At 52.0% G+C, this 142,194-nt stretch overlaps 3 protein-coding genes across 5 annotated transcripts in view; 1 reads left to right on the top strand and 2 right to left on the bottom strand.

The window, feature by feature from the left end:
• LOC311511211 (neurogranin) overlaps positions 1–21,508 on the top strand; it is a 62,614-nt gene extending 41,106 nt beyond the window's left edge. For all 3 annotated transcript variants that reach the window (XM_084611618.1, XM_084611619.1, XM_084611621.1), the window contains 2 exons: positions 6,597–6,811; positions 20,159–21,508. In XM_084611618.1, the coding sequence (XP_084467744.1) occupies positions 6,597–6,803 (207 nt within the window). In that variant the 3' untranslated portion in view covers positions 6,804–6,811; positions 20,159–21,508. The remainder of the gene's footprint in view (positions 1–6,596; positions 6,812–20,158) is intronic.
• A 1,515-nt stretch (positions 21,509–23,023) lies between these two features.
• VSIG2 (V-set and immunoglobulin domain containing 2) lies at positions 23,024–50,154 on the bottom strand. Its single transcript, XM_084611663.1, has 7 exons — positions 50,082–50,154; positions 37,480–37,643; positions 34,349–34,556; positions 33,663–33,821; positions 28,912–29,031; positions 24,573–24,711; positions 23,024–23,221 (listed from the first exon to the last, which is right to left on the bottom strand). The coding sequence occupies exons 1-7, from the start codon at positions 50,146–50,148 to the stop codon at positions 23,080–23,082; spliced, it is 999 nt and encodes a 332-aa protein (XP_084467789.1). The 5' UTR covers positions 50,149–50,154; the 3' UTR covers positions 23,024–23,079.
• ESAM (endothelial cell adhesion molecule) lies at positions 48,205–140,462 on the bottom strand. The gene is made up of 7 exons (XM_084611662.1): positions 140,328–140,462; positions 71,876–72,033; positions 66,830–67,043; positions 64,564–64,719; positions 57,521–57,643; positions 56,277–56,415; positions 48,205–53,833 (listed from the first exon to the last, which is right to left on the bottom strand). The coding sequence occupies exons 1-7, from the start codon at positions 140,410–140,412 to the stop codon at positions 53,374–53,376; spliced, it is 1,335 nt and encodes a 444-aa protein (XP_084467788.1). The 5' UTR covers positions 140,413–140,462; the 3' UTR covers positions 48,205–53,373.
• Between the last annotated feature and the right edge of the window lie 1,732 nt (positions 140,463–142,194).

The raw sequence follows: 142,194 nt of genomic DNA, 5'->3' as shown, positions 1-142,194 counted from the left end.
GGAAGGTTCCATATGATTCTACAAAGGCCCAGAACATTCTAGGACGTTAGTGGAAAACGACTCCACATAAAGAATACCTGAAAGATTTTACTTCAAACCTTCTATTTTCTCGTTTGTCCCGAACAACAAAAACAGCCCCCCGAGCCAGCGCCCCCAAGCCTAGCATGCCAGGCGGTTGCCTGAGGGGCCTGCCCCTAAATCCGGCCCTGCTTGGTGTCCTAGTTCTGTGTGGGGATCCAGAGCAGTCCAGTTTGTTCTTCTGGGTGACTTGCTGAGGGGTGTCTCGGGCATTGTTTGAGTTTCACTGGAAAAAAATCCCAGCTCCAAACAAATGTCTTTTGATAAGAATATTTCTGTGTTTCAGCTGGCTCTGGTTTGGGGCGAGATCGCTCGCTTGTCCCTCTCATCAGGCTGGTACTGTTGCAGCCTGGGAGTGATGTTACCTGGGAGCAGGTGGCCCTTTCATTAGAGTGGCATCCTGGATCCTTTACTGCTGTGCAGGAGAAGGAGGGTTTGCTGTATTGGCTGATGGGGCACCAGAAGCCATATGTATCCTCTGTTCTGCTCTCCCAGCCACTGTTGCTGGAGTTCCTGTGACCACGGAATAGCTGCTGAAGGCCTGTAGATCTGGCATGTCATCCCAACTAGTGAAGATGGCTGTTAAGGTTTGCCCCCGGATTTCCTTCCCATGTGGTAGAACGGATTGATATACTGCTTTAGCAGCTGTTTTATCAGAGGCTCTCAGTCGAGTAGTTTCTTTAATGCTTAGAAAGCCTGCAGTTAAGTTCGTGCAGTTAAGTTGTAGCCCCAGTCAAGCTCCCTGAGCATTTATTATGAGAGCCTGGTATATATATAACTTAGTTCCCTTGTCCCTGTAACCAGATGCTATAGAGATGCTGGTGCTTTCAAGTTACTGATGCTTCTCTTTTCTGTTGTCTTTGCTTACATCCTCTTGATGGCGTTGGTTTCAGAGGTCACAGAGTTTAAGGCCAGAAGGGACCATCAGACCATCTAGTCTGACTTCCTGTATATAACAGGCCACCAGCATCACCCAACACCCGCACACTAACCCTAGCAACTGAAATGAGACCACCTGCCCCCGCAGGAGACTGGACTGTTCTGTGCCACAGGCAGAGAATTGGAGGGACCAAGGCACGCCAGGCCCAAGGCCCTGCCACGACAGTTAAATGGTTACATGAGAGAGACCCAGTTAATCCTGGCAGCTCTAGGCTCTTGCTAGCTCTGTTTTCACAGATTCTCAGCTTGCTGGGAAGGGGAACATCCTCCATTATGTCATGCAGATAGCCAGGATTGTACAGGTTTGGAACAAAACAACTGAATAACTCTGCTCTGCTTTTGTGAAAAGATCACTGGTATTTCCTAGCCTTGTTCCTCTAGCTTGATAACTTTAGACAGACCAAGCTGGGTGGTAGGAGGAGAGTGAATGTTATTGAAGAGGAACTGAAGGTTGCGAGAGGCTTTTCCACATGACCCTGGTCATGTTTTTTTTTTTTTTTCTTTTTCTTTTTCTGGGCATAACCTGTAGACAGGAGCAACACCTAGGAAATAAACTGGTCAGCAAGAGACTCAGGCTGAACAGAACTTGCTGCTGATATATTTGGCATGTAAACAGAACTGCACCACAGCTGACAATAAGCAGCAATCTGGCATCTCCCACTAATATTACAAGCTTAATACAGCTCACTATAAGGAAAGGGTTTTTTTTTTTGCAGATATTCAAAGGATTCCCACATTTTCTCCCTTCTTAATTTCATCCCATTAGTTATAATTGCACCCTCACTCCCCAATTCTTTCACACACACCTTTCAAATGCTCATATGTATTTATCATATATTCCCTTCTACTAGTGGCTGAGATGCATCACATTAAAATTCATGCTTAACTTGCCAAGCTCTGTCACCCTGGGTCTCTCGTAACCTCCCTACTTTCTAGGATTTCCCCTAGTATAGTATTACAACAGCTGTGCTTGTTTGCATTTGTCCAGGGTGATTCTGTTTCTTCCCATCCCATATAACTAACCACTCTAGGTCCCTTTGTGTTATTTCTGCCTTCAATGGTGTTTGCAACACCTTCTAATCTGATACAAACTGTGACTTTCATTAAGAGAATTTAGGCCCCATCCACATTCAAATGAGGTTTAAACCAAGGTAAATTGGATCAGATTCAACCACCAGACAGTTTCTCAGCTGGTGTCAAACCATTAAGCTATACCTGCCGGGATGCTGGCCCCATAAGCTCTTTGGGCAGGGACCATGTTCTTGTTCTTTGTATAAATGCATAATGGGGTGTGGTCCAGTGCTTGTGCTCCTAGGTGCTATCACAATACAAATAATAAATTAGTTAATCAATGCTGGCTTGTGCATCGGTAAGGATAGGGTCTAATTACACTTTGTTTTTAACATGAGCGGCTATAGGAATTTGTTTTGACCAGTTACTATATTAGGAATATTTGATCAATTAATTGGAGCTGGAGACTATTTGGAGCTGTAATATCATAGGAATTTCCAGACCAGATCAGATCAATGGGCCATCTGTGGAACTCATTGCCACAGGAAGTCATTCAGGCCAAGAATTTAGCAAGATTCAAAAAGAGATTGGACATTTAGGTGGGTTACCAAGAATATGTAAAGTATCATCATTAATTATGATACAGTTGTGGAAGGGCTTTTAAACCTCCTGCTTCAGGGCTTAAGCCTATTAGAGACCAGGAGAAGGTGCCACTCATGTGTTCCTGGAATACTGGACATTCCATCACATCTGGGAATGGCATGACCCCGCTGCCCTAGCTGGTGTGATGGTACAGTACGGAGGGGACACATTTTCAGGAGTGCCCCACCCTGCCCCGCCAGCTTGACCTTGCATGCACAGCATGGGCAATGTCATGCCACGTGGGGGAATGCCATTTTCAGGAGTGCCCCAGTGAGGTCACGCCAGCAGGGGCGGAGCAGCATGCTCTTCAAAATGGTGTTCCCTGTCCCATACAGGACAATGCCATGTCAGGTTTTGTCCCAGTACTGGATGGGGGACAAACCAGCCAAAAATAGGACCGCCTGGTATGAAACCAGATGGGTGGCCTCCCTAGACCAGCATGATCCCTAATGTAGGGGAAGATTGCCCTGCCTCTGGGAAAGGAGGTAAACAGTGAGGTGGCAAAATTTGCAGATGATACAAAAGTACTCAAAATAGTTAAGTACAAAGCTGACTGTGAAGAGCTACAAAAGGATCTCACAAAGCTGGGTGAATGGACAACAAATGGCAGATGAAATTCAGTGTTGATAACTGCAAAGTAACGGACACTGGAAAACAATCCCAACTATACATCCAGAGTGATGGGGTCTAAATTATCTGTTACCACTCAAGAAAGAGATCTGGGAGTCATTGTGGAGAGTTCTCTGAAAACATCCACTCAGTGTGCAGCAGCCATCAAAAAAGTGAACGGAATGCTGGGCATCATTAAGAAAGGGATCGATAATAAAACAGAAAATATCATATTGCCTCTATATAAATCCCCGGTACGCCCACATCTTGAATACTGTGTGCAGATGTGGTTGCTCCATCTCAAAAAAGATATTTTGGAATTGGAAAAGGTTCAGAGAAGGGCAACAAAAATGATTAGGGGTATGAAATGGCTGCCATATGAGGAGAGATTAATAAGACTGGGACTTTTCAGCTTGGAAAAGAGACGACTAAGGAGGGATATGAGCAAGGTCTATAAAATCATGACTGAAGTGGAGAAAGTGAATAAGGAAGTGTTTACTTCTTCTCATAACGCAAGAACTAGGGGTCACCCAATTAAATTAATAGGCAGCAGGTTTAAAACAAATAGAAGGAAGTATTTCTTCACACAATGAAAGTCAACCTGTGGAACTTTTTGTCAGAGGATGTTGTGAAGGCCAAGACTATAACAGGGTTTAAAAAAGAACTAGATAAATTCATGGAGGACAGGTCCATCAATGGCTATTAGCCAGGATGGGCAGGGATGGTGTCCCTAGCCTTTTTTTTGCCAGAAGCTGGGAATGAGCAACAGGGGATGGATCACTTGACAATTCCCTGTTCTGTTCATTCCCTCTGGGGCACCTGGCATTGGTCACTGTGGGAAGACAGGACACTGGGCTAGATGGACCTTTGATCTGACCCAGTATGGCCGTTCTTATGTCTGCTTACTGCTTCCTTTGTAGCAGCTGGTACTTAGGAGACAGAGCTAGATGGGCCATGGGTCTGATCCAGTCTGGCATTCCCTGTGTTCCTAGTCCAATATCCTGTCTCTGATGGTGGCCAGCCAAATGGTTCAGGTGAAAGTGCAAGGAACCCCCTAATGGGCACTGATAGTTTAACCTTCCCCTACAAGAAGTTCCTTCCTAACCCAGGCAGTTAGTGTTTGGCTATGCCCTGGAACATGAGGGGTTTACCCAGTACAGGTTTTGTCCCCTATCTGATGTAGCCACCTGAACACTGTTTATTGTCGCCAACAACAATAGGTACTGTAGTGAGATTTGTTTAACTCAAAGTTTATTTTTATAATGCCACTTTTTAGCACCTTTTCACTTTGTATTTATAACTTCTTTGGGGCGGGGCTGTCCGTTACTGTGTATTTGTGCAGCACCTAGCACGGTGGGGGCTGACCTGGTTTAAACCACAAGAGAAACATTAAATAATAGAAGGTGAGACGCTCAGCACAGGCATTTGGGTCCGATTCACTGTAATCGGGACAGCGGCAGCACTGCAGTGCAGTTATTTCCTCCCCTCTCCCTCGCCACCTTTTAAAATATTCCGGCAGTTCTTTCTTCCTCCCCGAAACCAAAGAATTTTTCCACACATCTCTGGCAAAACAAAACAATCAAGTGTAATGAACCTATTGCTAATTGCAGTTTGAAGAGACGGTGGGCTGACGTTAGTCAAACTGTAATTAACTTAGCACAACTCAACACCTTATGGAAGATTCAGAAAACAATTGTTCATTTCTGTTTGGTTTCCTGTTTTTCAGTTGCAATGTGGTAATCTTGGCCCCAATTCTAATCTCAGTGCCAGTGTAAAGCTGAAGTAACTCTGCCGATTTCAGTATAGTCATGCCAGGTCTCTGTTAGTATAACTGGGCTCAGAATCAGGCGAATGGCTGTCTGCTGGAGCCAGCCTGCAATGCCAGCCCGGCGATGAGAGAGTGAGCTGGGGCAGGTCTAGGACTGGGGCACTTCAGGAACATCAGCTGGTTGTCTACTCCAGCAGTTCTCAAACTTCATTGCACTGCAACCCTCTTCTGACAACAAAAATTACTACACAACCATAGGCGCTGACTTCCCCTCTTTCCCCTGGGTGCTCAACCCCCCTCTGCCCCTGGTGCCGCTCCCACTTCACCCCTTCCATGAGGCCCTGGCCCTGCCTCTTCCCCGCCTCCTCCCCTGAGCGCGCCACATTCCCACTCCTCCCCCTCCCTCCTGGAGCATGCTAATGCCGCCAAACAGCTGTTTGGCGGCAGCCGGGCAGGAAACGCTTGGGAGGTAGGCAGAGGAGCGGGGACACAGCGTGCTCAGGGGAGGTGGAGGAGGAGGAGGAGATGGGCTGGGGGGATGAGGGGAGCTTGGCTGCCAGTGGGTGCAGAGCACCCACTAATTTTTCCCTATGGGTGCTCCAGCCCCAGAGCACCCATGGAGTCAGCGCCTAAGTACACAACCGCAGGAGGGGGGACCGAAGGCTAAACCCGCACCAGTCCTGCTGCCCTGGGCTGGGCGGGGCAGGGGCGGGGGAAAGCTGAAGCCCTTGCCTGACCCTCACTGCCCCAGGTGGTGGGGCTCGGGCGTCAGCCTCAGCCCCGGGCCCCAGCAAGTCTAATGCCCGCCTGGGCAACTTCATTAAATCAGGGTCGCGACCTCACAGTTTGAGAATCACCGGTCTACTCCATTCCAGTTCATCACATGTGTGCAGGCCCGCTGAAGGCAATGGGACTGTACCGGTCCCGTGGGCCCTACAGACATAGCAAGGCAAGAGGAGTTGCACAGCTGTCTTGAAGGGAAGAGCCTCGCCTGCAAACCCTGTAGCGCTCATGATGTGCGAGGAGGAGTGAGGCTGAGATCCCAGGGGAATTTGCAGGGCAGGCACTTACAAGGTTACAAGCTGCTTTGTGTAAACTGAGAGATGATAAAGGTGGAAGCCAGTGACGCCATGCTTCCCGAGTCACTGTTCATCACAGAGCTGCCTTTCAAGGGGATGCATTGCGAACGTGTCTAGCATTGGCTGGAGCCCATGTCGCAAGCCATAGCAAGCAAGGAGCCTGTACAGAGTCCAGCCCAGGTGCTCCAGGGAGCTCCCCGGCTGGACAGAGGGAGTCCTCAGGCCTCCGTGCAGATGTGGGACTGGGTGGTATACTACAGGGCAGGGGTCTCCTGTTTTGCTCATGGGTGTGAGAACCCTCGCCCTAACCCAGGCCTCCCCACACTGTGACCCCCTCTGTCTCTTCTCTGTGATCTAGCCCCCTTCCCCCGCTATCAGGACCTTCCTATTCCCTCCCCTGTGGTAGAACAGCCTGGTGGCGTACAGCCCCTGTGTGTGTTGTGTTGACTCTGGCTCTGCCTCTGTTCCAGGAAGGGGCCTGCACCAAGCTGGACGAAGACATCTTGGATATCCCGCTAGATGATCCTGACGCCAATGCAGCAGCAGCCAAAATCCAGGCCAGTTTCCGTGGTCACATGACTAGGAAGAAGATAAAAGGGGGAGAAATAGACCGCAAAAGCAAGGACCCTGAGTGTGCGAGCAGCACCCGTGTAGGGGACCTACGCAACGGAGACTAGACAGCCAGGTGAGCTCCCAACCACGCTGGCCTGCTGTCCCAGGGGCTGGAGCGGCTTGGCCTGCCATCCTCCCCGAAATGGGTACATCAGGAACGCTGACCTACACATGTGTGCTGTGGGGCAGTGACCTTCAGGGCACAGAGCCACCTTGACTCCCAATGGGCCAAATCCTGACATCCTTGTTTGAGCTGATTCCTGGACTTAACAGCCCATTGACTTGACTGGGACTGAAGGGTGCCCAGCACCGAACCCCAGGCAAGCTGCTGTAACCCAGCGGAAAACGTATACAGCTTCCCCGCCCACCACCAGCCTGTTCTCTTTGGGAGCAGCGGCATGGGGGTGATCTCCAAGACAAAATGAAAAATGGGGGTTTCCTGAGCCCTCATACAGCACTTTCCCTCCAGGACCCCAAAGGAGAGGCAGGATCATTATCCCTGTTTCACAGAAGGGGAAACTGAGGCACACAGGGGCAGTGACTTGCCCAAGGTCACCAACCGGGGCTGTTGCAGAGATGGGAATAGGGCCTAGATGCTCTCCAGACTAGGGATGGAGAAGTCTGTTTGGGTAAGGTCAGCTGGCTGAAGCCTTCACCCCACCCTGAACGTGTATCAAACCTTCCAAAGTTTGAGAAAGTTCAGCAAACTTTCTCTGTACGAGGTTCTGGCTTTGCGCTGCTGCCAGAGCATTGACTGGTCCCGCCCTGGGCACAGAAGGGGTCAGAGAGAGACAGTTTCTATGGAATTTCTGACCTGACTGAAAACAGCAAGTACCAGAAAGTCATGGGTTCTGGGAAATTTCTAGTTCAGGCTTGTAGAGCAGAGAATCCTCTGGTTCGGGACATGTCGGGGGGCTGATCTGAACGGTACCTCCAGACCTGAGACTGTCTCATGCTGATCTCAATATAACAGACGCTAGTGTCTAGCCAATGGGGTCACTGATAGTCGGGCTTGCTGGGGATGACTGCAGCTGGGAGCCTGCCTTGCAGCCTGGGTAGACAGACGAGCGCTTGCTCGGCTTGAGCTAGTGCGCTAAAAATAGCAATGTGGACGTGGCGGCACGGGCTAGCCACCTGTGTCCATGCCTGCCCCACCTCCTGGGTCCACGTGTGGGCGGCTAGACCGTGCCGCCAAGCTGACAGTGTTATTTTTAGCACACGAGGCTGAACGGAGCTAGCTCATGTCTATCTACCCGGGCTGGGAGGGACACTTGTTGTGGCCCCCCACGGGAAGGAATAAGGGGTCTCTAGCGGAGGCTATGGAGCCTGGGTCTCTCTCTCTTGGATAGATTGGAGCCCCTCCTGCTCCAGTCAGATCAGCAGAGCGGGGGCCCTGGTTGAATCCGTGGAGCCTCTGCTGCCCCGTCCCTGGCTGCAGGTGCCCCTGCTTGGCTGGCCTGGCAGAACGTGAACATGGGACAGGAGGTGGGGAACCTGGGGTGGTAGAGGGGGGGAGGGGGAGCCTAGGCAGTATAGGGTTGAGGCTGACAATCCCCATCCCTGACCCACGCAGACAGATTGACACTCCTGGCAGGGCGGAAAAGTTTGACCCTCTCTCTTTTCTGTTGTGCTAGACATCACATCAAAAGCAAGATTTTCTATTTCCCAGGGCCCCCCACTGCTCCCCCACCCCCATTATCTCCCTTTGCCAGGGCTCCTCTTCCCCACAGCAGCTTTCCACGCGGAGGGGTTTGGGGGAGCAGCGGGGGATCGAGAGGCAGCACTGGCTGGTGAAGTGAGAACCAGCCAGGCAGCTTGAATAGAAGCATTCTCGCCTCCCCTGGTGCCCCTCTCTCCAAGCAGGATTTGCACAGGCCAGGCTCTGGCTTCCTTCCCACCAGCCGCAAAATGGACCCAGTGACTGGGTGGCTGTGGAGCAGGGAGGTGATCACAGGCCAAGGCCAATGTTCAGGCCATGTTCTCCAAGGCCTCCCGCCCACTGGGGTGTCACCTTGTCCCCCCACGCTCGCGTACCCCTCCCCTCATTGAAAGAGCGAGGGGTGTTTCCTGTGTCTCTGGGAGGGGCCCAAGGTGCTTCTCTGCAGGCTGCCAGGTATTGCTGTGGGCTCCCCAGGCTGCAGGCTGCAGTAGCCGCCTGTCTTCCCTCTGCAGGAGCGTGTGCTGTTTGCTGGCACCATTGCACGGCCAGACCCGGGCGGCACGGCCGCCTCCTCACCAACGGGAAGAAAAGAACAGTTGCTGGGAGGAGGGGTGCAGAATGAGGCAGAGCCAGAGCGACGCCACCAGGCCAAGAGGGGTCGTTAGCTCAGCCCGACCACCACGAGGGGGACACTGAGCGACATCGGGCCAGCCGTGCGCCCCGTTAACAAAATGGCCGGATGGCTGCAGCGCGTGGCCACCCAGATGCCCCCGCCCCGGGCTGTGCAGCCCAATGCCGATGGGACGGGGCTGTGTGTGCAGGGACGTGCCATGTGCAGTGTGCCAGACCAGGCTCTGGGGAGCTCGCTGTCTGCCAGAGGGGCACAGAGACAGCAGGGGGCGTGGGGAAGCCCAGCGGCTGGGGTTCACTCAGTGCTGTTTTCGCCTTTTCCCCTGGCCTGCTGCTTCCCTCTTCTCCTCTATGTTAGGTGGAGAAGGGACTTGAGTGAGGCAGGCTGGACTTTGCAGGCTCCCAGGGCCAGTAGGGTGTCAGGAGGGTTTGAATGAGGAGGGGGGTTCCCTGGCAGAGGGCAGTCATGCCCTGCATGTGGGGGCCCAGAGGAGAGAGTGGGAGATGGACATGAGTGGGGTGCTGAGGCTGCTGTCGCTGGGGCGAGAGTGGGCAGAATGAGAAATGAGATCCCAGCTATGGGCTGTGATGGAGGGGGATGCAGTGGGGGGTTTGGCGGAGGCCTTCCAAGAGGGAGGGAAGTGATGTGGTCTGATTGACTGTCACCTCCTGCGAGCTGCCTTTCATACTACCCCTCCCTTGGCACTCTCGGTGTGCATGGCCTGTGTGTGTCACACGCCTACCAACTGCCAATATAATGGAAAACAACCTACCGTGCTCCCTGTTCCCTAGGCAGTCTGTATCTTACGCCACCAATGCACTTGGCCCGAGGTGACCGTGGAGCTCGCCGAACCCAGCAGACTTACAGCAGGGATGTCTGTGGCTCACTGTATGTCTCCCGTAGGTGTGTTCCTGGCTCTGGTCCCAGACCATCCCCTTGCTGTCCCCTTCTGGCCTGGTTTGTCCTTGCCTGGGCACTTGCCCCAGTTGTGTTATGTCACTCAGACTCGCTGTGGGGACCACAGTGCTTTTGCTGTTTCTAATGTAAAACACTTGCCTGCAGTGGGTGCTGAGGGGAGGCTGCGTTTCAGAGGGGTGGAGGGATCCCTGTACTGTAGCACGTGGTTTTTAAGCATGTGGGGTCTGAAGAGCGATCTAAATGCAAGCTGGGATTGTTGTTGATTCTGCATATGGACTAGGCAAGTTATCCACTTCATGCCCGGCCCTGCAGGGAGACCATGCATCTGCCCCTGGGACCAACCTTGATGGGTATCAGAATTAGGGCAATGAGCCATCCACCTGTTTGGCAGCTGGCTCCCTCTGCCCACTTCCTTCCTCTGCAGAGCACCTGCCACCCCCTCCAGCTCCTCATATGGAGCCTTCCCGCAGCTCTGCCTGCTTGCCTCCTGCCAGTTCTACCCGCCTACACAGCACCGCAGGGGCCAGCTGCTTCTGCCTCAATTCCCAGTCTCCCCCCTGACCTGAGCACTTCTGCTCCCATAAAGACCATTCTGATTCCCTGTGTCTCCAGCAAATCAGGCTCACCAAACATCATGAAATTGGCTTTAAAATCATAAGATTATGTAAAAATAACAGATTTGGGGTTATTTTTAGTTACCTTCTGCTTTTTGAGCCTTTAGGGTGCACCGGGGTCACCTTTTGAAGCTTTCTCCACAACCATGAGGACGAGAAGCTTCATTTTTCTTTAAGAACGAAGGCTGAAATCATCACGTATCCACCTAACTCCAGGAGCTGGGGCTTTAAGGAAAACAATTATCATGAGACTCGTGACAAAATCATGAGAGTTGGCAACACTGCATTTTACTTCTGTTTAAAGGCTAGTTACTTTCCAGAAGGCTCTTAAACACAACACTCCAGTGACTGAACTGTGGTTCTCGCAGAAGAATATTTAAAACCAAACACCAAGAAAATACTATATTGTAAAGTTGAGAAAAAAACAGAGACTTCTGAGGTATATGAGGGCCACGGCAGGCAGGAAAGGAAAATAAACAGGCAGAGGTGCTCCGGACAGCTCTTCCTTTAGAAAGAAAGTTGGAGGGTCAAATCTTCTAGTCCTTAATCAACTAAAACTTTGATTGTCATCAGTGCCTCCACTCAGAGATATAAACATCACAGTGACTGTGTGATAATATGTGCGGTCAATAACGATACGTCATACTTAAATATCTGAGCCATAGACTATCAGGGTGGGAAGGGACCTCAGGAGGTCATCTAGTCCAACCCCCTGCTCAAAGCAGGACCAATCCCTCATTTTTGCCCCAGATCCCTAAGTGGCCCCCCTCAAGGATTGAGCTCACAACCCTGGGTTTAGCAGGCCAATGCTCAAACCACTGAGCTATCCCGCCCCCTGATATCTTTGAGGACCTGGGCCTTAGAATCCTATTGGGTATAGCATGGGGTAGCATAGCTTCAAAGAGTTTGTGAGCCCACTCTTGGTGCTCTCTGGGTTTGTTCAGCAGGAAGCCCGCCGGGACAGCATTGTGTGTGTAACTAGACCAGGCCAGCTGTGTGTCGTTAGGGTAGCTGGAGCCCATGGTGGCCGTATGATTCCGGCATGTTACACTCGTGTAAAGAGCGAGAAACACAAGCTGGCCTGTTGGCAATGGGATGGCTGAGCAGCTGAGGCTGGCTTGCACGAGCGGGCGTGGAAAGCAGCTTTTCAGCTGACTCACTAGTGTATTTGCACCGGCAACGGTGCAGCGTGCACGGTTACTGACGCTGCCCCCCTCCCGCCCACCGCTGCTGCAGCGAGGCCATTAGCAGAGTCCGCGGAGGCCCTGGCTGTGCCTTTGGGAGCTAGGATCCCTCCAGTGTACGAATGTGTTGAGACAAATTAACTTCACTCTGCACCTGCCAATACATTTTACAGCAGCTTCATTTTGCTGGGACTGGTGCCTTGGGCAAGGCCTGCGTACCCCACCCCCCACACACCCACACACCCACAAAGAAAGTTTCAAAATTTCTAAAACTAGCTGATTGGCTTCCCCTCCCTGAACGGCTCCTCCTGGAGGGATTCAACCCTTAGTGGCTTCCGCTGCCCCCCCAAGAGAAACAGTCTAATCAAGGGGGGAGGGATAGCTCAGTGGTTTGAGCATTGGCCTGCTAAACCCAGGGTTGTGAGCTCAATCCTTGAGGGGGCCATTTAGGGATCGGGGGCAAAAATTGGGGATTGGTCCTGTTTGAGCAGGGGGTGGGACTAGATGACCTCCTGAGGTCCCTTCCAACCCTGATATTCTATGAAGGGGTAGGAGCAGTAGCCGGTGACTGATGTGACCAGATCAGGCTACTGGTCACTTAATTCTCCCTTGGGTTTAGAAACTGGGATTATTCATCCCACACTGACTGCAGGGCACTCCGTGCCTACCCAGGCAGGGCCTGATCTTCAGGACCAGCTGCGTCTGGATCTGTTATTCTGGGAACATAACCTCTGCTTGTGCGCGTGGGAATTGGCATCTGGAATAGATGACCACACTCCTGCGAGTGTTGTACGCCGATATGGAGTCTGCAAACAAAATGACTTCTGCGCAGAGCTCTGGCTGGGGTGGTGGGGGCAGGGCTGGCTCCAGGCACCAGCTTTCCAAGCAGGTGCTTGGGGCGGCAATCAGAATGGGGCGGTTGGCCGTGTGCCGCGGCGGCCATTCGGCGGCCGCTCCGCCGCTCTTCCGGGGGTGGCGGCAATTCAGCGGCGACCGCTTGGGGCGCCAAAATTGGTAGAGCCGCCCCTAGGTGGCGGCCCCTTTTTTCTGGCTTCTGACAAATGTAAATAATATTTCCCGTAAAAGCACTTTTTTGGTCTCTGGCCCCTGGGCCAAATCTCCTTATTCTGAACTGGGAACACACTCCAGCCCTGAGAGAGAGACAATAAACTTAGTGGCTGTAGGGGGACATAAAATATGAGTCACTTACTAAAATGGCTTTGTCCCTCTTTATTACTTGTGTTACCTGGGAGCCCCAGTCATGGAGCGGGACCCGTTGTGGCAGGCGCCGTACAACCACAGAACAAAAACACAGTCCCTGCCCCAAAGAGCTCGCAGTTCACGTTACGGTGTGTGAGGCAGGAGAAGTTAAACAACGCTATTCAGACCAGCCTCCTGCCGCGTCATGGGATGTGGGACTGTTGCCTTGCAGCAGCTGGGGCTTGCAAAGCAGGGGGGTACACAGCAGGCTTCAGGACTGAGGCCTTGGCATGGACTTTAGAGATGTTAAATGCATCCCGCTTCCAACACACTTTCAGCTGGGGTTCACGCAGTCTCCCAGGGAGCAGAGCCGCGGGGTTTGTGAATTGGTTAGGTGCGCTAGACCAGCCTCCATGTGACACACAGCACAAGCAGATTTCCGTGCCCTGCTAGCAGGTTGGGCTGCAGGTTTCTCTTGGGGTGTCTCACTTTTATTCTCCCCACCTGGCTGTGTTTCTCAGCAGCACCCACGGGGGGCTGGCTGCTCAGTCACAAAGCCAAAGGTTTGCCTAGAGGGGGTTTCCTCATACACTTCCCTGTGGGGCCCTAGTGCAGCCAAGTTACCAAAGCTGTTCGCACCTTCGCAGCCGTACCCCAGGTCACAGCCGGGTTCCTGGCAGCTGGCTGTAGATTCTATCCATGGTACTTACCTGGCCTCTAGTACCCCTGCATCTGGGCACTTCACAATCTTCAGTGCACTGTGCACCAGGGCAGGGCAGTTACCCCATTGCACAGGTGGGAAACCGAGGCACTGAGTGACTGGCCCAGGCCACGCAGGGGCAGAGGGGCTCTGTAGCAGAGCAGAGAATTGATCCCAGCTCTCCCATGGCCTAGGGTAACTAGGCCCTCCTACCCTCAGTGCTGCCCTTTGCAAAGGCCACTCTCCTCTCTGGCTTGCAGGACGCTGGCTTCCTGTCTCATCCTCCCCAGTGTGTCCGATCTGTGTCCCTTGCTTGTGAGAGACAGGCTCATGGTCTGCTGGGGTCCTGCACCCGCTTCATGCTCTGATGCTGGAGGAGGTTTCCTGGCCGGATTCTCCTCTCACGCCAGTGTAAATCGGCAGTAACGTCAGTGCAGCCAGCAGCAAGCTTTGTATGCCCAGGGAGGCCCCCGTACAACCTGGTGCTTGTACACTAGGGCCTGAATCCTGTTGTCACCACTGTAACTCCTGCCGTACTCCAGTGATCAGAGCAGAATCGGGCCCAGCGGGTCTGGTCCGAATGCGAGAAAGGCCGGAGCCGCATTCCCTGCTCTTCCCGGGCTGAGTTAGCGGGGGCAGGGGGTGGAAAGGCAGCGGGTGCTAGTGGGTGTGGGAGGGTTTCTGTCCTGCAGGCTCTTGCCCGCTGCACCTGAAGTCAAACCAAGGAGGAGGCGCAGCTCTACGCCCTAGTTTTGCATTGCAGCAGAGTAGCAGTTCGCATGGAAACCAGTCGTAACTCCCGAGAGGTGGCAGAGGCCCTCGATTGGAATTTAATTTCTCCCTTAGCAACGCCGTCCTAACTGCCTCACATCAGCCCATGCTATTTTTAAAAGCCGGGTTACAGTCTCCTGGCAGGAAAGGTAAATATAATGGAGACAATTAGAGCCGGCTGCAGTGGGCTCAATCTTGCCCTGATTTCCCGGGCTGCAGCCTGCCGCCTTCAGTGAGGTCCCGTGAGGGGCGCTGACTCAGACCCGGTGCCGCCTTGGTTTCAGGGTTAGTTTTAGTTTGTAAATGGGGCGGGCCAAATTCTGAGCTGTTCACTGCTGTAACTCCCCGGCTGTCCACGGCCTTGTTGTGGATTTACACCACTGCCCCTGAGATCAGACTCTGGCCCTTGGCGGTGGAGCCGTGTGCCATGGGAGTCCACAAGTGAGCACTGACTCTGGCTACCCCTATACAGATGGGTGGGGGGTGGGAAGTGGGGAGTTCATGGCACACCTAGACAGTGGCAACCAGACTCTGGTACTGATTGTAGGGCATATCACCTTCATAGGCAGGGGTAGTCACTGACTGCCCCTGGATTGCTACACTCTGCTTCACTTCGTTATTATGCCGCTTAGGGAAGCAGGGGCTAATTTTAGGCAAGTGCACCCTGGCTGATAATGTAGAGTTTGCCTCTTCTTGGGTGTGTTTTTTTGCTTCACAACTGAATTAAGCAATGCTAGCTGGTGACTTTGCCATGGTAACGGCCGAGATGGGGAAAGAGCGCAGGGTTGCGAGAGAGAGAGAGAGAGAGAGAGTGTGTCTGTGTGTGTGTGTTTGTGTGCAGGGTGATGCGAATGCAGGGCCTTGGGTTGTGTGATAATGAATAAAAGATGAACAACGAAAGGCGAAGCTGCAGCTGGGTATCCTGCTGAACGAGGCAGGTTGTTTCGAAACTGGAGTTGAGCAGCTAAGTCAATGCCCTTCCCCTGCGGCAGGCGGGAGCGTTGTGGAGGGCCTGCCCTGGTGGGCCTGGGCTATGGGAAGTTTGTAGGGTGACAAGGAAGGGGAATTGCTATGCTCATGAGCCAGTCGGTGCGTCAGGATCATGAGTACAGTGCTGGAGTTGCATGTGTGGGGCGCTGGTAATTGCTTATTAAGAACAGTTTTGATCCCTTCACTCCCGGGGGAGCCGGGGATGGCGGCGGAGTTTCTCTTGATTTGTGCTGGTGAGAGAGCAGGCTCATGCCCAGGGCCACAGCGAAGGAGCAGAGAGTGGAGTGGGCAATGCGGAGCTGTGCGGCCCTTGACACTGGGCAGAGGAGTTGTCTGCGGCTTTGGCCAGTGGCAGGAGTAAAAGCTGGCCCCTAAAGAGCCCCCATTCTATAAGTGGGGGAGGCAGGAGCTGAAGGAGGGAACAAATCCTTACCCAGGCCAGCTGCAGCAGGGCAGAGCCAGGCTGGTAGCCCCTTTCAGACTGCACAGAGCCAGGGGACTCACCCGGGAAATCTTTGCACTGTTGTCACTCAGCCCAGCCCTGTTCGGAACGTCTGTCCCCACTAACTGCCCTGGTGGGATTTCTGCTCTGTGGGCACGCTCACACCTGCCCCGAGTGCTGCAATAGGCCCTGCATCCCTGCCAGGGGTGTGTAGTACCTGGGACACCGAGAGGATGCTCCAGTCTGAAAGGAATGTGGCAGGGTGGCTCGGCCCCAGAGCATCTCTCCAAGGGCCAGGAAACAAGCATTCCAGGTCATGCAAAGCGTCACGGTTCTGCGAGCTGTTTTTCTTTCGCTGAGGAATGAAGTAGAGAGTGAGTGCGAGCTGGTGAGGACTCCCCTGCCTCGAACATTGGCTGATTAGGGCCCTCACGTGGGCTGTGGCAGACTCGAGGTCAAGTCCCCTTCTGCCCCAATAAACAGGTTATAGACACAACCTCCCTCTCCTGTTGGAGCTGGTCCACTTTGTATAAATCATTAATAGTCATTGCACCAGAGATGGAGCCTGACCAGGCTACAGCATCTCTCTGGGATTCGATGAATAGTTAATTATTTATACAAAGTGGACCAGCTCCGACAGGAGACACTGACTGACTCAAGCGCAGGGTGGCTCACCTGGGACGTAGGAGGTTCAAGTCCTTGCACGGCCTATGCATCACCGGCTCTTAGCTATTCTGGGGTGGGCCCCTCTCATCTTGGCCAGAAATTCCATCCTTGGCTTGAGCATCCTCCCCAGGGAAAGTTCTGTCATAACCGCAGGGCCGGCTCCAGGCACCAGCGAACCCAGCAGGTGCCCGGGGCAGCAAATGTAAAAGGGCGGCAGGTCGTTGGACTCTGGGGTGGCAATCCGCCCGCGGCGGAGACGGGGACGCGACTCTTCGTCAGTCGCCAGCAGCAATTCGGTGGCCGCACCATCACTCCGCCTCCGTGTTCGGCGGGCAGGATTCTGCCTCCCCGTTCGGCGGCAAGTTAGGGGTTTTTTTTTTGCCACTTGGGGCGGCAAAAACGCTGGAGCCAGCCCTGCAAAACCACTATGTTTCTGGGAAGGTTTAGCGTTGATGAATCGGCATTTTGCAAACCCCCCCCCCCAAAAAAAAAACCAAAACACTTTGGCAATTGGGCTCCCTAACCAATCTAAGTGCCTGACAGCTTGGTGCTCGTTTCTCCAGCTCGTCACAGCAGTGAGGTGCCCGGAGCTGAATGCAGGGTAGCGATCCGGCCACTTCAGAGCACTGTAGATCAGAGGCCTGAGGCCTGAGTCCATAGGCTGGAGCTTCATTCAGCACCTCAGCTGCTGTAAATCAGCACAGCTCCACAGACATTGATGGAGCTGATTTACACCAGCTGAGGATCTGGCCCTGTTCCTGGAAAGCGTCCCATGTCCGTCCCTGCAGCACTGCCAGCAGGTGGTTGTCTGAAAGCTAACAGCACCATGCCACCGAGCAGCTGCCAGCAGCCATCTGGAGCCAGAGTCCCTCTCTGCCCACACAGCCTCAGTGGGAACGACACCCAGTCCACCCTGTGACTCCAGCTCGTGATGGAAAAACAGCGTCACTCAGCCCCTAGAGCACACCTGCTTCCGCCGGCTCAGCCCCTTGGCGCTTGCAGCCCGACCCAGTCTCTCCTCCCAGCGCTGAGGAACACAGGCCTGCCTCTCCCCAACCTCAGCCCCAAACCACAGGGCTCAGCCTGTGGCCCCAACACCTCCCTGGTGCAGCTCCAATCTCTGCTCTCCAGGGATGGTGCTCACCAGGTGCGATAGCTCCACCCAGAACCTCAAAGGGGCTGGGACCTCTTCTAAGACCCAGCGTTAACAGCCGGTCACGTTTGGGTGGCTGTCCCTGGCCACTGTCCCTGGCTGGCGAGCTGGCAGAGGCGGGCTGCCTAGCCACTGCTACTGCAGCCCCTCTGGCTGCTGCCTGCCCTGGCATATGCCCCCACTCAGGACCCGTGTCTCTCGGGCTTATGCTCATGCTGGGTCCCTTGCTGCCTGGCTGGCTGCAGGTCACACGTTGGTCCTGCATTTTCCTGGAGTGACATTCCTACAATGAAAAAAGAACAGGCGGACTTGTGGCACCTTGGAGACGAACAAATGTATTAGAGCATCAGCTTTCGTGAGCTACAGCTCACTTCATGCCTACAATGGTTGCTTCTTGGCCGCCCCATCCCGTATAACACCTGCCGGAACAGTATTGCAGGCCTTTTCCTAGGGGCAAGGAATCCAAAGCCTGGTGGGGTTTTCGTTTGGGGTTCTGTCCCTTTTAACTGCGTGTATGTGGGGGGCAAGGGGGGGTAAAGCAACGGAAGGGCAACGGAGGGGGACACCACCGCGCAACCAGCGGGAAACGCAAGGAGACGCCAGCCCACTCAGTGACTTTATGCAAAACCAAACCCGGGCCCAGCCAGTCTCTAGGGCAAACACTCCCCCCCTCCCCTCAGCGCGTGTTCAAAACCTGTTGCTAGTCTGCTGGGTCCCCGGGGACTTCATTATTCTCTGCCGAATGTCAGCTTTTTAATTTCAGAACAGCTTCGTTGGCGTCGGTGAAGAGACGGCAAACAGGCTGGATGTGCAGCGATTGCCTATAGCAACGGCTCCAGGGGCCGCTGGGTGGCGGTGCTGGGGGTGTGTGTGTGTTTGCACGCGCTTGTGTGCCTGAGTGTGCAAATGTCACCTGCACGCTGGCCTAGCAAGGTGCAGTTTCTCTCCCCCCCCCCCCCGGCCATGACTTCTTTAATAAGGGGTGATTAGCTCCAGCTGTGAGCGGTCACTTAGCAGTGCCATTAAGTAAACTCCTGTAAGGGCCCTGCTGCTGCCCCGGCTGTGGAGGATTTGGGCAGATTATGCTGTAATAGCCACCTTGGGGGCCTGGCGCTTGTTGCTAACTAATCCAGCTTTTCCTAACCCAGCGAGGAGCTGTTGCCTCACGTGCAGGGTAGAGTTGAGCAGGAGTTGAGCCAGGAGCAGGCCAGCAGTGGAACAGGGGAGCGGGGGAAGTCGCAGAGGCCTTTGGGGAAGGGAAGTGACACAGCCAGGTCCTCGAGAAGGGGGCTAGAACAGCCTCCCCTCCCCTGGTCTGGCAGGCCGGGGGGGGGGGGCGTTAGTGCTGGGAGCCGTCGGACCCATGTGGAGCCCTGGAAATCCCGTGGCTGGGGAAGCCACCTGGCGAGAGGCTGATGGGGGGTAAAGCCTTGCCCTTGAGGCTCACAGGCAGCGTTCCCGCTAATTCGTCCCACCCATGTGTGCAATGAATTTTGTTATGTGTGACACATCACCTTCATCTTGGGGCACATAAAATCCATGGGGTGGGGGTGAGGCTGAGGGGTTTGGAGTGTGGGAGGGGGCTCAGGGCTGGGGCAGAGGGTTGGGGTGTATGGGGGGGTGAGGGCTCCGGCTGGGGGTGCGGGCTCTGGGGCAGGGGCGGGGATGAGGGGTGCGGGAGGGGTTCAGGGCTGGCGCAGAAGGTTGGGGTGTATGGGGGGGGTGAGGGCTCCGGCTGGGGGTGCGGGCTCTGGGGTGGGGCTGGGGATGAGGGGTTTAGGGTGCAGGCTGCCCCAGGGCTGTGGCAGGAAGGGAGGACTCCCCCCAGCTCTCTCCCCCCGCAGCAGCACCTGGGCTGGTAGGGAGAGGTGCCTGTGCCCACTGCAGAAGCTCCGGGGCTGGGCCAGGGGAGGGCTCCTCTCCCCCGGCCGTGGCAGGTCTGGGGCCGGGGCTGGGTTGGGGCCAGGGGAGGGTGCCTCTCCCCTGGCCGTGGCAGGTCTGGGGCCGGGGCTGGGTTGGGGCCAGGGGAGGGTGCCTCTCCTTCAGCCGCGGCAGGTCCGGGGCTGGGCTGGGGCCAGCAGGGAGAGGCCCCTCTCCCCACAGTGGCAGGTCTCCCCGCCACAGCCCTGAGCGCCTGCGTGGCACTTAATAGGCTGCTGCACGGCCACGCAGCTTAGGGGGAATTTAACTCCCAGGACAGCAGCTGCTGCAGTGGAAGCTCTACCAGCCTTTGCCAGGGTACAGCCCCCATGCCAGGCCAGCTTTGCCCTCCTCTAACCCCTGGCATTCCAGCACAGCCTGGCTGGGCCTCACGGACAGATGGCTCCTTGGGCTGACTACACGCTCGCCCTAAACTCCTTTTGTTGCAAGCAACCACCTCCCTGCCTTGGCCAGGCTCTGCAGAAGGAGTGGAGGCTGGCTGGGGTTTCCTTCCCCCACGGGGGAGGCTGCAGCGCAGTGCCCAGGGCTCACAGTCTGTTTCTACTTGCAGTGGCTGAGACGGGATGGATGGAGCATCCCCTTTGCAGAGAAGACACCGCCCAGCCCCGTTCCTGATTCCCCCCGACTGACACCCATCACCATTCAGAAGAAACATTGTCCCATGGAGCCTGGGCTTGGAGACATGCAACTCTCCGTCCTCCCCAGGAAACCCCTTTGATTTCAGTGTCCCCCTTCACTTCCGCTTAGCCTGGCAATGTGACATCCTGCCTCCTCCCAGAGTATAGACCCCCGCCCCCCCTGCATCTCCCACTCCTCCTTCCCCTACAGCTCCATCACCCCCCAGAGGGTGCACATCCCCACCCTCACCCCCATTCTGCTCTGGCAGAGTCCAGGCTCTCTCAGGGTATGTCTACACAGCAAAGAAAAACCTGGGGCAGCCAACTCGGGCTCATGGGGCTCGGGCTGCGGGGCTGGTTCATTGCTGTGTGGACTTCCGGGCTCGGCCTGCAGCCCAGGCTCTAGGACCCTGTGGGGTGGGAGGGTCCCAGAGCTCGGGCTCTGGAAGTCTACACAGCAATGAAAGAGCCCTGCAGCCCCACGAGCCCGAGTCGGCTGGCCCAGGTTTGTCTTTGCCCTGTCGACATAGCCTTAGGGGCAGCCTGTATTTCTGACAGCCCCCCTTGGCGGGCTCCTCCCGCCAGCCCCAATCGGTCACAGAGGTGGACTGCCCAGCCTGTCAGCTGCAGCCTGGCGTCCGCAGAGCACCCTTGCATGCTGCATGACACTTCGTTCTTTGCACTCGCCTTCCTAGGCCAGGTAACGAGCCTGAATTTCCCTCAGCCACCCAGCCCCACTCTTCGCCCCACCGCCAGTCAGGGCTGGGACTCTGGCTTTGAAAAGTCTCAGCTGCTTTTCTAGCATAGAGTTTGGTTTGGTTCGGTTTTTTTAGCCCCCTTTTTAATAGTAACCAGGGCCTCACTTGAATTCCTATTGCCCATATATTCCAGACTGTGTGTGCTATTCCCACCCGGCCCCCCACCAATCATCAGCCCTCTTAGCTCCTCCAAGCTGATCTTGTTTACTACAGAATCCCCTGGAAGCCTGACTGCATGCTGCATACAAAATAGCTTTCTGGTGAAGGGCCACGAAAGAGAGCGATTGCAAAGCAGCATCATATGAAAATAGCCCTCCATGCCCGTTTGCCATGTTCTGGCCGTGCACCCCTCCTGCCCCCAGCTTGCGCGTGCCTCACTCCCTCCCCCTATGCACGCCTCACCAGCCTCGACACGGCTGGAAGGAGCTTGTACCGACGCCCAGTGGTTTTTCTATAGTTCTTTTCGGTTTTGCATGTGATTTCTCCAGCAAAGTTGGAATGTCAATAAAGGAATGTTGCTATGAAGCCTGAGTGCAGAGTAGTCCTTTGCCCGGATGGTGTTTCCATTCTCAGGGAGCTAAAGCATCTCTGCACCCACACCCCACTCTGGAGAGCCCAGTTTCATTGCTGAATCTTCTCTCCCCCTGCCTGCAAGCAAGGACCCCTCATCCCATAGCCCCCTACCCGTAGCTGGCTCGTTCTCACTCCCTCTGCAGAGAGAACACCCCCAGTGCCCATAGGGCACCCTTCATCGAGCTGCTGTGGCCTGGCCAGGGGAGTCAGGGCGCAGCCTGAGCAGATGCTCCTGGGGCTTACAGCACACCCTCCCCTTGGCGGGGCACTGCCGGGCAGTCTGTCCCCTGGAAAGGGGCTGGGCCCCTGCTGTTGGGAGGCAGTACACTGTGGGTACTGACCACAGTACTGCGAAGAGAGGATGGTCTGCCTCCCCTCCAGACACAGTCCGGGGGCGCTGGGCACCGCTACCGGCCCTTTGCTCCAAAGCTCTCAAAGCATTTTTCAACTCAGGGCACAGGGGGTGGCTGCGACTCGGGCTTTCCCTGTGGTTCTAGGCCCGTTATTGGGAGCAACTCGGGAGAGTTTCAGGGACGAGCTGTGCCCTTGTGGGGTTAACGGCAGCAGGCCTGGGCCAGGCCTGCGAGCAACTGGCAGGAGGCCCCACCGGGTCGTCCTCGCTGCCCCAGAACGGCTCATTTACTTGGCACATGGGGATGAAAGAAGGAGCAGGACAAAAGGAGGGGGCTCCGTGACACAGCTGGAGTGGGAGTGTTTAAAGAGTTAATGACTCTTGGTCCTCGCTCCCCACTTCCCGCCCCCGCCTGTCTGATTGTCGCCCCTCTCCCCTACGGCTCAGCAAAGCAGGGGCCCTGGACCAGCTGCCGTAGGCAGCACCCCCAATTCCATTGTGAGCCAAAGCTGGGCCGGGCTCTACCAGCATACACAAGGCTCAGTTCGGTCCCCCAGAGCCCCGTGCCTAGAGGGGCCTCCTGCACATTGCCCGGCCCAGTGGAGCCCTCTGGGTGGCAGCAAGGGGTTGCTGTGTGGGGTGTAGCATGCACATCACCCTCCCTACAGCACCACAGCCCCCAGCCATTCCCCGGGGGGAAGAGCTGCAGGGCCCCTCTGGGGTGACGGCTCGCCATGGGGCAGACAGCCATGGGCCGGTGCAGGGCAGTGCCTGGGGGGTAAGAGCTCCGTGGAGCTGCCGCAAGGGGAGGAATGAAGCCAAGTCCCTCGCTGCTCTCCCCCTGCAGCTCGGCTGGCTGCGATCTTCCCCCCACTCCGGTCCCGCTGGCCTCTCTCTGCCCCAGCTGCACCAAGGAGGCAATGAAAGTGCAAAGGTATATGGATTTGCATACTCAGTGGTTATGTAGACATACTGATCGATGCGTCCCAACCCAGGGGAAGTGTACAACAGGGGAAGTGTTTACTAGGCTGTTCGACAGGGGTCCCTGCATGGTCCCCCCATGCAGTAAATGGGAGACAGTAAAAGCCTTGATTATTTTTTTAAAAAGGGTCACGTATCAAAATCCAGCGGAGGTTTCTGAGGGGAACTGGAGCTAGTGCCGCCCCCCCGCTCACACAACCATGTTGAGTCTGGACTTGGTGGTGCTGGCAGACTCTGGCCTCGACACCGGCTGCTTCAGGAAGCGGCTCCCGGGGTCGCTGCCGTGTCTCTGCAAGGAGGCGTCTGAGATCCCCGGGGCAGTGGCATCCTCCCTGTAAACAAACAGGAAACGAATCAGCTAGATCTGGCACCATCTGGCTGAGCTACATCAGCATCCATGAACAGGACTGACCCCAGCGAAGGATGTGGCCCTCCCTCCCTTTAACAAAGCTCTCTCCGCACACTGGTGCAGAGTGACATCTTTGTACCGAGGGGCTTGCCAGCCTCCCTATGGGAAACCACAATCACTCCATCAGATCAGTTAGAGACAAAGAAAACCTATGACCCCATCGCCTGTCCCATCCTTCCTGCCAGCCCCACAGAGCAGCATGCTCTCCAGTCTAGCATCAGGCAGAGGGTCCGTGCTTCAGCGGCTGTGTCTCTTGCCCAAAGACAACAAGCCCCAGGGGGCAGGATGGAAATGGTGGGAGTTGTCAGCAAGAGCCTTTCAACTTTGCTCACTGGGTTAAATCTGCCCTGGATCAGCAGTGACCTACGGCCATCCTCACTGGCAGCTGCTCAGCGGCCTATGTGAAATGAGCTGGTGGGTCACTGGCGTCCACATCCCCACAACAGAGACTAGCTTCCATCCGCAGCCTTGGCAGAGAAGCTAAGCACAGACGGAACTCCCCTCTGCGCCCTAGGTCAGGGAGGAAGTGTGTGGGTGGGGGACGGGGAAGTTTGCACTGATGCTACCTGGGGTGGGCCTGCCTTTGCTCAGGGGTTCTGTAGTGGGGTGGACAAGCAGAGGGTTTTAAGGTAGCCCTGGGAGAGGGCTGGGGCAGGGGAAGAGCTGGGCTGATTGGCAGAGGAGGCGCAGCTGGGGGCCATGCCCCAAACAGACCCAGTGGGCCTCATAAAAGCCAGGGAAGCCAGGAGCAGAAGAGAGAGACTCTCTCTCACTTCTGAGAGGGAGGGACCTGGCTGCAGGGACCCAAGCAGAGTACCTAGATTGGAGCAGGGCTGGGGAAGGGCCTGGGGAGCTCCAGCCAGGAAAGCCCCAGCTGTGGCCGAGCATTAGGCCCAACAGGTACTGGGGTTGCAGCCTGAGATTAGGGAGAGGCAGCAGGTCCAAATCCAGCCTTGCCGGTGATGAGTGGCTCACACTGCAGTCTGCCCCAGGGCGTTGGGGCTAGCTGGGGACTGGCAGGAGCCTACGACTAAGGCGAGGTAGGGATAGTGGGTGGGGGGTTCCCCTGGGAGGGTGAGACCCAGAACTGTGGGGTACTGCCAGGGGGCAGCACCCAGTGAAAGGGACACTGGGGTCCTGGGAGGGACATGGGAGCCAGCAGCAAGGCGAGACACCGCCCTGAAGAGGGCGCTCCGGAGGCTGGAACGCTAATTCCCTGAGACCACCAGCAGGAGGCGCCGCCGGTGAGTCTGCGCCCGGTTACAGGTTCTAACCTTATATCGTTCCCAGTGACTGTGGACCGGGACTCCTCCTTTCTGTACCAGAACAGATAGATCGCAGCTGCCCCGAGCAGTAAGACCACCAGCAACACTCCTATCACAGCTCCTGCGATCACTCCAGCTTCCCCAGTGCCTATGGGGAACACAAACCCAAGAGGTGGAGGTTGGCTTAGCAGGTAACTCTGGGCTTTCCACCCCCTCTGGCTAGATTTCTGTGATCGGCAGCCAGTAATGAGCCCCAAATTTGGCCCTTAGTGACTTTGAAATAACTGTGGTGTGCAAGAGCCCGAAGGAAGAGCCCGGAAAGGAAAGCTAGAGAAAAGCATTGGGAAAAGACCTAGGGAGGTGGTGGAATCTCCTTCCTTAGAAATTTTTAAGGTCAGGCTTGACAAAGCCCTGGCTGGGATGATTTAATTGGGGATTGCTTTGAGCAGGGGGTTGGACTAGATGACCTCCTGAGGTCCCTTCCAACCCTGATATTCTATGATCCTATGAGACAAAGGAAAACAGAGTGACCGAGTAAGAACAGGGAAAGGACGGCCAGGAGAAAAAGCTAGAGCAGTCAAACATTCCTAACCAACATAGATCTGTCATGGGTGCAAAGGCTGCAGGCTCCTTTGCTTGGTCATAACACAATTAAATCGACTCTCTGTGATGCCCTTGTTTTTTCCAACCCCACCCCCAGACGTTCTTGTTAAACCCTGGATTTGTGCTAGAAATGGCCCACCTTGATTATCCTACACATTGTAAGGAGAGTGATCACTTTAGATAAGCTGTTACCAGCAGGAGAGTGGGGTGGGGGGGAGGTATTTTTTCATGCTTTGTATGTATAAAAAGATCTTCTACACTTTCCACAGTATGCATCCGATGAAGTGAGCTGTAGCTCACGAAAGCTCATGCTCAAATAAATTGGTTAGTCTCTAAGGTGCCACAAGTCCTCCTTTTCTTTTTTTGGTGCTCTGGAGTTTGTTCTGTCTCCTCTCAGCCAGGCCTGTTCACACCTATCCCAGCACACCACTTTTTAAAGAGGGCGGTGCAGGAACCTTCACACCCTTACTCAGTAGAAGGACCAGCACCAACTGCTCTCCCCTGGATCAGTAGGCCCATGAGTCAGTTCCAGCCACATTCTTCTATCCACAGATAAGCTATTACCAGCAGGACAGTGGGGTGGGAGGAGGTATTGTTTCATGATCTCTGTGTGTATATAATGTCTGCTGCAGTTTCCACGGTATGCATCCGATGAAGTGAGCTGTAGCTCACGAAAGCTCATGCTCAAATAAATTGGTTAGTCTCTAAGGTGCCACAAGTCCTCCTGTTCTTTTTGCGAATACAGACTAACACGGCTGTTACTCTGAAACCAGAGAGGGAAACTGAGGCAGTGACTTGCCTGAGGTCACAGAGTGAATCAGAGTCAGGATTAGAACTTGAGGCCTCCCAACTCTGCATTATCCCTCCAGCCCTTTATCATCAGACATTTCTAGAAGATGAGCCAGGCCTGGGGTCTCCCTGGGAGAGCTCTCTGCGTTTCAACAGAGCAGATTTGTTTTGATGGAAGATAGTCTCAGAAATTGGACACAGAGAAACCCTTTCAGATCACTTCAGGCCGGGCTAGGAGCATTCCCTGTTGGAGCATTTTCTAAGGCTCTGCCCTTTTAAAGGTCCCCATGAAGGCACTCCCACCCCTCCTATGGGAGAGACTTCCCCAGTCACACACTGCTCTCTCTCGCTCAGGGGACTGCCTTGCTAAAATCGTCTTTCCTTCATTTCATCCCTCCCTCCTGGCGCACCATAATGCATCTCCAGCCGAGGCATTTACACCCTTCCCACATGCAGATGGCTCTCACCCTGTCCCTTTAGGCCTCGCTCGGTCAGGCTGTGAAGCCAGCTAAGAGGGAAGCTGTCACAGATGCAAGCACTAATTAACACAGGGAGCCAGACTTGAGCGGGATCCATGTGCCAAATGGGACCTGACTCGTGGAGGCCGGCGTTAAAAGCAACACCTGGGATACGGCCCTTAGCAGTGAGCAGGTTCACCGCGGGTGGGGGGGGGGATTCTTAGCCCAGCAGAGGCCAAGGCCCTAGCAATCACCAAGGGAGAAGATTTCCTTGAACACTAACTCCAGAGCCAGAATATGGGATCTGCTTGGGAATTTGTCATCAAACATGGTTTGTCATTGCAAAAGGCAGGTTTGTTGAAACCAAAACTTCTCATGACAATGGATAGGTCAAAACTCAACTCCCAAGAAAGCTCTAAACCAGGCACAGCAGGGATTTGAACCTGGGTCTCCTACATAGCAGGCAAAGGCCCCAAACACCGTGCTGTTGGCTATTTAGGAAGGCAGTGCTTTCTCTGTTTCACAAGCATGTTGCACGCTCAGGTGTGTTCTGGAATGAAAGCGACTGTTGGAACCTCCATGTTTTTCACAAAGTGGCATTCGAGTTTCCTGACCAGCCCTCAGGCATTCCTGACCGGGCCCTGGATGAATCTCTAAAGATCTACGCCCAGATCCTCAGCTGGTGTCAGTCACTCTCCTGGCCAGTGGGTTGAAATCTGGGTCTAGCCTCCCACTAGACTGCTTGAAAACCTCAGCTCAGGGCTCCCTGCAACAGGAAAGAGGAAGAAGAGGAAATGCAAAGGAGCCCTCAAGAGAAGCACCAAAAACTCCTCACTGTGAATCCTACTGACTGAAGATGGGTGAGCATGGTGGCCCTAGGCTGTGGACAGACTCTAGGCCTCAGCATAAAGCAGCTGCAGCTTCCCCCAGGGTGGGTAGGAGCGAACTCTCAGCCAGAGCGACAAAAAAGCCTCAGCCCTAGGAATTCAGAGAGCAGCCGGCATGTCAGCCACTAGATGGTAGCAAAGCCCCATGGTGAGGGGCTGAGTGAGAAGAACCAGCTCCCATTCCCCGAGCCTTGTGTCAGGACCCGGGCGTTGCAATCGACAGGGCACACAGGTCCCCCTCCTTTGGGAAGAGGGAGCAATAAATGCCCCCCCCCCCCCGATTCCCCAACCTCCTGCGCCACCTCCAGGAGGGAATGGGACAATGCGAGCAGCCCCACACCCCAACACTGAACCATCAGCAAGAAAGCATCTCGATGCTGACGGTCCCAACAGTTGCTGCGCATCCCAGATGTTCCCTTTGGGGGCACTGCAGCTGGGAAGTCCTCCAATCCCCGCCCCACCTGCCCATCAATCCAGTTTCTGGGCTGCACCTGGGATGGAGTTGGCCTGTCTCTCTCCTGGGGAGGGGCACAGAACAGCTATTCATGCCTTCACCGGATCCACAGAGAAAACAGTGACAGGCGAGGACAAGCCCCACCTTACCGTGGCTGTGGGCAGCACAAGTGCTAGGAATAACCGTGGCAATTTCTGCCGATTCTCCAGTGTTGCAGCTACAGCCCTCAATGGTGCCGGCTAGATAGCACGCAGTAGAGAGGGGTAGCTGGGGAGGTGTCAGGACAGTGGCATAAAAGCCAAGGGGAGGGAGAGGTGGCACTTGCAGGGGACCTTGAGGACAGTAAGTTTCAGTGGAGAGAAGAGGGCAGAAGGAGAGGAGGACAAGGCAGAGTTGTAAATAGCCCATGGGAGGGTCTTGTAGGAGAAGCCAATGCATGGAACCCAGGCCTCGTTAGCGGGGGATGGCTCATTTGTGGCTGTGCTCTGAGATCTGGGCTCAGAAATAGGGACACCCCAGGAGCAGATTGGATCGTTTACCTTCATTGAATCAACCAACACTATGTGATATTAATAGGTTGCCATGGTGAAAAGCTGCCTCGGAAATCTAACAGCTTGGAAAAAAAAAAACTTTGCCCATAGCAACAAAGAGAAACTTAGAAACGGAGTCCAGCCTCGGAAGTTTGCCCGTCTTTCCATCGGGGAGTGGGGTTTGTCTCCACGTGGAATTGTTGGTGGGTGGAGCCCAGCCCACAAAGCCCACTGCCATCCTGAGGACTACACAGATTTCAGAACCTGCATGGAAATCAGTGGCCTCTTCCCTGCTTCCAAGTGCACCCTTTCCACCACAGCAGCATGGCTTTGGCGGGGACCGTGCTCTCTCCCTGCAGGGGGGACTGTAGGCTTTCAGCTACTTCCCTGCACATCCAAGCTGCTCCGTTTTCTCACTAGCTCCTTGCAGGACTGTAAAGATTGTGCTGGTCCCATGTGACCTCTGCCCTTGCAATCATTGCTGTCTGTCAGCGCGCCAGTCTCCTGGCATAGCAGGGAGGCACCAGCAGGCATATTTCAGAGGAGGGGTTGGGCCATGTGGGCAGAAGGCAGCACTCCCGGTGGGCAGAATAGGGCGCACAGACACAACGAGGGTGGACATCTCACCTGCCACATTGACTGTCACTTGGCAACTGACATGGCCAAACTGGTTGGAGGCCACGCACTGGTAGGTCCCTGAGAATGCCAGCGAGAGGTTCGTCAGCTGCAGCTTCCCGGTTTGGTCATCTGTAAGGAGAAAAGCAGCAGGACCATCGTTAATGCCAGAGGCACCTGGAGGAACCCCCCTGTGCTGGCAGAGGGAGTGGGCGTGGGGTAGAGAGAGCATAGCAGCCCCCAACTCAGCACTGGGCTGTGGCAGCCTTTCCAAAGGGTGAATGAACTGGACTGTGAGATGAGCTCTACCCCGCACAAGGAGAGACAGGGAGTAGCCAACCGTGAGTGCATGGGTATGACTGTGGTCAGCAGCAGGGACTGACGCTGGGACTTTCAGCTCCCAAGGCCGCTGTCAGGTGAGCTAGAGGAGAACTCCACTTGCTGCGAGCAAGTAGCAGGCTGTTTTCCTCTCTAGAGTCAGCCACTAGAGGGAGACATGGGCACATGTGCTAGGCCAGTGTAGTTCACACAATTGCATGTGTGCCTAGCACCCTGTGCGGCAAGGCAGCTTTGCAACCCGATTCCCTACCATGTCATAAACAGTCCATATTGGCCACTGGGACCCTCTGAGTGATTGATTGGGAAGGGCTTCTGAACGGCCGAGTTTGCAGTCAGCCCTTCTCTGTGTGGGGGTCGGGGAAGGTTCGGTGCTCAAGCTCTGGAGATGACTTGGCAGAAGCAGCCTGTGATGCTTGCAGACCAGGTGCCAGTTCATGCCAAGGCTCACTGAACACTGACAAATGCACAGCTGGAAACCAGCCTGGCTCACTTGTGAGTTAGCATTGTTACAACAGATGTTAGAGTTATAATGTGTTCAGTGTTGGGACTTTATGACATGCTTGTGAGTTGCTGCATGCATTGATCACCTTATAACATCTGTATCCCAGACGGTAAACTTATATTGAGTGTTTGCATTGTTAAGCTGTGTACCTCACCAACCAGGAAAGAAGCATTAATTAATGAAAAATTAATGGTCCTGCACCAAGAAGGCCCAGATGAGCCATTGTGAAACACTGAAGAACAAAGACTTTGTTTCAGAGTGATAGCCGTGTTAGCCTATATCAGCAAAAAACAATAAGGAGTCCTTGCGGCACCTTAGACTAACATTTATTTGGGCATAAGCTTTCGTGGGCTAAAACCCACTTCATCAGATGCATGGAGTGGAAAATACAGAGGCAGGTATAAATACACAGCATATGAAAAGATGGGAGTTGCCTTACCAAGTGGAGGGGTCAGTGCTAATGAGCCAATTCAATTAAAGTGGAAGTGGGCTATTCTCAACAGTTGACAAGAAGGGGTGAATACCAAGGGAGGGAAAAAAATAACTTTTGTAGGGCCACCTTGATTACATTGGCCTCATTAGCACATTTCAAACAGTTGACAAGAAGGTGTGAGTATCAGCAGAGGGAAATTGGTTTTTGTAGTGACCCATCCACTCCCAGTCTCTATTCAGGCCTAATTCGATGGTGTCCAGTTTGCAAATTAATTCCAGTTCTGCAGTTTCTCGCTGGAGTCTGTTTTTTGAAGTTTTTTTTTGTTGTTGAAGAATGGCCACTTTTAATTGCCAGTGTTGTTGAGTGTCCAGGGAGATTGAAGTGTTGTTCTGCTGGTTTTTGAATGTTATAATTCTTAATGTCTGACTCCAACGAGAAACTGCAGAACTGTCATACGTGGCTTAGAGGGCCAGTAAGTCTGGCCACCCCTGCTCTACAGTAAGGCTGTTTTAGAGCTTGAGGAGCTCACACTTGATACTTGGTTGGTGAAGTCTAAGGGTAGAACACCCTGCTTCTTAACAGTCTGCCCTGAGGCTGGCACACATGGTTGTGAGTCACTCTAGACACAGCCAATGTGAATCGCTCCACCCAGTGCTCATCCATGGTTGTGGAACTGGGCCCTGGATTTGCTCCTCCCTGTATCTCCTACAAGCTCATGCTCATAGATCAAGACAGATAGCCGGAGGCTGTCTTCAACAGGCCATGTGCCTTCTATGCCCCAGGGCTTAACTGCCTTAGAGTGAGTCTGTAAAGAGACCGGCCCTTGAAATAAACATTGTCATTTCAGTCACTAAGTGCATTAACGGGCAAGATGCTGGTTTCCTGCCCTGAGTCCAGAGGAGAGACAGCCCCAGAACGGAGACTGCAAGACATCAAGGGGAGAGATACGGGAAGGTGAGACTCCTTAACCCCAGAAAGGGAACAGTCGGCTCCACTTCCACTGAGAACTTCACCAGCAACTCTCCCCCAGCTGCTGCCCCAGCATCTGATGGAGGATTCAGGCCTCTGATCAGACTCTGTTGAAAAGGACTCAAAGGGGCCTTTGAAGAGGAGGTTTTGCTTCTAGGCTGTGTCCTTTGGGGTTTTTCTTTAAGATCTATTTTAAAGATCTAGTCTGGTTCAAACTCGCTGGAAGAAATCCTGGTGAAGAGCAAAACCACTGCTCTGAAACTGAGGAGCAACTCCTCTCCAGCTTCTGTCTGGGACGTTAAAATATATTCAAACAAACAAGGACATGGTATTTGCCTCCGAAACTGATCCACAGGTGCAACCTACTGGTAGCAAAGGAAACGCCAAATGGCACTGAAAAATGAGTTTATACAGCTAAGATTAAGGGTCTGATCCTGCAAACTCAGACTCAAATAAGTAGTCTCTACTCCGGTCAGTGCTTTCATTTAAATCAACGAGACTGCGTGTCGGGACTGTGCCGGTTGCAATGTATTTACGTGCAGTATATTATTCAGCCACCAGATGTCGCTGTGTGGGGTACAGAGTTCCAGAGTGTGCGGTTCTGGGTGAACACGGCAGACAAAGCTGGACCTTGAGCTGTGTGACTCTCTGATTGGGTCTGTAGTTTACAGCTGTTTTCTTTAATAAATGGAGTACCTTCTGATTAATGGGGTCTGTGACTCCATATGTCAGGATGCATGTGAGGACTGGGCCCTGACCTTTTTTTTTCCTAATTTCTAAAATATTCCCTTTTGAGCCAGAGAATTACTTAAAAAGAAAAGGAGGACTTGTGGCACCTTAGAGACTAACCAATTTATTAGAGCATAAGCTTTCGTGAGCTACAGCTCACTTCCTCAGATGCATATCGTGGAAACTGCAGCAGGCTTTATACTCACAGCTGGTTATTCCAGACAGCATCTGGCCACAAGAGCCTCTGGAATTCATACAATCACAGGAGGTCAACATTAAATCTGATACCTGGATTTTAAGAGGGACTGGTTATTCCCCAAATCACAACAGAGTGTACCTCCATGCTTCAGATATAAACTTATCTGACAGGGGAGGAAAGAAGCTTCCCCAACCCTGGATAGCTTTGTACAATGGGTCAGATCCTTTTTTCACCTTCCTCCAAAGCATCAGACCTAGGTCACTGCTAGAGCTGGGATACTGGATGGGATGGACCACTGTCTAGTTGGCAGCCGGTGTCAAGTGGAGTGCCCCAGGGGGTCGGTCCTGGGGCCGGTTTTGTTCAATATCTTCATAAATGATCTGGAGGATGATGTGGATTGCACTCTCAGCAAGGTGGGTAGAAAGTTGGCTAGATTGTCGGGCTCAACGGGTAGTGATCAATGGCTCCATGTCTAGTTGGCAGCCAGTATCAAGTGGAGTGCCCCAAGGGTCGGTCCTGGGGCCGGTTTTGTTCAATATCTTCATAAATGATCTGGAGGATGGTGTGGATTGCACTCTCAGCAAATTTGCGGATGATACTAAACTGGGAGGAGTGGTAGATACACTGGAGGGCAGGGATAGGATACAGAGGGACCTAGACAAATTGGAGGATTGGGCCAAAAGAAATCTGATGAGGTTCAATAAGGATAAGTGCAGGATCCTGCACTTAGGATGGAAGAACCCAATGCACAGCTACAGACTAGGGACCGAATGGCTAGGCAGCAGTTCTGCGGAAAAGGACCTAGGGGTGACAGTGAACGAGAAGCTGGATATGAGTCAGCAGTGTGCCCTTGTTGCCAAGAAGGCCAATGGCATTTTGGGATGTATAAGTAGGGGCATAGCGAGCAGATCGAGGGACGTGATTGTCCCCCTCTATTCGACATTGGTGAGGCCTCATCTGAGTATTGTGTCCAGTTTTGGGCCCCACACTACAAGAAGGATGTGGCTAATTGGAGAGAGTCCAGCGAAGGGCAACAAAAATGATTAAGGGTCTGGAACACATGACTTATGAGGAGAGGCTGAGGGAGCTGGGATTGTTTAGTCTGCGGAAGAGAAGAATGAGGGGGGATTTGATAGCTGCTTTCAACTACCTGAAAGGTGGATCCAAAGAGGATGGATCTAGACTAGTTTCAGTGGTAGCAGAGGACAGGACAAGGAGTAATGGTCTCAAGTTGCAGTGGGGGAGGTTTAGATTGGATATTAGGAAAAACTTTTTCACTAGGAGGGTGGTGAAACACTGGAATGCGTTACCTAGGGAGGTGGTGGAATCTCCTTCCTTAGAGGTTTTTAAGGTCAGGCTTGACAAAGCCCTGGCTGGGATGATTTAATTGGGGATGGGTCCTGCTTTTGAGCAGGGGGTTGGACGAGATGACCTCCTGAGGTCCCTTCCAACCCTGATATTCTATGATTCTATGATATGTTGGTGTCTGGATTCCTTCAATTCTGTTTCTATCAGATCACTCAGAATCCGTCAGTGGCGGCTTTACACATCTCTGCACAGGAGGTCTATAAGGGATGGCACTCTCCACCTACTTTGCACCATATTGGCCAATGGCAATGAGGTCTTGGAGTCCACCCGTGACCAGGTGTAAGTTGGGGCAGGCACCCCCTCCACGGAGCTGCAGGTCAGCGTGGCATCACCCCCAATCCGGGTATATTCTGTCCCTTTACAAACAGGGGTTGATGGAGGCACTGAATGGGAAATGAGAAGAGAAAACATTGGATTTCTGTACTAGAAACATGCACTATCATTGTGTAGCACGGCACCTGGCTGTCTCCCCTGCCACTGCGGTCAGCCGGCACCCGCTCACTGCTGACATTCCTGTGTCACTACCTTGTTTAACTGAGTCTCATCTGTTTGTTCTCCTGCTCCCCACATCCACCGGCCCCTCCCCTCTTCTTCTCCTTCCACCCACTCGTCTCCCTGCCATCCGTCTAGCTCTCTGCAGAGTGCCACGCAAAGGCCAGTGAATGGGAAGCTATTGTAATAATTGCTCTTCTCTGCCACTTCCCACCCAGAGATCCCAAAGCACTTTCCAAGAAGGTCCAGGTCATTACCCCTTTGTACAGATGGGAACACTGACTCATGCGATACAAGGGGACCCGCAATATCCCAGCCCCAGCTCCAAGGCCAGACAGACAGGATCCTAGCTGCTCTTGGGCCTGGCCCAAGATCCCCCTTCCGTGGCGGGCCATGGAATCGCAGTACCCAGACTCACTCAGCACGGTGAAGTGGATGAGCCCCGAGCCACTGCCGTAGAAGTCCGGAGGGTTGTTCACCTCGCAGATGTATGTGCCGTTGTCCGAGGGGCGGACGTTAGCTAGCTGAAGGGTCGCATCCCCCATGGTGGGGGGGTTGTGCAGGAAGCTGAGCCGTTTGGCCTGGGAGCCGGGCTTGTACAGCTTGTCATTCGTGAAGTAGAGGATCTGCAGGGAGAGGAGACAGTTTGCTGGGGTCCCCTCACAGACAGGGGTTTGTCCAATACCGACACGGTGAATGAAGGCGGATCGGACGAGGGAGGCACCGGAGTGTCACGCAGCGCCAAGAGCAAACCTGCCCTCCGGCTGGCTCTGCATTGTCATTGCAAAGCATGGGGCTTGGGAGAGCAGGTTATGGCAAAAACTTCAGAGACTCCAGCAGCCAGCCGTGGGTCGGGGCTCAGGGCTCGTGCAAGGGGGAGACGAGGGGTTTGAGAGATTCACCAGGAGACAGAAACACAAAAGAGGGAGGGGCTGATAGTACACAATATGGGACGTGAAGTCAAAGGGGATACAGACCAGCTTGTCCCAGGCGCTCAAGCCCCGGCAGTGAGAAGCCAGGCAGGTACCCCGACAGAGCAGCTGTCTCAGCTCTTTCCAAAGCCCTTACAGAATTTAACACAGAAAGAGCGAGAGAGAGGGCGGACACCACATGCACACAGAAAGGCTGCGAAATGGCCTGAGGACTTACCCAGAATATACAGTCTGACACGAAACCGGGAGGAGAGGTAGATACGCTGTGGGGCAGGGATAGGATACAGAGGGACCTAGACAAATTGGAGGATTGGGCCAAAAGAAATCTGATGAGGTTCAACAAGGACAAGTGCAGAGTCCTGCACTTAGGACGGAGAATCCCATGCACTGCTACAGACTAGGGACCGAATGGCTAGGCAGCAGTTCTGCGGAAAAGGACCTAGGGGTGACAGTGGACGAGAAGCTGGATATGAGTCAGCAGTGTGCCCTTGTTGCCAAGAAGGCCAATGGCATTTTGGGATGTATAAGTAGGGGCGTTGCCAGCAGATCGAGGGACGTGATCATTCCCCTCTATTCGACATTGGTGAGGCCTCATCTGGAGTACTGTGTCCAGTTTTGGGCCCCACACTTCAAGAAGGGTGTGGAAAAATTGGAAAGAGTCCAGCGGAGGGCAACAAAAATGATTAGGGGTCTGGAACACATGATTTCTGAGGAGAGGCTGAGGGAACTGGGATTGTTTAGCCTGCAGAAGAGAAGAATGAGGGGGGATTTGATAGCTGCTTTCAACTACCTGAAAGGGGGTTCCAAAGAGGATGGATCTAGACTGTTCTCAGTGGTAGCAGATGACAGAACGAGGAGTAATGGTCTCAAGTTGCAGTGGGGGAGGTTTAGGTTGGATATTAGGAAAAACTTTTTCACTAGGAGGGTGGTGAAACACTGGAATGCGTTACCTAGGGAGGTGGTAGAATCTCCTTCCTTAGAGGTTTTTAAGGTCAGGCTTGACAAAGCCCTGGCTGGGATGATTTAACTGGGAATTGGTCCTGCTTCAAGCAGGGGGTTGGACTAGATGACCTCCTGAGGTCCCTTCCAACCCTGATAGTCTGTGATTCTATGGGACAACACACAGTCCCACCCGGCCATACACGGCGTATCCCGGGGGAACGCACAGGCCCAGCCAGAAAGCCTGCGGCAGGGCTAGCAATAGAGCCCAGATCTCTTGCACCCAGCCCAGGGCTTTAACCACAAGCCCATCCTTCCCCCTCGATGGATGAGAACATCCCATTGGCTGTTCCCACTGGCTGTCAGAAACAACAGTTGTATCTGCAGTGACACTCATGATTGTACATGCCTCTGAGCTTCTCATTCAATTGCCTCCACGGGTCCTTCCCCAGCCTCCCAGTTGACCCTGGTCCCATCCCTGCTCTTGGATACGAGGCCTCACTGGTAGCAGACATACATCACTTGGATCTGAGGGCCCCTCTGGGCTGGCTGCTCCCCCCACATTCTGCAGTAATGTTAGAGCCACTCAAAAACCTCCAATTTAATTTCTACCAAAAGTTGGGAATGAAATGGATTCGGCTGGCACTGCTTCGGAAGCAGGAGTGAGCGCCCCTTGCGTTGGTTCAAATTCTTTTTGTTGCTGCTGGAACCATTAAAAATTTGGACCAGCCTGAGCCGCTTTCAGGAAACATTTAGACAAAACGTCATTTTTTGACTCAAAAAATATTGGTTGGGAAAAAAGCAACAGCCAGCGCTTAGGTAGAGTGTGTCCTTCACAGATCTCAAAGTGCTGGACAAAGGAAGGCAGCAGCATTAGCCCCATTTTACAGATGGGGAAACTAAGGCACAGGGAGGGCAGTGACTTGCCCAAGGCACCCAGGGTACTAATGGCAAAGCTGAGAGCTGAGTCCAGGTCTCCCGAGTCCCACTCCAGTGCCCTGTCCACTAGGCCAGGGGTGGCCAACCTGGGGCTCCGGAGCCACGTGCGGCTCTTCAGAAGTTAAGAGGCGGCTCTTTGTCTAGGCACCGATTCCGGGGCTGGAGCGACAGGTGCCAACTTTCCAATGTGCCGGGGGGTGCTCACTGCTCAACCCCTGGCTCTGCCACAGGCCCAGCCCCCGCTCCATCCCTTCCCGCCCCCTTGCCTGAGCCTGCCGTGCCCTCGCTCCTCCCCCTGCCTCCCAGAGCCTCCTGCACGCCACAAAACAGCTGATCGGGAGGTGCGGGGAGGGAGGGGGCTGCCTGTGGGCAGGAGACGCCGGGAGCGGGGTGGGGGAGCTGCTGACATGTTACTGTGGCTTTTTGGCAACACACATTGGTAAACTCTGGCTCCTTCTCTGGCTCAGGTTGGCCACCCCTGCACCGGGCCCCCTGCTCTAACGACGAGCCCATCAGCCTTTAGGGGCTTTCCCTTGGCCTCACTCTTGTTCCCTGGGTGATTTGCCCCTCAGCCTGGGCTGACAACTTGCAGCCCCGCTTTCTGCATCAGCTCCTCATCCAGGCCTCAAGAGGCTTGAACGACCCCCCCCAGGCTTTCCCTGGGCCGGAAGCAGCCACATTTTGAAGAAAGCCCCCCCCCCGCAAGCTCCTCCCCTTGGCACCCTGGTCCTCCCCTCACCGGCTCGCCCTGCCCGGGCGCTGCAGAGCCTGGCGCAAACCTCCACTCCAGAATGAAGTTTTTGTCAACCGAGGTTTTATAGTGGCAGGGAAGTTCCACGCTGGCCCCGCGTTCCTGCATCACCGGGTCCTGTGGTACCGTCACCTCCACACACGGCCCAGCACCTGTGCAGGAGAGCGAATGAGGCCTTCAGCTCTGTCGCTGCCTCTTCCCCACGGCAGCATCCTGCTCTCCGGCCCCCGCAGCTGCAGCCTCCCTGCCCGCCAGGCCATGCAAAACGCTGAGGCTTCAGTAGGGTTGCCAACTCTCCCAGACTGGCTGGCAGTCTCCCGGAGACGGCCTCGATCTCCTGGGGACTATTAAAAGCAATCTGGGAGATTTTAAAAGGCCAAAAGTCGGGTTGGGGGTGCAGCGGGGGTAAGGCAGGCTCCAAGCCCGCACTGGCTCTGCGCAGCTCCCGGAAGCGATCGGCATGTCCGGCTCCTAGGCCCAGGGCTCTCTGCACACTTCCCCCACCCCGAGCACCGACTCCACAGCTCCCATTGGCTGTAAACCACAGCCAATGGGAGCTGCGGGGGTGGTGCCTGCAGGCAGGGGCAGTGCGTGGAGAGCCCCTAGTCCCCCCTGGACCTAGGAGCCGGACATGCTGATTGCTTCCAGGAGCCAACCAAGATCAGCGCCGCGTGGCCAAAGCCTGCATCCTGAACCCTCTCCTGCACCCCAACCCCGGCCCCACCCCCCAGCCCAGAGCCCTCAACCCAACCCCCTGCCCCAGCCCTGAGCCTCCTCCCACACTCCAAACCCCTTGGTCCCACCCCCCAGCCCAGAGCTCACACCCTCTCCTGCATCCCAACCCCCTGCCCCAGCCCTGAGCCCCCTCCCACACTCCAAACCCCTTGGTCCCACCCCCCAGCCCAGAGCTCACACCCTCTCCTGCATCCCAACCCCCTGCCCCAGCCCTGAGCCCCCTCCCACACTCCCACCCCCCAGCCCAGAGCTCACACCCCCTCCTGCATCCCAACCCCCTGCCCCAGCCCTGAGCTCACACCCCCTCCTGCATCCCAACCCCCTGCCCCAGCCCTGAGCCCCCTCCCACACTCCGAACCCCTTGGTCCCACCCCCCAGCCCAGAGCTCACACCCCCTCCTGCATCCCAACCCCCTGCCCCAGCCCTGAGCCCCCTCCCACACTCCGAACCCCTTGGTCCCACTCCCCCAGCCCAGAGCTCACACCCCCTCCTGCATCGAAACCCTAGCCTGATGAAAGTGAGTGAGGGTGGTGGAGAGCAAGTGACAGAGGGAGGGGGAATGGAGTGAGTGGGGGCGCGGCCTGGGAGAAAGGGTGGGGCGGGGAGGCCAGGGTGTTTGGGTTTGTGCGATGAGACAGTTGGCAACCCTATGGGGCTACGATTGGCTTCCTTGCTCGCCTGTCTCACCCTGCCCTCCTCTGCAAGCCCCTCCATTGCCTGCCCCTCTTCCACCACCACCCCAGACACAAGCCTCTCATCCTAACCCCCAAAGCCCTCCAGGATACAGCACCCCCCACCCCCTTCTGCGCTGTCACACTGTCATAACACTGACCGCTGGCTTTGCTCCTCCAAGCACGGCAGCCTTGGACGACCACGTCCCCCACATCGACCTTGGGAGAGCGTGTGGGGCAGGGATCATCTCTTCCTGTGTTTGTACAGCGCCCAGCACAAGGAGCCCCAGTCCTGGCTGAGGACTTTGGGCACTACGTTTGTACCAATACACACCGTGACTCCGAACAGAAATGAGGGATCAGTAACAACATGTCAGGTTCATCTTTTACTGCCCAGACACTGGTTTTTCCTTCCTTTCATTTTCCACTTTGTTGAACTTTCAGGCAAGTGTTAAATGGACCCTTAGCAGGGGATGGGTGTGGTGGGTGGACAGGAAAGATACCCCAGACCAAAGGGAGCTCATGGAGTGACAGGGTGCTCTCAGCTCCTGTGTGTCTGTCAGTCTGTTTCTCATCCTGCAGTTTCTCCTTCCAGATGCCTGCTAAGGACCTGATCTAACTTCTGTTACAGTCAATTGAAAGAGTCATGCCGATTTCTGTGGGCTTTGGATCAGGCCCTAAGGGAAGAGAGGCTGGAAAGGATTGTGGAGAGATGTGGCCTTCGGTGTCTATCAGAAGAGTCACTAGGGAGGGACTCTGCACAAACAGGGGTGGAGGTGACTTCCAGGGGTGAAATGACAGTCAGTCTCCACCCTGTGCTCCTTGTGGGGTTGGAGACCATTTCCCCAAATCTCCAGCCATCTCAGAGACAATGCCCAACATGAGCCCACAAAACAGCTTTTAGTAGCCAAGAGGATATTTACAAAGCAGGAGTGGTGTCAGGGTTCCCTCCCCAATCTGAACTCTGGGGTACAGATGTGGGGACCCGCATGAAAGACTGCCTCATTTTATATTCCACCAGTTTAAATTAAAATATTCCCCAAGGCGCAAATTCCTTTCCTTGTCCTTGGATGGTATCGCTGCCACCACCAAAGTGATTTAAACAAACATTCAGGGAGGGGCCACTTGGAGCCCTATCCCCCCAAAATATCCCCCCAAGCCCCTTCACCCCCTTTCCTGGGGAGGCTTGAGAATAACATACTAACCAATTGGTTGCAATGTGAGCACAGACCAAACTCCTAGTTTTTAGGACACTGAAAATCAATCAGGTTTTTAAAAGAAGAATTTTATTTAAAAAAAAAAGTAAAAGAATCACATCTGCAAAATCAGGATGAAAGGTAACTTTACGGGGTAGATAAAAAGATTTAAAACACAGAGGATTCCCCTCCGACTCTGCTTCCAAGTTACAAAACAGGAATTAAGTGACCTCTTAGCATAGGGAAAATTCACAAGCTAAAACAAAAGATAATCTAACACATTTCCTTGCCTTACTTACAATTTTTGTAATTTTAGATGCTCATTTCAGGTATGTTTGTCGGAGATGTTTTTCCTGCCTGGACCCTCTCTCTGTCCAAGAGGGAACAAACAAACAAAGAGAGCACAAACAAAACCTCCCCCCATCCCTAGATTTGAAAATATCTTCTTTTCCCATTGGTCCTTCTGGTCAGGTGCCAACTAGGTTAATTGAACTGATTAACCCCTTACAGGTAAGGGGATTCTGTACCTCTGGCCAGGAGAGATTGTATGTTACTGCATACATAAGGATTGTTACCCTTCCCTTTATATTTATGACAAGTAGGGAACCCAGACCCCCGACCAGCCCTAATGATCCACACTTGTGTGTCATGCCCAAGAAACTTGACTATCAAGAACATTATTTAGCAAATTGTGAAAGATGTGAAGTGAGTTTAGGAATCTCTGTGGAGTGTGGGAGGAATTCTAGAGAGACTGCACCATGGCAGGTGTGAACTGGGTGCCTGGGACAGCCCTCACTGAAAATGCCAAGGTCAGGGCAGGCTGTAAAAGGGAGAGAAGATTCTCCCAAAACTAGTAGTTAACCTGAAGTTAGATTTACCGACCATTCACAAACTGTGCTCCTGATCACCACACTGGTTTTTAGGAAGCTGAAAAAAAAAAAAATCACACAGCCCCCTTTATTGCATTCCAGTTCTCTGGCTCCCAATCTGCACCTAGGTTCAGTTCAATGAGAAGTTATTTAAAAGCTTTGTTCACTATACAACATGTTCTTCTGAACCCCAAAGAGCCAACCACCTTGCCAGGCCAATATTAGTTTGGATCTTACCCAAAATACCATGTTGCCAGCCAATCCTTTAATGTCTAGTACTAAAGTTTATTATAAAGAAAACAGAAAGAACAAGAAGAGAGTTATTAAATGGTAAAGCAATCAGATACATACGGAGACTTCAAAGTCCATATATGAGGTTTTTAGCAGTATTGGTTGGTTGCTGGCTTGAAAGTCCCTCTGGACAACATCCGCAGCTTGGATGGGTCATTCAGTCTTTTGTTCAGAGCTTCAGTTTGTAGAAAAGTCACTCCAGAGGTAAGAAGCAGGAATGAAGACAAAATAGAGAAGATGCAGCTGCCCTTTATATTCCTTTTGCCATCTGGCTTGTACTTCCTGTGTCCCAAACACAAGCTTCACAGCACATGAGCATGGAACAGCCTTCGAGTTCTCTGCCCACAGGCAAGCCCCTACATGTCTTGCTGACTCTTATGGAAAGGAGCCAGCGGATACACCTTGGGCTCATTGTACCACTGATGACCGTTGATGGGCCATCGAACAGGCTAGGCAGTGCAGATGCCAATCTGTCTGGGGGTGTCACCCAGAAACACAGCACAAGTTTGGAAATACAGATAAACCCTACATATCTCTAAATCACAATACAAAGGTGACACAAACATATAAACAAGATTATCCTACTTGGCAAATTATAACATTGTCACAGGTACCTCGCACGGCATATCAGGTCTGATTCCTTGCAATTTTATAATGTTGGTATCAACAATATCATGAAGTGTCCCACATATTCCATACAGTGTCACAGCAGGTGAATGGGCAGCATGGCGGCTCGTGCAATTCAATGTTGGCAAATGTAAAGTAGTGGGAGTACTCCTACTGGCTGAAAATAACTGTAAGCTCTCAGGAAAAAGACCCATGTGTCACCTGGGTGCATTCAAACAAATTGCATTTGAATACAGCCAACTCAAAGTTCTACATCTAGAAAGAGGGAATGCAGGCCACACCTAAAGAATGGGAATCCGTCTCCTGGAAAGCAGGGACTCAGAAGAGGATGTAGGGGTCATAGTGGACAAGCAAGCCAGCATGAGCTCCTGGTGTGAACCAAAATGGCTCAAGGGCTGGAGCAAATGCCTTAGAGTGGGAGACTTTAAAAGAGCTGAATCCGTTTAGCTTATCGAAAAGATTGAGAGGCGACTTGATTATGTAGCACTCACAAGGGAATGTCAGGGTTCAGTTACCTGTGCCCTGCCCCTTTAGTTTGGAGAACACAGTCGTGCCATCAGGATTATTGTTGTTGTGTCCCAAAGAGACTGAGCTGGTATGAGGCTTATGCTGGCTGCAGACTGAGCTGGTGTGAGGCTTGTGCTGGCTGCACTAGATATTTCAAGTTTAAGAAAAGCTCAGTTTTAAACCCATGATCCCTGGATGGGAGTGTGACACTTGGTGAGCACAGGCGGGAAAGACTGAACTGCAGTGAGCTGACCAGAGAGGCAGCTATCTAGAGCCATTGCGGGCTGTTCCAGGAAAAGCTGCCAGAAGGTAATGCCAATAGAAAAGTGATTTTGCATAAAGAAAGTTTTCTCTGGAAGTAAGAGGGGGAAGATTTAATTGTTTGCCAGCACTATGACTGGCTGGGAGAGAATTAAAGTACATTCTTAGGAAGGGAGGAGGAAAAGATGAGCATTTAAGAGAAGTTTGTGACTCTCTGGGCATTTCTGGGACAGGTCACAGTAAAAATGCATCAAAAAGCCATTTGGTTTTAACCAAACATACAACAAGCCACCAATACAGTGAAGAGCAGGGGGAGTTGGAAGACCAGGGATTGTCTGCATGACTGGCATTAAGAGATCTGATTTTACAACTAATTGCTACAGCAAGAAGAGAGCAGATTGAAGTTCCTGAAGTAGAAACAGTTCAGAAATAGCATACTGCAAAATGAAAGGAGCTTGAAACACGTCAGGAAAGAATGAAGGAAATTACAACCCAAACCCCTGTGAACATGCGGAAGATTGGAAGTCAAATAGAGGAAAATAGAAAGGAGCATAAACTGTGGCAGCCAAGTGTTAAAGTATCATTAGGCAGGAGGCCAAAAAGGAATGTGAAGAGCAACTTAGCAAAAGGCACAAAAACTAACAGCAAAAAAATGTTTTAAGTACATCAGAAGTGGGAAGTGAGGCCACTGGACAATCGAGGTGCTAATAAGGAGCACTTAAGGAAGAAAAGGCCGCTGTGGAGAAGCTAAATGAATTCTTTGCATCGGTCTTCACTGAACAGGATGTGAGGGAGATTTCCATATCTGAGCCATTCTTGTTAGGAGACAAATAAGAACACAATATAAGAACATAAGAATGGCCATACTGGGTCAGAACAAAGGTCCATCCAGCCCAGTATCCTGTCACCGACAGTGGCCAATGCCAGGTGCCCCAGAGGGAGTGAACCTAACAGGTAATGATCAAGTGATCTCTCTCCTACCATCCATCTCCACCCTCTGACAAACAGAGGCTAGGGACGCCATTCCTTACCCATCCTGGCTAATAGCCATTAATGGACTTAATCTCCATGAATTTATCCAGTTCTCTTTTAAACCCTGTTATAGACCTAGCCTTCACAACCTCCTCAGGCAAGGAGTTCCACAGGTTGACTGTGCGCTGAGTGAAGAAGAACTTCCTTTTATTTGTTTTAAACCTGCTGCCCATTAATTTCATTTGGTGGCCCCTAGTTATTATATTATGGGAACAAGTAAATAACTTTTCCTTATTCACTTTCTCCACACCACTCATGATTTTATAGACCTCTATCAATCAAAGGAGCTATCCCAGATTGAGTTATCAATAGAGGAAGTTTTGGAACAAATTGATAAATTACACTATAATAAGTCACCAGCACCAGATGGTATTCACCCAAGAGTTCTGAAGGAACTCAAACATGAAATTACAGAACTACTAACTGTGGTATGTAATCTAGTCCTTAAATCAGCTGCTGTACCAGATGACTGGAAGACAGCTAAATGTGATGCCAATTTTTAAAAAAGGCTCCATAGGTGATCCTGGCAATTACTGGCCAGTAAACCTAACTTCAGGACCAGGCAAATTGGTTGAAATTATAGTAAAGACAATTATCAGACACATAGATGGACATGATTGTTGGTGAAGAGTCAACATGGCTTTTGTAAAGGGAAATCCTGCCTCACCCATCTATTTGAATTCTGTGAGGGGATCAACAAATGTAGACAAGGGTGATCCAGTGGATATAGTGTACTTGGATTTTCAGAAAGCCTTTGACAAGGTCCCTCATCAAATGCTCTTAAGCAAAGTAAGCTGTCATGGGATAAGAGGGAAGGTCCTCTCATGGATCAGTAATTGGTTAGGAAACAAACGGTAGGAATAAATGTTTTCAGTTGAGAGAGATAAATTGAAGGGTCCCCAGGGACCAGTGCTATTCAACATAATTCATAAATGATCTAGAAAAAGTGAGGTGGCAAAGTTTGCAGAGGATACAAAATTATTCAAGATAGTTAAGTTCAAAGCTGACTGTGAGGCGTTAAAAATGGATCTTACAAAATTGATTGACTGAGCAACAAAATGGCAGATGAAATTCTATGTGGATAAATGCAAAGAAAAGTACATTGGAAGACATTCACAACTATACATATAAAATGATGGGGTCTAAATTAGCTATTACCACTCAAGAAAGAGATCTTGGAGTCATTGTGGATCATTCTCTGAAAACATTGGCTCAATGTACAGTGGCAGTCAAAAAAAAACCTAACAGAATGCTAGGAACCACTAGTAAAGGGACAGATAATAAGACAGTAAATATCTTAACGCTACTATGTAAATTCTTGGTATGCCCACACCTTGAGTACTGCTTGCAGTTCTGGTCATCCCATCTCATAAAGATATATCAGGATTGGAAAAGGTAAAGAAAAAGGGCAACAAAATTAATTAAGGGTACGGAACAATTTACATCTGAGGAAAGATTAAGAAGACTGGGACTGTTCAGTTTGGAAAAAAGACAACTAAGGGGGAATATGGTAGAGGTCTATCAAATCATGACTGGTGTGGAGAAAGTGAATAGGGAAGTGGTGTTCACCACGTCACATAATACAAGAACCAGGGGTAACCTGATCGAATTAATAGGCAGCAAGTTTACAACAAATGAAAGGAAGTACTTCTTCACCCAACACACAGTCAACCAGTGGATCATTGCATGGGGATCTTGTAAAGGCCAAAAGTGGCTTCAAAAAAGAATTAGCTAAGTTCATGGAGGATAGATCCATCAATGGTTATTAGCCAAGATGGTCAGGAATGCAATCCCTAGCCTCTGACTGCCAGAAGCTGGGAGTGGACAACCTGGCATGGATCACTCAATAATTGCCCAGTTCTGTTCATTCCCTCTGACGCACCTGGCATTGGCCACTGTCAGAAGACAGGGTACTAGGCTAGATGGACCATTGGTCTGACCCAGTATGGCCGTTCTTATGTATTGGATGGAAGATAATCTCCCAGTGACCCATTTTAGGAAGCTTGAAGAGTTACTAGAAATAAAAGATGAGCTTGATCTTAGAGCTTGCTATGGAACTGAAATCCCTTACAAGTCCAGTTCCAATTAAGCAAAGATGACGACATCTTGACTATTGCTGTGCTGGTCAGTCCACGAAAACTGGAGAACTGATCACTGGTAACATTGTTATTGAGGAGATAGTCAAACACCACTGCTGCAATTCATCTGAAGCACCAGCACCTAGTCTCATTACCAATCCTTCACAGTTTACAGCGATAATAACCCATTAACCTATGTCTTCACTTCTGCCTGACTGAATGCCAGAGCACACCAGTGGGTTGCAGAATAAGCTGACTAACTTCAAAATCAAATACCATTCAGGGAAATCTAACGTAGAGGCAAATGCTCTATCCAGAACGCCCCCAGGAAAACAATATGATGGGCTGCACAGAAGAAACAACTAATGTCATTAATGCTCATTACAGCCCTTGGATGTACAAAGAGATGGCAAGGTAGCTTGGTTAGCAGCTATTACTGCCAATTCTTTGGCTGTAGGAGACTTCTCCATGGGCATTAAATCCACCCTCCAGTCTATTCCATGAGAAGACATTTTGGCGGCTCAGAAAGACGACCCAGTGATTGCTAAAATTCTCCATTGTAAGTCCAGAGAGAACAAGAGAACGCAGGAGGATGTGGCAAGGTCTTTGCTTTGAGGTGTGAGTGATATTGGTTGCATTTTGATACTTTATCCGAAACCGAGTTACAAAATCAACTGGTATTATCTGAAAAATACAAAAGGCAGATATAGGGAGAACTGCCTGGAGAGATGGGACACTCAGGAGCAGAGCGGTAATAAGTCTCACAAGAGATGGGTTTTACTGGCCACCGACTAAGGAGGAAATCAAACGTTATAGCACTAGATCTGTACCTATTTTGTTAGCTGACACGTCAGGCCGACATTATATTTATGAGGGGGAAATGTATCACTCACAGTGGAATAATGGTTTGAATTGACCTGTGCCCTGTCTCTCTAAGGTCTGGAGCCCTACTGAAGAGAGAAAGAGCAGTCGAGAAGCGAGGGCTGGTCCCAGAGAGGTTGTGGTGTCCCGGGGAAATTGAGCTGGCTTGTGCAGGCTGCCTGGTTTTGGAGTTTGGTTTTTATATTAAGTTTAATAAAACATCAGTTTTAAAACCATTACAGTGTAATTGTTACAGTGTACAGAGAAAACAGCAGGTACTAAATGGCTCTTTAATGCAGCAGAGAAAGGCAGAACAAGAGACAATGGCTAAACGCTGAAGCCCGACAAATTCAAATTAAGATCCAAACTTTTAACAGTGCAGGTGATTTACCATTGCTACAAACTCCCCAGGGAAGGGGAGGATTCTCGGTCTCTTGCTGTCTTCTCATCCAGATTGGCGCCTTCTGGAAGATGCTTTAGCCAAACACCAGTTCTTGGTCTCCATACAGGGGTAAATGGGTGACAGATAATGGCCTGTGCCATGCAGGAGGCCAGGCTAAATGATCTAATGATGCCGTCGTCTGCCCTTAACACTTGTGACTCACTGTGGTGAGCACAATGAGAACCTCCATTCACATGTGGTCAGAAAAGCATGAAGAGTGCTGTAAAACAATACTGAGATCATGCTGCCATTTTCAGCAGCACCCCTGCCCACTGCACCTAGTTTTGGTCACCCCATCTCCAGAAGGAGACAGCTGACATGGAGGAGGTGCTCAGATGCATGACAAGAATCTTGTTCCATCCTCTGAGGCCGCTGGCTCTGGACACTGCTAGAGACAGCATACTGGACTAGATGGGCTGGGAGTCTGGTCTGGGGGCGCAATCTCAGTGCTGCTGTTTTGATCATGTTTTATATTAACTAGCTTTTGGACTTTTCAACTCATCACATTGTTGATTTTTGGCATACGGAGGCTCCCATACATCCCATGCTAGGTCTGTGTCATGTAGCAAATACTCGTCGATTGCAAACATGTATCAAGAGCTTCACCACCACATTTACCAGTATTTCTGCAAAAAGGAAAGGAAGGTGAGGCACATCTGCAGCGCCTGTGAGCCAGGTCCAGCACCATGGAATGACGGTGGCGCATGGACTGAAAGTCAAAGGGGGATGGAGAATGGATGTCCAGCAGGGCAGAAAGGGAGTGATGAGGGAACATGCTTGGACCAACTCATCAATAACTTTAAGCCCTGGGATGCTGTGACGTTCCCCTCTGGTGTTATCTGGACCGGTGATCTGCTAGGTCACTCCAATCCTTGACTCTGGGAGCCAGCCTTACCCTGCTCTTCTGGGAGAACCCCCACTCCTGGGCTGGTCACGCGCAGCCTCTGGCATGTAAGCTGCTCCCAGCTACTTGCAAGCGAATGACACTAGCCAATATCTCCGGTCCCAGACACAACCCTAGGAACCTCCATCTTGCAGTGTCCAGTTATGCCTGCTGGACGCTGCCAGCTTACATGAGTTCATCAATTTAACAAAGAAATTGATATGTACCAGGCTTGTTATCCCAAGGGGAGACTCTGACATACTTCAAACCAAATGCACTGCTTCAGGTAGAATAAACAAAACAGTTTTATTAACTACAAAGATGGACTTATAATCACTTAAAATCTAAGCACAAGAAGTCAGATTTGGTCAAATGAAACAAAGCAAAACGCATTCTATGCTGATCTTAACAGTTTCAGCGCCCTTACAAACTTAGATGCTTCTCAACACACGCTGGCTGGTTGCCCTTCAGCCAGGCTCTCCCCTTTGATCAGTGCTTCAGTCGCTGGGTGGTGGTGTCTGTAGATGGAGGTGGAAGAGAGAGGAAGAGCATGGCAAACATCTCTCCCTTTTATCATGTTCTTTCTTCCCTCTTGGCTTTACCCCACCCTCTTCAGAGTTAGGTGAGTTAGTCCCAAACTGACCAAAGGAAGGGGGGTGCCTCACTCGAACAGATCCTTTTGTTGCTGCCTACGCCAGCGACATTTGTTCCTGTGAGGCTGGCCTGGGTTTGTCCCATACATGCCCTGATGAGGTGTGAACTGCCTCTCTGCTCTTGGAGAGCTTTTGCCTGGGCTTATTTTAAGCCACGAGGATACATTTTCAGCCTCATAACTAGATACAGTAATGTTATAGGTTATAATTTCATGTAACAACAACGCTCAGTGCATCGTGAGCCTTCCAAGGACACCCAACATGACAAACTTTGCATTGGATATCAGACAATCATTTTATAAGGATGAACATGGGGGTGTAGACTGTTCCCATGAGGTACAGAACGTCACAGATGCTGCACATATTGGGGTACATGAGCCAGCTGCTTCCCACGCTCCTGGGCTTCGCTTCCTTCCCCCATCATCTCTTTCAATCTGAGCCTGATTTCCCGGTGCCCGCACTTCACACACAGCTCCTGCTCAGTCCCTGCCCCAAAAGCTCGCAATCTAATTGAAGACAAGGTGCAATGAGGTGTGTTGCAAATATCCCTTCTTTCCCCCAAATCACCCCCCCACACTCACTGCTGCAGTCTCACCCTCCCTCACCTGCACACACACACTACCCCACTCCTCACCAAATCACTCTCCCCACCCGGGCACACCCGCACGCACTCCTGCTTCCCTGGCACAATCCTCCCCACATCTCGCTGGTGCCTTCCTGCTCTCACCCCACAGCCACAGGCCTGGTAGGACCCTTCCTGCTTTCCCAAGTCTGCGCCGCCCTGCTTGCTCTGTGGTTTGGGTGACTTGGGTGTTGCTGGCCCATAAGGGCTTGGCAGCTGGAAGACAGCCAACTCCAGGCACCTCCAACGTGGGGATTGTAAAAGACTCCAGGACTATGAGGGCTTGGAAGGTCCTAGCTCAGGCCAGCTAGGCCCCGGCTGATCTGGGCTGTTGGATTCCCAGATTTTCAGCCTTCTCACAAAGGGTGGAAGATGCACAATCTGTAACTGTACATGACAAGTTCCTGAAACGAGGATGTAGAGTGAGCTACAGAGCGTTTCCCAGCATGTGACCGAATGTGAAGAAGTCCCTGCTCTGGCTGGATATGGCGGGACATACAGGGTTAGCTGTGGGTTGCTATAGTCAGCGTAACTAGGGCACAAGGCAGGTGTCCCAGGGAAGCACTAGGGTTGCCAGCCCTGCAAGCCTTCCCGTTAAGACAGGAGGAGGAAGCTGCGGGACTGTGCTGAGGATTTCCGCATTCTGCCCCAGTGCCGAGGCTTCCAGAGACACCAGCCAGGCTCAGCAGCCCTACTCTACTGCCTGCTCTGGGCAAGCGGGAACAAACAGAGCTGAAACCCAGCCCCACGAACAGCCCCAACTGAGATCCCTGCAAGAGGAGTCCCTGCCTGAGCTAAATGCACCCTGGGGCAGCACCCACGCCCATGAAAAGCCAATGGCCACAAGCCATTGATTCCTCACCAAAGAGTGCGGAGAAGGTCAAAGCCAAGCAGCAGAGTGAAGGGCTGGGGAGCCGGGTCCTGGCCATGTCGCCTTTCTGCTCAGAGCTGAAATGGTCCAGTGAGCATGACAGCTCTTTATCTTAGACCTCAGCTAAAGCAAACAAGTGGTGTGAAGCTCTGACTCACGCAAGAGGCGGCCACCGCTAATCGCACGCTGTGCCACACTGACCACGCTCTTGTGGGCCCGCCTCAGCAACGCCTTCAGCTCCCCGACTGCCCCGTGGCACAGCCCAGGGACCCCTCGGCACTGACAGGGGGTTTCTGGGGAAGGGGCAGTGCGCGTGTGGAGGGAAGGGGGAAGCAGGAGTCCCAGAGGAAGGCCCTGGCTCGAAGGACGGGACCCCTTCTTCCCATACAGCATCGAGGGCCCAAGGGAGAATGGCCATTGGAAGACTGGGGTCGTTCTGAAAAGGGAAAGCTGGTTCCTACAGCCAGGAAAGAACTGTGCTGGGCTGGTTAATAATTAACAGTGCTCCAAAAACCGTGCCTGCCGCTTCCACCCAAACCCCACCAGCGCAAACAGCGCTGCCCAGATAAGCCAGGAAACGGAGGGCTGGGAACAGAGTTACTAAATAATACATGCTCGGCTGGGCGGTAACATGCAGCTTTCCAGACAGAGCTCGGCTCCTACTCAGCGGCGTGCGGAGGAGCGGGGGTGACCTCCAAGGGGCTGGCCCGGCCCGCAAGCAGCTGAATGATCCTGAGTGGGATCCCTGGGTGCTTCCGGGCCTGGCCTGGCTCCTTCTCAGGCTCAGGTTGACCATCCCCGGCTTCGATTCTCCAGGTTCTGTGGCGTCCATAATTTGGTTCAAGCTGTTCCTCCTTTCCTGCCAGCCCCTTATCTCTGAACTTTTCTTTCTTTGGTTCAGACAACACTGGTTTGGGGATGAAGCAGGATAGACTGCAGTTCATGTGCCTTGGGCGTCTGACCTGGCGGGGGGAGCAGTGTTGTTCACATGGGCGATGCTGGCAGCTACCAGTGCAAAGTTTGCATACAGCTTTGTTTGCCTACAAAGAGAGCCAGCGAGAGGAGGTGGCAAAGATCCTGAGCGCTTCCTGTTTACCGCTTGCCCCGCCTCCCAGAATCACAGCTAGCTCGGCCCTATTTTAAATACAAAACCAGGAACACTTTTAATGATCACTTATGAAAAATATTACATTTTGAAATTGTACAGAAAAATAATCGTTCAGTGCCTCCCCATCGCACCCAACAGAAGGGTCTGATGGACATCTAGAAACAGCCAGCATGAGATGGATTAGAGGGTCCAGGCTGGAAGAGTGGTTAGTATCTACAGGAATAAATTATGTTATCAAAAAATAAAGCAAATACACAAGATTTAAGAAGTCCATTGAATAAATCAAAATAATAATTGCACAGTATGATTTCAAATGCTGAAGGCGTCCTTAGAAATCAGTCGTTAGGATATTAGGCTATAAGGTTATTCTAGAGTGTTACACGCAGGTTAATAGCACATGCTCACAACCATCTCCTGAAGGGAAGCCGCAGAGGCCCCGTTACCCAGGGCAGGGCCGGGCCTCGGGTTCAGGAGCCTGGGGGATCTTTACAAAGTGCAGCTCCACTGAGAGTCCCAGCGGAGGAGAACAGACCCCAGGGGAGACTCCGGCCTGCCTCCCAACACCAGGAACAGGCGGCTCTGGAGGACTCAGAGAGCAGGCGATGGGATGGGGCGGGATCCCTTGGCCTAGGCAGAACAAGTCTATGGTGTCAGTCCGGGCAAGCAGAGCCTGACACCTACCAGCCACCAGGCTGCAGCTACAAGCCCGGGGAGACCCAGAATGAGGGCAGGTCTTCACAGCAAGACTGGAGGGCAAAGCCCTTGAGTCCACACAGCCCTCCCTCAAGGCCCTGCACCTCCACCGGCTGGTGACAGGGAAGGGGCTCTCTCTCCCCCCCGACCCCATAGCTCAAGGGGACTCTCCACTAGGTCACCTCTCCCCCAGCAACTCGCTTCAGCCCCATGGCTGCTGCTCCAAGCAAGGCGCAGGCCGATCGCCACTCTCTGTGCCCCTCATGGATGCCATTCGCCAGCCACGGGTAAACTCCCTCCAAGCACTACCAAAGTGGCACCATGTGGGGTCGCACGCGGGAGGTCCCTGTCCAGCCACAAGGGCAGAAGAAGCAGCTTAAATCCCACAGACACCATTGGCCACGCAGTCCCATCTCCCCCCAGCTAGCAAGTGGATCTTTCAAGCCCTGTGGTTACGGCTCCCTCAGGCTGGAAATAACCCAGCCTATACTGGGGTCAGCTCAGCCTTGCCCTGCCCTGCGCCAGCCCGAGGGAAGGGCAGCTCTATGTCTACAGGTTCCAGTCCTACCTGACGCTGAAATCCCTGGGATGGGTTCAGACCGTCTGATCTCAGCAGGGCTTTTCCTACAACAGTGGTTTTCAACCTGCGGTCCGCGGCCCGCTGGGGGCCCACAGACTATCGCGAAAGGTGACGATGAAAACAAGGTTCCGGACCCCAGACAAGGCATTCTGTTTTTCTGACCAACCAAAAGTATGTGAATACCCACACCTACAGGTCAAACCCCGGACGTGCTGTTGTTACCACGCAAGCCCAGGGCCTTTTGCAGTCTAAGACTTCTATGGGAGGAGTCTGTGGACATAGGTGCTGGAGCTACGGGGGTGAGGGGGGATGCCGCACCCCCTGGCTTGAAGTGGTTTCCACCATTTACAGGGCTACACTTTGGTTCAGTGGCTCTCAGCCCCCCGCACTGTACAAATTGTTCCAACATCTATATCCGCAGAACACCGTTTGAATTTCCAAAGGGGCCCGCGCCTCCATCCAAAATTTGTTCGGGGTCGGCAGCTGAAAAAAGGTTGAAAACCCCTGTCCTACAAGAAGCGGCAGGGGCTGAAGTCCACGGCAGGAACTAGCAACACCAAAAGCAGCGGCATTCCTTCAACAGTCTGCTGGCCAGCAGCCTCCCCACACGGAGGGGACCCGGGCTGGCTCCTAAATCTCGGGGGAGTGGGCCGGGGCCGGAAGGCGTTTGGAAGGATAACCCCGGGAGCTGGCAGGGTGCGTATCTGAGGAAGCCTGTCCCTGGGAAGCTCCCGCAGTCTGCGCGTGATGCCGTGCGCACGGCTCCCCCTCACATGCTCAGCCCTGATGCCCAGGAGCTTGGAGGTGGCTTGGTCGCTATGTTTCCAGTCTGCTTTGCTTGGGATTAATAGCCATTTCCCCAGCCACTCCAGCAAACAGAGGGCACCCAAGCTGCTGGACGCTTACACCAGGGACCCTGCTTGGCTCTGGGCAGGTACCATGACGGGCACCGCACCCATTCTGGTCAGGGTAGAGGTGGTCAGCCCTTGAGGGACAGTGGGCTCCTGCCGGGGGGCCTGCGGCTGTGCCCCATTCGTCCTGTGCAGAGTGTTCCTATTGCTTGGCACAGTGCTGGGGTAATGGCTGCCATTCATTCCTGGTGGGAAATAGAGGGGCAGGCTCTGGCTGGACAAGCTGGGAGTGGGCGTTAGGGTTCTGCTCCTCGGGTGGCTACAGGGAGGTTTGTAGCCCACTGTGCTGCCGGCGGCGGTGGTGATGGAGGCTGTGTCTGAAGCGGGCTTGGACGGGTACAGTTTGTGGTCCCGGGTCGTGTGCACGGACGACAAGGTACCATTTTTGGAGACAATGTCAGAACCGGAACTTTTAGCCCAAGAAGGGGTCTTTGGAGCAACAGCATCTTCCCTGAAAAGGAAAGCAGAGATGGAGTCAGTGCCAGGAGCCAGCGACGGCGGGCAGGGTCTCTGTGTTGTCACACTCCCTGCTGGCCTCACTCCTAGCCATGGAAGGAGCCGAGCATTACTGGAAACTCGACCTGAGACTTAAAGTACCAACACGCCTCCCAGAAAATGCTCCAATTGGGCCATTCCACCAAGGGGGGATGTATAAGCAGATGACAAATGACTGGCAAGCATTGGGTCCAGTGATCCTGAGCACAGGCTGCCTGTAGACTGGACTGCTGGGGGTTTGGACTCTGAATATTTGGTTCTGATAACAAATTACATTAAAAACATCAAAGGGACATTAAAATTGCAAAGTCAAAGCACTCAAAGTTGGGAAATGTTCGACTGAAAGCTGCCCGTGCAACCTAAAAGTTAACCTTGAGATCCATGGCACAGACCTCTACCACCCCGGCTCACAGAGCAATCGGTAGCAGTAGTTGGCTGTTATCCTCCATAGAGCAAGCACCAGAGTGTGATGAAAGAGACTTTGCCAGCAGGTTTCCCAGCTATTTTCTGGCAGCAGAGGAACGTAGAGACTCAGGACTCGTGGGTTCAATTCCAAGCTCTGGAGGGAGTATTCCCTAGTGGTTATAGACCCAGCTACCCCCACCCTGTCTTTCCCCCTGTCCCACTGTTGCCCCACATTGTCTCCTGAATCCCTCTGCTTCCTCCGCACTCTGGGCTCTTGCCCCTCTTTTCCTCATGGCTCCTCCAACCTTCCTCTCCCCATATCCTGCCCCTGCCTCCTCCCAGCATTCCAATCAAGCTGGTTCCTCCCTTTCCTTCTTGGTGCCTGGGTGCCAGTGAGGGAGGATGGGACTGACTGCACAGGGAGACAGGCAGTCTGCTCTCTGCTCCTGTGCCCAGACTGCTGCAGGCCCTGGCAGCAAGAAGGAGCAATTGCAAAGAAAACCTTGCTCAGCCCCCGCAGCCCCAGGATGGAACATGCGAGTCACACTGTGCACATAGGACGGTGTATGTGAAATGTGCTCACACGTGGGAACTGTGAGGGGATGGCTCCCCCCCTGCAGGCTCCTCCCCTCCTGGGGCTAAGTCTCCCTTCCAAGGATCTAGGTCACTTCAAGCATCAATGCTCAGTGCAGATGGAATCTTCAGTGACATTAGCTGGTAAACTAAGAACTTTACTAAGCATTGTGTGAATTGAGATTTTTCAAAGGCTCCTCAGTTGGCCAAATTTGGGTAAATGTTCATAGGAATAGCAAAAGGCACATCCTTGACACCAGAGTGACCCCTAAGCCAAATTTCAGACCCCTGCGCTAAAGCATGGAGGCACGGGAGCTTTTCAACTGAAAGGTTGTATGAATTTTTTTTAACATGGCCAAAACAATGTATTTTTCCCAAATCTCATTCTCAGAAATGGCTGAATTATTTTGGTTGGAACACAATTCAGTCTGAGGCAAACACCTGTCCTGGGAAAATTTCAGCCCACATGATTTAAGTTTCCCATAGTTACATGCAACTGAAAACAGGGTCTTATAATGGAAAGTGTCAGGTAACCTTAACTACAGGCAGTGCTACTAGCGGTATTCATAGATTCCAAGGCCAGAAGGGACCTTTGTGATCATCTAGTCTGACCTCCTGGATAGCACCAGCCAGATAATTTCCTAGAGCAGAGTTCATAGAGAAACATCCCATCTTGATTTAAACATTGTCAGTGATGGAGACTCCACCACGAACCTTAGTAAATTGTTCCAATGGTTAATTACCCTCATGGTTAAAAATTTACATTTCATTTCCAATCTGAAATTTGTCTAGCTTCTTTGCTAGACAGAAGAGCCCGTTATTAAATATTCGTTCCCTTTGTAGGTACTTATAGACTGTAATCAAGTCACCCCTTAATCATCTTTGTTAGGCTAAATAGATTGAGCTCCTGGAGTCTATCACTATAAGGCATCCTTTAATCATTCTTTTGGCTCTTCTCTGAGCCCTCTCCAATGTATCAATATCTTTCTTGACCTGTGGACACCAGAATTGGACACAGGATTCAAAAATAAATAAATCGGGGTTTTAAAAAAAAATGTCGTCTGTTTAACCTTTAGGTGTCTGTTTTCAAGCTTTTCTCCTCACTCCAGAGGGCTAGAAACGTTTTTTACATGAAAGCTGAGAGTCTCACAATAACTGCATGACTCTGGGAGCTGGGACTTTATTACAAACACCAAATAGCACAGGGCTCCTGAGAGTTGGCAACTCTATAATAGCATCCCCAGCCTCAAAGCAAATGGTGGTTTTGTGCCCGTGATGCCTTTCCGGCAGTTAACACTCATCTTCCCTTCCAGCAGGCGGGTCTGCGTATGCAGCTCTGTGACCCGCTGTCAAGGGGCCACGGAGGGACTGTGTTTGGGACGTTTCACATGGGCTTTGCCAAGCAATGCGGGGATTCTCACTTGATCTCGTTGGCCATTTCCTCCTGCGGGTCTTTCTTTTTCTTTCGATAGACGAACATTTGGAGAACAAACAAGATAATTAAGCCGACTCCAATGAGAGACCCCACCACGGCTCCAGCAATCACGGCTGCACTGACCGCTACAGAGAACCAGAGAGAGAGAGAGAGCGTGAGCGTAGAGAGAGGAATGCCAGGGCCAGAGCAATGCAGCACCCAAGCCAGCATGAGAGGGGCCAGCCTGGCCGGCTGCTGCACAGCAAAGCTGGGCTTCTCCCACTTGTCTCGAAATGGGGCAAGGGGAAGTGGTGGGAACAGCCCATTGCTTCAGGAGTGGGGCCGTCCCACAGCATAGAAGTCCCCTTCTTTGATGTCCTCCAGGATCCTACTGGCCTTTGCTGCCATCTGAGCAGGGTGTGCTAGTGGAAACACTCAGCCAGTGTTCATTAAAGTTACGATTTGGTCACGGATTCCGTGACTTTACTGGACCTCTGTGACTTCTACGCTTCAGGAGGAGGCGGCGGGACTGTGCGCCCCTGCCCTGCAACTGGGGCTGGCTGGAACCAGGACCCTGCAGCCCCAGCCCCGCGGCTTCCGCCAGTGGCTGCAGCCGGGCTGTGCGCCCCAGCCCTGCAGTGTCCCAGGCTTGGCGGGACTGCAGCCAGGACCATGCGCCCCAGCCCTGCGGCTTTCACCAGGGAATGCAGCGTGTGGCTTCCAAGGGCCATTGCCTCCCCGCCACCGCGGCCGTGCACCCCTGTCCCGCAGCTGGGCCAGCTCTGCCCACCGCTGCAGCCACTGAAGTCAAGGCTATGCCGGGCTCAGTCTGTCAGTCCCCCGCTCCATGGGACTCCATTCCTCCCCCCTATCGAGCCCTGCCCCCGGTTATTTGTAGTAAAGTAAAGGACAAGTCATGGCCTCCATGAATTTTTATTACCCATGACCTGTTTGTGATTTTTACTAAAAATAACCGTTAAAAAGATCTTAGCCTTATTAATAATTCCCCAATCTTGTGCATGGTTCACACACTCCAGGTCTGCAGCAACATCTCCCAGCTCACAAGTACATCACATCCCTTTTGAGCAGGCTGGCATCCCTCAGCCATTCCCAGGCTCCTCCCCTCCTGGAGCTAACTCTCCCTTCCAAGGATCTAGATCACTTCAAGCATTAATGGCAGGTCTAATGGCCACGTCTCCTCCGCACCGAGGCTCCAGGAGTGCAGAGCCTGTGCTCAGGGAGCATACTCACGTGAATTCACCTCCAGGGTGACGTTGCACTTGGAGCTGCCGGCCACATTTGCTGCCGTACAGACGTACATCCCAGACATCTCCTTGGAGAGATTGGTTAGCATCAGGGTCCCTCTTGTGAGGTCTGCAAAATTCAGAAGAAAGAACAAGAGATCCAGAGAGTCTAAATCACTGCTCAATGACATTTCATCCCACCTGCCAATGGCGTGCAAGGGGCGCAGATGTATTAAAGCTATCAGCTGGGAGGCCAGCATCTCTAAGGGGGCAGAGTTAAGGTTGTGATCATAGAATCATAGAATATCAGGGTTGGAAGGGACCTCAGGAGGTCATCTAGTCCAACCCCTGCTCAAAGCAGGACCAATCCTCAACTAAATCATCCCAGCCAGGGCCTTAGCCTGACCTTAAAAACCTCTAAGGAAGGAGATTCCACCACCTCCCTAGGTAACGCATTCCAGTGCTTCACCACCCTCCTAGTGAAAAAGTTTTTCCTTATATCCAACCTAAACCTCCCCCACAGCAACTTGAGACCATTACTCCTTGTTCTGTCATCTGCTACCACTGAGAACAGTCTAGAGCCATCCTCTTTGGAACCCCCTTTCAGATAGTTGAAAGCAGCTATCAAATCCCCCCTCATTCTTCTCTTCCGCAGACTAAACAATCCCAGTTCCCTCAGCCTCTCCTCATAAGTCATGTGCCCCAGCCCCCTAATCATTTTTGTTGCCCTCCGCTGGACGCTTTCCAATTTTTCCACATCTTTCTTGTAGTGTGGGGCCCAAAACCGGACACAGTACTGCAGATGAGGCCTCACCAATGTCGAATAGAGGGGAACGATCACGTCCCTCGATCTGCTGGCAGTGCCCCTACTTATACACTCCAAAATGCCATTGGCCTTCTTGGCAACAAGGGCACACTGCTGACTCAATCCAGCTTCTCGTCCACTGTCACCCCTAGGTCCTTTTCTGCAGAACTGCTGCCTAGCCATTCGGTCCCTAGTCTGTAGCGGTGCATTGGGTTCTTCCGTCCTAAGTGCAGGACTCTGCACTTGTCCTTGTTGAACCTCATCAGATTTCTTTTGGCCCAATCCTCCAATTTGTCTAGGTCCCTCTGTATCCTAGCCCTACCCTCCAGCGTATCTACCTCTCCTCCCAGTTTAGTGTCATCTGCAAACTTGCAGAGGGTGCAATCCACTCCATCCTCCAGATCATTTATGAAGATATTGAACAAAACCGGCCCCAGGACCGACCCTTGGGGCACTCCACTTGATACCGGCTGCCAACTAGACATGGAGCCATTGATCACTCCCCGTTGAGCCCGACGATCCAGCCCTGATCTAGTGATGTGGTGTGCAGTAGCTGTGGCGGTGGCGGGGCATGCGTGTGGGTGAAGGAGGAAAGGGGATGGACTGTTCAGTGGCTTAACATTACAGTGCTTTGCTTTTGTGGGTCTGTGACAGGTATGGGGCATCCTTCGCTGCTTCACACTGAAGCGGTGTGTGTAAATGTACTATATCGGCGCTTAGCCATTTTCATAAAGCGTCATTATTGAACAGCGCAATCAAATAAACGCCCCATTTGCCCAGCACTCTGGTTCACGGACCAAAACAACCCCCGTTTATTAGGGCAGGGCACAATAGTTAAAGCTAAATACCTCTGCCCCTGCTTCGAGAGCCCGGCTCCTAACAGAGCAGAGAGGACCACGCTGCTGCATCGCGAAGGAGTGCTTTGGCAACGAGGTGCTGTTTGAAGGTTCATCCCAGGGCTGTTGCATCTCTGATGACTGCAGTATTCCCTGACCCGGAGCTCAGGGCATGAGAAAGAGGCCACCTGTACCACAGCGAGAGGTGTAGGTGCTTCTATGTGAACTGAGGCTCGTGGGGACGGAGCTTGTGGCAGGAAATGTCAGAAATTTAATCCCCCTTCGAAAGGGCAGAGCGCCTTTCCTGGTGCAGAAGGGATGTTTAGCCACTTTATCCACAGGTGCAGGAGCTTGCAGCCCTGCTAGCAGACCAGTGAAAGCGTCCAGCGTCCCACACCGCTGGGTTTCTTTTAAGAGAGATGTTCTCTAAACCATGCAGACGCTGCGGGGCGGGGGTGGGTGGGTGGGATGTTTTCCACGAATCCTGCCCATTGCCAGCTTGGCCTAAGAGGAGACAGCGCTTGCAGAGCCCGTGTCGCCTTTCCGTCCCTACGGCGGCACCCAAAGCGGCACCCGCGTTTCCGACAGAGCCCGTCTGACACACTACGTATCGGTGTAAGCCTCGGGGCAGCCTCGGAACCCTGCACCGGGGACCACAGGCTCGGGGGGCTGGCCCTCCCCAGAGCTTTGGAAAGGAGCTGCAAGATGGCAGCGATCGTCTGCCGCTGGAAACAGGCCACAGCAGCAAGTGCCAGCCTGGCGGACAGCCATTCACACAGAACAAACCTTCCAGCATGTGGCTGCACCCAGGGCACTCCTCAGCTTCCCATCTGCTCCAGTACAGAGCACGATCGGGAGAGGCAACATCCCCAGTCAGTAACCAGAGCCAGCTGCCAAGGCAAGACCCTCCCTGCCAGCACCAAGGGAGACCGAACCAGGGCCCTTCGCTCTACAGTTTGCTTCCTCTGTCTGACACAGCCCAAGCCTGTTGGCCTTTAGCACTTGCAATCAAGCCTATTTATTCTGCCAGGCTTTTCGGGGGAAGACGGGAGGGGCAGAAAGGAGGTATCAGTCTGGGGTGGGGAGTAATACTCCGTGGCATAGTGATTTCTCAGGGGGTGAATTACTCGATTAACGGAAAGGCACACTAATACATTTCTGTTGGCCTCCTTAGGTTTGCTTTGTATTAAGTTTATTGTACACATCTGGCAGCTGCAGGGTTTATTTAGATTTCTGTGTGTGCCTTAAGCCGCAGACTGCGGTAGCCAGATGGGTTTGGCACCACGGTTAAACTCAGACTCTAGCCAGGGCCACGAGATCGGAGCCCCACCAGCAGCCTCCAGCTGTCCAGGTCTCGCCACGTCCACACCGCAACTAAAGGACGGAGACGCACCGGAGCTAGCTTTGATCTCGCTAGCTAGGGAAGCATAAAGCACAGGTGGCCATGTGGGCTCTCCAAGCCCCCCCGAGATCTGGGTATGTACTCGAGCGGCTAGCCCATGCTGCCGCAGTCACCCTGGATCAAAGCTAGACTGGGTCCATCTACGCTGACTGCAGTGAAGACAGGCTCCTAAGGTCTCTCTGGCTAATCTCAGTGCCGTGCGGAGTTGTGCAGTCAGAAACCTAGGGGAGTCTGAGCAGCGCCAACCGTCCTGGGGCCCACAAAGGCAGACCGTGCCGCACTCCCCCACGTCGAAGCCTCAGGGAGCAGCAAAGGCCCGGCTTGTGGTGACTAGCCCGAGGCACAAAGGCCGCGCCGTGGGACACCCCCTCGCTTTACACTGCACTCAGCACGTTATTAAGCTACGCTGACGCCAGCGACACTGTTTCCATAGGAACTGATGTATTTCAAAGAGGAGAAGAGGAAGGGGTCTGAGTGGGAGGGGGGACAAGAAAGGACCCACATAAAACCAGCTGCACAATCACCACAGGCGATGCTGGCAGCGAGAGACTACACCCGCGTCCCCGCCTCACACCTGTGCTGGCTCTGCCGACTGTAGGGGCTACGGGACACAGGGCCCGAAGGGTGCGGCTACAACGCAAATTCAGGTGCGACTGTCACGTGGTCGGCACACCCGTGTCCACGTGAATCTAGCGAGCGCAAGTAACCAGAGCGGCGTGGACCCTGCACCAGGCTAGCGACCCGAGCAGATCCACAGAGGGGGTTTATATGGGGGCAGATTGCCCACGCTGAAGCCTGTGCCATCGAACCAGCACTACCCGTGGTTATTGGTGCTAGATTATTGGTGCTGTGCCAACCCACGCGACGATCACAAGCCCCTGCGCAGGGCAGATGGACCCGGAGTGACTTGAAAATTTCACACCTTCCCCACCCCCCTGGCAATATCCCCTCCCCTCGTCACACTTCGCCAGTTAAAAAGCTGTGCCCGTGTCTCCTCTGTTCGTACAGCACCTAGCGCCACAGGCTCTGATCCTAACGGAGGCCCCGAGGACTGCGGTAGTAATGAATAAGGCTAGTGATGCTGTGGTGACGGGGTGCAGACCCTGATGGGAAGCAGGATACGTTTTCTGGCTGACGACCTGCTGGATGAGTTACCCAGGGCTGTACCTAATCACCCACAAGTCTCTGGGAGCCATCCGAGCCGTTCAGCTGTTTTTCCCGAGAGGCTAGGAATAGAGGAAACATTCCGCAGCCGGGCCTTGGAGTCAGGAGCCCAGTTCATCCCAGGCACAATCCCACCGACTCCAGGGGAGTTATGCTAGCGATGCATTTGGCTCCAGATGTTCGTTCCCTCTGCACCAACCTGGTAGCCTGATGGCTTGTGCTAAGAATTGGCACTTGTAACGCCCCTGCAAAGCAGTCTGTGTCGTCTGTACGGCCCACTGAGCCTCCACTGCTGTTTGCAGACATGTGAGGCGGGGAAGATCCCGACAAGCAACCCACCCTCTTAGCATGGCGTAGAGCCCAGCCGGGGGCAGGCACAAGAGATGTAGTGGCAGTGAATACTGAAGCTCAGGGAAGTGTCCTAGGACAGGCCCCATCTACAGGGTTATTGCCTGGAGGGCTGAGATGCTACAAGTCAGGAGGTAGTAAAGGAAAAGGAAAGCCGAGAAACAGCTAACGTGCCGTGGCTGTAAAGCGGGACACTAGTAAAAACAAACAGAGCAGGTTTTAGGGAGCCAGGGCTCCATGTGAAGCAGCAATGAAGGAACGAGTGTATTTCAAGACGGCTGTGAAATGTCAGAAGTTCTGTTGTCAACTGGAATGACACTCATCCCGGAGCTCAGCCAAAGCACTCCCAACCCTCTCTTCCATGGTAACAAGAGAAGCATAATTAGTGTCACTTTGGCCAAGCGGTTAGTGCAAGGCTGATGGTGGGGGGACAGCCAGAGACAGTGAGCCCGCACTGTCGCTTGCGTGGGGTTGTGACGAATTATGTTATCTGCCAGAATTGTTACTGTGCTAAAAACTAAGTAGAGACACAAGGTGGGTGGGGTCATTTTTTTACTGGACCAACTTCTGTTGGTGAGAGACACACTTGGTCCAAGAAAAGCTATGACCTCACCCACCTGGTCTCTGTAATATCCTGGGACTGACACACCTACAACCACCATGTAGGGCAGTGATTCTTCAAGAACCTGGCTGGGAGTCAGGACTCCTGGGGTCCATTCACAGCTTTGCCATCTACTGTGAGACCCTGGGGTGTCCTTTCACCTCTCGGAGGTTCAGCAACTTCCCTATGAAAAGGGGAGAATCCCTGCCCCACTTCACAGAGGTATTAGCTTAACGGCTATGGAAATGCTTGGAGATCCTTCGGTGTAACGAGCTATTGAGTGCACGTTGTATTCTCCTCCCAGGCTGACTCAGGAGTCACACCCGTACGTACCTGTACGTTTCCATGAGCATATTAAAATAATTTGTTAGAGAGGCCCAAGCTAACCCCCCCAATCCAACAACCCCAAACCTTTCCTAGCGGGGGTTGGGAATACTAAACATCCAAGGCTGACTCTGATCTCTGCTCTAGAGCCAATCAAGAACTGAGATCAGAGAAAGGCAGAGAAGTCCAGGAAGCCGCTGCATGCGGAGAACCAAGCATGGCAACGGTATGCAACCGCCTGACAAGCGACCAAGGATGTGCTGCACGCCAGGTGGGTGAGCGCGCGCCACCAGGGGAGGGCACGTGCTGTGAGAACCTGCCCTTTTACATTTCCTGACTTCTTCCCTTTATAAAACAGTCATCCAGTATTTAATTAAACACAAGAGCTGACATCAGGAGCAGGGGGGGACAATGCGAATTAGAAGGAACGACAATGACTAATAGAACTCCACTCCCGAAGAGGTCCAGCTTGTGTAAATCCCCAGGCAGTGGAAGAGGAATGCCCGCTACGCTATGCTGTGTGCTTGACAGAAATCTAACTAGTTCAAATGCTAAATTCACTCATCTGACGTCTCTTCCCCCCGAAAGCCCCACTCGGTGTTGGGAGGATCAGTATCACTGCAGCGTCAACTTAGATCAGAGGCCCATCATGCTAGGTGTGGGATACATCATCGAGCTTGCAATCTACATAGACAGGACAAAGGGTGGGGGAAAGGAAGGGTTGGGAGCTGAGGCCAGAGACATTCAATGACTTGCCCACAGCCACTCAGGGCGTCGGTGACAGAGCTGGGAATTCAACCCAGATCTCCCTCCTCCCAGTCCCTGACTTAACCACAATGCCGCCCTTCCCCTCTGTTATACAGTCACTACCCTTCTGAATCAGGGTCCCTGTAAGGAACACACGTGACTTCCGACAAGGCAGAGAGAGAAGGGAGGATCAGATCAAAAAAGGGAGTTTGAAAGATTCCATCTGTTACTGAGTGAGGACTCCCTGACCTTTTCTCCACCCCTCTGCAGCTCTGGATGTGGCAGCTCGTGAAGTTCCCAAGCAAATCCCCTGACTGCGTGTGCTCAGAACAGTCACTTCCTGGGCTGCCGTTTTCTGTGCTCGGGCTCTGCCCAAATGGGGATTTTTTTAGCTTGAGAATTCAGCCCAGTGAGGTCCAGAGCTGGGAGGGAAGTCAGAGTGAACACAGCATTCTCCCCAAGTGGTGGGGACGCCGAGAGATGCACATTCCCCCACGTGACTGGCCCAGCTGGGTAGGAATGGAGCCAGGTGCACACACACAGTAGAACACACCCGTTAGTTTAATGCTGCAATGCTACCCCCCGTGCCTGGTACACGTGTGCAGCTGTTTGATAGCACGGAACGCCTAGTCCATGGACCTGCTCCAAGCTGGCCACAAGCCAGGCAAATGCCACAGGGAAGCCAGCGCCTGGTGATAATGATCCTCCTCCCCTTCTCCCACATTGCCCCAGCCTCTCAGACCCCTTGGTGAGAGCATCAGGGTTTCCTGCCTGCACCCCGGCAGTGCCACGATCCTGGTGCACTCAGGGTGGGGATTCCTACCTTGGGCTGGTGCGAAGAAGACCTGGGTGTTGGGGGCAGTGCGCTGCCAGCTGTACTTGGGGCTGGGCTTGCTGAAGGATGACTTGCAGCTCATGGTGATGTTGCCCCCAAGGTAGGGTTTCCCCTGGATCTGGCACGTTGGGGGGGATGGAGGAACTGGGGAGAGCAGGAGGAGAAGACGGGTTAGTGCCTTCCGAATGTGGACATCATTACAGGGCCTATTTCCAGCTGTAACTTGCAAAATGAAACAGCGCCATCTATTGGCCACAGGCAGCACGAACAAATCCGTACTGACAGGTTTCAGAGCAGCAGCCGTGTCAGTCTGTATTCGCAAAAAGAAAAGGAGGACTTCTGGCACCTTAGAGACTAACCCATTCATTTGAGCATGAGCTTTCGTGAGCTACAGCTCACTTCATCGGATGCTCAAATAAACTGGTTAGTCTCTAAGGTGCCACAAGTCCTCCTTTTCTGTCGGTAATAGCTTATCTAAAGCGATCATTCTCCTTACAATGTGTGTGATAATCAAGGTGGGCCATTTCCAGCACAAATCCAGGGTTTAACAGGAACGTCTAATCCAGAGCAGTCACGTAAGCTTGACGCCTGTGCCTCCAGGCCCCACTATCCTAGCCCTGGCTCTGCTGTCACCGTCTGTTATTGTGAACAACCCAGAAAAGCACTCTGGCTCCAGAGGGATCTGCAATGCCCAGGAATTCGTTCATTTCCCTAAAGCACCAATGCAAGCAAACAGCACAGCATCCGCGGTATCCCATGTTCCAATGGCAGGTTTACTGCAGTGAAACCAACCTCTTATCTGGTCAGGTGAGAGGTGCCTCACTGTGCCAGGCCAAAGGGCAGCAACAGCCAGATCCTGCGAGCTGTCCACAGACAACAGCAGGGGATGGAGTGGTGCTGAGGTTCTGTTTAAATGTTTATTTCTGAACTGTCAAGACTTCCCACACATTCAATATTGCTACAGTTCAAGATTTATGCCAGGCCCTAGTGCCACACGGTGCAACAAGCCACTCAGGTAACTAGAATGAGAGACATGCTTCTAAATCTCCTAGGCTGTTTGGAAAGTCTCAGTTACAACATCAGAACACAGGCATTGCCAGACCGGATCAGACCCAAGGTCTAGTTAGCCCAGTATCCTGTCTCTGACAGTGGCAGAGGGTGGTGTAAGAACGTCACAGCATGATGCTGTGTTGTGATCTGCCCCCACATTAGGTCTCATCCGGATCACTAGCAGTCAGAGACTAGCCCAAGACCTGAAGCAGGAGGTTTAATACCTTCCCAAAAAACTTCTTGGCATTAACTATGGTAACCCTGGGTATTCTAGGTGTCCACATAAATGGCCAATCCCTCTTTGATTCTTGTTCAATTCTTGGTGTCAATGCCATGCTGGGGCAGCAAGTTCCAATGGCTAACTATGCACTGAGTGAAAAAGTATTTGCTTTTATTGGTTTTGAATTTGCCGCCTTTAAATTACAGTTACTGTCCATTTGTTTGTGTAGAACAGAAGCTCCCAATGTACCTTCTCTAGACTATTCATTATTCAATGCACTTTCTGTGTCCCTCCCTTATTCATCTCCCTTTTAACATAACAATCCCAAACTTTAGATTTTCTTTATAGATTCTCTGTAAGGTGTAGGAATAGCTTACATTTCTCCCTCAAATTTAGTACCATTAAATTTAATTGGACTTCATGTTACCCCTTCCCCTAAGCTTGGTTTGTGTCTCTGAGATGTCTCACAATCCTTTATGGTCCTGAACAACCCAAATAACTTTGTCTCATCTGCAAATTTTGCTACCTTACTGCTCCCCCGCACCTTCGCTTTCTGGATCATCAGTAATCGATTCGGGACATATCACCCTGAGGCACTTGCTCTTTACCTTCAGCCATGAGGTTTTATGTTAGTGCATCGGGCTATGGGGTGTGATCATGACAAGAGACCCTGTCCAATTCTCCTTTTTACATTGCACTCATCACCGTGGTAACCGACTGTCTTAGGGCTCCGGACCACAACTCTCCATTTCTAGACAATTAAACTCAAGTCTGTTTCAGGAGTAGTTTTTAATCTTTCATCTCTCCCCCCCACCCCCCACAGCAGCCAGCCAAGACGCCCACTGCAGGAGGTGCTGTCACTGACTGCCCAGCATGGAGCTGCACGTCCCATTTGGGGCCACCCTGGTGCCTTGCATCAGCCCCCACAGCCTCAAAAGGGCACATCTGGGGCTAGGAGGGAGAGCGCGAGGACCCAGAACTTACCCAGAACGGTGAGGTTGATGAGTCCAATATTTTTTCCGTTGATGGCATCTTCGTCCAGAATGTTGACCGTGCACATGTATTCGCCAGAATCCATTTCCTGGGTGTTGTTAATGGCAATGGAAATATTGAAGAAAGGCATAGGGTGCACAAAGCCAGTCCGGTTCTTCAGGTATGTCTCCTGCACTTTCACCGTCCCGTCCATGTACGTCAGTATCTGAAAAGGGAGAGAGGAGAATACAATGCACCTGGGAGTCCTGCAGCCGTCAGGGGGCAAAGGAGTGGTGCAAGGGAGTTGCTTCGGCTTCAAGAGGCTCATCTCCAGATTGCATCCAAACCGCTAATCACCTGGGCCAGCGGGCGTGAAGAGGCAGCTTCACGGCAGTCAATCCTCATGATCAATCCCTCTGTGGATTAGGGCTTGGGAAGCACACAAAACACAAGGGAAGCAAAAGAGAGCAACAAGCATGACCCATGGAGGTGAGGGTAAGGAATGGTGGAGGGACTAAGGGAGCTAGGACAGAGGAGACTCTGGGACGGGGCTGATGAGGGCACCAAATACTTTCCAGGGATCAGCATCGCTGAGAGAGGGCAGGACAAAGAGTAAACACGGGGAAGCCAAGACTATGCAGCGTGCAGCTGAACATCCCAACGCTCCCCAGAGTGCTGCGCTCCCAAGGTTCCAGTGAAATAGAACAGGAGAGGGAGAGAGAAGTGGGCCAGGGAGAAAACGCCCGGTGCTCAGATGGCTTCTGGAAACAGGAGCGGTGCAGAGATTTCGGGAGGCTGTTCCAGAGAGTGGCAGGAGCTGCAGGGAAGAAGACTCCCGCACCAGTCGGGGGAAGCCCAGGGCTAGGTCAGGGGAGGGAGTGAGGCAGGGAGTGAGTGAGAAGATCTAGTAGGTCACCTGGGCTTTAAATCAAGGAGGGGCTGGATCTCGCCATGACCGTGCAGTGCCACCGAGGATGGGGTCACACGTCTTTCACACGACAGAAGGTGGGCACAGCAGAAGCATTTTGCACATGCTGCCCAATGGAGAGCTGGTAGGTGGGAAGGCCAGTGAAAGGAGCTCCTGGGAGAGGAAAGCCAGCAGGAGGACACAACAGAGGTGGGGCTGAGGCGGACGCCCAGAGGTGATGGTAGACAGTGGAGTAAATTTAACAGCCATGACAAGCACAGCAAAAGCACAGACTCCCCAAAGGAGGCGCCGGCGGCCGAGCCACCATCGCTGCAGGGCCGCGAGCAAGCACGGCTGGTGAGCAGCGTGGCAGAGTCACACCTCTAACAAAGGTCACGCGAGGCCTGAGCTTAGGTGGGGGCAGAAGGAAAATGAGAGTAGAGAGAAGCTGGGGGACAAAGCAGTTTCTGCTGGACTTCAAAGGGCTCAGATCCATGGTGGCCGGGATCCGGAGAGTCCAGAGCTACCAAAGCCACTCACGGGACCGAGCCATTTCAACCAAACCCTCCCGCTGGACGAGCGAGAGCTCTCCTCTCTCAGCGCATGGGAAGGAGTCACGATCCAGGCTCAGCAGTTCATCAGCTCCTGCAGCCTGTTCCCCACCTGACGCTGTAACAGTCTGGCACCTCACAGCGATGACGCTGGGTTGCTGTGGGGGTGGCAGGACCATCACAGGGACGGGGGAGCCTGATGGGCTCTTGAATCCAAACAAAAGCAGAATAGCTGCCTAGACACTGGCACCATAACGTCATGGCTCTTCCTCCAACAGTCCCGAGGTGAGGATGCTGCTCTGGACTGATGTGTGACTCACCTGTGCACGTACCATTGGGTCAGCACATATTTAACCAGCCAGAACACTAATATTTGACTATTGTTGTCCACAAGTCAAGCTACACGACAATGTGTGGCAAGTTCTGTTCTCGGGGCTGGTGACTTAGCCATGAAATGTGCTGTGGGGTTGGTGCCAAACCAAGATTTCATTAAAAAAAGGGCAGCCATCAAACTTTGGAAGCATCCATATATTTCTTGGCTTAGGGGACCTTCCTAGCTTCTGAGCTGGTTTACTTTTCCAGCTCCTGGTTCATAAAGACCCAGTGCTGCTTTATCAGTGTCATAACTGCTGTTCTCATGAGTTTTTCGTGAAACACGGCGGGTCTGACACCATCCCTCCCCCTCGTTATGGAAGAAACCCACGTGAGGATAGGGGGCAAACTGGAAAAAAAAGTGGTAAAACTCTGCCAAGCTCCACCCACTTTATTCAATATCAGCCCCCACTGAGTCACTGCTGATGACCGAGTCCTCACAAATGAGCTCCCAAGATAGTGATGATCTCTGACCCTTCCTCTCCTTTCCTACATGAGGAATGAAGTAGTTAACAATGGTGACCATTAAATCTCCATCGCTGGGCACGGAGTTAACCCTTCACTGGGAACAAGGGGACAATTCACATCTCTACAAGTGATCGCCCTTGGTTCTCTGCGGACTCAGGTAGACATCTCTGCATCAGTCACACTGGTGACACATCAGAGGCAAAGAGCATCCCCTGTCTCTCAGCCATGCTTTCTTTACTTAGTACAGACAAGACATATGTTAAAAGAACATTTCAGTTGCAAAGTCAAGAGCCCAGGAGTTGGGAAATGCCAGAACGAAGGCAGCCCATGCACAATGGGGCAACCCTTCAAATTCTGAACATGCACCAGGAATCCACAGATTGCAAAATTCAGAGACGTCAGTGGGACAAACCTGGTGACACAGATCACAGCAGCTCTCCGGCTGCCAGGGACTGTGCCCAACGTATTGCGACTAACGTATTGCCTCCACTCTAGGACTGGCACAGCCCGGCTACCTGGCAGTTCTGGGAGTGAGGGAGGTTGACTCTCTAGAGGGCGAACCCTTGGACAACACCAGGAACCCTCAGCACACCGTCAATGTTGCAATGGAATCAGCGGGCCGGCTCCTCCCTTGGTGCAAGCCAGCGTCGTGACAGGGACCGCGGCAGAGCGATGTCTGTTTGTGCAGGCAGAGTCACCCCCAGCAGGTAGCAAAGGGTGGGCAGGGAGGAGCAGCATGGCCTGAGGGCAGGAGACCGGAGACAGGAGGGTGGCCTGCATGCAGCACAGGAGAGGAGGACGAGACAGCCTCAGAGCCTAGAGCAGCTTTTAGTCAGGCAGGTACCCATGACAACTGGGGGGTGAGGGAAGGGAGCACTTTGAAAGGGCAGTGGCAGAGCAGGTCTGGTACAGCACAGGGAGGTCCCTTCCCTGTGCTCTCCCGGCCCCTTAGTGCACACACTAGCCTGGCCCAGCTCCAGCTGTCCCTGCACAGAACCCTTCCTATGGGCTCCTCTCACTTCTCACAGGCCTGGTGAGGCTGTAATGGGTCCCTCCCATCCCTCTCCGACCCCAGGAATCTCTGCCCCCCCAGCTCCTCCTGGCGACGTAATACACTACTGTCTGTGTCAGCGATCTGGTGAGCTTGTTCTACACTGCTCCCCGTGGAGATTCCCCCAACAGACACTCCTTTGTGCTTGAAGTCAGAACAAGCAGATGGAAATAAAAGCTAGTCAAGTAACAAACTGGCTCTGTCGAAACCGGGCGGTGCAACACCAGGAGTCGGCAGCACTTGAAAAATGCCACACGCCCCCCCACCCTCACACACACGCTTTCCTCGGCATTTGGAAAGCCCTGCTCACACCAATGTGTTGCAATGCCTGGGACAAGGCCTTTTGTCTCACTGAACAGGCTTCTCCTCCACAATGATTTATCCCCAGGGTGTAGGGGAGGCCCAGGTATTGCAGATGCACCCAGGACATCTTTTGGGATGACGGGAGCCCTGTTTTCTAGGACTGGGCAAGGAAAAGTACAAGGGTTTCATCAGAAACATGCGTGAACCTGGGTCGCGTTTACCTGGGAGGAGCCAGAGCGGTTCCGTGAGCAAATCTCACCGTTCTTGCACGGACATTTTGGAAAAGTTTCTGAATGGGAGGAGCTGGTGCCTCCAGAATCCACATTGTCCAGTCCTGGAATTGAACCCAGGACAGGAAGCTGGAAGACCCCAAGTTTTATCCCCACCTCTGCTGCCAACAGCCTTCTACAGAACTTGGCAAATATTTCCTTGCCTCCCACAGCCCCAGTGACATACGTGCCCACCTCCGTTTTACAGACAGGGTCCCAGACTCAGGGGCGCGGGAATAATTTGTATAGTGGGGGGTGCTGAGAGCCATTGAACCAAACTGTAAACCACGTCTATGATGGAAACCACTTCAAGCCAGGGGGTGCAGCAGCTCCCCCTGCACTCCTACTTCCAGCGCCTATTCCCAGGCCGAATGACCTGTCTAAGATGAGCAGAGCGGGTGTAGCCGTGTCAGTCCTGGGATCTTAGAGAGACGAGATGGGGGAGGTAACATCATCTATTGGGGAGAGAGACGGTTTTAAGCTCCACAGAGCTCCGCTCCAGATCGGGGAGCATCACAGCTAAATACCAGGTGGAACAGATTTATTTAGCTGTGACGCTGAGAGTACCTGTCCCAGCCCCGAAGAAGAGCTCTGTGTGGCTCTAAAGCTCATCTCTCTCCCCCACAGAAGCCGGTCCAATAAAAGATATTCCCTCCCCCACCTCGTCAGTCTAAGTTGACACAGAGACAAGAGGAGAAGCCAGGCCCGTGTCTAAGCTCCTAGGCCACTTTCCAGGCAAACACCGAGCTTCCCCGAGGGCTTGTGGGCACCAGAGCACGCAGCTAGGCAGGGCTCCATGACCTATGCCACAGCAGCTATCGAGAGAGCCCACACTGGACGCACTCATTCACTGTCACACTTGCCCCCCAACGAGGTGCGGGTCACCATCACTGACTGCAGCTCCCTTAGCTCCCAGCTCCCCCTCCCAACCGAACAGGAGCACGGAGGAGCCAAGGGAGGGGAGCTGGGAGCTGAAGTGCAGCCAGCAGCTGACACTCTCACCCTGTGGTCACCAGTGAAGCATCTCCTCTCGCTGTGAGGCTCCTCGCCAAGCCCCCAGAGCGCCCCAGTCAGGCACAGCCGGAGCCCTGGGCTCCCCTGGGTGGTGTCCGCCTCTCTGGCCCCCATGCCTTTTACCTGCAAACGATTGGCTCCAGGTCTCTCAAGGACCCACGAGACATAGGGACTCTTCTGAGAGGTGCTCGTGTACCAGATCGGCAACACCACCCTCTGCCCTTGGATCGTAGAGATAGAGGCTTGTCCCACTCTGACTTCCAGTAGCGCTGAAGAGAGACCTGCAGAGAGAGAGAGAGAGAAATTCAGTACTAAGGGTGCATCCTGACTCCCAGGAACCAGCCCTACTACATCCAAAACTGAGCATCAAACCCCAGAGCCCCCGGGCACCCACTGAGATCCCAGGATCTTGCGGTGCACCAGGCGCAAGAGAAGGGGACGCTCCACAGCTGACATCACTGACCACTCAGAACGACGTGAAAGAGATACCGTAAATGATACCTCGCACTGCAATAGCACGTGTAATCGGAGGCTCTCAAAGCACAGTACTGACCCTAGGTAGCCATCACCGGGGTGCCATGCTTAAGGGCTGCACTGAGTTTGTGCAGTATTACTCCTTTGTCAGGCTTGAAAACAAGCGTTAAGGGGACATGGGTGGCATGTAGGGTCATGTGTCCCCCCAGATTTGCTGCTTGGCTTGGACTGAGCATGTTCACATGGACTGAGCATGCTCAGTAACACTGCTGAAGCGGGCTGCCCTCACTCCGCTCCCCCACTATTGGGGGACACAGGTCGTCTCCTACCCTCCCGGCACTTCCTCTCAGGGTAACGATTTCGTTGTCTGGAAAGTTACGAGCAAATCCGTGCAGGAGTCTACGACCTGCACCTGAAATTTCAGAGCTGGAGCCCAGCATTATTTTGCGCCTCACTAATTTACACACAGATTTTGTTTTTAAACACATGAAACTGTGGACGGGTGACTCCTCTGAACAATAAACCCCAAACCTAGTTTATGCATGGACTAGTTTTATAAAAACCATCAGAAACAAGGAAGCCGTGAGCATCGGTCATGATCTATCTTGTGTGTACCCATCACTGTAGTAGGTGAGTGCCTCACAGTCATCAGTGTATTTACCCTCCAATCGCCCCTGTGAGGCAGGACAGTGCTGCTGTCCTCATTGTACAGATGGCGAACAGAAGAATGAAGAGGCAAAGGGTCTGTTTACATCGATCACATTTATAACATGGAAACAGAACGAAGTCCAAACCAGGGATATAACAATAAAACAAGCAATTTAAAACAAGCAATTTCACAAAGCTGAAAACAATTATGCGCCAGATCCACTGAGGGAAGAATTTAATCAGAGACACATGAATGATAATTGGGAATTGTTTAAGAACACTTTACTAGAAGCCCCAAAAGCCACAATCAAGGAAGGAGGCCATATTAGTTTAAAAACTGAGCTGGTTGAGAGGGAGAAGTGAAGGCAGCTATAAAAATAAAATATATAATAAACAGAAGCAAGGGGAAGTCAACGGTAATTAATATAAATCAGAAGCTAGGAATTGTAGAAAATTGATAAGGGAAGCAAAGGACACAAGGAGAAATCTATGGTCAGCAGAGTTATGGATGATATGAAGGAGTTTAAGTATATTAGGAACAAAAATAACCCTGCCAACAATATTTGTCCATTGCTAGATGGAAATGGCAAAATTATAAATAATAATTCAGAGAAGACAGAATTGTTCAATAAATATTTTTGTTCTGTATTTTGGGAAAACACAGATGCTGTAGTCATATCATATAACAAAACTCTTTTCATTCCACTGGAATCTCTGGAGGAAGTTAAACAAAAGCTAGTAAAGTTAGACATTTTAAAATCAGCAGGTCCAGATAACTTGCATGCAAGAGTTTTCAAAGAGCTGGCTGAGTAGTTGATTGGACTATGAATGTTGATTTTCAACAAATCTTAGAGCACTGCGGAAATTCCATAAAACTGAAAGAAGGCTAATGTTGTGCCGTTATTTAAAAAGGGGAAACAGGATGACACAGGTAATTATAACTGATCAATTTGACATCAATCCCAGGCAAGATAATGGAACATCTGACATGGGACTTAATTAATAAAGAATTAAAGGAGAGTAATATAATTAAAGCAAATCAATATGAATTTATGAAAAATAGATCCTGTCAGATTAACTTGATATCTTTTTTTTTGGCTGAGATTACAAATTTGGCTGATAAAGGTAACAATGCTGAGGTAATATACTTCGATTTCTGCAAGGTGTTTGACTTGGTACTGCATGACATTTTGATTAAAAAGCTAGAATGATATCAAATTAACACAGTACACATTAAAGGTGTTAAAAACTACCTAACTGGCAGACCTCAAAATGGAACTGTAAACAGGGAATCATCATAGAATCATAGAATATCAGGGTTGGAAGGGACCTCAGGAGGTCATCTAGTCCAACCCCCTGCTCAAAAGCAGGACCCACCCCCAATTAAATCATCCCAGCCAGGGCTTTGTCAAGCCTGACCTTAAAAACTTCTAAGGAAGGAGATTCCACCACCTCCCTAGGCAACGCATTCCAGTGTTTCACCACCCTCCTAGTGAAAAAGATTTTCCTAATATCCAACCTAAACCTCCCTCACTGCAACTTGAGACCATTACTCCTTGTCCTGTCCTCTTCCACCACTGAGAATAGTCTACAACCATCCTCTTTGGAACCCCCTTTCAGGTAGTTGAAAGCAGCTATCAAATCCCCCCTCATTCTTCTCTTCCGCAGACTAAACAATCCAAGTTCCCTCAGCCTCTCCTCATAAGTCATGTGTTCCAGACCCCTAATCATTTTTGTTGCCCTTCGCTGGACTCTCTCCAATTTATCCACATCCTTCTTGTAGTGTGGGGCCCAAAACTGGACACAGTACTCCAGATGAGACCTCACCAATGTCGAATAGAGGGGGACGATCACGTCCCTCGATCTGCTCGCTATGCCCCTACTTATACATCCCAAAATGCCATTGGCCTTCTCGGCAACAAGGGCACACTGCTGACTCATATCCAGCTTCTCGTCCACTGTCACCCCTAGGTCCTTTTCCGCAGAACTGCTGCCTAGCCATTCGGTCCTTAGTCTGTAGCTGTGCATTGGGTTCTTCTGTCCTAAGTGCATAAAGCAGGTGTATTTCTAGTGGGGTCCAACAGGGGGTGCCCAAAGCTATTTAAAATTTATCAGCGACCTGGAAGAAAACAAAATATTAATTGATAAAGTTGGCAGATGACATAAAAATTGGCAGAGTGGTACATACTGAAGAGGACAGGTCACTGATACAGAGCAATCTGGATCTCTTAGTGAACCAGGCACAAGCAAACAATTCGTGTTTGAATACAGCTAAATGTAAACGTATATATCTAGGAACAAATGCTCTAGGCCATACTTGCAGGATGGGGGACTCTGTCTCGGGAAGCGGTGAGTCTGAGAAAGATTTTGGGGTGTTGGTGGGTAATCAGCTGAACGTGAGCTCCCAGTGCGAAGCTGCGGCCAAAGACCTAATGCGCCCCTGGGATGCATAAACAGGGGAGTCTCGAGTAGGAGAGGAGAGATTATTTTACCTCTGAATTTGGCAGTGGTACAACCATGGCTGGAATCCTGTGTCCAGTTCTGGTGTCCACAGTTCAAGAAGGATGGGGTAGGATCTGAGTTACTACAGAAAATTCTTCCCTGGGTGTCTGGCTGGTGAATCTTGTCCATAGGCTCAGGGTTCAGCGGATCGCCATATTTGGGGTCGGGAAGGAATTTTCCTCCAGGGCAGATTGGCAGAGGCCCTGGGGGTTTTTCGCCTTCCTCTGCAACATGGGGGATTCTCTGCTCCTTGAAGTCTTTAAACCATGATTTGAGGACTTCAATAGCTCAGACATAGGTGAGAGGTTTTTCACAGGAGTGGGTGGGTGAGATTCTGTGGCCTGCGTTGGGCAGGAGGTCAGACTAGATGATCAAAATTGTCCCTTCTGACCTTAATATCTATGAATCTAGGCTGGTGATAAATTGGAGAGGGTTCAGAGAAGAGCCATGAGAATGATACAGGATTAGAAAATCTGCCTTAGAGTGATACGCTCAAAGAGCTCAATCTGTTTATCTTAACAAAGAGAAGGTGAAGGGGTGACTTGATCACAATCTGTACCTGTATGGGGAACAAATATTTAATAATAGGCTCTTCGGTCTCGCAGGGAAAGGTCTAACACAATCCGGTGGCTGGGACTTGAAGCTAGACAAATTCAGACAGGAAATAAGGTGTGCATTTTGACAGTGAGAGTCATTAACCATTGGAACAACTCACCAAGGGTTGTGGTGGATTCTCCATCACTGACAATGTTTAAATCCAGACTGGATGGTTTTCTAAAAGCTCTGCTCCGGGAATTATTATGGGGCAGGTCTCTGGCAGGTGCTATGCACGGGGTCAGACAAGATGGTCACAGTGGTCCCTTCTGGCCTTGGCATCTATCCCCACTGCAGCAGGGAGCTTGTCTCCCGTGCGGGTAGAGGTACACGCACTTCCTCTGCTCGAGTGCGCTGAAAAATAGCAGCCTGGGCTAGCTGCCCGAGTAGAATCCCGCCCAACCCCAAGGGCACGTACTCGGGAGGCCAGCCTCAGCCCGAGCTCGAGCAGAGTTGGCGTGTGTGCATCCACCCGAGCTGGCAATTCCAGCTCCCAGCTGCAGCGTAGGGAGTTTATGGCACAACAGGGAACTGAACCCATGTCTCCAGAGTCCCAGGCAAGTGCACTAACCACTGGACCATCCTGCCTCTAATCTGATGTTTTTATTCTGATCACAGCATCTCATGAATAAAAATGCCTTAAAAGATGCTTTCTATGAACTCTGGGTACATAACGTTCTTGATGCCCAAGCTCCTGTCAAAGGATTTCTACGTTAGCTGTGCCAAACAGGCACTCCTGCACTGTCTCCAACTTCACAGCAACAAGATTCCACAGCAAGATGGGAGAGTCGCAGGACACTGAGCTCAGCAGCAGTTGGGTCCCTGCTCCCAAGGTATTGAAGAGCAATGCAAGCAGGGAGCTTCCCCTGGAGTGCTGCTTCATAATCCAGCAGGGCTCCCCCTCCCACACCTCCTAGGAAAGCTGCAGAGATGTATTTGAAGCTGCCTGGTGCAGTTACAGGCAGAAGTTCAAGGGCTGAGCTGGCACAGGAGATGGGTGGGGCAGGGAAGTTGGCAGGGAGCAAGCTGGTGTTTTCATACCAGCTTAGCTGGAGCAACAGCAGAACAAATCAGGCACTCAAGTGGATGCCAACACTGTTTAAACTATCTGACCTTTAAAGTACTGTATCATTATTGGGCTTCAGAGTTAACAGCCCTTTTGAGATGAACAGGGGGATTCAGCTCTCTTTACAGCTCTGACTGTACCAACCTGTATGGGATTTGCAGGGCGAGAACAGGCTATAGGACGGAAGAGTTTGGAGGAGGCACTAGGAAGTCAGTCTGTGTGCACATGGCCTGAATGCTAGCAGCAGCCCCTCTGTAAATAGTTCTCTTAGTAAAGAGCCACTTGAGTCTGACAATCTGGAGCCCTCTCGCGTTACGACTTAGCATGCAGTACATGCAACAGTGACAATGCTAGATAACGTCAAACTAAGGTTCCCCTCACAACCACAAGGGCTGGAAACCCTGGTTATCTTTAGATGAAAGCTTAGCTTCTCCAGAATCTGAACAAGTCTTGGGGGGCTGCATCGTTGCCGGTCCGGAGGGTTCAAAAGTCATGAGTGTGGCTCCTCCCAAATCAAGAGATTGGTTTAAAAATACATGCGATTTTCGGAGTCCTTAGGGGGCGCTTGTGTCACATTTCAACCTTTTCTCTACAACTGTGAGACCAACTTATTTTTAATTGAAAGCAGAAGATTCTCACCTAATCTCCTGACTCCAGAAGGCAAAGTTTTAAGAAAAAATAACTGCAGTGAGACCAGAGAGAAAACAGAGAGTCGGCAACACTGGATCCGGCTGAACACCTCCCTAGAGTTGGGCGGGGTTTGGCATCCCTGATCCATAGCATTTGTATTCTTCTGTCACAGCTGAGGAGGGGAAACTCCCAAGACAGTGAAAGTGAAACGGTTTGCAGGACAGTTTGTGTTTTTTGGATGAGGGCTGTGGCCAATGGACCCGTCCTTCTGTAAAGACACTGGAAACATTTCTGTTTGTACTCTCACTGCAGATAGGCACTGGCTGCTTCAGCTCTTCTGGCTTCTTAATGTTTTAATTGTAGTGGCTCTCACGGAAACATTTCAAATAGAAACTAATGGCTCCTGATAGTGACGAGCCCGATTCTAACTGTTCCGATTTGTATACAGCAGCTACAGGGTGATGCATCAGCCGAGATCTGACTGGCTGAGATTATGCTGCATCTTTCTGACATTCCAATACCACGAACATGCCAAAGAGAGAGGCGACTTGCCCACAAGGGAAGGGGAATCATCATAAAGCCCTTGGACTTTGCCCCCTGCCATTTCCGTTGACTAAATTCCATAAATAACCTGACTGCAATGTTTGTTAGCATCAGAAATACAATCTATTAGCAGGAGACCTTGTATAGAGGGGCTAGTGACCAGAAACAAGTTGTCCGATGAATTTTAATGCACCAGCTCCCTTGGGATTTATTTAGAAATGTTGATCATGTGTGTTTACATTTGTGCCAGCAATGATGAAGCTGGATGAGTGGATTCTTGGGGCTGTGTCTCTGCAATCAACTAGGGCTCTTCCATCCACAACATACATGCAGGCAGGGCTGCCAGCTAGATGCAATAGATTTCCGAGCTATAGGCTCTTCAGGGCAGGGGATGGCATTTTGTACAGCATCAAGTACAGCACTTGGGCTCAGGGGAAAATAGTCACTGTGTTTGTGACTGAAAATTGGTATTTTACAGTCAGTCCTACACACTTCTGGCTGCCTTCTGCTGTATGTCAATTGCGCTGCAGGGGGCAGAGGAAGCCGATTTCGTTCCTGCCCATCCTCTTGGCACCTGGCAAGGTGGTTTGCCTAATGTCACGTGCTCCAGTTGGATGTGTGTAAACACTGGAATTTATAGGGGCCATAAAAATTCCATGTGATGAAATGGAAAAGATTGGAACTGTTTAATTTAGAGATTAAGCGAACATCAGAGATACATACAAAAAAAAAAGTGACAGCTGATAGAAAACTGGCACCCTTATGTAGCCCCCGATACAATGCAAACGCAAGAGAACAGTCACTGAAAATGAAAGGCAACATTCAAACCTGATCAAAAATACCTTTAACACGGTGTATAATTAGCTGGCGAAACTCCCTGACCACAGAATATCAGAAAGGCAGCTCATATGCAGAACCATATCTATCTATATCTAAGAACATCCATAGTTATAAACTGACAGGACAAAAGTTACATGGGATATAAAGCCTCATGGTTCAAGGCACAACCCACCACCAGTGGCCTGGAGTCAGAAACATCCCATATGGGCAGGTTATCCCATAACTGTCCACCAGGGAGCTCATGCACTTGCCTCTGAAGCAGCTAGTCCTGGCCACTGACCGACAGGATTATGGGATAGATAGACCCTGGAATGAAGCCTCCAGGCGTCTTTGGAAGCCCCGTTTCAACGGGGCCAACTGAGCAGACTGGTTAGCTGGCCAGCATGCAATGGGCCAAATGGCATTGACAGTTTGCAAACAGTGCTCTCACCTAGCTCCACGAGCAAGTCTCCAGGGATTGACCCCTCTCTAATCCCTTCTGCTGCTCGCTCAATATTTGCCGCTTTTCCAAGAGAAATATTCGTACCCAAAGTCAGCAGGTCCCATTAGTTACCAGCCACTGCAAGGCCCTGATTTTGCAGGGTAATTTGGCATGTACTTAAGCACCCTGCAGAACTGGGGCCTCGAACACGTATGGGTTACACATCAAACAATGCATGTGGTTGGAACGCCGGTCCGGACCAGAGGCGCACAGATCTGGAACAGCCACATTCAGTGCTAGTCTCCTTCCCACTTAGCCAATGGCTGAGCCATTTCCCCCGATAAATTCAGCAAAACCAAATTTGCTTCCAGACTGGATCTGATCATCGCAACAAGAGCGATGACGGCTCCTCCCTCTTGGGGCTCCCGCACCCCAGAACAGCACAAGGGTCTTTGCTACATGTTTGTGCTCCTCAGGAGCGCCGAAGGATGTGCCATCTGTCTTCAGAAGGGAAGGATTTCCGGGCTCTCGAGGTCGAGCATTCGGTAAGAGGATGCAAGACAATGGGAGTAAGACATTTCCCTGCACACAGGAACAGCTCTGACATCAGGACCAGCCATTTCCACAGGACCCCGCCAAAAAACAAAGCCCTGGAAATGCTCACGACAACAACAGGAAGTTGCACTCATGGCCTGTTTGATAAAGCATCTAGATTTGTTTGAGTCTCGTTCCCATCTACTGGCATCCCGCAGGCTCCTCCGGCTGGTTGTTCCTGCCTTACCCTGGCCTTTTCCTCCTGCTGATAAGAATGCGAAGAGTCCTGGCCAGCTGGTTTCAAACCCCCTCAGTTCTTCTGCACACGCTCCTGCTACTCATGGCTGGGGACTAGGTGGGGTGACCTCTGAAATGAGTACAAGGCTATTCACAGCAGGGGACCAAAGGTTTGATGACAGCACCCCATCAGAGGGGACTAACAGAAGAGCCAGCTCCAGGACCATTCATATGACTGTCCACTTTAGCATGCACCTAATGGCCTCTTTCCTCGGAGGGAGGGACTAGGTGACATTGGGCAGCATGTCAGAAGACGACCCAGCCGACGTAGTCTTCATTCTGGGCTGCAGAGGGGAGCTTGGGTACATGTGCACGAGGACTCTGCATCACAGAACTTACAATGCTCTTCACAAGAGAAACGCGGGGTAAGACGCACGCCCTGAACTGACAGAGAATGGAGCAGCTCAGTGCCCAGCTCAGCCAGATTTCCCTCCTCCAGACAGCGGACAGCCAGAGAGAAAAGCTGGAGAACAGGCAGAGTAACATTGCATTGAGGCAATCAGAAGATTAAACACCTCCTGCAGAAGAGTTCTTAAAGGGGAAAGTGGGCCAGAGAGGGGGATTACGAGGTCTAAACATGGCCCCTCAATATGGTGACTGGAGTGGGCAAAAATACCCCTGAATTTTCGGTTTGCTACGTTGTAGCCATGTCGGTCCCCGGATATTAGAGACAAGGCGGGTGAGGTAACGTCTTTCATTGGAGCAACTTCTGTTGATGCGAGACACATGCTTTCGAGCTACACGGAGCTTGCCTCCAGATCTCAAGAAGAGCTGTGTGTGACTGGAAAGCATCTCTCCCCCAAACAGAAGTTGCTCCAATAAACGATATTACCTCACCCACCTTCTCTCACACCAATTTTCTGGCTGTTACAAGAGCAACCTAATCGTGTGAAAAATTGGTTGAGTGGCAGAAGAAGGTCTAGAAATAAACATTCCTTGAGCCCCAGCTTGACCGCCTTGGCTTGAGCCCCTTTTCAGTTATTAGTTGTCCACATGCCTAGACATGCCCGACCCAGGCAGCGGGGCCCACTCTCCTTGATGGCATATTAGTGCCTCTACCACAAGCCTATGAACCTGGGAGACTGTAGATGGCACGTCAAGGCACAGACACCTTCTCAAATGGCAGGAAATAAGTTCTTCCAAAGGTTCTTCCTGTCTAAGGCTCCCAAACTTGCCCCGGTCCCAGCACCGAGTTATATGGGACCAATCTAGCGAGACCATAATAGGACTGGGTGAAATCTCTCCACTCGCTCTGCTGCCATTTGTCAGGTGTTAAATTTCACTTCAGTGTTTCAGGCCGCAGCCCAGCCAGACCCATTGTTTGGACAGAGGCTTCCAAATGATCTGTGCCGATAACAGAGATCTAGCAGGGGACCCGACTCCACTTGCAGGGTTTCCAACGTGGGGACAAGTCATAAATAGTCATTTTGTAGTTTTAATCCTCCCCGCTCCGTCCTCCAAGGTGCTGCCCGTCAGAACAGCGGCAATTAGTAGCCTCCTAAAATTAGCTTAATCTGATCTCCAGTGCAAGTGCTAGAGATCTCTCGGTGCGAGGCTCAATCTCTCTCTCTCATTAGATCTCATGGCCTGGAATAGAAACATTGCCCAGAGAGGCTCAGGCGTACACTGGTCTGTGATCTGTGTCATACCTATGCAGAGGATGTGAATCGGGCCCTCTAGGGCCAATTTCTCAGCATGTTCAGGCTTTCCATCTCATTGGATTGTTATTTTCTAGAGTCACTTATTACTATGCAGCTCCGAGAGGCCCCAGCTGAGCTCGGGGTCCATAAGAGACTGTGTCCCTGCCCCGCAGAGCTGACAGTCCAAGGGTGGGAGAAAATGGACTGTGCAGCCAAGGTGCATGGAGATTAAGTGACTTGTTAAGGTCACACAGGTAGAGCAGAGAATTGAACGGGGGTCTCCTCAATCCCAGTCTGGCCTTAACCATGCAGGCCCGCCTTCCTCTCTGGAGTTTATTAAAATGCACCCAGTTTCCCCTTGTTAGTCTCCCTCCAGTTGGGGTTATTTATGGAGGGCTCCGTTACTGAGACCCCTCGCCCCCCATTTTAACGCTGCAAACAGACAGCTGGTTTCCAGGGAGAACGCCCACAGCAAAAGGCGGCTTGTCCCTGCCACGTTCACGGCTGCAGCAAACACAGGCCATGCTCACCGGATTAGGCATGGGTGACGACACAACCAAGAAGCAAAGCACTGGGGAATATTAATGGGATGGAAGTGCATCCTTGAGTCACACTCGGAACTTAAAGGCATCCCAGGGAGAACGCTGCTGCCCCCCAAGCCCCCATCACTGATGAGAGCTGCTTTAATTGCTGGAGTTACAACCCAGGAGATTATTTTCCAACACTGCAGAAGGAAGATCAGCTGGAAAGTAATCTACTAGAGAGGTCAACAGTGCACTGTTGGAAGGGGAGAGGCAAAGAGCTACAGCCGGAGAGATACTTGCCTTTGCTTCCTCTAGCATCTGAGAGAGGCTAGGTCACTCAGTCACATCTAAAATGTTTCTGAGCCGCGCTGCCAGATCCAAACAGGCTCTCCCTGGGGCTGATCTCAAGCTGAGCATACCAGGAACCCCTTGTTAGAATCCAATCCCTGCCCTGCCCTTCTGCCCGCTTCCAAACAAGAGTTAAAACAGGCTGACCCTGTCTGATCCGCCGTGACAGCGAGCAGCTGGCTTTCTAGCAACAGCCCATGTGCTGTCTCTGCACTGGGTTTCCAATACGTTTCCAAAGCCCATTCCCATTTACATAAAGGGCTCTAATAAGGGCATTGATTACCTGCCACCACTATGGATCAGTTATGTGACTGCTCTGGCAGGTCAGGTCATGGCACTAAGCCATAAATTAATAGCTCCATTATTTCATGCATCCTAGCGTGCCCTAGGAACAGGGCATTCACTCTTCCATTGGCTGTGACATCTGCACATTAGCATGTGCTCCCGGCTCCTCGCCCATTATCTGCTTGTACCCACCTCTGCACCCTCAGGGAGGAGGAGGGGGAGGTGATGATGGACGAGGAAGGAGGACTATGGTGGATGACCATGATCCAGCTGTGCAGCAAGTCAGGACCTGTTCCATCTGCTACATCTATCCATCTTGCTTCTTCAGTGCAGCTTTCAGTCTGGCCTCGCTATGCTGGGGCGAGCTCTGCATGTAGGTCCAGGGACGTGGTCTTGCGCATCCGAAAGTTCGGCAGCCACTGCTCATCATCCCAGACCTTCATGACGGCGCGATCCCACCGGTCAGTGCTTGTTTCTCGAGCCCAGAACAAGCATTCCACCACCTGCAGCTGCTCTGTGACAGCCACCAACAACTTGAGTCGGTTCTCGCTATGTCCCACAGCAATCTGTCTCCAAGGAACCGTCATGTCCCCGACTGATTCGCTTCTTCTCATAGCTCTGCAAATGCTTCAAGATCATGCGCCCTGTGCTTGCAATGCTCATAACAGTGCAGAGCTGGGCAGGCTCCAGGTGTCTGTCAGAGATGATGGACAGCAATGGGGGGGCACGTGGGTTCGTGGGGTTTTGAAAAAAAAAATGGAGCGAGAATGATTGATGCAGATGACATTACGTGATGGAGACAGTTGCAAACTGTTAAGCTGGTCCCTTGCTCCCAGTCACCCCTGCGTGACCTGTTTCAGCCCCATCATGCATTGCCAACACTTCTCAAAAGACAATGTGCTGGATGATGTTGAGTTGCACACTGGGATACCTACCCATGGTGCACCATACTTCGCATCGGTACAAGCACGCCTGGTGAGTTCGCACACCGCTGACACAAGAAGCCAAGTATGCATGCGCACAAGTGATGTATTAACTGTGGCGGCTGTATGCCCACGTAACTTGAGTTGACGTAATTTTGTAGCGTAGGCATGGCCTAGGAGTCTGGTGGGAGAGGGCCTTCTGTGGCCTAGTGTCCGTTGCTTGAGAAGAGGTTTAAGTTAAATGGGGAAAAGCTTCTCTCCTACTGGACTGAGGGTTGGGTTAGCCTGGGATCACTAGACCAGTCCAATGGGGCAGGCTCTCCCATATAGACAAGTTCTCAGTCACTGCCAGGGCGCTAGGGGTGAACAGAGTGAAATTTCCCCTTGTGCAGAGGGCCACTTCCAGTCCTATGCATCCCTCAGGTCCCTCTTACGAGGCCTGGGGCAGGCCCTCTCCACTGCTGCAGTTTCACCCAGAGCCAATACCTAGGCATGTGGTGTCTAGCAATTTCATCACAGTCTCTTGTTCTAAGTGCAGCTACCAGGCTCCAGGTTTGCACAGTCTGGGCATAACCATTAGTCTTCATAAAACCTCTGGGGCTTAGAGTAATTTCAAGCATGATATTTTATGACACATGAATGGAGAAATGGTAGCAATAAATCTAGCTCATCCTAAAGTCTAAGAAACCTAAACTGGATGTGCATGCATCACCCTCCATATCTCAGCCGGTCCTATTAAAGATAGCCAGGGACAGTGACCATCAACACAGGGCTCCTTTACCCAGAGAACCCCAGACAAGGGGACTGCCAAGAGAGCAGCACAGAGAGCTGGGAGGAGGGTGTATGGCAAAGAGGGCCCACCCAGAGGGCAGTGGGGAGGTGGCTCCCCTGGGGGGTTACTATCTGCATGCATTGACAGCGGGGCTCTGTCTGACATAACACAGAGGTAGATGATACAAGTGTAACACCAGTAGACCCCGGGCGGGATCGAACCTGGGACCTCTGGAGCTCAATGCAGAAGCCTCTACTGCATGAGCTAAAAGCCACGTGACACTTAGCTACGGCTATAGAGCAGACTCATTCATTTCGAAGTGGTCTCGATGCCACCGTACGGGACAGAGCACCACAACCAGGAGGTATAGGAGTTACACAAGGCCCAGGAACACCGCCAGCATCTGCCAGCCGCTCCAGCTCCACCGGCTGGAAATGGCAGCTTTGGTGAAAGACGGTCAGATTGTGGGCGATTCGAGTGATGTCCCTCAGTCAGTCAGGGCTCTGAGCAGGGCTTTGCTGTTTTGTCAGAAAGAGGCATCCCAGAGGTCAGAGCGCAAGGCGGACAGCCACTCCAAGCTCTCGTCACTGGGGAGCTCTTCACCCCCACGGACAACGGGGGGGCCTGCAGCACACGGCCTTTCACCAAAGGGCAGATTGCTCCATGCAGAGAAGAGAGACGCAATCCAGGATGGGCCTTGGGAGGAGGGCTCACTCCAGTCCGCGGTGGGCAAACTTTTTGGCCCAAGGGCCACATCGGGGTTCCAAACAGTATGGAGGGCCGGGTAAGAGGCTGTGCCTCCCCAGACAGCCTGGCCCCCGCCCCCTGGACTGCCCCCCTCAGAACTCCCAACCCATCCAACCCCTCCTGCTCCTTGTCCCCTGACCGCCCCCTCCCAGGACCCCCCACCCCTAACAATCCCTCTCCCAGACCCCACCCCCTATCCAACCACCCCGCTCCCTGACTGCCCCAACCCCTGTCCACACCCCCATCCCTAACTGCCCCCCAGGACTCCATCCCCTACCCAACCCCCGCTGCTTCCCGCCCCCTGACTGCCCCGCCCCATCCAACTGCTCCCTGTCCCCTGACTGCCCCCTGGAACTCCCTGCCCCTAATCCAACCCCCCTCCACCCCCTTACCATGCTGCTTAGAGCAGCACGTCTGGCAGCCGCGCTGCCCGGCAGGAGCCAGCCACGCTATCGGGCAGGAGCTCACAACCCCGCCGCCCAGAGCGCTGGCGGCATGGCGAGCTCAGGCTGCGGGGTAGGGGAGACAGCAGGGGAGGGGCCGGGGGCTAGCCTCCTTGGCCGGGAGCTCAAGGGCCGGGCAGAACAGTCCCGCGGGCCAGATGTGGCCTGTGGGCCGTAATTTGCCCACCTCTGTTCTAGTCCCTGGTCGTCTGGGAAAGGGTGACAGGGAAATGGAGGAAGGGCTCTTCCCCCACAGAGAGAGGAGACTTCACTTTCAGTGCCCCAGAGAACAACGTATCGTTCTAATCGCAGCTAAGTCAAACCAGACTTGGCTCGGGCAGCCAAAATGAGGGAACATCAGCCCCTCTGCCCAGCTCTGGCCACGTCAGGGCAGCTCTTGGCCCAAAGCGAAGAGCACGGTTACGGGTTTTGTGTGGTTGGGTGTTTAAAGGAAATTCAGCACTGCGCCAGGCAGGAGAGATCATTCAGCCACAGTAACCTGGGTTTTTAGCCCACTCAATGAAATAGAAGGGGCGTGGCTTTGTTCTGTTGCTTTGGGGTTTGGTTTTCCCCGTTATTGGCTTGCAGAGCACATGCCAAAGGCACCCGTTAGCCTAGGTCTTCACGACAAAAAAGCAGCGTTTGTAGACTCCGCCACCAAGCTCAATGTAAACCCTGTAGAGACACGGCATTGTCAGTGTAACAAGTCCAAGTAAGCCCCTAGGGAGGGGGCTAGCATTGATCTGGGCTAACTATAACTAGCTGACACAAGCTACTGAGCTCAGTTCAGCAGTAACCAGGTAAAATGTAAGGGCTTGTGAGGTCCGACTTGATGATCCAATGGTCCCTTCTTCCCTTAAGCTCTATGAACTAAATTTGATGACAACGTAAACACACAGCCTGGCTTGCAGACACAGCCACTATTCCAAGAGAGTGGGTGGGGTTAAAACGTTTGGGGGAAAATGCAGTAAAGTTGCACAATGGAACCTGTTTCTCTGGCCCTGCAATTTCACCAGGGCATCCCGGTGCTCCACGACACAGAAAGAAGCTGGTGATTCCACAGAGAGGGGATCACAACTCACTAAACCCAGCATCAAGGAGCTGATAACAGTGCCGTAAGCGCCGACTGTCCCTCCAAATAAGCGTACAACATCCGGCGATGACTTCGGAATTTACTGCAAAGTTCTTTATATTTCACAGGACATAAACATGAGCACATGTGCTTGGATATTTTTAGACTTCTTAAGATATCTGTTTTTCCCCAGACACAAGTAACATTTCCTGACCATTCCTTGCAGCTCCTAGGCAGGAAGTACCTGCTGCTGGGCGATAACTTAGTTTCTCAGGAAGACAATAGATTCCAAGATTTCTACAAGGCAATTTGAACAATGTAAAGGGAATCGTCTCCACCTAAACAGACCGAGCTGCATGTTGAATTCAAGGTTCAACACAATTCCAGTCCACGCGGCTCTCATTAACTATGGTTCCCCTGGGGAAAGCTGCGGGTTTCACCCTCTCCATGTATGGCTGAGAGAAATTAGCCTAACATCACTGGGCACGTTAGGGTGAACGACTCATAGCCTAAGAATAGCTAACTCCATTGTAAGAACATAAGAACTTAAGAAATCCCAGCAAGAGGAAAAGGCCACTAGGCTAACAAGGCGGGCTCTTTACAATTGCGTGGGCAGGCAAGTGTCTGAAGCTAGCCTTCAGCGGGTGTTTGGCAAGGAAGCGATCCGCTGTCAGCTTCACGATGGACCCAGGTTGATGGTATTCTTAGTAAATGGCCATTCCTGGCACCTCCTGTGCTGGCAGTTTGCCAAGAGTCACAGTGGGGCTAGAATATAATGGCTGGGATCACGGAGGTATCTCTCATCATGTTGCTTACCAGAGCCAGTTATGCTCCTGGCTGACATCGAAACCCAGCCACTGCCTCCCTGCTAGAGTGATAATTCACCACTGGAGTCTCCATATCACTCACTCTCGCACCGGAGATTAATCATCTCCGAACAGAGGCTTTGTAAATAAACCGGCGAGCGAGCTCAGCTGCTCCACAGTAGGCAGCCTGGGAAGTGAGGTTTTTCCCATTATTGTTCCCAGCCCTTTTATTTATTTACTCCCTCAGGAAAAGAAGGGAAGCAGCTCCCAGTTTGCTGGCCGGATTTCAAGTTAAATACTGAAACTCCCCAGCAGCGTGGGGCTAACATACCAGATGCCTTTACATGGAGAGAGAAACTACTGACTCCTGAAGCAGTTCCCTGAGGAGGATGGAGAATCCCCTCCCTGCCTGGAGGCGAGCATCTCCTGGCCACAGGGACCACTCCAAACGCCCCTGCCCTAGGAGAGGGGGATTGACTGTCTGAAAGTCACATCCCCTACAGGGAAGCAGCAAGGTTCAACCTTCCCTGCGAACAGGAGCCCCAGCAGTGCTCGCTCTCCACAGAACAGCTGGGATGAAAGCAAACCACAGGGCAAGTTCATTCCCTTAAGCTGCCACCATTTGAGTTTCACAGAGTTTAATGGCAGAAGGGACCATCAAACCATCTAGTCTAATGGCCCAGGCCATTACATTTCACCCAGTTACCCCGGCATTGACCCAATAACTTCAGTTAGACCAAAGCACTACGGTTCCCAGGCAGAGAACCAATGTGCCACCGATGCCTGCGGCCCCTGCAATGGCGAGGAACTGATCAGGTGAGACATAAATCTTAGGAAAAACTTCCTAATGGTAAGCAGAGTAGGACAATTAACAGGCGCCTAGGGAGGTTGTTGGAGGTTTTCAAAAGGAGGCTGGAGCCATCTGTCTTGGATGGTTCAGACACAACAAATCCTGCAGCTTGGCAGAGGGTTAGACTAGATGACCCTTCTAACCCTGTGGTTCTATAATTTTAGGCTCAGATGAGCCCAGCAAGTGATCCCAGTCCCATGCTGAAGACGAAGGTGAAAAACACAAATGTCCCTGCCAATCTGACCTGGGAGGGAAAGTCCTTCATGACCCCAAATCTGGTAACCAATTTGACCCTGAGCATGCGCGCAAGACACCAGCCAGGCATCTAAGGATTCTCCGTATCACCCCATCCCTTTCCCATCTCCAGCTGTGGCCATCTCTGATGTTTCAACATAGGAGTCTCCATATGTATCATTCACCAGGGAGAGAACTCAAAGGAGGATAACATAAGGATGGCCATACTGGGTCAGACCTATAGTCCATCTAGCCCAGTATTCTGTCTTCTGATCGTGACCAATGCCAGGTGACCCAGAGGGAATGAACAGAACAGAGCAATTATTGAGTGATCCATCTCCTGTCGTCCAGTCCCAGGTTTCTGGCAGTTAGAGGCTTACGGACACCTAGAGCCTGAGGTTGTGTCCCTGACCCTCTTGGCTAATAGCCATTATCGACCTATCCTCCATGAACTCATCTAATGCTTTTTTTAACCCAGTTATACCTTCGGCCTTCACAACATCCTCTGGCAAGGAGTTCCACAGATTGACTGTGCGTTGTGTGAAGAAGTGCTTCTTTTTGTTTGTTTTAAACCTGCTGCCTATTAATTTCATTGGGTGACCCTTGGTTCTCATGTTATGTGAAGAGGGTCACATCATTCAAGGAAATTCACCATCTGAAAACAGATGCTTTGTAACTAAACTGGCAATCGGGCTAATGACAGAATTTGGGTTTGCTTGTTTTAAGTTCTCACCAACACACTGGGTTTGGAATACTCTTCCTACTTGCCAGTGAGAACAAGCATGGTCAGATGTTCTTTGGACGCACAAGCTGAAGGGGCAGAACAGTCCTCCAGTCTTACACAAGCAGGTTTCAGTCACTCACTTCCAAAGCAGCTATGCTGAAAGACACAGAGGTGACCATGAACATGCTGGACGTCAGCTTAGCAAAGCCATATGGTGGAAATGGAAGCCAATCTGATTTTGGGATGCACAACTAGAGCTGTCATGTTATGGGTGGGGGATGAGAGAGTGTCTCCCTTCAGCCTACAGATCACAGTATTCAGAGACCCAGCGCCTTGCTTGGTCATCCCTGCTGTGTGGCCAGCAGCCCTAACTGATGTGATGTGTCTGGCAGGGTAGGAGCAAAGACAGGAGAGGATTCCCTGCAAATCTAGATCCCAGGGAAACAGGAGACCCTGTTCCCAAAAGTGGTCTAACCACGGGCTTGGAGAATCCTCCTGTGGATGGGGTGGAAAGAGATGTTGCTTTTCAGGCTTCTTCCAGCATGGTGTGTAGAACAGTCCTGCTCAGGCCCTCATGGGACAGGCTAGATGGGACTGGAAAGTTCTTTCCCATCTCTAATTTCTCGTCCAGATGCCCAAGGTCAAAGCTTGAGTCTCCAGCTCTTTGATTCCCAGTTTCCTGCTCTTACCACACTTATTGGAACTAAAACTCGGTGAATAACTGGCAGAAAACACACACTGAACGCATTCTCCTCCTGCTTGAGAAGTGTTGGCAAAAGAGTGACAATTCCTTGGATTCACTTGGCTGTTTGATGAGCACTTGATGGTCTGTAACAAACTCTAATGAACTCAATACATCACCAAGCCAACGCTAGGACAGTTCGCAGATATGGACAGTTTGGGCGATGCCATTGGGATGGTGGCTTTCCCTAGAGTTGCACTGAATCTCCAAGTTGGAATACAAAGCCGTTGCCAAAGTAACCTGACTCTCTTCAACAGACTCATTCCTTGCACCTTCAGTAGTTCTGCGGCCAAGGATCCTACACCCCAGCAACACCCTGGAACAGCGCAACAAGGAGCCAAGGGGCTCTCTTTACACTGCGCACCTTCTCCCTTTGCTGGGCATAGCAAGAGCCCTGCCCCCCCCCCCCCCCAAGAACTCTCGCAGGAGCGCACCCAGATAGGCCCAGCCTGACGACTCGTCATGTGGAATAAGGGGCAGAAACAAAAAGGGAGCTCCCTACACAAGAGGAACCAGGCCAAGGCAAGCGGGGTGGAGATCACTGCTTCTGCAGAGGGGAGACCCTTGCCCGAGGGCAGGGGCTTCTGCACATTTTCACGGCTCCACCCACTAGCCCATGCAGTGATACTGGCGGTTGCTGCCCGGTGGAGCCCTCCCTGCGATGCTGACAGCGTTCCTACTACTAGAGAGGATTTCCCCGCTGGCCCAAGGGTTACGGTGCAGGAGCTGGAGACCCAGCCATGCCGCTGCAGAAGCAGCCAGGGTCGCATACCACACCTTCTCCTGAATGCATAAAGGCATCACTAGGGTGGAAGAAACCCCCAGTCTCCAGGCTGACAGGCAGGGGCGTATGGTGCTCAGGCAGGTGCATGGGGAGCAGGGGAGGAAAGGTACAGGTCACTCCCTGCAGCGTGACTCCGCACAAGACACGCACTCAAGGTGCGAGGACCCTGTGCGTTCACTGCCAATGGCAGTATTCTGTGGAGCGGGCAGTGCCCTGGCCCCATCCTCCCCCACAAGCCACCTTGGTGCGGCACGAGCTGTGAAGAGCAGAACAAGGAACGTGGCAACAAGTCCCCGCACTGGGGTGGAAGGATTACAGCAGCTGGCCCTCGTTGTTTACAAGATCCCCACCCAGAGTGGAGCTAAAATTTCAGGCAAAGTTCTTTCCGGGGGAAACATGCAGATTCAGCAACGTCAAAATGTTTTGAATTCGTGTCGATTTCACCAAATGGTTTGAGTAAAAAACAACCTAACTCACTTCTGAAAGACCAGAAACATTTCATTTGGTCATTTTCTAAATGTTCCATTTTTTCATTTCCAAAGGAGTGGGTGTGTCACTTAATTTTATTTTAAAAAGGTTTAAAATAGGGTTGAAGCGGAAACAAAACATTTTGAGTTTTTAAAAGCAAATGTGTTGTTCGGTCTGAAACGATTTGTTTTCAGCTTTTCAATTTGCCAAAAAAATTAAAAAATGAATGGTTTTGGTTCACCCGCAAATGACTTATGACAACTATATTTTGAATATGGGGGGGGGGAGGATGGATAGCTCAGTGGTTTGAGCATTGGCCTGCTAAACCCAGGGTTATTGAGTTCAATCCTTGAGGGGGCCATTTAGGGATCTGGGGCAAAAATTGGGGATTGGTCCTGCTTTGAGCAGATGGTTGGACTAGATGACCTCCTGAGGTCCCTTCCAACCCTGATATTCTATGATAATGGCCGGCAAACTGAAAAATAAACTACCACTACTCCAAATGCTTCTTAACACCCTCAGGCAAAGATCTGCCGTCAACGCCAACATGACACAAAGGGTCTATCTACACTGGAATACAAAATCCAGGGCCTCAAGTCTCAGAGCCCGGCACAATTGACTCAGGTTCATGGGACTTGGGTTGTGGGCTAACAGCCGCAGTTGGGCTTCGTTTGGGCTTCGGCTGGAACCCGGGCTCTGAGACCCACTCCTCACACAGAATTTCACAGCCTGGGCTCCAATCCGGACGTCTACACGGCTATTCCCAGCCCTGCAGCCTGAGCCCCACGAGCCTGAATAAGCTGACCCAGGCCAGACATGGATCTTTTATTGCACTGTTGATGTACCCAAAGTCTCAGAGGATGAAGGAGAGGCAAAGCTGCCCTGGCCATGTGGTCACCATGCAGAACACCAGCTCCTGTTTGTTTTCCCATACTGGCGATAGTCTCTTGTGAGTCCTGTAAACCGCTGTGCCAGTGTCTGACACTAGCTCCAACAGGCAGCTGACTTGCCCCAAACTCCCTAGAAGCCTGCCAATACTCCCCAGTGAAATGCTCTTTATCTAAACGAACGAACGCAGAATGGGTCACTGCAGCACCTGGACCAGATGCACCCTCATCCAGAAGCAACTCGGAACTGTCATAAGAAACCCAGCTGGAACATGCAACCCTTACAGTCCTAAGTGACTGAGTCATTGATCTTCCAGGACACTGCATTCCTGGGTGCTATTCACCAGGCTTGCTTGAAACACTGGAATCATTAACGCCTTTGGAGATCTACCTTCAACAGAAGCACATTGTCAGGCAGAGTCTCACCTAGGAAGTTCCAGCACACCCTACGATCCTACTGTAGCCTTGTGCTGCTTTCCATAGAATAACCTTGCCCCCTCCTGAACCATTCTGAAGGAGTCCTGGGGTTCTAGATCTATCAAAGGCTGCTGGGCTCAGGCCCAACAGCCCTGGTTTTCAGTGGTTTTGAGTAGGAGGGTGAAGGGGGAAAAACACAACTTTTAAAAATTAACTGTTTTAAAAAATTTAAAATAAATTTTAAAAATATAAATCTGATACAACCTAGCTACTATCTGGTGGGTGCAAAACTGGTTGGAAAAACCATCACCAGAGAGTAATCATCAGTGGTTCACAGTCACGCTAGAAGGACATATTGAGTGGGGTCCCGCAGGGGTCAGGTCTGGGCCCAGTTCTGTTCAACATCTTCATCAATTATTTAGATAATGGCATAGAGAGTACACTTAGAAAGTATGCAGATGATACCAAGCTGGGAGGACTTGCAAGTGATTTGTAGGATAGGATTAAAATTCAAAATGATCTTGACAAACTGGAGAAATGGTCTGAAGTAAATAGGGTGAAATTCAATAAGGACAATTGCAAAGTATTCCACTTAGGAAGGAACAATCAGTTGCACATGTACAAAATGGGAAATCCTAGGAAGAAGTACTATGGAAAGGGATCTGGGGGTCAGAGTGGATCACAAGCTAAATATGAGTCAACAGTGTAATGTAGTTGCAAAAAAAAGCAATCTTTGTTCTGGAATGTATTAGCAGGAGTGTTGTAAGCAAGGCAGGAGAAGTAATTCTTCTGCTGTACTCCACGCTGATTAGGTCTCAGCTAGAGTATCGTGTCCAGTTCTGAGGGCCACATTTCAGGAAAGATATGGACAAATTGGAGAAAGTCCAGAGAAGAGCAACAAAAAGGATTAAAGGTCTAGAAAACGTGACCTATGAGGGAAGTTTGAAAAAAAATTGAGTTTGTTTAGTGTGGAGAAAAGAAAACTCAGAGAAAACATAACAGTTTAAGTACACAAAAGAGGAGGGAGAAAAATTGTTCTCCTTAACCTCTGAGGATAGGACAGGAAGCAATGGGCTTAAACTGCAGCAAGGGCAGTTTAGGTTGGACATTAGGAAAAACTTCCTGTCAGGGTGGTTAAGCATTGGAATAAATTGCCCAGGGCGGTTGTGGAATCCCCATTGTTGGAGATGTTTAAGAGCAGGTTAGACAAACACCTATCAGGGATGGTCTAGATAATACTTAATCCTGCCTTGAGTGAAGGGGACTGGACTAGATGACCTCTCAAGGTCCCTTTCGGTCCTACGATTCTATCTTTATATACGTGTCACTAGTTCTTTACTTTTTTCCCGTTTGAGAGTCAAACTGCGAACTTGGATGGTTTGTACTTGTTGCTTTAATTAGTATCCTAATTCCTAGCAGAATATAGAATTTTTCCCCCTAAAGTTTCACACTTAAAATGCTTAACTTTACCAAAACACCCCACGCCACCCAATGTCCAAGGCCTTGTTCATTTCCTTACTGAGAGACCTCCACAAACCCAAAACAAGAAGGAGAACAAAGAGCCCACGCTGTATTTGCAACCAGCATCACTTTCCAACTGATTGATCTTCCATGAGCCAAAACACCTGAAATGCTTTCACCAGGCTATACTCCTCCATCAGGGTTTGCAGTTCAAAGTCAATAGGATTTGTGCTCCTAAGTCACTGAGAATATATCTACACTGCAAAGAACTCCGTCAGTGCCGAGGCTCAGAGCCTGGGTCAACTGACTTGGGCTAGCAGGGCATGGTCTGCAGGTCTAAGATTAGCAGTATAGACATTCCCCTTTGGGCTGGAGTCTGGGCTCTGAAACCCAGTGATGGTGGAGGATCTCAGTGCCTAGGCTCCAACCAAGTGGGAATGTCTACACTGATATTTTAGGCACCACAGCCTGGCCCCGCAAACCCAAGTCAATTGACCTGGGCTCTGAGGCTTGGTGCCAAGGGTTTTTCTTTGCAGTATAGACATACTCTTAGGCACTTTTGAGATATCCCTACCCTTAGGTGCCTAAATATGAGTTTAGGACTTCAGGCTCCTACTTTTGGAAACTTTGGCCTCTATAAAAAAGTTTCACTACATTAACACAGTTATTGCGGAGTCTAGATCACTTTTCATTGTTAGCACTGGAGCAATGTTGTTTTGAAGTTACAAAGATTTCATGCCACTAAAAATACAATTTTGACCAATACTTATGCACATGCTAAATTTTAAGCACATGAGATTAATTCTAGTGATGTCAAGAGGACTATTCATGTAAGTAAAGGAACGCAGCTGGTTAAATGTTTGTGGGCTCACGGCCTTCATCTTTAATATTTTGTTTTTACCTGTAGCAGTTATGTAAAATTCAAAGACAACACCATATTAGGAGAGACTTTGAAAAGCAACATTTAGTTCTTTATACATTTAATCTAAAGCTGCAAGTTTTCACATTAGTTTTACAAAGCCTCAACTTCTTTTAAACCAAGGAATCTTTTTAGAAATTGAGTGACTTCAATGGTTGATGTAAGTTGCATCCAGTGAGCATCTGGGGCTTTACCTGGAGGCCGCAGGAGCTGCAAGTGCTCCTTGAGAATCTGAACATCTGTGTGCATTTGTACAGTGTTTACCCAAGGGCGGCTGCAAATCAGGATTGTGCTTCTGGTCACTTTGGCTCCAAATAATATTCAACTGTAGACCTGAAACGTTGTGCTCCCCGCCCTTGCTCCCAAACCTGGTCGCAGGGTTGCAAACCCCAAGCACCCAAAAAATCAAGAGTCAACTCCTTCCCCCCCCCCCCCCGGGCAAAAAGAATCAGAAGATTTTGGCTTAACAAAGATTTCTTCTTCTTCTTTTTTTTTTTTTTTAAGATAAACTACTTTTGATTTTTCCTCTGGTGCTTGAAAAGTCAAGATTCACATTTCCCAGCTCTCTGCCCACAGGAAGGCTCCAAACTTTCATTTAAAAAAAGAAAAAAGAAAAGAAAAAAAAGCTAAAATTCTCATGCATTCAGGGGACTCCAGGAGTGGGGGCTTTGAAATAAAATATCAAATCTTGCGAGGCGCACAACAAACACTGAAAACACTGAAAACACAATAAACACTCCCACAGGCCACGCGGATTTTTTTGTTTTTTAAACCAGACAGGCAGTTTGTTTTGCAAATGATCTAAGTTCCACACTTGCTTAGCAAAGCCATAGATGGCAGCAAGGGCTATTTGGCAAGAGGGGATTTCAGTTAATTCCTTCATTCCATTGCCTTCTATTGCCTGAAACAAATGGAATTAGATTTTTCTTGCAGTTGCTGTGAGCCAAGAACAACTCTGAAGTAGGCACTGAGGAGGGGGAACAGTTCAGCAACCAAGCTCAGAAATGTTCTTACAGTCTGGACATTGAAATGTAGATATGAGTTGGCCTACATAGCCACATCTCACACATGATTTATTGATTACAACTCATCATGTGATGATAGGCCATCACCTGGGGTTATTAAAACTGCCATGTTTAGAAGCTTCTTGCTGGAATGAGATATGACAGGGTTGTTAAGTCCCACATGACAGCTGGCAAAACAGTAGGATAAAACTAGAGGTTGAGGAGGGAGGAGGGGGAAATGCTGGTGAAATATTCACTAGTTTTTGCTAACTTCTTTGCATGCCACAAAACTTCCAGGATGCATGGCTTTTTCCACTTGTCAGTTTGCACAATCTGATCTTAGGAGCTAGAAGAATGCTGTTTCCATGGGACCAGCCAAACATACCTGAGATTTTTTTTTAATTTTAAATGAAATGGCAATAAAAATGGGTTGTGTAAGCTTGGAAGACTTGGGGGAAGGTGGTCAGATACTTTGGGAGCATATTCTATTTCTTGCCTTTTGGAAACAATACCATAGATCACAACTTGTCACTCAGTTCATACCAAATTTTGATACAGACATTGGAAAACAATACTCCAGTATATATGGCTAAATACCTGTGCATTCTAAGTGCCCACCCAGACCACCTGCTACACCCTGCCTTCTCTTGCATTTTAGCTACGTTTCTAGGATACCACGATGGTCCTTGTTGTTTTGTGAGCGCTGCTTAGTGATGGGCATCCGTCACCCAGGACCACTGCTCTTAGCAGTCAGCTTTCTGCATCATGCCTGCTGGGGTACAGGCTCGTGTGCCAAGTGTGTGGATCCCCACCACAAACAATCGCAGGGGAGCAATCGCAGGGGAGCACTAGAGAGAACGGGGGAAGAGCTCCACAAACAGGTTCTCCCCCATCTCTCTTGGCAGTGTGGGAAGCCATTCACTGAAATAAACTGGAAGGGTCAGTTTCAGGAGCTCCCCACATTCCAGGCTGTGTTTAAGGTTCCAAAGAGCCAGCCGTATTCCAGCCAGCACTATCTCCGCCTGACACAGAGGAACCTCCGGATGGATCTGACTAGGGCCCTTCTACATGTATTATCAGCAGTTCCATGGCACCTCACCCTCTTGAAGAATGTACAGCAAAGAGACACAGAATCCTGGGGAGTTTGCACAGAAAATACCCAAGAGAGAAACTCAATTAGCAAGGGGCTTTTTAATGAACACCACCAGGACCTTTGTCTCCTGGGACTCAGCCTCTTTTCCCATCTCACCAGAGCGCTGGCTGACTTTTCTAGGACAGCGTACAAGGCTGGCCATCCTCTCCTGTGAGCTGCTGTTGAGGATCCTCCCGAAAGAGACTGAGCCCAACCCTATACTTGACACTTGCCATGTCGGCTGGGGAGTGATTTTTTAAAAAAAAACAACAAACATTTCTACACCAGCAAAAGCCCTAACATAGCCTCAGATATACCAGTAAAAGAGTGTTTTCGTTGGCCTAGATTCTTTCGTTCTGGGAGCTGGCACAAGCTATCCTGGCAAAAGCACCCTTGCCAGTATAATCTGTGTCTACACTAGGAGGGTTGCCAGGAGAGTTGTACCTTTTCTACAAAAGACGAGGTCTAAGTGAGCCTCCCTGAGGCAGGTGCAGCTAGTTCTACTCATGGAGATAAAGGGAGGTGGGAGTAACCCTCTAGCCAGAGCGCTTTAGAGCCCAGACAGAGGACTGAGGATGTGGGCTGAGCAGTCCTGAGGCAGGAACCAGCCTCGGGCGAAGGCTTAGGCTGGACCTTGTGACTCTCTCTCTTTGTTAGTAGCGCACCACTCCTGCCTGGGCTTGGACTCCCCACAAGGTGCAGGCTGGCATGGTAACCCCTGGCAACCAACAGCACAGGTAAGACAAAGCAATGCGAACAAAGTGCTAAAAGCAAAGGCCTACGTTAACGCGACGCTACGGCTGCATGTGTGGACAACTGAGGCCGTTCCGGTTCTCAGGGGAACTCGCTACATCACCCATACTGGGGTTAGGGACCCCAAGCAGTAACTCTGTCGTTAAGGATAGAAAGACAAATTACCAGTCTAACGCCAATTCGAAAACACCCACTCGCCCCAGCCCTAATGCAAGAGCATCACGCCAGCTGGGAACTGGTCCTGCACCAATGCTTCGGTTGGTTTTTAATTAAGGTTCTTGGAAAAGCAGTTTCTGAATTACAGGACTTAGAAAAAACCGGTGGCACGTCCCCCACCCACTTCCTGAGCATCCCATCGGAACTCACAGAGACTGGCCTACAGACTTCTGCACAACTGAGATACCAGGGTGACTGGCAGACTGGACACACGCAGGCAGAGAGAAAACCCACCGCATGCATCAGCTCAACCTTTCGCAGTCCGTAGCTGTTGAAGTTATTTCTCCACTGACAAGCTCTGTGGTTATTGTCTGTTACGCAGTTTCCAAGGGCGTTAGTCCTTTTCTGGAGAGCTTACACAGGTCGCAGATACGGGGCAGAGGAAGAAAGAGCCTGCGTTCTCAGGGCTGAGGGCTATTTGTACTGGGTATGGCTAAGCGCGTTTTGGAGCCCGTGGGAGCGAAGCTCCCAGCCCTGGCTGACTGATTTGGGCTAGTGGGGTGCTCGCCAGTGCTCTAAAAAGAGCTGCATAGACAGCGCTATGAAGGTGCAGCTTGGGTAGGTGACCGGATGTCCCGATTTTATAGGGACAGTCCCCATATTCAGGGCTGTGTCTTATACAGGTGCCCATTACCCCTGCTCCCCATCCCGATTTTCCACTCTTGCTATCCATCCATTAGGGATTTTGCTATGGCTAATGACTTTACATGGAAGGCAGTCAGATACTGCGGTGATGGGCAGCAGCATAAAAAGTTAAGGTAGATTAGATCGATAGGTAGATAGCCAGACAAACAACAGCAACACCATCTTCCCTTCAGCACTGATTTAGTTGGGGATTGGTCCTGCTTTGAGCAGGGGGTTGGACTAGATGACCTGAGGTCCCTTCCAACCCTGAGATTCTAGGATTCTGTGATCTCGTATTGCTTGTTAAACGGAGGTCACCTTTTCCGAACATGCCAGGTGAGAGGCCTTGAATGCCACTCAGCAGCGTTAAAGCTGGTTTGCTGGCTTGTGGTATCTAGCCATGATTCTTCTGGGCTGTGAACATGCCTTAAGCTTGGACACGTCCCGTGTCTTACTGGTGCCTAGAATACCCAAAGTAGGGTGATCTTTGGGGACCTAAAGACGATAGGCTTTTGGGGGCAGGGATTCTCTAGTACCATGCTGGTGCAGCTCCTAGTGCAGGTGGGCCCTAACTTGGCTAGGGAATCTGGGCACCCGGCAGTATAAACACAATCACGAACACAGATCATGTGCAAAATACGAGACAGATGCCACAGGGCAAATACCAGAGCACTGGTGGGGCATTAATTCACTATTAGCCCTTCCACATTGCAGCACCTAACGCCCTGCTACAACCCACCAGCCTGTGGATGGGGCCTTGTGAATACTGAACAGTCTTCCACCGATAAGATCCACTAATCCTCATTAGGTTGGATTTACACGGGGAAGGGGAGGGCTTGGACACTTTTTAGATTCCAGCGGAAAGACCCAATGAACCAAGAAATGCACCAATCCCCTTTACAGCATCAGACTCTGCTGGTTAACACAGCCTTCTTCAGCTCCATGGGACTCAAGGCAGGCATCACACACAAGACTGCAGATCCTTTTCTTTCGTGCCTAGGACCAACAGCAGTTAGCAAGAGGGTACGCTGGAGAGGTGCCCCCACCTGTTAAACTCCAGCTAATTCCTATTTGCTTTCTGGAGCACGTTTAGTGTTTTGTTCTGATGAGAGGGGGCTATTTAGATGAGCTAAAGCAGGGACACTGCTTACGCGTACTGTGCAACAGAGCAACAAGGAGCATTCAGGTACAAGGCAGCTCCTCCACAAGGTCAGGTTTTGGGGCCTCACAGCCTAGACTCCCTGCAAAGAGCCAATTCTCCAACAGACCCGGCTGCTGCTGCACATCCAGAAGATGGTGGTAAAAGCGCTGCACTTGAGGCTGCCCGAATGGTCTGTGAGGCACAATTTAATTATAAAGGATTTAAACACAAGCTTGAAGCTACTGGGAACAAACTGAAAGCCAAGACCAGAGCAAGCAGGGTTGTGGAGGCCAAGTCCTGGTAAGAGAGAAGGTTTAGGGGATCCCTGAGGTTCTGGGAGCACATTGTCTTGCTGGATGGTATTTACCTGGATTCAATAGGACCCACAATGCGATGAGACACGGGGGACAAGGGGGTCTGGTCTGATCGGCAGTATTACTGAAGCCAGACAGGGGCTAGGAAGGGAAATAGGATTGTGTGTGCAGGAGAAGGAGTTAGTGTTTATCTGACCTGTGCTACACTAGTCAAATACTGGGGACTCTACAAACCCCTTTTCAATGCCCACAAAAGATATGGGCGGGGAGCACAGCCTTTGCTCTCCTGCCATTCTCACCCTGGGCATACTCGCACATCAGGAAGAAGCTAACCTCTTTAGGAACCAACAGATGCCTCAGGGAGCTATTCCAGAATTGCAGTCAAAATCCCCAACTAATTTCCTTTAGATGCAATGTTCTACTTCAAACCCTCCCCCACCCCTAGCCCAATCTAGAGGTGGCTGCATTCAATGATGAGGAAGAGGTTCATATAGCCATCTATAATCTCTATACAGTACACACACACACACAAACACCAGTGGCTCTTGCTGCTGGATTAGGAAAGGACTAAAACACGTCATCGTTGAGAAGATTAAACTGGGGAATATTTGTGATGAAAACACCTAGCTTCCATTTGTGCAAGCCCTGCTCTGAGCCGGTCTCCCTTTCATGTTGCTCGCAGACCACCAAAGGGTTGGTTCTCTATTTCTCCCACTGGTGGATATTTTGGACGCAGTACTGTACAGCAGTCTCTCTCTCTCTTCACCAGGAGTCTCTCTCTTTTGGAAGTTTCTCCCAGCAGGGAGTCCAAGATGGCAGGTCAGGAGGAGGCTACAGAACGCAAGCAGGGTGCAGAATAGCACACGCAGCTTGATCATTTGGTTTGACAGCCTTTTGGACCAAGTGTAGCAGAGTAGTCTGATGGCACCCCTCAGTCTGGTTGGTCTTACCTCTGCTTATAGAGCCATTTACATTTACACAAGCAGTGTTACGTCGCCTCGCTTATAGGGACATCCTATCACGGTGCATATCTGGTAGGGATAGCAAGCATGTAAATATTTTAGGATGTAGCAGTTGAATTGTAGGTCCGGTCAGGACCAGGCCAAGGGCAACACTCCTGTCTGTAGCACCCTGGCTGTGGGACTCCATACCAGGAGTGGTCTGTTTGAGTCTGACTGTGGCTACATGCAGGATCCAGAGCAGCCCCACCGCTACTCCAGATGGCCTGTCCCAAATTTATCACTGCCACTGTAACCCTTTCACTTGCTCAAAACTCTGCCATGCTCTGAAGCGAAGCTTTACTAGCTGTGTCTTAACCAGAGAACGAACTTTTTGCAACGTTAAGACTGCAGAGTTAAAGTCCCCCAAAGCCAGCAAATTTGAGTTTGCATGTGCAACCTTCACTCCTTTTTGGAAGCAAGCATTACACTGTGGGGTGAGTCTACACTGCAAACAGAGGTGTGACTGCAGCAGGTGTAGACAGACCCGCGCCAGCTTGAATAACGCTAGCAGTGAAGCCATAGCAGCACGGGCTGTACGAGGCCGTCCCGGACCCTGGGTATGTACTTGAGTGACTAGTTCACGCGGTCACAGCTTCACTGCTATTGTTATTCAAGCTACTTAGACCAAAGCTAGCGTGGGTTTAGCGACATTTGCTGCAGTCACCCCTCGTAGTGTCGACGTACAGAGCGCGGGTGAGCACGGGCAGTTAAATCCAAACGAATAGAAAAGAGTTGATCTAGGTGTATCACCTGGCAATATATTTTTGACATATCAGGCTTGATTTTCATTACACCGTGGCCCTTTATCTTTAGAGTATAAAGGCCTTAGACATTTTATATTACGTTACCTTTTCTATTAGGCTCTGTATTGATTTTGTCCTAAAGCATGACCCAGAAATCTCTTTCTGATGCTAGAGATAGATCAGTGAATCCGAAATGTTTTATAACCCAGAGAGTTCACTGTGGCATTAGCTAACATTTTTGGAATAAGCACTGCATAGCATCATGGAGCTATTTAGTGAGCTAGTTTGTATTTCCCCTGGGATATAACTTCAAGTTGTCCCAAGATAGCCAGCACAGAGACTCAGAGGCGCTTTTTCCAATAAGTATTGTAGAACTGCTCCTTTCTAATCATGTGAGAATGTCATGGGCTAAACTTATACTCGCACGTAGCTTACTTGAAATGGAAAAAAAGAAAAAAAGATATTCACAACTCAATCTAAACAGACCAGTGGGCAGTCACCAGCTGGGAGATATGAACAACACCCTCACCCACAGCACAATCCCAGTCCCTTCCCTCGGAAGTCTCTTACTGATTTACAGACAAAGGATTCCAGACAAAATCAAGCCACTGGGACCGAATTGCCAAAGACCATTCCAACTTACTAACCAGCTGGGTGCGATAAAGAACACCCTTACTAGGTAGCTGTTGCCACAACCACTTCCCCGCCACCTTCATATTTGAGTTGGGTGGGAATTTTCCATCAAAATATGTGCTCAGTGGAAAATGTGGTTTCCATAAGTCAAGACTTTCTGCCTGAAAAAGTTGATTTTGCGGAAAATGTTGATGTTCCACCAGGAAAATCAAAACAACGTATTTCATGCGGGGTCAGGTCATCCTGAATTGAAACAGCGGGGTTTGTTCAATCAAATCAAAATGTTTAGTTTCAGCCCAGCGTTAATCTGCGTTCACCTGAGCTACTGCAGTGCCATCTCCCACGATGCCTCATGGTTGCCTTTCTGGCTGAGTTGCAGTGATGCATCGTGGGAGTCTTTTGACCAGAGTACATCATGGGAGATGTAGTCTGGTTGGTGAGCCTGGCCATAGGCAAGAATGGGGGAAATGAAGCACCCCAAATACAATCCCACAAGGTGCCCTGGTGGCTCAGGCAGACAGCTTAATGGTGAACCGAGCCAAAGGGCAAAAACAAAACATTTGAACACTCCCAAATCAAAACTTTTCAGAATTTTTTGTTCCACGAAAGATTTCGATACTTCAGCTTTTCATTCCAATTTGGGACAGAAACAAATATTGAAGTTTCCTCTGGGATGGAAATTCCAAATTTTGATCTGCTCTGCTTTATAGTCCCCTTCGATCACCAGGGTCACAGACAAGGTCTACATTAGCCCTCCTGCGATGGAGCTTTGGGAGGGCCTTTCTTCCTGAACACAGGACTACTGATTTCTCCCATACGCTGCAAAAATGGCATTTGTCCGAAATAGAAACATTTTCAGTGAATCGTATGAAGAAAGCACGACACAGAGGTGTTAAGAGATTTCTTGTTCAACTGCAAACCTTTCTCCTTTCAGATGTACCCTTCTGATGTTTGGATTTCACTGCATTTCACTTTTGAGTGCTCATCTGAGTGACTTTCATACATTATTTACCATTGCACTGAGAAATAACATCCACCCCACCAAGTACCAACACCCTCACTCAACTCCACTGAGAATTTTTTGGGGTCACTCCTTGCCTTTATCAGCCTAGGGGCCTGGGAGAAGAGCAGTGAACAGGTGCCCCCGTGGCGCAATTGGTTAGCGCGCAGCACTTATAGGGCAGTGCTGAGAGGAGCGATGCTGAGGTTGTGAGTTCAAGCCTCACCTGGAGCACTGGTTTTCATTAACCAAATGGCTTCACCCCCCTCACTTGGCAATGTAGAATTCCAGCCCAGGGGAAGCAAAAGTGGATGGGAACCTGGGAGACAGTGACCATGAGATGGTCAAGTTCAGGATCCTGACACAAGGAAGAAAGGAGAGCAGCAGAATACGGACCCTGGACTTCAGAAAAGCAGACTTTGACTCCCTCAGGGAACTGATGGGCAGGATCCCCTGGGAGAATAACATGAGGGGGAAAGGAGTCCAGGAGAACTGGTTGTATTTTAAAGAATCCTTATTGAGGTTACAGGGACAAACCATCCTGATGTGTCAAAAGAATAGTAAATATGGCAGGCGACCAGCTTGGCTTAACAGTGAAATCCTTGCGGATCTTAACCACAAAAAAGAAGCTTACAAGAAGTGGAAGATTGGACAAATGACCAGGGAGGAGTATAAAAATATTGCTCGGGCATGTAGGAATGAAATCAGGAAGGCTAAATTACACCTGGAATTGCAGCTAGCGAGGGATGTTAAGAGTAACAAGAAGGGTTTCTTGAGGTATGTTGGCAATAAGAAGAAAGCCAAGGAAAGTGTGGGCCCCTTACTAAATGAGGGAGGCAACCTAGTGACAGAGGATGTGGAAAAAGCTAACGTACTCAATGCTTTTTTTGCCTCTGTCTTCATGAACAAGGTCAGCTCCCAGACTACTGCACTGGGCAGCAGAGCATGGGGAAGAGGTGACCAGCCCTATGTGAAGGAAGAAGTGGTTTGGGACTATTTAGAAAAACTGGACGTGCACAAGTCCATGGGGCCGGATGCGTTGCATCCGAGAGTGCTAAAGAAATTGGCGGATGTGATTGCAGAGCCATTGGCCATTATGTTTGAAAACTCATGGCGATCGAAGGAAGTCCGGGAAGACTGGAAAAAGGCTAATGTAGTGCCCATCTTTAAAAAAGGGAAGAAGCAGGATCCTGGGAACTACAGGCCGGTCAGCCTCACCTCAGTCCCCGGAAAAATCATGGAGCATGTCCTCAAGAAATCAATTTTGAAGCACTTAGACGAGAGGAAAGTGATCAGGAACAGTCAACATGGATTCACCAAGGGCAAGTCATGCCTGACTAATCTAATTGCCTTCTATGATGAGAAAACTGGTTCTGTGGATGAAGGAAAAGCAGTGGACCTGTTATTCCTCGACTTTAGCAAAGCTTTTGACACAGTCTCCCACAGTATTCTTGTCAGCAAGTTAAGGAAGTATGGGCTGGATGAATACACTACAAGGTGGGTAGAAAGTTGGCTAGATTGTCGGGCTCAACGGGTAGTGATCAATGGCTCCATGTCTAGTTGGCAGCTGGTATCAAGTGGAGTGCCCCAAGGGTCGGTCCTGGGGCCGGTTTTGTTCAATATCTTCATTAATGATCTGCAGGATGGTGTGGATTCACCCTCAGCAAGTTTGCAGATGACACTAAACTGGGAGGAGTGGTAGATATGCTGGAGGGTAGGGATAGGATACAGAGGGACCTAGACAAATTGGAGGATTGGGCCAAAAGAAATCTGATGAGGTTCAACAAGGACAAGTGCAGAGTCTTGCACTTAGGACGGAAGAATCCAATGCACCGCTACAGACTAGGGACCGAATGGCTAGGCAGCAGTTCTGCAGAGAAGGACCTAGGGGTGACAGTGGACGAGAAGCTGGATATGAGTCAACAGTGTGCCCTTGTTGCCAAGAAGGCCAATGGCATTTTGGGTTGCATAAGTAGGGGCATTGCCAGCAGATCAAGGGATGTGATTGTTCCCCTCTATTCGACATTGGTGAGGCCTTATCTGGAGTACTGTGTCCAGTTTTGGGCCCCACACTACAAGAAGGATGTGGATAAATTGGAGAGAGTCCAGCGAAGGGCAACAAAAATTATTGGCTGACTGGAACACATGAGTTATGAGGAGAGGCTGAAGGAACTGGGATTGTTTAGTCTGCAGAAGAGAAGAATGAGGGGGGATTTGATAGCTGCTTTCAACTACCTGAAAGGTGGATCCAAAGAGGATGGATCTAGACGATTCTCAGTGATAGCAGATGACAGGACAAGGAGTAATGGTCTCAAGTTGCAGTGGGGGAGGTTTAGGTTGGATATTAGGAAAAACTTTTTCACTAGGAGGATGGTGAAACACTGGAATGCGTTACCTAGGGAGGTGGTGGAATCTCCTTCCTTAGAAGTTTTTAAGGTCAGGCTTGACAAAGCCCTGGCTGGGATGAATTAGTTGGGATTGGTCCTGCTCTGGGCAGGGGGTTGGACTAGATGGCCCCCAGAGGTCCCTTCCAACTCTGTTATTCTATGATTCTATGACACCGAGGAGGGGGGAGGACTCAAAAATGCCCCCTTTAATTATTCCCTGCTCTTCAGAGTGCAGGTCAGAATCTACAATCCTTTCTCCCCCACCAGCCCCTGTGCCAGGATCCCTCAAGCAGAGCTTGGCGTCCTGCGGATCCTTGATGCCTGGGGAGGGAGAGAGTCCACAACCGATATGACATAAAGCATGCACTTGAGTGCAGACTCAGGGACCACCAGGCCAGCTAGCAGAGCGTTCGTACAGCCCAGGCCCTGGGTGTCTGAGTATGGGCAGCCACAAGGCTGGGGTGATCACACCTCGGATCAATACAAGGTGAAAGTGTACCTTTGGGGCGTGGATGAAGGAAGAATGAGAGTGCTGGGGCTAGACAGTCTCCTATGCAGGTTGTGAAATGAGCCCCTAACCCGAGACTCTCAGCACCGTGTGTTGGTCTGTAACCGGGACATGTGGCCAAGATTTAGGTATTTTCTACAGCACACACTCAGCACAGTCAGACATTAATTCCTCCGGCGGAGCCAGCAGTTTCTCTGTTTGGGGGGGCCACAACTAGTCAGTGCATTCATCATATCCCAGACTCGCGAACGCCGTTGACTTGTGCCACCGCCCTTCCTCTGCAGCTCAGCCCCTTGCTCCAGGGTATCTTCCGATTATCCCAGTTTGGCATCATGCTTTCAAACTTATTCCAGATGCTCCCTGGCCTGGTCAAAGTACAGGGTTGCTACTGGCTCAGTTAAAAATTTGGCCTCAGGCCACTAAGCTGCAGGCTCCCTGTGGATCAGTTCCCTGGCTCAGCCACAGGTGGCTTGGGGGAGGGGAGGGGGCCGGAGAGGCAGCAGCCATCCACTCAGCTTGTCCCTTTAGGGTATGTCTACACTGCAGTTAGACACCCACAGCTGACTCAGGCTTGCGGGGCCGTTTCATTACAATGTAGACCTGTGGGCTCAGGCTGGCACCCAGGCTCTAAGGCCCTGCGAGGTGGGAGGGCCCCAGAGCTCGGATGGCAGCCTGAGCGGGGAAATCTGCATTGCAATGAAACAGCCGGGCAACCCAAGCCCCGCAAGCCCGCGTCAGCTGTAGGCAGACCCTCAATGCTGCAGGCGTGCGTAGATGAGAGCACAGCACCGAGAGCCCGTGCTCTGCTCTGAAGAGAAGTTTCACCTCTCACCTAACGGTTTCGGTGACTCAAAGCGATTAACTAGAACGTAGTTTTATGGGCGTGGGCTGCGGAAATGCATTCGGAGGGAGATCAATTTGAATAATACAATTTGCAGTACTAATTCAGGGGCGATTTCACACACTTGGTGATGGACAGTCTGTCTTTGCTAACGTGCACTCAAGTCTTGTCGACACTAAGCAGCACAGTTAAGCCAACATAACCCCTGGTATAGACAGAATTCTTCCACCTCCCCAAGAAGGGATCGCTAGGTCGAAGGATGACCTACGCCGGGGGGAGAACCCATCCCGTTGGTGCAGGTAGCGTCTACACTGCAGCACTTCTAGTGTCGACAAGCCCTCAGACTAAGAGCTCTAACAGACGCCAAACTGCATTTAAAACCAGCGGCTCTGGTGCGTTAGCAGGCAGAAGTCAGCAGCAGCAGTGATCTGTTCATGGGCGCTCTCTTGGCTGGAACAGCGTTACATGGAGTGCGAAGAAAAGAAGCCAAATTGCAGTCGGGACCCACCAATGCTAGAGACCCCGCAGAATAGGCGAGAGGAATTGCCCTAGCGCACATCCACCCCGTGGTCCGTCTAGCCCAGTATCCTGTCTCCGGCAGTGGCCGGCCCCAGCTGCTTCAGAGGAAGGTGTCAAACCCCTGGAAAGGACAGTTACACAGTAACCCACCTACAGGGGAAGGGTCTTTCTAACCCAGCCAGCAGTTAGTCGTTGGCTCGTGCTGTGAGTCAGGAGGGCTGAGATCTCCCATTTCTGTGCTCGGATGAGGAACTGGGGATTTTTATGATGTCCGGCCTTTGGGCTCATGGTGTGCAGCGACAGTGCACATAGGCACAGCAACTCCAGCAGAAGGAAGCTGGACCAGGATCCCATTACCGACCTGTCCCCGCAGCACTAGGGCCATGCACAGGGAAGCTCCGCGTGGCCAGTTTTCAGGTCCTTGTATGTGGCATTTGCACTCTTTGAACGGATCCGTATCAACACATTAGAGCTCAATGGGTGCAACAGAACGGGGTAATCGAGCCAACACTCATTGCTTTCTGCCACGTTGTGTGTGTCTCGGATGAGGGAAAGCTGAAAGAACAAGCACCCTTCTAGCATTCCCTCCTGTCTTGCAGCTTGTTGCCTCTGTGGGGAGGGATAGCTCAGTGGTTTGAGCATTGGCCTGCTAAACCAAGGGTTGTGAGTTCAATCCTTGAGGGGCCCTTTTAGGGATCTGGGGCAAAAATTGGGGATTGGTCCTGCTTTGAGCAGGGGGTTGGACTAGATGACCTCCTGAGGTCCCTTCCCACCCTGATAGTCTATGATTCTATTGTACCCTAAGAAGTCACTTTCCCATCCTAGCTTCGTGCACTGGGAAGATGGTATCACCCTGCTAACGCTTGGCTCCAGGAGCTCGCTGCATGCTCTCCGCCGGTCCAACCAGAAGCGCTGGGAACAGAGGAGCTGCTGCTGCTCTGGGCAGTTTGTCTGGCTGCTGCTTCATAACTCACCTGCTTTGCATGGGAAATTCTTTGCTACCTGCATTTCTCTCTTAAAGTTTTGTTTTGTCAGTGAATATTTATAGGTCTGATTTAAAAGGAATTTAGCAGAAATCTTCCCAGTGACTTATTCACTCTAGATCAGAGCAAGTAAATTGCCTAAATCTGAGGATGAGGCCATGTCCCTTTAAGAGTAGCTGAGTTTAGCCACACCTGCTGTGCTGGATGAACTGACCCCTCCACCCCTTCCCGCCCCCTGCAACCCCAACCCCCATCCAGTCCTGATCAGCTGGGTGATTTCTTTAAAAGGGCTTGAACTCAGGGTGGAAACCTGGAGAGTGGGCAGGCAGTTGTCAAAGGCCCTGTGCTAGGCTCTGCAGGAGGCTGAGGGGACTCCAGGGAAGGAACCTGGGAGCCAGGGCTGTATTCCAGAGCCAGAGCCAGAGCCAGAGCCTGAAAGATAACCCAGAAAGGAGTGGAAAGAGCCCATGTGGGGAGAAAGTACTTGGTGTTTGTTTGGACTTGTGACCGTGAGAGGGGATTGAACTCAGAGTGGCTGGAACCTGGGAACTGAGCTGTGTGAATCTCCAGGACAGACAAAACCTGGGTGAGAGAAAACTGAGGCAGGGAGTTCCTGCAGTGCCACACTCGGCCAGCAGGGGGCACTGTATCATAGACTGCCATCTAGACCCATCCCCTGCTCAAAGCAGGACCGATCCCCAACTAAATCATCCCAGCCAAGGCTTGGTCAAGCCGGGCCTTAAAAATCTCTAAGGATGGAGATTCCACCCCCTCCCTAGGGAACCCATTCCAGGGCTTCACAACCCTCCTAGTGAAAAAGGTTTTCCTAATATCCAACCTAAATCTCCCCCACTGCAACTTGAGACCATTGCTCCTTGTTCTGTCATCTGCTACCACTGGGAACAGCCGAGCTCCATCCTCTTTGGAACCCCCCTTCAGGCAGTTGAAGGCTGCTATCAAATCCCCCCCTCACTCTTCTCTTCCGCAGACTAAATAACCCCAGTTCCCTCAGCCTCTCCTTATAAGTCTCTGTAGAGCAGGCATGCCCCATGACAGGCACATTCAATGTATTAGACCCCAAAAAACGTATATTCATCTAATATCATGGCAAATGCAAGTCAGGAAATACAAAGGGAAGGTTCTGGCAAGTCTGCCCATCTTGTATCTTCATGGGCCACATTTCACAGCATTAACCTGCACATTGACACTTACAGGAGGAATAAAAAAACATGCACAGGAGAACGGAGGAAAAGTGGAAAGGCTGCACTTCCTGACTTGGCAAGAATAACCACGGCAACCACAGGAGGAGCGTGCAGGTCTCCATTTTAAAATCCTCGTTACATGAAGGAACGAGAGAAAGCTAAGGGGCTCTTTCAGTCCGGATCAGTGCTGTCTCGTTTTCTGCAGTGACGCCTGGCTCCCCGTGCACAGGCTGGAGTCCGCAAATGTTTCAGCATAGGAAAATCCCTAAGTTGAAATCTCTCTCTGCCATGTTACTCTAGTTAGGACACTCGTTCGCAGCTCCAGTGGTAAGCTACAAGTTGCATCAACCTTTCAGACAGTTATTTTTATGACGATAGTCCCTGGAAGCCTGGTCCAACGCACCGTACAGCCACATGGCGAAAGATCGCCCTGTGCCACAGAACTGACTGTTTCAATGGACCAAACGAAGGGTGAAAGGAAGGATTATCATCCCCACTGTACACAGGAGGGACTGAGGCCAGAGAGATAAAGTGACTTATCCAAGTGCACATGGAGTCTGTGGCTAGGGCGGGAACTGAAACTATACCTCTTGACTTCCAATCAGTGCCAGGGAGGCCACCCTTCCCCACCAGCAGATAACAGCTGATCAAGAGTCCAAAACAGGCTAGTTCAGGGCTCAGCTCTATTTGCTCTCGAGAAGTGAGCAGCTGCTCTGGCATTTGACAAACAGCCGGCTCCCAGGGCAGATGAAAAAGTACAGAATATGGAAAAGACCGCCATGATGGGTCCAACGCCAACCAGTGCCTAGGCCACACAGCCGCAGGATAAAAGCCATGGAGCCTAACATGCAATCCCAGCTCAGTGCTCCCACGCCCCTGCCAGCATACCCCAGGGAAACTCTCTCCCAGCTCCAGGTTTGGAGATCAGTTCTTCACTGATTACAAGGCAGAAGTGACCATTGTAATAATCTCGTCTGGCCTCCTGCCTAACACAGGCCAGAGACCTGTCCCACAAGGATTCCTAGAACAGAGCTTTGAGAAAAGCATCCAGTTTGATTTAAACATGGTCAGCGATGGAGAGTCTGTCCACTGTTTGTCCACAAGCACTTTTGCCCACTTGCCCAGGGTTCATCACCTAACCCCAGCCACACCCCAAGGCGCTGCTGGGGTTTGTCCATTTATTCTTCATGCCTATTTAGGGGATTCTGCCAGTCACAAGATGGGAGGGGTTTGACCATATGTGCTAGAAGGGAAGTTCTCCGAACCGTGGCTCTGTTTCAGGAAGGGATACCAGGAAGATAAAGGAGTGTCTGTATGTTTAAGCAGCTTTTTCTAGTGCTCCAGGGACTGACCTGAGCAGCCATGCTGCGCATTCCAAGGAAACGTCATTCTTATCTGACTGCACTGTTTCTCGGTCTCGCGCCACACAGTTCCCCTGGTCACCGATCACTTCTTGCTCCGGTAGTGCCTATGGCAATCCCCACTACTAACATCTTCATTTATCTCCCAGACTACAGCAAGCATGGAAGGGACAGATTTGCCCATTTCCCAACAGCCTCTGCCTTGAGCCAGTACTCAGTGGGGCTCGGTAACCGCATTCACAGGCTGCCCAATCAGGGCCTGCATGCTATAAACTCTCTTTTAAAATGGGAATTAACCAGCTGTCGCTGAAGGTTGTGGAAATAAACTTTCCTGTGGGAATCAGAGGCAGAGCTGTAGGAGTCTGCCAGTAGCAGGAAGGACCAGTTTGAAGACTGGCACGAACTCCCCTCGTCCATCTCAGCAGATCATTAAATCTGAAGCCTGACGACAACAATTTGAAATGTCACCACCAACTTTTGCACCGCTGGTCATTTTAGTCGAGCTGCCCAGTTATTCTTGGACTGCAGGCAGAGTAGGAGTGCCATGATTTCCACCACCACAGCTCTGGTCCACAAGGAACAGCAAAGACGTCTTAAGACCTCTGCAGAACCTGCTGAGATTGTCCAGTGGAGGAAAACACACCCTGGGTACAACCAAGATTACTCGCTTCCCCAGGGGGGATGCAGGATATTTAAAGCCGCTAATCAGATGGACAACATTCCTATCTCCAGGGGCCAGAGCAGCTGCCACTCATCTGAGAGCCCCACACCCTGATAAGGGTGGGAGACAGACTGAACACCCTTCCCACTGCAGAGCTCACAGAGCTCAGGAAATGACCACAGCGTAATTGTCTCATGTATAATTGTCTCCTCAGCAAACCGGAGGCAGAAAATTCATTTCTGCAGCATGCCACACTCGGAGCTGAGCAGGAAGTTGGACCCAGACGCGTTTGCTAGGAGTCTGCAAGGTGCCATCCTTAATGGCTTGTTGCAAAGACACAGTGGCATTGGTAACCCACCCGGCTCATTGGTACGGCCCGAAAGGAGCGGAGATTGTGCACCTTTTCACCATCACAACCCCCCTGCTCCTCCCCATCAGCACCGATCGCCCAGGTTCTGGGGCAGAAATCACCTGCGAACCAGTGGACGGGAGCAGAAACAGCCAGGGCGCCCAACGCTCGGTGTTTTCTCCTGTGCCCGCAGAAAAGGGTGGCCATCCCCGGAGCCGGCTCCAGACACCAGCGCTCCAAGCAGGTGCTTGGGCCGGTGGTTCGCAAGGGGCGGCAGCGTTTCCGCCGTGGCGGCAATTCGGCGGCAGCTTCTCCGTTCCGCCGGCCGTGGTGGCAGGTTTTTTTCACTGCTTGGGGCGGCAAAACCTGTAGAGCCGGCCCTGGCCATTCCTATCCAGGTTTGGGACACTGCAGAACCCTGCATTTCATGCTGCAATCGGCCTCCCCCTCCCAGGGCAGTTGGGCTCCACACCAGCTCTCTTCCCAGGAAAGGAGGGCCAGTCCAGTGGTTAGGGCTCTAGCCCTCAACTTGGGAGACCCGGGTTCAAATCCCTGCCCTGCTCTTGGGCAAGTCACTTAGCGTCTCTGTGCCCCAGAGTAATGGTTCTTCCCTGCCTCACTGGGATGTGCAAAGATAAACAGAGTAAAGATTGGGAGGTGAGGGGGATCATGTAAGTATGTGATACATCAAGACTGCCTTTGGATTTTGCTAGTGAGATTCCTCCATCCTCATTCATCTCTAACCACTAGGTGTATTCCTTTGACTAGAGGATGGCTAGCAACATTTGCAATCTCTGCCGGTCCTGTATTATTCCTGTGCTGACATCAGTGCTTCTCAGTGGAGGTTTCCAAACAAACCGGCGCAGGCCTAGGGAGAAGACAGCACCTCACCCGGTTCGTAGCATCGAGGATGGCTGGAGTCAGTCTGGCCCAGCAAGCACTCAGACTGACTGCAGAGAAGATGCCTGGCGGAGAGGAGATAGCATCTCCACTGCCTCACACATCGATGGCCTTAAAAATTATGAATCTATGAAAATGCACTTTAATGCATCCCTTGGTGAATTGCAAAGATGTTCCTAACCTCTCCCCCTTGTCTGGCTCTGGAATTGTTCTCTGAGCTCTCAGGGTCACTGGCATTTGCTACAGACTTAAAGGATTTGAAACAGTTAGGTGGTGAATATCTTAATCAGATCAAAAAATTAATTTACTACAGGCATGCATATGCCTAAACATGGCAAGTGAGTGAGCCAGCCCTACCAGAAACACAGGCTGGAGCAAGAATATTTATCTGTACATTACTCAGCACAAACCTAAACTAGAGCTGGTGACGAAAACTGTACCCCTCCCCCATCACACACACCCACCCCCCACTGCCTGTTTCATCAAGGCACAAGGGAGAAGTCTGCTGTTGCCAAGACTGTCAGTAAATGGCCCATTTCAAATCTGATCTCTATCCTCAGACACTCGACTATTCCAAGTACCCTGTAACTGCTCACAGACTCCTCACTAACTCAATGGGAGTTTGTGCCTACTAAAGCCGACCGACATGCAACAGAATTCTGTTTGTGGGGTTTGCGTCCTTTTGGCTTCAAATGTGGCTCTACTAAAGAAAGTGACTAAAAAAGGCATCATGAGATTCCATAGCTGTGACTCAGTGATCTTGGTATCAAATCTGTCACATTTACAAGTAAAGGCATTATTTTATTCCAACTACCAGCCCCGCAAACTTCCCTGGAATAGGTGTTATGCTGGTGTGTCTCCTTCTGATGCTTCATCCCGAGAAACAGAGGTTCTTCAATTCACAGCATGCCTAACACTGGTGGAATCTCTTCAGTGGGTTTGCACAGGTGTAACTAGGCTGTAGGGCTGGACCAGTCACAAGTGTGCACTGAAATAACGAAAGAGCTGTTATTTCAATGCAAATCTGCATGGGGACAGCTGCTTGAATCTTAGCAAAATCAAATTAGGACACCTGCCAGAGTGTCCGCACCAAAATCAAGAGGAGTGAATTAAAGCGGCGTTTGCTATTTCACTGCAAGTTCGGGTGTAGCTCAGCACTTACTAAATCCATGGTATGGCCACACCTTGAATAGCGTGTGCAGTTCTGGTCGCCGCATCTCCAAAAAGACACGTTAAAATTGGAAAAGGGGCAGAGAAGGGCAACAAAGATGATTAAGGGTATGGGACAGCTTCCATACGGGGCGAGATTAATAAGACCGGGACTGTCCATCTTAGAAAAGAGACTACTAAGCGGGGATATGATAGCAGTCTATAAAATCACGAATGGTGTGGGGAAAGTGAAAGTGCTTTTCAACCCTTCAGATAACACAGGTAGCAGGGGACACTCAATGAAATTCAGAGGCAGCAGGTTTAAAACAAACAAAAGGAAGTATTTCTTCACACAAAGCGCAGTCAACCTGCGGAACTTGTTGCCAAGGAATGTTGTGAAGGCCAAAAGTATAACCGGGTTCAACAGATAAATTCATTGAGGATAGGTCCATCAATGGCTATTAGCCAAGATAGTCAGGGATACAACCCCATGCTCTGAGTGTCCCTATACCTCTGATTGCCAGATGTGGGGAGTGGACAGCAGGGGATCATAGAATCGTAGAATATCAGGGTTGGAAGGGACCTCAGGAGGTCATCGAGTCCAACCCCCTGCTCAAAGCAGGACCAATCCCCAACTAAATCATCCCAGCCAGGGCTTTGTCAAGCCTGACCTTAAAAACCACCACCTCCCTAGGTAACCCGTTCCAGTGCTTCACCACCCTCCTCGTGAAATAGTGTTTCCTAACATCCAACCAAACCTCCCCCACTGCAACTTGAGACCATTACTCCTCATTCTGTCATCTGAATACTTACAGTGTTTCATTGTGTGGGATGGATCACTCAGTCATTGCCCTGTTCTGTTCATTCACCATGAAGCAGTCACAGTTTATTAGACCCTGCAGAACTCTGCAGCTACACAGCTTGATGGTAGCTTGACCAGAGACTGCCCTCGGAGAAGCCATCGTGCAGAGTAACAGTCGGCTAATAAGAAGAAGGAGCTCATGGGATTGTCACAATCATCAGCTGGGCCCTCTGTCTGAAAGCAGCGGGCTGAGACAAGCAGATCTCCATCCTTACTCTGTGTCTCTCTGTGTGTGACACCCAGAACTTCTGAGGGCCAAAGGGAGCGGCCTCCCCCAAGTGGAAAGGAAAAAGCTCCTGTATTCCAAGTGGTCTTTTCCAGGGTTAAGGGCATTCACGTTTTAATCATGGAGCATACTTCCCAGCTGCCTGCGACAGCTCTCACCTAGCGCCTCCAAACTTAGCGCCCCCGAATGGCTGCCCTATGCTCTCGGAACGCTCTGGATGAACATTTAATCACACAGAAATCAGCAGCTGACAACACGGAATGTGCGACTCTAACTCTGACCCCCGTACACACCCCACTGTATGGCCTTAATTACCTGATGCTCTCTTATGCCTTAAAATGCCCAGTCTGACCACGTCACATCACAGGCGCCGCCCTTCCAATGTGCCGGACAGTACTTGATCTCCGGCTGTGCCCCTACTCCATCCCTTCCTCCATGGGCCCGCCCTGCCTCTTCCCTCCCCTGCTCCACCCCGCCCCGCCTCATTCCTCCCCCTGCCCCGAGCATGCTGTGCCCTTGCCCCCCCACCCAAGCACCTCCTGCATGCCACGAAACAACTGATCGCTGCAGGCAGAAGGCGTGGGGAGGGAGGGGGAGGCGCTGATCGGCAGGGCCTGCTGGTGAGCAGGAGGCACTGGGGGGGGGGGAGAGAGCGGATGGGGTGCTGCTGGTGGGTGCTCCAGCCCCGGGGTACACACAGGGTTGGCGCCTGTGCATCACACAACTTTAGATACGCACAAGAGCGGCATCTCACAGTACTATCGGGCGGCTGTAGGTCGCTAAAGAGTAGTCCCAAACAGAATTCACGGACTGCTCCGATCATCTTGTCTGACCCACTTACGTAACATGCTACAGTGTCATTATAAGACAGTAGAGTAATAGCGTGTAGTGTGATGTGTTGACCCACATAAGGGTTAATTCTGAATCATGAACTCTAAATAGTGACAGCTTTCAGAGGAGCAGCCGTGTTAGTCTGTATCCGTAAAAAGAAAAGGAGGACGTGTGGCACCTTAGAGACTAACCAATTTCACGGAACAATTAGCCCAAACCCTGCAATTCTCACTTCAGCAAGATTTGCAAGGACTTTGAAGGGGTTTTGCCTCGGAATGGCTGGCAGGATTAGCCCACTGTAAATACACTGTTGCTGTTTAAGTTGATTATAGATTTTGCACTTGGGAAGCCACAATTACATCATCTTAGAGAAAAGTTAGCTTTCATTTGACTTATGAAGGAAGAGCTATGTCTCTTTCAGATCGATCCTGGACACACATGCTCAGGAAATTAGAGAAACCGTTTGAATGAAGCACATTCGAGAAGGTTAACGGCTACTGTCACTCAGGGATAGGACACCTGAGGAAGGAGTATGGGGGAAGCTGTCCAGAGGCCTACACTCTGCATTGTCCGAGGTGATGAAAGGCAAGTTGTTCAAAGCTGTCCGCCTGGGACAGAACATGGTCTCCAGCCCTTGCTGACTAAAACAGACTGTTTAAGCTTGCTGAAGTGTTTCAACTGGTTTAAGTTACAAGAACTGTGGTAAGGGGTCTGCAAGGCTCCGGGTACAGTCACAGGTTGGCATGGCAACGAGCTGAAAGAGTCTAGAAACGGGAGGAACTGTTAGAATAGAAATCACCAGAATGTGCTGTGACTGGACATGAATTAGGCACCACTGAACAGCAAGGCAGGGGACGGATGGCGGGCTGGCGATGGATGGATGGAAGGAGTGAGCTTTCCCATCATGGCTACCACGGTGAGCCTGAGACCAGAGAGGCAGCTAAAAGCAACAACCTTAAACAGCCCGACGACGGTACAGGTTTGCCAGGTCTCAGAGCGGCTGAGCCAACCGTGGGCTGGGCCCTGTGCTTCTCTGCAGCAGCGAGGCTGCAAGGGAAGTCAGCCCCAGAGACAGAAGCTGCCTTTTCTCTGGGCTGTTCTTTTCTCTCCCCTTTTGCGTGTTTCTCTGGTTTTGTCTTAAAGAAAACGGGATCGGATTGAAAGTACAAGAACAGCAAGAACACCAGCTGCCGCCCAGCTAACGGCATCTCTTCCCCAAAAGTACCATTCTAATTCTGACAACAGGCTGCCAAACAGGGTTTCTTCCTACAAGAGACTCTGCTGCCACAGGGAAAGGGAATAAGCGGTCCTGTTAAGTGATAACCTGGTGTAATACTTTACATTTCAGAAGCTCTAACTGCTTTTCCTTCTGTGTGTTTAATAAAAGGTTACGACGACTTTTCACGGTAGTTGTTACAGCCAGAGCTGCCACTGATAATACGATATGAAACCCCCAAATCACACAGAGCTATGGAGCATTGGAACAGCGAACGGCACTTTTATTAACACCTTATCCCTTGCCGGGCCCTGTGTCACCGCACCACACAAAACTCTCAGCAGAAACTAGTGAAACTTTGAGAAACACCCTTTAGAGGCACTCTACAGTACTGCCCAGAGATGTGTCTGTGTGGGGAGGTGGAGGGAAACAGGTTTAACAAAGAGCTGTTTTCTTGTATGGTGCACCTAGCACACCGGGACTCAGATCCTTGCTGGGCCCTCTGGACGCTATAAGAGCACGAGTGCATATATTTTATAGCTACCCTCAGTGCACATGTCCCCACCCGGCATGAGACTCCCAGGATGGCGTTAAAACGGGACGTGTGTTTATGAACAGATTGCCGCACTCATGGCCCAGCCCCTGGCCGACTTCCATGGTGATGGTGGAGTCACCACATTCCAGCTGCTGACGATATGTGCACTGAGCAATGGTCTCATGGCAGCCATGGGACTGTCCCAGATCCCAAGGCTGGAAGGGACCATTGCGATCAGAGCCTGACCTCTGGCAGAGACCTGCCTGACAATCATTCCCTTTGAACGAGAACAGATCTTTAAATAAAGCAGCCAGTCCTGTTCACGACCATTGTTAAATCAGGACTGGAAGTTATTCTAAAAGCTCTGCTCCAGTTCCAAAGGAACTGCCTGGGGGCAGGTTTCTGGCCTGTGCTATCCAGGAGCTCAGGCTAGATGACACAGAGGTCCCTTCTGGCCTTGGAACCTATGACTGCCCCGTGGCGGCCATGCGACGCTGGCTCAGTGCACGTGGCTGAGCTCAGCCTGGGTACAGCCGAGGAGCGGGGTTGGTTTTCACAAGGGATTCAAATTCAAAATCAAGTTGTGATTTGACCCGGTCTGCACTCGCGTGTTCCCTTCGCAGGAACTTTTGCACTGCAGCGGCACGAATACCCCAGTGAGGGAGATTTTAACTCATGTGCCCGAGTATTCCCAGAACTGATTACGCAACTGTGAAATTCCTGGGTCACACTGTGCTGTTCGCAATCCCGGCCAGCCAGTCAGGGAGCAACAGGGACTCCAGGCGAGGCCCTTACCAGCAGTGTGAATGATCTGGGCTATTATAACACAATCCCGTCCATCTGCAAAGCATGAATTATTCACTCACGCAGTCTAACGTGCTGTGTTTATTGGGGCTGCTCAGTGCTTGAGCAGAACGAACCCCGCAGCTGCCAGTAGCATGCCAGGCTGCACCGTAACTCGGTGCTCTGTGGGTGCTCCAGCAGCTAGGCCTTGTAGGGACTAGCCCTGGCGGCCCCAGTAACCACTCAGACACACGGCGAAGGGAAAGGTTTCCCTACGGCTGGCAGGAAAGGGGAAAGCAGCAGACACGCTGGGTACAGAGGTGTAGACAGTCACAGTTCAAAGTGAACCACAGCGGTTCCCGTTCGGGCCCTGGGGCCGTCCCATCAAGAGTCAGGGCTTTTCTGGCCCAGTGCCGGGGGTGCCCCCTTTAGCCCAGTCTCTATTCAAGCAAATTTTGCAGGTTCCCAGGCGAGGCTCACTTCCTGTCTCTCACTGGAGCCCCTGGGCATTGGCTCCCAGCCCAGCTGCTGCTGCTCCCCCATAAGTGGCACTCAGACCTTCACCCAGCTGTGATGTCCGGCAGCTCCACATATGGCTCCGTGCACAGTTCCTGCCCTTCCACTCAGCCCAAGGCTTCTCTCCAGCTCCTGGCTCGCCGTGCAGCCACAACTTCCCCACAAAGCCCGACTGGCCTCTCCCTGGTTCCTGGCCTTTCCCCTACCTAGCTAGGATGAAGGGGTTGCGCCGTGGGAGAGAGGGGCTCTGATGGGAGCTGTAGAGCCCTGCTTAACAGATCCATCGTCGCTTCTTAGAGCGACACGAGCGTGGAAGCAGTTCGCGCCACACGCAATAGCCACGCAAGTCAGCTTCCAATTGGCTAATCAGCTAACGTGACACAAAGCTCTACGGCCTTGTCTTATGGAAATTTACAGGTGTGCGGGTGAGAGGCGTTGGCGAACGCATTCTAACTAACACCTCCTAAAAGCCTAGTAACCTCGAGCACTGGGCGAAACTGGTTGAATTGAGATTTCAGTTCAACCAGCGAGGGGCCCTGCTCGAGTCTGCACGAACGCTTTGGAAGGCGTCAGCCAGCACCCTCCAGCCACACACCTTCGAACCCGAGCCAAGCCAACTGCTAGGACTGCGTCACTGCTCTCATCTCACCTGACGAACGCCCGTGTCCCCCCGTCCGGAGCAGGCAGCTCGTGCCATCACTCCAATACTCCATAACGCCGCCCCCCGAGAGCGGCCTAACCACCCAACACGGCCTCTCTGCCGTGCAACGTTCACAGCCCACCTGGCCCCCTGCTCAGCTGCCACGCAGCAGGCTGGGTTAGATGTCAGCACACAGTGGCCCTGAGCTGCTGCTCTCCCTCTCTAGCGTGAGGTCACGGTCTCAGGGCGTCCCCAGCCCAGCATCACTGTGCTCCAATTAATATGCAGCAGCGTCTCCCCCGCCCTCGTGAGAGTGCTCCGTGCACACGGGTGACCTACAGCACCAGGTTCTCTAAGCCGCCCGCCTCCACAGACCGGCATGGGCACCTCGCGCTTCCAAATTCAAGCTTCCGTAGGTGCCTTAATCCCCTTAGGGCGCTTACACACACACCTGGAACCTTCCCGAAGAACCGGGACGGCTAATCCCGCTTCAGTCCTCCTACGACCCAGACCAAGTGTGGGGTGCAACTGCTGCAGTCTCTCTACTCCCCAGGCAAGCTGGGAAGTGCAATGCTACAGTTACCCAGCAATGGGCCACAAGCAGCCCTCCCTTCCTGCTCTGCCTCAGCCCCCCTGAGACACCACCCGTCACAGTCAGCTCATTGCCGGCCTCACCTGTGCTTTATGTTTAACTCCTGCCGCCTTTCACCGCCCCCTCCCCACAGCTAACTGCAGGTGCCATTACGACCGGCGCCGCTTGGAGGCGGAGAGCTTGTCTCCCTATAAGGCTGCCTTGAAGAGCCAAGAAATCTGTACGAGTGTTCGACGATATCTGTGCATGCCCAGATCAGATGTTTAGAACTTGGCTACTTCCAGTCCAGCGTCCTGGAGTCTTAGCAAATATGGTCTACTCTGCAGAGGCTCGTGACATTTAGCCGTCTGATTTACCCTCCTACCACAGGGTGCTCTATTCACCACTACAGCGCCTCCTTCTGGCCAGGTTTAGGGATTAGCTCTGCCAGGCTGAACCCCTTCCTGCAGTTGCACTCTGTCACCCTCAGTCTCGTTCTCTCGGGACTCAGTTGCTCCCGCTTTGGGGCTTGGCCCTCTGGCCTGGTCACTGTAGTCCTCTCCTTCCGGGGTGTCAAGTCTTTCAGGACCCACTGTCCCAGGCAGGTTTTCCTTGCCCTGCCCCTTAATCGCCCTGCATTCCAGTGGCTGGAAGGGGAACCCAGTCCTTTTCTAGCCCAGGGACCCTACAACAAGCAGTCAAGGTCTGCACAGTCCTGACCCTTACTGCTGTATCCCTGGGCTAACTCCCACCTTGCCTTCGTTCACCCTGAGTGTCCCTGCAGCCTCTCTCTCTCTGCAGCCCCCTTCGGCTTTCTGCTACTGGGCTTTCTACAGGCCCCTCCTGTCCCTGGGCAGCTGAGCCTCCTCTTTAATTAGTCCTCATTGCTCCCTGGCTCCTCCTCCAGGTGCAGCCGAGGCGGTTAATTGGCCCACCTGGCCCCCTTACCCCCTTCAGGCCTTGTGTGGGGCAGACACCCATCCCGCCCCCCCCCACAAAAAAAAACCCCATAGGGTCACAATTATCAACGGACATTTCAATATCTATTGAAAATCACAAATAAGCGTTACGAGGAAGAGGCTGTGCCGTCCGATTCTCAAAGCTCTCCCCCCGCCTTTACAAAACACCTGCCTTGTGGTTGCAGAACAGCTCGTAGTGAGACAAGGCGGAAGGAAAACTCACGAATGCAGCTGGGCTGCGAGCTCGCTGGGGCAGGGAGCAGCTTTTCGTTCGGTTTGTACAGCGCCTAGTGCCTGACCTGTGCCTGGCTCTCCAAGGCGTTACCGCACTACAAGGCGGTCAAGAATCGTTGAGCACTTGGAGATCTGCTTACAGAAAGTATTAGAATCGTTATTAAATAATAATGTGATGAAGGTGGTCACTTGGCAACATCCAGCTCTCTATTTTTAACATGTTTATTCAGAGTCTGGAAGGGCACGGAGGAGAGCGCATAATAATGAAGTCCACACCCAACGCTCCACTGGGGTACCAGTGCAGGACAGGAAGAACACCGAGGGACCTAGACAGGTTAGAAATTTGGGGAGGCACCAGAGAAATTCCAGATAGAGTCAGTCGAGCTAACATATTGGAGGAGAAAATCAGCCAGGACAGATATTCAGGGGAAGGGAGAAGTTAACAACTAAACTGGAGGAGGCTGGTGTGTAGGGTGTGAACAGCAAGTGAAGAGGGAGCAGGGAAGGGCTGGACCGTGCTCAGCAGCGTGCCCTTAGGATCACCGATCTTCTGACAGTGGAACACATCCTAGGACAGAAGCAGGGGGATTCCAGAGGAAGGCAGGACATGCCCGATCTCCTCCAACTCGAGGCTCCTGATCAAAAGCATGGTGGCTTTAAAAAACTACGTCTGTGTTTACTTTAAAGCAGTGCAACAAAGCTGCACACAAGAACAAACTACGGTTAAGCGAGCACACAGTGTCCAGGACTGCTACCCACTCCATCCTCTGGCACCTGCCTGTTGTCCTTTCAATAAGAGACGTGTTCTTCCTCCTTCCATCAGAATCCCCACTTTGGTTTTTGATCTTTTCATAGAATCATAGAATATCAGGGTGGGAAGGGACCTCAGGAGGTCATCTAGTCCAACCCCCTGCTCAAAGCAGGACCAATCCCCAATTTTTGCCCCAGACCCCTAAATGGCCCCCTCAAGGATTGAACTCACAACCCTGGGTTTAGCAGGCCAAAGCTCAAACCACTGAGCTATCCCCCCCCCCGCCCCCTGCCCACACACGCACACTTTTAATTAAGGCCTTGTGACGAAATTGCTTCCCATAAACACAGGGCCAGTCTATACTACGCCACTGCCCGACAACAGGGGTGTCAATTACAGAGCACACCGAAATGTGGCACTCGAACCGCCCCACGTGGATGCTGCTGGCACAAACCGAAAGGTACCCAGGGCTGCGTTAATGCGACCTCTCTCAGCTTCATGCAAACTGGGGCCCTTTTAGTCCGCACCACGTGGGGCAGTTAGATTGTAACACGCTAGCGCACTCTACAATCCACACCCCCATAGTCTGTACCGCGGCTCAGAATAATAAGTAAATTCTTATAGATGGTGACCAGGAGCAACCCTGCCCCAGAAGGGTGAATCACACCTTACAGCCAAGGGAAATCACAGAGGGTATTTGCAGAGAGACTTTAGCCCTGTGTAGCAAACATCCCTATGCCTCTGCTGGTAACTTGCGATGCTGGGCTATTTCAGTAACATCGCATCTGACTCCTGATGCGATGTTACTGAAATAACATCCTGAAGAGTCTCCTGTATCAGCCGCCTGACCTTCCTTGGTAAATTGCCCTCCTGACCCCCACATCAAGAGTGGGCTGCTCACAGCTCACCTCCAGACAGTAATACCCTATGCCCCAGGGGGAGAGGAATTTTGTGTGATATAACAAGGTATCCAGAGATGAAATAAAATACAAGACAACGTAGGGTAGGTATCTGGGAAACCCAGCAGGAAATCAATGACCCTTCACTGCTCGACATTAAACAATAGCCAAAGCTCTGGAGACCAAACCTCAGAGAGCAGTCCTCCACTGGGCAGGAACTGGAGTGTCCCATTGCTTTTCTGGGAGGACGCTTGCGGGTAGGGCTGGGGAAAGGCAGCCTCCCACCTCCAAAGAGCCAGAATCACCCGCTTGTTTCTCAGTCAGGTTGGGGATGCTGAAGTACCAGTGACATGATGGCAAGAGCCTGCACTCAGGGAATGCTCCGAGGCCTCTGACCCAGAGCACGTCCCCACATTGCTGCTCTGGATTGATCACCCCCTCCCCCGGCAGGGGGTGGCCTCGCTAGACGGGGGGAGCCCAGGAAAGAGTTTGATGCATCTGAGAAAAGCCGAGCCCTGGCCCTGCAGCCATGGATCTTTGGCGTTGCTGATGCATTTACGTAGCACATAACAGCTGGTGAGACCCAGACCCAGGTCCCCAGGCAGCCGGGTTGCCCTGCGGGGCTTGCAGGAACAGGCTGTTCGCTGGCGAAGGTTGGGCTGAGATGCAGAAGGCCTGATTTGTGACGTGACGTACATGGGGTACCCCCTGGCTTGCCCGACCAGAGCTTGGCCCTGCCCAATATGATTTCCGTTCCCGGGATCTGATCCAACTGCTCACATGCTGAGCTTTGGGGAGAGGGCACAGCACGTCACCCAGCCGAACTCGCCTGGTTGAGGGAGAATGAAAACTCATCCCTGCCGTAATTCCAGGGGAGAGGGCAGGAACCGCTGAGCCACTGGGGCCCCTTCCGGCTCAGAGGGCTCTAGGACTGACGCAGGAAGGCAGACAGTACAAAACATTAACTATCAAACCCATCGGAAACCTGCTTCACCCTGCTGCTGGAAACCACCACAGCCAGACGCAGATTTAGTGGGCAAATATAAGCAGCAACCACCACCGCCGGCAGAGCTAATTCTTTCACCACCTGCGTGGTCTTTGCGCTGATGTGCTCAGGAGCAGCACGGTTTTTATTCACATGTATGGGCTCTAAGCACCTGGCCAGCTAAGGGAAACTCCTGCCTCGGCCCCATCCGCTAGATGGAAAATGCTTTCTCTTTAAAGAACAGTTGCCCCCTGAATTTCTGATTTACACAGAGGCACCCAAATGCACGTGCCCCTCAGCCCCACTGTCCCCTGCCCTCTGACCCCAGCATTTCTCATTACTTTGGCGGAGGGAAGCAGGTACACCGGATTAATGATTTCTTTGTGGGAGACAGCTGCCAAGCAGGTCACATGCTGTTCCCCAGCTGCGTGTTGTGCCTTTCTGAGCACGGGGGTTTTAGCAGAGGTTTTGTCGTTAAGGATATTAGAGTCGCTAAAAACTCATTCCAGCATCCAGAATAAATCCAGGGGGGATTGCAGAGCTAGCCAGCCGGGTACCTCAACCGCAGCTACTGCGGGCATCTTGCTGGGCTCCAGAGCAATGCTGGGGAAAACGGCTCTCCCTGAAAGCAGGAACAGGTGCTGCCCGGACACTGCTTCTCGCCTGACACAGTAAGATGACATTAGCCTCGCATTAGCCTCAGTTGACCACCCTGATCTCACTTTGTTTTTCCTTGTGACCATATGGACACTTTATCCTTCACAAGAAGGAAGCAGACTGCAAGTCCCCAAACTGCCTCCGTGTTAAAGGGGCCAGGTCAGCTGCTGAAGATTGTTCTCTCCCTCTTTCTCTCTATTTCAAAGAGGGACAGTCTTGTCGAGTGACAGTGAGCTACTTGTCAAGAGATTCTCCCTTGCCTTTCAGGGGTGCCTTGTCTCACAATAGCCAAGGTTTTCCCCAAGCTCCAGCTCCTGGAGTCAGGGGATGATAAAAGACTCTTGGTTTTTGTTTTCAACAAAGTGTAAGTTTTTAGCCATCCTGGTTTCACAGAAAAGCCAGGAACAATGCCCTGAGAGGGATCTAGCAGCTCCAGAACCAGAAGGTTGCCATCCCCTCCTGTTGTTTGCACCTGTGTACGGCGGGTTCCCAACGCTACCCGGGCAGAATGCTGATGCTCAGGAGTAGCTTTGCATGCTGGAAAGGGCCACACAAGGGCAGGGCAGGATTTTTTTCCTTTCTCCATGGACCCCTAGGGGCCAACCCTTCTCCCAGCAAAGGCAACAGGAATTTTGCCAAAGACTTCAAAAAGAGCAGGCCTAGTTCCAAGACCTATCTGCTCAAAAAGCAATGCAAAAAACTCCAGCTACCCTGAGACTGACCAGGCCCTGGGTCCCCTCACCAGAGTCACAGCCTTCTCTGCTCCTATGGCTCATGTGCCCCAACTCTCCCGAGTTCCCTCCACTCCCCCAGCCTGCCTCTCCTTCCCATCTCACCCTCCTCATCTTTCTGGTGGGCTGCCCACCATGCTTGGGTGGAAGAGGAATTTGGGGGGCAGGCAGTTCCCAGGACTGCAGCCCCACTCTGCTGAGCCCAGCTCCTCCCAGCCTCACTGAGGGTGAACCTCACAGGGCGTTCCATGGATGTAGGTTCAGAAACGCTTTGCATCCCCACCAATTCCATGGGGAGTCCCCAGCCCGTCATCTCAGTCTGCGGTGGTGGTGACAGTCCCTCTGGCCGAGGAGCCAGGAGGGAATCCTAGAGACGCTCACTCTACCGGCTACAGCGTCACGTTTCCAGACCGGCGCAGGGCACGAAACAGCGACAAGCAAAGAACTCCCAGGCTGCCGCTCACACGCTCCCCCACCAAGGTTTGCGCATCTAACAAAAACCAACCGAAACCTTGTACTGATCTCACGCTCCCCTCAGAGCTCCTGCCACAGTCACATCTGCAAAGAATCCCTCACCTCCGCTACTGCCTCGGATATGCTGGAAAAACATCTTATGAAATCCAGGCCAGGAGAGACTTGAATGGAACGTTAGCCACTCAAAAGCCAGGAAACACTGTATTCAATATTCCAATTGTTGGCCCCTTTGTGACCCAAGCGGCTAATTGAAGTTCAGGGCCCCGAACGTTCCCATTGGTAGGAGACACTGAAAGAGTCTGGTATTCTCTTTTACGCAAGCTCGTTTATTTACAAGGAACGTACAAAGTCCTGGGCCTCCGAATGCAGAAGGAACCAGGAACAAGAGGACCCGTTTCTTAGCGCCAGCCCCAAGGCTCTTGAGCCAACACCAAAGCCAAGAGCTCTCTAGCTTGTTCCAGAGCTGCACTGTGCTCCCAGGCTCCTGCTCGGCTTTCTTGCCTCTCCCTCTCCCTGTGTTCTTGTCACTTCTCTTTTGTCTGTTCTCCTGGGCACACAATACCCAGCCCAACTCTCTGCCCACCCGAAGCTAGTTTCTGGGCAGGCTTTGAAGGTTTGTTTTAGGTGTGGCCCCTTACCTGCCTTCCAACAACTCTCTTCAGTGGTCTCATTCACACATCAGTTTGAATGAGGTTTTCACTCAACCCATAACAAGGTTTCATCCAGCTTTTACCAGTCATCAGCTGTAATTCTGCCCCTTGTGAGCATGCACGTACAGTACAGCTCACATGCTACTTCTCATACAATTTTGCATACGACTGTAGATAACACGTCGTGTGTCCAGCTCCAGGATATTGTATCGCAGTAGTGGGTAGAAGTTCCCCCGACAGAGCACAGTGCCCCATTGTGCTAGGGGCTGTACAAACACAGTGAGACGATCTCTGCTCCAAAGAGCTTGCAGTCTGAATGAGTTTAATGATAACACAGGCCTTGCCTGCGCTGTACTGATGAGGCACTGGTAGAAATAGACCCAATCACTAACTAGGATGCACATCTGGCTATTTAAATATGATGAAGAACTATTAAACCTCTCAGGGCAGGAGGAATAGCCCTGGAATCTAGCTGTACTATTTCACCCCCTTCATTCTGGAGATCCCCACTCCTTTCTAGCCAACCTCTCCTTTCTGCGAAATACCTCCCGCGGGTCCCCTCTCTCCTGCCATCAGCCCTGCCCCTCACGTCTCAGGGTTCAGAGGAGGCCTGGAAAGATGGACTTACTCCATCCATGGGCTAGCTTTTTAGACACAACAAATCCTGCACCTTGGCAGGGGGATAGGTTCGATGACCCTTCTGGTTCTCTCTCTGCAGAGGGGCAGAGGACTTGTTACGCTCTCCCAGAAGAGGGGACAACAATGGACTCTCCCCTTCCCTGTGCCTGACCATGGCTGTAAGTGCTGGGCAGGAAGGAGAGTAGCAGAGCTAACCGTCCAGCCCCTAGCCGCACACTCTGCTGAGGGCCTGGGGAGAACCAGGGTTGATTCACATCCGGCCTCGGGAGCTGTATGTCCCAGACAAGTCACTGACCTTGCTGACATCCCAGCCCATCTGCTGGTTTAAAGCCCTCTTCCTGGCATTGGCACTGCTGGGAAGGGGTCGGAGTTTCAGTTTCACAGCGTCAGCAACAGGGGTCACTGCAAACACAGCCAAACCAGTGGGGCAGCAGCAGCCCTGGCACCCCACAGCCTCAGCAACTCTCCCCATTTCATCAGGAGCCTCGCCACATCTGGCCTTTTCCTTGGAGCCCCAGCTCCTGGAGTCAGGGGATTAGGGGAGACTCTTGGCTTTCCTTAATCAAACAGGAATATCATGGTTGCAGAGAAAAGTTTCAAGTGTGAATGACCCTAAAGGCTTCAACACAGAGACAATCAGCGCTCAAGGGTTATTTCTGAAGCCTTGTGATTTTGAGGAGCTTACTCAATGTCTGAACCCTTGGGGCTAGTGATGCCGCCCATAGGGGACGTCTGGCAGCTCTTTGCAGGGGTTATTTGCTTATGCCCATATAAACTAATACAGCTTTAAAAAGTTCACAGTGTGAATTATGTCCGAGGTGCAGCAGAGCACACTTTGGACTGCTGACTTCAGCGAAGTCAAGGCAGTCAGAACACCACGCGTGCCCGGCCCTTGCTCCCTGGTGCGACTTGTACTCCAGACCCAGAGAGGTAGGGCTTGTTGCCAGGGGAGTTATTCCTGACGACGTCCCTGTGTGGACGCTCTCCTTCTGGAATAAGAGGGTCCACACAGAATGCTGCTTTAAATGCATGCACTACCTCCGTCTGAATTAACTTCCCTGGGTGGGCAAACCCTACCAATCAAGCATCTGCCTGGCCCATGGGAAACCTTTAGCGAAGGCTGGACAGACAGACAGCAGACAGGTACCTTCTCTGCACCGCGAGCAGACAGCAGAGATCGGACACCTGGGTTTTTAAAGCCAGGCTGATGCCCTTCTAGCCCCGTTTCCTTCATGGATTCGGCGTGTCCCCTTTTCATTGGGCTACTGGGCCCTACAGCAGCACGTGGCGACCCTGCCAGGGGACCGGGCTGGGCACTGGCGTGCTAAATAGACCCGGCCGAGGTGGAGCGGGGGAAGAGCCATCACCCCCATTTCACAAATGGGGCCCAGAGAGTCACCCCAGATTTTCACAAGTGCTCAGCACCCAGGAGCTCCTATGCCATTTCTCTCTGCAGGGTGTCTCCCCCTCTCCCCGGAGGGAAGGGGGGCCTGACAGGAAGACAGGTCTGCCTGTAGAGGACAGGAGATTCCCAGCTATGGCACCTTTTCCCCACTCAGAGGCTGTTGCTGGGAGCCCCAGATACTCTCTCCCAGGCACCAACTTCATGTGCAGTGCCCAGGTCAGATTCACCTACAGCCAGGGGGAGGAGAAATCCCCATCCCACTCCACCTTGCCTCAAACCCTTCCTTCCCAGCCATGGTTCTTCAGGCCCCTGGCCTCCACGCTGCCTGAGCGGAGCCTCTGTGTGCAAGACCTTTCTGCCCTCCCTCGGAGGGCCTGGAACCAGCCAGAACAGGGTAACCCCAGCGGGGGCAGCGAGGTCAGTAGAGGCAGGAATGCCTCTGGAGTGGCAGCCCTAAGGCTTCAGCTGGGGGCTGCCTGCAGGCAAAGCCCTGCTGAGGTCCCTCTCTCGGACCAGCTGCGGCGCTGGTACCATCTTGGATGGCCAACTCCAATCCCTGCTGGATTCAGCCAGGCCTAGTCCAACCAAAATAACAGAACCCACGGATACAGATTGACCCAATATTAGGGCATGGCGATACGGGGCACCCCTGGCCTGAACTGCATGCAGTGAAGACAGATGGGGAATCCCCACCGCTATATTACTGTCCTCTACCCGCGGGAGGCAAATGGCCCAAGTTTTCAAGTGACCAGAGATTCTGGGAGCCCAATTTTACACCTTAACTGCACTTGATTTTCCAGAAGTGCTGAGCACCTCTGCTCTGCACATCAGGCCCCTTTCAGGGGTTTCGAGTTGGAGCCCCCCAATCACTGAACGCTTTGGAAAATACAGGTCTATACAAACGATGCACAGCTTGGTCTCCTTCCTGCCCAGGCACTCACCCCAGGGGCCTCCCCTGCCCGCAGTGTGCGTTTGCTTTGCTGGGATTGGACTGGACTGCGGCGTTTTTTACAGCAGTTAACGCGGGCTAGATTCTGTTCAGTCTCTCTCTGCTGGGTTTATTTTCCTTAAAAGTCAGAATTACAGACGTGATGAGAACTCCAGGCATCTGTCAGCCCCTGGGGGGTGCACAGTACCTTGTTGGCCAGCAAGTGTTGCCCCCCCAGCCCCCAAGAACCAGTCCACACGGGATGTAGTGCTGCAGCTACAGAGCCTGGCTCTTTAAATAAAGCTGGAGAGGCTCCTTCTTTCAGCTCTGGAGGTCCCTGGTTCAGTCCCCAGTGTCGGCCATCGTGGCAGCTGTCACACTTCTCAGTGTGCCAGGAAAGCGTCTCAGGGCCAGGGCCGGGGCCAGTTCTGTCACACAGCACAGAGCGAAGCTCCGGCCATCGCTCTAGGACACACTTACAAGAGGAGAGACTGCACGTAACGCCACAGGAGAAGCTAGAATTGAGACCCAGGTCGCCAAAAACCTCAGCCTCCTGCATTCCTTGTGCCCTGGGGTCCTATCCACAGAGATCAGCTGATAACCACATATACTGACAGCAAGTAGCTGTCCATGGCCCCAGGTGTTTCAATAGGACAGAGCTCCTAGTCCCTGTGCACAAACACAAATTCATCCAGGGGCACAGTGGCCTGTGAGGCCCTCTAGGGTCAAACAGGGAGGGAGAGAATGGGGCTCTAGGGAGCAACCTCCCCAGCCTACTCCCTCTCCCATCCCCTGCCAGCTCCTTGCTGCCTGGCCCAGTGCTGAGAACGGAGGAGTCACTCTCCCTGCCCTCAGTACCACAGCAGCCTCCAGGGGCACGAGGTGCCATCGCAGGGCAAACCCCGCTCAGGGTCTGGGTGTGTGGCAGGGTTTGCAGCTGGCCTGGGGTGAGCATGCAGGGGAAGTCAAACAGAGCCCAGGCAGCCACTGGCATTTCAGACAACCTCCTCCCTCACAGATGGCATCCAGGCCCCCAGCACTGAGGACACCTGTCTGGCACAAGCTGCGACATGCCCAGAGGAAAGGCACATGCTCTCCAGCTCATGCTATGGCCGCTGTAGGGCATCAGCAGGATTGGGAGGGCACAGAGGGTAGATGCCACCAGCCAATGGAAATGGGCATTTGCAGGGCAGGCAGGAAATGAGAAGGACGTGTAAACCCAAAACACAGCATAGCATCAGGCTCTGGCCACGGCCCCTGGCATCACACGCTACTGACGATGCTCCGGTAAATATGGAGAATCTCAGGAGCCCAGGGCAAAGCGCTCCTCCTCCACAGAGCCAGAAACAGCCTTAAAGACAAAGTGCATGATCTACCAAGTTAAACAGAATTAAATAAAAGCCAAGGGAGAGGTGAGCTATTGGGGTACTAGTTTCGTTACAGCCCGACGATATTGACTCCTGCTTTACAGGGTCTGGGTTTGAGTGGCCAGTGCAGTAGTGATCAATGCCCTTCAGCGTTTGGCCGGGTCAGTTACCAGTATCCATAAGAGGAACTGCACTGATGCGTGTGTGTGGATTATATAACGTATCACACTAGGCGTATCATTTAGTTGCAAGTGAAACTAGGATTAGTTAACAAACCAGCTCTGACCCCATCTGGCTGAACGGTAGGAGCAAGCCTCCTCCAAGATTTTAAACGGGGACATCATGCTTTGGATTTCTGGTCCTGAGACCAGTCGGGATATTTCAAGGTCCAACAAAAGCCTCACCATAAAACTGGAAAGGTCACAGAAAAGAGACTTCCGACATTTTGCAGTGCTTCCTAATTCCGGAGTGCACTCCCCCAATCAGATTTCCACCCTATAAGCTATTAAACATTTGGGAATTAAAGGATGAAGACGGATTTCTTTTGATGACCTCGCTCTATAGGATTAAGATGATTACGCGATGTGAAACCGAGACAGAAATTAAACCAAGAGACAAGCGCTCTCCTAGAAGCACCGGTATTAGCATGATGGACCCTTGCTCAGGAGCGAGCATCACAGGAGACCCAAGTGGGGGAAAATCCTAAAAAAAAGGACTTTGAGGGAGGCCAAAGTGATGTTTTCTGGAATGGACCCCGTTATTAGCCTTTAAGAAGAGGAATATGCACTAACAGGAACCTCCCTTCCCTGACTCAGGGGCGTAGAAAGTTTGGCTGTTTGTGGGCAGTGACTATTTATAAATGAAGATATGAGGAGCTGGCCTTAGGAGCAGTGCATGTTGAGAAAGTCCCCCACTGCATTTCTCACGACCCTGGGGCAGAAGGAGCATTATACTCAAGAGAGTAAAATTCATGAAAAATGTGACTTCTCTACTCTAGATAGAAGTTGGCTGACTTGCGTTAACTCTTGCTGCGCCAAACGGAAGAAAGAGACAATTAGTTTGACACAAAGTTTAATTCTGTTGTTGCGTTTTCCTTGTATTTCCAGAACAAGGAAATTGGTGAAGCACTGGGACGATTTCATCTGGAATCTAGGCTCTCAGGCAGGCCAGCTTCAGAAGTGATGCCCGTTTCCCTTACTCCATTTTTGCGTTGGTCCCTCCCCCTTTGCAGATGGATGAATTCACAATCTTTCTCTATTCCAGGGAATTTGAAAGAAAAATGAAAACATTTCTACAGACCAGGCTTTTGAATCAGCATTCGCAAGTCTACAGGAATGTGGTGATGAGGTTCTCAAACAAAGAACTGTCCCTTGTTACGATGGCACCTAGCGCCCCAGCCAGGGATGGGGGCGGAGCGGGGAATGACTTTATGCTAGGCATTCATTGCACAAGGAGCTGGTTTAGCTCAATATTTTTACATTGGGGTGGAATTTAGGCTCCAGTTAAGCATAGATACGCTGCAGATATAATGCAATGCCTAGCCCCCATCCCAGGCCTTGCAAGTACTACAACCAGTGTCAATCTGGTTTCCAGGTAACTGACTTCAATTTGCAAACAAGACCATGAAGAGAGGGGCTCTTGGAAGAAACAGCAGCCTCTGGTGAGGGTCTGGGTGTCCCTGGGATCTGCCTGCATGTACATTAGAGATGACTGAAAAGAGCTTTTTAGAGTCATTTAGAGAGACTTATATTGGAAGCTGAAAACCCATTACATCGATGATGCACCTGCCAGCTTCTGTCCTTAGTGCAGTGCTAGCTGCAGGAAGGGTCCAGAAACAGTGCCACAAGGAAATAACTCCAAACAGGTTTCAGAGTAACAGCCGTGTTAGTCGGTATCCCCAAAAAGAACAGGAGGACTTGTGGCACCTTAGAGACTAACAAATTTATTTGAGCATGAGCTTTCATGAGCTACAGCTCACTTCATCAGATGCATTCAGTGGAAAATACAGTGGGGAGATTTTTTATACACAGAGAACATGAAACAATGGGTGTTACCATACACAGTGTAAGGAGAGTGATCAGGTAAGGTGAGCTATTACCAGCGGGGGGGGAGGGGGGGGAACCTTTTGTAGTGATAATCAAGGTGGGCCATTGCCTGCAGTTAACAGGAATGTCTGAGGAGCAGTGGGGGGTGGGAAATAAACATGGGGAAATAGTTTTACTTTGTGTAATGACACATCCACGCCAGTCTCTATTCAAGCCTAAATAAATCCAGTTTGCAAATTAATTCCAATTGAGCAGTCTCTCGGAGTCTGTTTTTGAAGTTTCATCTCGTGCGGGTCTTGCCCCTTTGCTAGAAAGTACAGATCAGGCTTCGCCAGGGAGAAAACTCATTGAAATTTTAGACCCCCAAGCTACAGAGGGCTCTGGCTATGGAGTCTGCCTTGTCACAACCATCCCCCTCCCTGTCCCCCCCTCCCGCCCCCCCCCCCCGGGTTAAACCTCGGAACTTTACACGCTCTTTGCGCAATGGCTCTGGACGTGCCTCAGAGCGTTACAACAGGATCATGGAAATTAGAACTGGAAATAGACAGTCACTCCCATTCCCCAGGGCCCAGTGCAGGACTGTTCCTTACAGCACAATCTTGTTAACATCCTAAGCTACTGCCACGACCTTTGGGGGAGGGGGGACTCCACAGCCTGGTGCAGCTGGCTCTTAGGAGGAGTTTCCTGATTCTCTTGTTCAATTCTCCTGTGTTGCAACAATGTATCGAACCAGGCAGTCCCTTCCGGAGAGCAGAACCCCCCCTCCAGCACCAGAGAGGCTCCGAAAGGTCCTTCCTGCGATAGCTAAAGTAGGGTAGCTCAGCATCAGTTACCACGGGTCAGTCACATGGCGTTAAACCTCGTGGGAGGGTTACACTGCATACCCACCCCAGCCTCAGAAGGCTGGCTCCTGTTTTACAGTCAGATCATTGCAATGGTCCAGACCGTTACTGGAAAGATTATGGCAACCAATCATCAGCCTGGGTCCAGGACATAGCCTGCCTCCTGGCCCCTGCAACACTGGAGAGCTGGTGTGACAGGCCTGGTGTCGAGGGCCAGGGGTGAAGGAAAGAAGCCAGCAGGAGGTAGGGCTGCCTGAGAACTCACCTCTTTACACTAGCGAGATAGAAACCCCACTCCAGTACACGCACAGATTTCACCAACCGTGCCAAATGAAGGAAAGTGACAGACTTCACGTTTCCCAAGCGAGCCCACACGGAATAAGATTGCCAATGCTGTGATCATCACAGATGTGAGCGCTGTTAATTCACAATTAGCTTCAAAACTTTTCAGTTACTAAAAAGTAACTTCCTTTCCCAGCTCTCGGTGATTTCAGCAATTCCAGGGTGGGAATCTGTAGGGTAGCATTTTTAATGGGCTTAGCGCTGTCACGGACTCTATAAGTTATATCGTCACAAATCATTTATAAAGGCCCAGACACACTTACACAGTGCCCTACAAACAGATTAACCACATGCTACGTCCTGCAGATTGCCATCTAAATTAGATCAAGCCAAACCAAGACAAGAGAACATTTGAGGCAAGGGAGGGTTGTGGGAACCACAAATGGTAAAAGGCAAAGCAAAGTAAAAAGCAGCACAGCAGAAATGGCGTCTATCACTGCAGCCTCCACCTGCTCTCCAAGCGGCCTGGTCTACACTATACGGTTAGGTCCACACAAGGCAGTGTAAGTCAACCGAGCTGTGCATGTGTCTACACCAGGGGTGGGCAAACTTTTTGGCCTGAGGGCCACATCAGGTTTCCGAAATTGTACGGAGGGCTAGTTAGGGGAGGCTGTGCCTCCCCAAACAGCCAGGCATGGCCTGGCCCCCACCCCCATCCAACACCCCCCCCCGGCCCCCGAGACCCCTGCCCCATCCAACCCTCCTGTTCCCTGACGGCCTCCCCGGGACCCCTGCCCCGTCCATCCCTCCCTGTCCCTGACTGCCCCCCGGACCGCCCGCCCCTCTCCTTCCTGCCTCTCCACCCCCCAGGACCCCTGCCCCCATTCAACCCCCGTTCCCTGCCCCGACCACCACCCTGAACTCCCCTGCCCTCTATCCAACCCCCGCCCCCTGACCGCGCTGCCTGGAGCACTGGGGGCTGGGGTTGCTACAGCCGCGCCGCCCGGATGGAGCCAGCCACGCACCGCGCATCACAGAGCACCGGGCCAGGCCGCGGCCCTGCAGCTGCGCTGCCCGGCAAGAGCTCGCAGCCCCGCCGCCCGGAGCATTGTGCCAGCAGCACCGTGAGCTGAGGCTGCGGGGGAGGGGCCGGGGGTGAGCCTCCCGGGCCAGGAGCTCAGGGGCTGGGCAGGAGGGTCCCGCAGGCCGGAGGTGGCCCGCGAGCCGTAGTTTGCCCACCTCTGGTCTTCACTTACATTTGGCTCCCACAGACATAAGTGCCCTGGTACGCTGACTTAATAACATCAGCGCCCAGAGCAGCGGAGAGTCACGGTCAATGTAGTTTGGTCAACAGGGATAGTGTAGACACTGCCTTACTGACACTGGCTGTTACTGGCCTCCACGAGCTGTCCCACAATGCCCCGCAGTGACCACACCGGTCACAGTTGTGAACTCCACTGCCCTCCCCATTGAAGCCCTGAGTATTTTTGAAATCTTTGGTTGCCTAGTGTGGTAAGCACCTGGCACTTCTCCATTGTTGAGTGTAACCGCCCAGCTGACCATGCCAGCTAGACGCTGCAGACGCGCTCCTGCCTGGAGCGGACAGAAGATACTGCATCTCCTGGGCCAGTGGGGAGAAGAGGCTGTGCAAAAAGAGCTCTGACCCAGCCACAGAAACATGGACATCAACGAGCAGATTGCTTGGTGGGAGGCAGGAGAATGGCTACAACAGGGGCCCGCAGCAGCACTGCGGGAGACCCAAGGAGCTGCAGCAGGCGTACCAGAAGGCCAGGGAGGCCAACAAGCGATGTGGTGCTAAAAGAGGAGGAGGAAGAGGACTTGGGGGTCACATGTTCCAGGAGATTCTGCAAGCCAATGCTGCATCGGGGAAGGAGCACAGGGCCTGGAGGATCACCACTGCGGACAGCCTGGAGAAGGACGGAGTGGAGAGGAGAAAGGTGCAGGTAAAGGAGAGGAATGTGCAGGAGGAGGTGCTTGTGCAAACTGAGATGCTGTAGACTCTGGCAGACGTGCAGATTCAACAATCCCATGCTCGCGTCCGCCTGCAGCCCATTGAGAATTCAATATCGGGACCTCCCTATACCTCCCTGCCCCCAACATCCCAGGTGGCAGCAGGGGTCAGTGCATTACCCTTGCCAATCCACCTTGGGAGACATTAAAGACATTCACAGCATCACATACACTGACCTGTGAAAGCCATGGTTGGTTTATATGTACCTGAAATGGAAATGAGTGTTCTTTCCCCTTCAAAAGTTCTGTTCCCTTAATTGATTAAGTTTTGTATTTTTTTTTTTAATTTCCTGGTTCATGTTACGGAATAAAATTATATTTTTGGAACAAAATTAACCTTTATTAGTTCACAACATTTGCTGTCTGGTGCTGAGCAGGTCTGACACTCACCAATTTCCTGTTACTTCACTTTGTCACAGAACCCATAACATCATCCACAGACATTATTTATAGGTGCATTGACAATGTTACAGTCCTACGTACATTGCACTCACTACAAGATTCATACCGGGCTGAAAATGAGCACGGCCAGGCAGAGCACCCTTCAGCAACACACACTCCTCTGGCACACTATTAAAAATGTCTTTCAAAGCCTCCCTGAACCATATAGCTTCATGTTGAGCTCTTCTAATAGCCCTGGTATCTGGCTGTTCACATTCAGCAAACAGCCACTCCACCGCCACCCTTTTCCCCTGTAGCTTCACAGATATTATGCAGAACACAACTGGCAGCTATAACCATTGGGATATTTTTCTCACTGAAGGCCAATCTTGTAAGCAAACAACGCCAGCAACATGGGCAGCCAGTGACACAGCTGTCGGGGGAGGCTAGCCTCTGGCCCCTCCCGTTCTGCCCACCCTTCCCTTTTGACCCCCTCCCCCGCAGTAGCACCCCCACCGCAACCCCAGCAGCAGCGGCCAGCCCAGGAGTGCCGTTGGGCGGCCAGCCCAGGAGTGCCGTGCAGTTGTGCCCCCAGCCCCGGTGCTCTGGGAGGCCGGGCGGTGCAGCCGCAGTGCCCACAGTGCTCCGGGCAGCCAGGCCATCCCCAGCCCCAGTGTTCCAGGGGGCCCGGCCCCGGCCCCGGCCCCAGCCCCAGCCGCCTTAAGTCCCTGCGGGAGTGGGAGGCAAGCCAGCCGGGGAGAGCACTGGGATGTGCAGGAGGGGGCAAAGCACGGCTACACTAGGCTGTTTGGGGAGGCACAGCCTCCCCCTGCCTACGATACCTGCCGCCCACGGTCAGCAACCCTTCAGATACTCAAAGGCACATTTGACTGTCATTCTGCACCTGCTGAACCTGTATGTGAATTGTTCCTTGGTGCTGTCGAAGTGACCGGTGTACGGCTTCCTGAACCAGGGGATCAAGAGACAGGCTGGCTTTCCCACGATCGCTATTAGCATTTCAACATTCCCAAAGGCAATTCACCGATCAGGAAAGAACGTCCCTGCTTGCAGGTTTCTGAACCGTCCTGCGTCTTAAAGAGGCGAGCATCATGCCTGACCAGCTCACACGGACGTCAGTAAAGCAGACTGCATCGGTGCAAGCGCTCCTGGTGAGGACGTGCACCACCAACACCAGGCGTCCAGTGTGCACATGCACCAGCCATGTAATAACCGCAGCGGCTGTACGCGGATGTAGCTTAGGTCGACATACGTTTGCAGTGCAGACAAGGTCTCTGTCTGCCTGTCCTTGCCAGCAAGAAGATATATCCAGGGGCACACACTGCACGTCTGCTGTGGGCTGCCCAGGCAGACTAGGGGCTTGTCTACGCTTAACACACAACAGCAGCAGAGCCGCGGTGCTGCAGCACTTCAGTGTATGCTTCCTACGCCGACGGACGGGGGCCTCCCGTCACCATCCATAGCACTGTCTACACAGGGACTGAGGGCGGCATCACTACGCCGTGCAGGGGGGTGGCTTTTTCATACCGCCGGCGGACGCGGTTACACCAGTGCAATTTGCTCGTGTTGAACGAGCCTAGAATGCAGCTCATTCTTCCACATCTCACCCGCTGTTTGAGACAGCGGCCGACGCAGATTGATTTGGAAGACCTAGGCTGCTTTAGCAGTCAAACCCAGAAAAGCATTTTGATAACTCCATGACTGGACCTCAGAGATACACCAGGTACAGAGCACACCGAACCCCACGCTAAATCAGACAGGACTTAACAGGCTTGATGCAGGAAACTCTGGGCGAACTTTTGTGGCGTGGGTTAGGCAGGAGATCAGACCAGATCCTAACAGTGCTTGGAATCAATCTCTCATTCAGGGAGGGTCTCTAGGACTACGACAGTTAAGGTTCCCTAATGGGTCTCATTCAAACCCTGTTTTCAGTTGCTTGTAACTTTCCAAAACATTCTCCTTTCTGGTTGATATTTCTGGGGCTCGGTCTCTTTCCATAAAGGTGACTTTCCGTTTGGAAAGTTTGAACAAACCCAGTTCAGGGAACAAACAGGGACAACGCACACTCACCGCACTACAAACAACGGAGACTTAAATAGAAAAGTTTGACCCACAGCTGGGAGTAGAAAGCTCAACTTGGCCAGGGCGACAGCCTGTGCAGAGAAACACTGTGGCGTGTTTGATGAAAGCTCGGCTCAACTGGACTCAGGTAGGGGTCCAAAGCCAGTGTACTTCTTGTGTGCAGCGCACAGGGGTAGAGTGTTTAACCCTTTCCAGGGCGGCGGGTGGTAAAGGCAGGCTATGCTGTGCACACAAGTGATGCTCAGTAAGGAAGCGGCTTGGCTACCCAGCCCTTCCCTTACCCCCTGTATTTTGGGTCCTCTGGCCCAGGCAAGGCGAACATCCACAGCTACCCTTAGACCAGGTGTTGAAAACGCCAGGGACACCCACTGTCCTGCTTCAAGGCAGGACCCAACCCGCGGGCAGCCTGGGGGCAGGGAGGCGCTGCCCCTGGGGATCCATTATCCCACCCCTGGCGCCCTCACGGGTTTTTGCCCTGCGGCTGAAGCGCCCGGGGCTGGCCCCGCTCCGAGCCATGAGACGAGAGGGCGCCCAGGCTGGCCCGGAGCTGCAGTGTCCGGGGATGGCTCCCCCAGGCGCAGACCCCTCTCCCCCGCCGCAGCAGGGCCAGGCGGACCTGCCCAGGGGGTCCGGGGCCCTCCGCGGCCGGCTCTGAGCCGGCAGCCTGGGGAAGCGCCTCCAGCTGCCCGGGGGCTGGAAACTTGCGAAATGGGTCGGGTCTGCCCGGGCCGATTGCGGGGCTCCCGGTGGGGAGCGGTCACCCCAGCCCGGAGCCAGCCCGTGCCTGGCGGGGGGAAGCGCCAAGGCACCCCGCGGAGGCGCGGAGCCCCCCGATCTGGGGGGCCGGGGGCTGAGCCACGCCCGCGCCTCGCACCTGCTGGGACGCCGCGCTCGAGGCTCCCCTCCCGGGACCGCTCCTGTCCCTGCCCCGGGGCAGAGTCCGGCCGCCCAGCCGCTCGCGATCCCCACCCCTCGGGCTGCCCGGCCCGGCCCGGCCCGGCCCGGCCCGGCTCACTCACCCAGCAGCGCGGCCAGCCCCAGGGCCAGCGGCAGCGGCTCCATCCCGCCGGCTCCCAGCACGGGCGGCTGCAGCGCCGCGCTCATCCCGCCGCGGAGCAGAGCAGAGCCGAGCCGAGCCGAGCGCGGCAGGTGCCGGCGCGCAGCCCGGGGCGGGAGGAGGAGTCGGGGGCGGGGCCCGCTGCCCAGGTGGGGCGGCTCCAGCAGGTGGGGGGAGCGGTGGGGGCGGGGCAAGCCGATCAGGTCGGGGGGGGGGCTCCCCAGGCGGGGGAGGGGCTGGTCCTGTGTCCCGGGAGAGCCCGTGGGAGGGGGGAAGCGCTGAGCCCGGCGCTGGGGGGGGGGGTTCCCCGCCCTGGCACTGCCCAGCCAGCAGCGCCCGGGAGCCGGAGCCTGCTCGATCGTCTCCTGGTTTTGCCCCCCCCGCTCCCCGCCATCAGACACAAGGCTGAGAGGAGGCTCCGGGCGGGGACTCAGATCGAGCCGGGCTCTAGTCCTCTAGCCCCAGCTGCAAAACGCAGAGAACAACTTTCCCTTCCCTCTCCCCTTCCGGGGGGGGCGGGGGAGCTCTTCAGGGCAAGGGGGGGTCTCAGCGTGGGTGCAGGGCTTGGCGCCCTGCCTCCCTGCTCAGCCCGAAGCACTGCTGGCATCCCCACATTATACACCTGGTCCTAATAATGTACCTGCTGCAGGATGCTGGCTGGGAGGTAAGCCCTCACCCCCAGCCACACTCTCTCAGGGGCTTGGCTCCCCCGTCCTGGCTGATAGCTGCCCTTCTAGGAAAACCCTGCCCCACACAATACAAACCCAGAGAGACAGGGGAGGGGTATAGCAGGTGAGCTGAGGGGCTGGGCCTGGCAGGCCTGAACTTTGTGACTTACAGGAGTGGGAGGGGTGGGTGTGAAACATTAACTCCCCTCCTCCCACCACAACGTCCCTTCTCTTTCACCCACACCAGCTGCCCCTATCCTTTCCCCAGCCCAAACGTTCAAGCCTCTCCCTGTCCCTATCTGGAGAAGAACAAGTCACTCACCACAAGCTGGCCTAGACCCTGGTCCTGCCACAAACACCCTGTGAGATCCGAGTCAATAGTCAGTAGCCTTCAGGTGCTGGCAGCTGAAGGGTTCTTGAGCCTTCTGCCACTGGACCAGGCCGTGGGGGCAGCTCAGCTGGACAGCATGTGCCATTCTGGGCACCCGCGTTCAAGAAAGAGGACTCCAAAGAAGGGCTGCAAGGATGCTCAGGGGAACTGAGAGATCGTGTTGAGGGGTGTTTCACGGAAGATGGGATCCTGGTTCCACTGAAGCCAGCCAGCTCTGCAACAGATTAAAAGGGAGGTTTTGCCCCAAAGTTCAAGCTAGGAAAGGGAACTGTTAATAAGTGTCACTCCTAGTTCACATTTTATGATTTTGGTTTGTAGTGTAGCCATTTGTTTCCAGCACACTCTCCTGTTTCCAGTGGAATCTCGGTCTTTCCTTAACTAACCCTTCGCTTGTTTCAGTACCAGGGCCATGTGTTATACAGGAGCACCCTGGAGGCAGGCGGTAACAAGATGACTCTCAGGCCTGGGCACACAACCTAGCTAATTTTAAGGCGGAGCTTGGTAAATTTAGGAAGAGAACTATACGACTGGGCTGCCTGCAATACATGGGGCTGGACGTGAGGAGCCAGAAGGTCCATTTCAGTCCTATGTTCCTAAGGGGGAGGCTTACACAAAGGGCTCCAACTTTTGCCCATCCCACCTGGAGTTGCTGTGTGTGCAGTTCCTCCTTAGTGACTGACACATAGTGTACATAGCTCCAAGGTGTGAGCAGCTGTCCTCACACCAGCCTCGCATTCCCACTCATTTGCAGACACGCTGCTTGGAGCTGT

The sequence above is a fragment of the Lepidochelys olivacea genome (assembly GCF_965140295.1).
Source record: "Lepidochelys olivacea isolate rLepOli2 genome assembly, chromosome: 22".
Lineage (NCBI taxonomy): Eukaryota > Metazoa > Chordata > Testudines > Cheloniidae > Lepidochelys > Lepidochelys olivacea.
The sequence above is the reverse complement of the archived record's forward strand: the minus strand, read 5'-3'. Positions and strand labels throughout refer to the sequence as shown.

What these genes read in the sequence shown, in the direction of transcription:
- ESAM (XM_084611662.1), bottom strand. Translation starts at nt 140,412, where the DNA reads ATGAGCGCGGCGCTGCAGCCGCCCGTGCTGGGAGCCGGCGGGATGGAG. An exon ending in CATCAACCTCACCGTTCTGG is followed by an intron (nt 64,720 to 66,829) that starts GTAAGTTCTGGG and finishes TGCTCTCCCCAG; the next exon opens with TTCCTCCATCCCCCCCAACG. An exon ending in CACCCTGGAGGTGAATTCAC is followed by an intron (nt 56,416 to 57,520) that starts GTGAGTATGCTC and finishes GGTTCTCTGTAG; the next exon opens with CGGTCAGTGCAGCCGTGATT.
- VSIG2 (XM_084611663.1), bottom strand. Translation starts at nt 50,148, where the DNA reads ATGGCCAGGACCCGGCTCCCCAGCCCTTCACTCTGCTGCTTGGCTTTG. An exon ending in GACCTTCTCCGCACTCTTTG is followed by an intron (nt 37,644 to 50,081) that starts GTGAGGAATCAA and finishes TCTCCTGCACAG; the next exon opens with GTGCTGGGCCGTGTGTGGAG. An exon ending in ATTGGCCAATATGGTGCAAA is followed by an intron (nt 29,032 to 33,662) that starts GTAGGTGGAGAG and finishes TTCTCCTTACAG; the next exon opens with ATGACCAAACCGGGAAGCTG.